At 43.8% G+C, this 132,944-nt stretch overlaps 6 protein-coding genes across 11 annotated transcripts; 4 read left to right on the top strand and 2 right to left on the bottom strand.

Annotated features, from left to right (window-relative positions):
* The first annotated feature begins 13,989 nt into the window (after positions 1-13,989).
* On the top strand, positions 13,990-53,506 carry LOC115406436 (single-stranded DNA-binding protein 3). Of its 4 annotated transcripts, none has more exons than XM_030116487.1 (18): positions 13,990-14,238; positions 21,553-21,625; positions 22,331-22,392; positions 25,914-25,998; positions 38,714-38,803; positions 43,118-43,201; positions 44,447-44,506; positions 44,595-44,661; positions 45,545-45,609; positions 45,986-46,047; positions 46,418-46,463; positions 47,714-47,749; positions 47,829-47,880; positions 48,136-48,206; positions 48,557-48,635; positions 48,730-48,758; positions 48,894-48,995; positions 50,675-53,506. In XM_030116487.1, the coding sequence occupies exons 1-18, from the start codon at positions 14,183-14,185 to the stop codon at positions 50,843-50,845; spliced, it is 1,290 nt and encodes a 429-aa protein (XP_029972347.1). In that variant the 5' UTR covers positions 13,990-14,182; the 3' UTR covers positions 50,846-53,506. The 4 variants fall into 4 exon arrangements, with proteins under 4 accessions (XP_029972347.1, XP_029972346.1, XP_029972348.1 ...); XM_030116486.1 differs by having other exon boundaries at positions 13,991-14,238; positions 47,829-47,883; XM_030116488.1 differs by having other exon boundaries at positions 13,994-14,238; positions 47,829-47,883; positions 50,350-50,815.
* A 533-nt stretch (positions 53,507-54,039) lies between these two features.
* Positions 54,040-56,940, bottom strand: LOC115407130 (ankyrin repeat domain-containing protein 34B). Its single transcript, XM_030117487.1, has 5 exons — positions 56,935-56,940; positions 56,507-56,722; positions 55,983-56,165; positions 55,608-55,908; positions 54,040-54,806 (listed from the first exon to the last, which is right to left on the bottom strand). Exons 1-5 carry the CDS (start codon positions 56,938-56,940, stop codon positions 54,040-54,042), a joined length of 1,473 nt encoding a protein of 490 aa, XP_029973347.1.
* Positions 56,941-60,451: 3,511 nt separating this feature from the next.
* On the top strand, positions 60,452-68,235 carry LOC115406445 (RNA polymerase II elongation factor ELL-like). Its single transcript, XM_030116501.1, has 12 exons — positions 60,452-60,741; positions 63,187-63,231; positions 63,363-63,481; positions 64,354-64,514; positions 65,495-65,793; positions 65,942-66,066; positions 66,175-66,658; positions 66,739-66,826; positions 66,964-67,030; positions 67,140-67,311; positions 67,803-67,844; positions 67,958-68,235. Exons 1-12 carry the CDS (start codon positions 60,574-60,576, stop codon positions 68,084-68,086), a joined length of 1,899 nt encoding a protein of 632 aa, XP_029972361.1. The 5' UTR covers positions 60,452-60,573; the 3' UTR covers positions 68,087-68,235.
* A 1,236-nt stretch (positions 68,236-69,471) lies between these two features.
* On the top strand, positions 69,472-73,499 carry d2hgdh (D-2-hydroxyglutarate dehydrogenase). Of its 3 annotated transcripts, none has more exons than XM_030116502.1 (10): positions 69,472-69,631; positions 70,627-71,000; positions 71,089-71,146; positions 71,237-71,376; positions 71,480-71,673; positions 71,759-71,927; positions 72,051-72,194; positions 72,280-72,422; positions 72,612-72,777; positions 72,862-73,499. In XM_030116502.1, exons 2-10 carry the CDS (start codon positions 70,664-70,666, stop codon positions 73,122-73,124), a joined length of 1,614 nt encoding a protein of 537 aa, XP_029972362.1. In that variant the 5' UTR covers positions 69,472-69,631; positions 70,627-70,663; the 3' UTR covers positions 73,125-73,499. The 3 variants fall into 3 exon arrangements, with proteins under 3 accessions (XP_029972362.1, XP_029972363.1, XP_029972364.1); XM_030116503.1 differs by having other exon boundaries at positions 72,612-72,773; positions 72,862-73,020; XM_030116504.1 differs by lacking the exon at positions 69,472-69,631 and having other exon boundaries at positions 70,901-71,000; positions 71,089-71,129.
* Positions 73,500-73,557: 58 nt separating this feature from the next.
* Positions 73,558-79,282, bottom strand: acvr1l (activin A receptor, type 1 like). Its single transcript, XM_030116506.1, has 10 exons — positions 79,130-79,282; positions 78,409-78,492; positions 77,541-77,795; positions 77,204-77,415; positions 76,539-76,638; positions 76,185-76,331; positions 75,794-76,069; positions 75,386-75,583; positions 75,085-75,215; positions 73,558-74,734 (listed from the first exon to the last, which is right to left on the bottom strand). The coding sequence occupies exons 2-10, from the start codon at positions 78,479-78,481 to the stop codon at positions 74,603-74,605; spliced, it is 1,524 nt and encodes a 507-aa protein (XP_029972366.1). The 5' UTR covers positions 78,482-78,492; positions 79,130-79,282; the 3' UTR covers positions 73,558-74,602.
* Positions 79,283-84,324: 5,042 nt separating this feature from the next.
* Positions 84,325-90,273, top strand: otomp (otolith matrix protein). Its single transcript, XM_030117486.1, has 9 exons — positions 84,325-84,412; positions 84,596-84,732; positions 85,309-85,411; positions 85,641-85,826; positions 86,515-86,689; positions 87,351-87,418; positions 89,223-89,407; positions 89,766-89,937; positions 90,154-90,273. The coding sequence occupies exons 1-9, from the start codon at positions 84,325-84,327 to the stop codon at positions 90,162-90,164; spliced, it is 1,125 nt and encodes a 374-aa protein (XP_029973346.1). The 3' UTR covers positions 90,165-90,273.
* Positions 90,274-132,944: the final 42,671 nt, after the last annotated feature.

The raw sequence follows: 132,944 nt of genomic DNA, 5'->3' as shown, positions 1-132,944 counted from the left end.
CTCAGTGCATGTGTGCGTTTGGTGGATGCACATGTACCTGTAATGTGCGTGTGCACATTATTTCGTGTGTGGGTGTGCATACGCGCCAGGGCAGATACGAGCGTGTGTGTCTGTGCATGCGTCTGCGTGTGTAGATGAAAGCGTGCGTGCAGTGTGTGTGTGTGTGTGTGTGTGCGTGTGTGTGTGTTTGTGTCTACTCCCGCCAGCCTTTAATGGGGATCATGTGTGGAGTCAGCAGCACAGACACACAAAAACATGCTAACCCCCACCCCCCACGCACGGTCCGCATTAACACGCGTGTGCACGCAGGCACGCACACACACACACACACACACATACACACACACACGCAGACATGCACACAAATACGCACACAGAGCGTGCCTCAGTCAGCGAGTTAAGAACAACTCCTAGGGGAGGTAAAGCACCAGTTTCTGTGTGTGTGCGTGTGTGTGTGTGTGTGTGTGTGTGTGTGTGTGTGTGTGAGAGAGAGAGTGGCAGAACACACACTCTGTTTCAGAGGGATGGGGGATGGTGGGGGGGAGGAAGGCTAAGGGGGAGGGGAGAGAACGAGAAAGGGGGGAGAGGAGAGAAAGGAGAAAGATATGGGCAGTGAGCAAAGGGAAAAGGATGGAATGGGTGTGTGCATGTCCTTGTGTGCATGCGTGTGTGTAGGTGCGTGTGTGTGTGTGAGTGTGGAGAAAGCGAAGGAAAGCGAGTGAAGAGGGAGAGAGAGTAAAGGATCGACAGGGAGGATAGAGTGAATGGCTGAGAATAAGAGAACGAGAGAAAGGGAGAGAGGTTGAGGGGCCCTGCGCAGGGGGGAGAGGAGGCCCTGTAGTTTTGGCCGAGAGGCAAGACAGTCGACAACACCCGTATCTGAATCTTCAAACAAACGTCTTCATTCAGGACAATGGTAAAACACCAAAAGTAGAAGTTCATGAAGTCACTCGCATGTTTGTCAATACGACAGAGCTCTGTCTGCGGTCACTGTTGATTGGGATTCTCAAAGTGTTTCTACACGACCCCCGAAGCATCGGTGCTGAAGCTGCGATGACGGATGGGGGTCGAACACACCCCGGAATGATCAGGAGTCTATTCGATAAGCTGCACACATCCCGGAGCAAAAAAATAAAATGCAACAAATTGAATCAATCTTTAAAACTGTGTAAATATCCAGTAAAAGATTTCTGAGAATTCATCAAGTAGACCTGTACTGAGTTTCAGCCTTGGGCCATCAAAAAGTCTCAAACTACTTTGGATAGCTTTTTCTCCATTCATTATATCAAACTCCATGTTCAAGAAAGTCAATGCAAGTTTATTTTATCAGAAGCCAATGATATGTTACTATGTAATTTTTTTTTGCTTCATTTATCATGTCATTGGTTGACTTTGAGTACACTGAACCTGGGTTTAAATCCTATTTTTGGCGGGAAAGGCGTTTGCTGTCAAAGCAAGTCTACTATGAAAGTTACCATGACTGCAGTGATGAACCCTTTAAAACGGACACAAGTTATTGCTGGAGTAGGTAATACATGCTTCCACAATACAAGAAAAATACTTTTTCAAGGACCTCACAGGGATGCAGTGGTCATCTTGTCCAAGATGAAGCCTGCCTTTACCCGTAGTCAACAACCTGTGACCCTGAGTTGGATAAATCAATATAGAAATTGTTTTTATCCTGAGCAATTAGAAAAAATAAATCTGCATAATGATCCCGTGCACTGGATCCACCCAGCTGATTACCTGCACACACTCTGTCCGCTGCATGCTATCCGAAGCGCTGATTAGCGTTTAGCTAAAGCTAGCAGGCTAGTCCCAGAGGAACGACACAGAAAATGAGGCCAAAAATTCACACTGCTGTTCTGTCTGCTGCAGCTCGCACAGTTTAACAAAGCGGAAAAAAAAAAAATAAAAAAGACAGAAAGGCAGAAGTAGTCACGACTTAAAAGAGTTTTGATAAAACAGGAGCCGTAACCAGGGTCAACATCAGAGTGGCTTTTCAACTTTAGCTACATCTGACGGAGCTGTAGGAAGTGAGCGGCGAAGCCGCGGCTGCTTGTCTTTTTTTTTCCCTTTCTGACGGTTAACTATCTGGCTTGTTTTGGGTGTGTGTTGTGTTTTCCAAAAGGGACTGCTGAGGGAGGCTTGGAGGGAGGGAGTGGGACATGCCTGATTCTTTCTTGCATTCCACAAAAGATAAAGTGTTTTGTTGAGGGAATCGAGTATTGAGTGTCATAACGGTGGGCACAGTGTTTCTAACCAGAAACACATTTTCACTGAGTTTAACACCTTCAGCATGTTGGGAAGTGTTGTGGAGCAGAGGAAAGCACTGTTGCTTCACAGCATAGGGACTCGAGATAAATGCCAAAAAAAGATAAATTCCGAAAAGAATTCAATTGAAATTCAGTTTAGTTTCATTTATATAGCACCAAAATACAAATCACAAGACAGAGACAGGGAGCAACTAGCAAAAATAGACAAAGGTACTGTATACATTATGGTTGTAGAAACCTGATAAAAAGCCGATTTTGCATTTCAGATTAATGCTGAACAAATCCAGTCTCCAACAATGAAGCACTCTGGATTTTCCTCACCTGGTTTGGTGCCTGCTTCATCTCCCTTAGCAACCGCAGCGGAGGCTCATGGACATTGTAGTGTTTCGCATTATCTTGCTTTCCAAACTGGTAGAACGAACAGAATCTCTTCAGAAACAAAGTCGTCATTAGAAGCAGCAGAAATAGCAAACACCTATTTGAGATCAACGGAGTCCGTTCAGTGTTTTGGAAATACGAGGATTTCTCAAAGGGGAAAGCATTTCCAAAAGGTGTACGACAGTAAGGAGGAGGGAAAGAAGATTTTGCAAACCCTTCCCAGCGAGTTACTCACGTAGCATTGTTCATCAGACGGAGGACATTTTTTAGCTCTGACATCATGAGACACACAAGATGAGATTTATCATCAACACAATTTTACAGTAGTTGTTAAGAATTGTTAAAAAAAAAAAATCTTTGAAGAGCAGCATCACCAGGGTCACTCATGAAAGGAGCCCAGAACACCCATTCTCAATCTTGGAAGGTGACAGAAAAACAGCATCTGAAATTACTCTACTAGTTGAAAGAAAATAACATCTGTAGACTGTCTGTGGAGCCAATTATACCACCGCACACTCATGTTTGTGTCTCTGATAAAAAACAAAAAAAAAAGGGGGTCTTGTAACTGTTCAAACGTTTTCGAGAGGACGCGCAGTCTGGATCCAATTTGACATCCAAGTCAACATATGTTTCTGTCGCGAGCTTTCAGGTCAAATGTAAATAAAAGGCTGTGAGCGCTTCATGTTGTGAATTCTTCACACAAAAGCAGAAGAAGAAGGAAAAAAAAAGAGACTTGGCACATTGCTGAACCCATACCAAATGTATGACTTGTGCTTTTTGTGGGGTACTGAATGAAGTGCTACCCTCACGTTTTAATAAAAAAAAGTTAGCCGAAAGATTGCAACCACAGAGTGTGTTTTCATAGTTCTCACTTCATTAACTAAACAATGTATTCACTGGAATCAACTCCTATCGACGAAAACAATATACATTTGTTTTTGGATCCAATGTTTACTTAAAACATCACCAGAAAAAATGTGTTTTATTGACATATCAATGGAATACGGCCATCAGTTAAAAGCTCTCCACTGACTGAATGCAATAAACACTGTTTTGGCTTATAAACGTTCAAGTCCTTAGGTTTCTTGGGGTTTTGCTCTCGCATCAGCTGGACACTACACCGACTGCTGACAGCACAGGAAGGCACTCCTCTCCTCAGTGTTTGATGTAAACAGTGGGGGAAACATGAGAGAGAATATGCATATGACTTTCGAGCACATGATCAAGGCTCACTCTGTCATTTTCTGTCTTAAAAGTTGTAACCAGCTGTAGCTCTTTCTTGTTGGAACGGCGGTGACTCCTCGCCGCCGAAAAGCCGTCTCGGTCCAATCAGGAGCCGGCGCCTGTGAACAACAATAATTGACAGTTGAGAGAAGAGATCCACAGAATGGTTGTTTTGTGCAGCTGGGCCTCTTGGGCCACTCATCCAATGATGAGTTCTTTCAATAAGAAACCCTCAACCAGCCAGCCATCCGTCCACTTCCTGTGCGTGCTTCGTCAGACTTATAGCAGGGCGCGAGAGCCGATCCAGTCTACCAAAATGCAGGCTTTGCCATCATCATCATCATCACTAATACTGAAACAACACATGCTCACAACACACCATACATGTCTTTCATCCGGTGTACTCATGAACTGCAGATCTTTATGAGTAAGGGCTGCACACACTCTCCTCTGAGAATGCAGGCCAGGCTTTTCTGTGCGGGAGTTTGCATGTTCTCCACCTGCATTTGGACCCTAATTTGCCTGTTGATGTCAGAGAGACGGTCTGTTGCCGTCTGCCTCTCTGTGTTTGACCTGTGACCTCTGCCCAGATGGGAGTCTCTCCCCATCTGATTGCTTATGAGCAGCAGTGGAAAGAGGCCTGAAAATATGAACTCAAGCAGAACTGCTTAACACCACTACGATTGGACTCAATTCCAAATAAAATCAGAACTTTTCTCAGAAACTATTCACAATCTCAGTGACTTCTTTAACTATGTTATTCCGCTCAATTCACCTGAATAAAATATATATTTAAAGCACTTTTATGAAACTATTGGCTTCAAAAATGCATCTTAAAAGATACAAGGTACCACTTGTAGAAATGTGTGAAGTTGATCTCTTTGTGTAAAATGTGCATAACTCTGCACACTTCAACAAAATATGCATAGTTGAATGATTTCCTTAGAAATTCCACCTAATTCCAGACATATCAGTATCTGTAAAGCTATACCTGAACAATGACTAATGGAAAATAGAAACGAAGAGACAAATGATATATATTATTGAACCTGAAACATAATTTACACAATGCTGTGTCAAGTGCAAACGAATTATTTGCAAGCTTTCATTTTAAGAAAAAAAAAATCCACATTTCAATGTAGTTTTCATGTTGGGCCACTAGTGGGTGTTGCTGTTTGTTTTTGTAATGTAACCACACCCACATGCATGCAGAGAACAATGCATTTGAAGCAATGGTGAGTACACAGGCATGAGTTGATAGTGGTGTGCATGGCAGTAGCAATGTTTTTTTTTTTGTTTTTTTTTTTGTAAATGTGTTTTCCCCAGTTCCATGGAGTCAGAATGTTTTTGAAAAGTTTCACTCTGGGAGCTGTTTTGAAAAAGTGGCGTTTTCAGTGGCTCCGAGCACTGCTGTCGTGTAAATGGACAACCCAGAACGCAGCAAGAGTTTTGCTCTTGTTCAAATCAAATCAAACTTTATTTATAAATAAATAAATACATCAATAAAGTCTGATTTGGTTTGATTTTAACAACAGTTTTGTGTTTTCACATGAGAACACTGTTGTGCACGTGGAGCCGTTTCCCTGCACTCTCGTCGTCGTCGTCGTCGTCAGCTCAAGCGATCAGTCTTCTGGTTTCAGATCTAAGTACAAGCCACAGATATGAGAGTGAGTATTCATCTTTGTCGCATGTTTAACCAAAATGTGGCGCTCTAATCTTATTTTCACACGACATTCACCGACCCATTGCAGGAAGAAACATAAACAGTCTCCTTCAGCATTTCCTTGGTTTTCGTAAAGTCAACTGCGAGCCTCACAGATGAGTAGAAGTGCGCGATTCTTCTTGTGTATGTTACTGGTCACAGTGTGAATCTTTTTTGCATGCGTATCTATATGTGTCAGTCCCTGAAGGCATGTTGCAGTCAACCATGGGAACTTGTGTAGCTGACTGTAAGTCCACAGTCCTGCCCTGTCAGAAATAGGCCGGGGTAGGTTAGAAAATGTTTCATAAGCTCAGACTGACCTCCTTCCTCTCCGTTTCTCCCTTACCGCCCCCCTCCACCACCCCCCCCCCCCCCCCCCCCCTTCTTTTCTTTCTCTTTCTCATGGTGTGGCCGTCTCCATCTTACCAAAACATTAAAACAGTCGCCGTCAAAACAGGATCACATGCTTCCTCGACGCCGTGCACAGAGATACCCCCAAAAGTCTACATTTCAGAGTGATTTCTCTTCACACTGCGGCACATCCAAACTTCCTTCCACGCTTTCTTCATTTTTAATCTCCCTCAAAAGTCTCCTTTCTCATTAATATTTCCTGCATTCTGTTTTCTGATAGCTTTGTGCTGCAGGAGTAATATTCTTTCCCACTAAACTGGCTGAGGAAGGTGACTGAAATGCTTGAATTTATGACACTACAGTATGTTCTTGTAAAAAGTGTGCACGCTGGTGCGTGCAGGTGTGTGTGTGTGTGTGTGTGTGTGTGTGTGTGTGTGTGCGTGTGTGTCCTCGCGCAGATGTGTGCGAGTCTCTGGCCGCCATGCGTGCAGTTGCCGGTCTGCATGTGCGTGCGTATGCCTGCGTGTGTGCGTGCGTGCGTAGCGTGCGTGCGTGTCCGTGTGAGCATGTAATTGCATGCATGTGTCTCCGTGTTTGTCTCCGTCTACCATTTGACTGCCATCTGAATCTGTGGCACGTACAGCAGAGCTACGAAACAGCAGATAGACAGACAGGAGGGAGGGGGAGAGAAAAAAAAAAAAAAGGAAAAAAATGTACCCGTGTGCGTGCGTGCGTGCGTGTGTGTGTGTGTGTGCGCGCGCGCGTGTGTGTGTGTGTGTGTGTGGTGGAGGGGGAAACAGAATGGGTGAGAGGGAGAGAAGAGGTAGAAAAGAGAACAAGTGAGGAGGAGGAGGAGGAGGAGGATCAGGAGGAAGACTTGGAGGTGGAGAAGGAGAGATGAGGACAGAAAGCAGGGAGCGAGAGACGGAGGGAGAGAAAGACACGAGCGAGAGAGAGAGAGAGAGAGAGAGAGAGAGAGAGAGTTAGACAAATAGAGATAGAGAAAGAGAGAGACAGGCTCGGTGCAGGAGGGGGGGTGGGGTGGGGGGGGGGGGGGCATCAGCATACAGAGGCAGTCTGTGGTCTTCCAAGCAGCAGCAGCAGCAGTAAAAATAGGGGAGAGGGAAAAACAACGATGGCTTGAAAGATTAAATTCCTGTTGGAATAGGAAGTGCAGAAAGAGGGAAGGGCAGATGCTGATGGAGGCAGCGGGACGACCGGCTGGAGGTGCTGGATTTGGCTTCGGTTCGCATTGTTTGAAAAAGAAAAACCCACCGTGAAATTAAATAGCTTGTCCGTCTGTCAACAACGAGGTGAATAGGCCTTAATGTCTGACGTGATTCACGAAGAAAGAATCAAGATCACAAAAATACAGAAGTAAATGTTCTGACGTTTACATAAGCAGATCGTCAAAATCAGATAATTAATACGGCTAATACTATACGCAAAACAGGACCGAACTGAAGTCAACAGGCTTCTACGGCTTCGGTGTGTGACCTTACAATTTTAACTGTGTTTATATCCTCGGTGTCAGAGCGGTGTGCGATCTGCAGTATCAGCCCACTTGAAAGGACATGGCTGATGGTTCTATAGACACGAGTAACAGGAAACCTTCACCAGGAAACCTTCGCACTGATGACAAGATCACGCCGCCATTCTTCAGTTGGGTTTAAGTACGGACTCAGGCTCTCGTTGGAGTTCACCTTTGTGAGAAAAAGAAGTCTCTGTGGTTGTGCTTGGTGTCACAGAACATGAAGAACTGCCTTCTGATGGAAAGAACAGTGAGGGATGCCATTCAGGACCGCAGCCTCTTTCTTTGTCGTTATGTTGCTTTGTCACAACTAATGCTGTAAATAAATCTGAACCAAAGCAAAAACCACTTGATTCAAACTGAAAACCTTTGTGAAAAATGGAGAACATCTGTTGTTTTGCGGTTTCAGGCTATCTGAACCAGTTTCCTCATCTCACATCCAGAAAATCCTTAATTTGACTCCAGGGAGATTTCATATGTCCCGGTTTGCATGTTATTCCCCTTCATGGGTGTGTTTTCTCCATTTACCTGGACGCTCCCAAATTATAAAAACGTGCTTGAGGATTCATCGATCTCTCTGAAATAGTCCGTATGCTGCTGTTCCTGTGCAGCGTAACAAGCATTTCCACAGACTCGGTAAGCATTTCAAGAGCATTCAGACTGATGATGCGTTTCTTTGTTGCGTGACATCCAGACTGTTCAGACCGTGTTTACGTCCGTCGAACGGCCACAGAAGAGAAATCTTTACATATTAGCAGTAATCCTCCTGTGAAGCGTATCCTTTAGATTTGTTCTCTGCATTTTCTCCATGTTTTGCTCCAGTACTTGGGGTGGAGCACACATTTTTTTGTTTTGTTTTTTTTACTCTGAACTTTCACCATTCCGTGTGAATTTGCATGAATTCATGTCCACTCATGTTTTTGCATTGACGGGTTATTTGCAGTCTGGAAGAATTCACTCCACTAATGAAACTATCCTCAAGGCAAAGAGACCCTCAGAAGACAGTCAGAACTTCCTTTTTTTTTTTTTTTTTCAGCGAGTAAACTAAACCATAATTTCATAAACTATTAGCACATAAAAATGTGTTTCTAAATTTCTCAAATCATTCCAGCAAAGAGAGATCTGTCAGCCTCATCAGGCATTGTGTTGAAATATGCCTTTAATTAAAGGAAACTTGTATCAGAAAACAGTTAATAGTGCTGCGTATTCTGCTCTTTCATTCAGAAATGAAGCTGTTGAACGTGCGCAGAGCTCAGTCAACAAGCTGGCTGGATACATAGGTAATATACAGTAAGTTTTAATTTACTTTCTGCCGGCGTGATGGATAATGATCCCCCAAAATGTCAACGCTTGTTCCTACATCTTCTCATTTTCCCCCAACAATGCCTCGAAATTGTGATTTAAATGGATATCGCACAAAGACAATCTCTTTTGTATTAACTCTTAACTCACAAAGGGAAAGCCATTTTTGCTTTTTTTTTTTTTTTTTTTTTTTTTTAAACGAAAGAATGCAGGGAGGGGGAGAAGGAAGGAAGTGATTGCTAAGTGCTGGAAGGAGTCCCACATCTCTCTGAGAAGCCAATGAGCTCTGATAGAGAAATTCCAACAAACCCACTGATTGGCAGCGCAAAGGATGCCATTCAATTAGAAATAAACATGTGAATGGAAGGCTTCTGAGAGGGATCTGGAGTGATGAAAAATACAGGTTTGGCATGATTGAGCTCAAACCTGTTTGGGGTTGCACGTGTGCGCGCATGTGTGTGTGTGTGTGTGTGTGTATATATGTGTATGTGTGTGTGTGTGTGTGTGTGTGCTTACTCTCTGATAGGATAGGGGCTTCGTTAGAGTAATTACAGCTTTGCTATGTAAATAAGCCTGTCATAGAGGAGCGGGACACACCCACCTCTTTTTCAGACCCAATTAACCTAACTCCCCTGGAATTTACATACCTAACAATCTCCAGAATACACATACACACACACACACACACACACACGCATGCGCGTGCATATACGTATGCACACATTAAAAAAAAAAAAGTGATCCTAATATTCCTGCTTGCATTCTTTTATACACTTTAATAAAGTGCAAATATACTTATCAGTGAATCCTCGCATGCACCAAACTTTTCCATCCCACACAGAGTCAGTGTGTGTGTGTGTGAGTGTGTTGGATCCCGGTCGAGGCGGTAGGCTCCAGCTAGCCAGGTGATATCTGTATGCATAAGGCATCACCCGGGGCTAACTGGCTGCTGGAGCTGTGGTGAGCAGCATCTATCATCTCAGGCCGCTGATGAATGTCTGTCCTGAATGGCTCTGTGGCGTAGTGAGGGAGGCAGAGAGAGCACGAAATGACTCACGGTGGAAGGAGAGAGGAGGAGGAGGAGGAGGAGGAGGAGGAGTGGAGAGGAAGGAAGGAAGACAAGGGGTAAAGAGGAGGGAGAAGGAGGGGAAAGAGGAGAAACATAAAGATGAGAGGGAGCAGTGATGGAGAACAAAACGCAGAGGACGGAGCTGGAAAAGGAGAAGTCACAAAACTGAGAATATCGGATGAGGCTGCAACGGCAATGCTGGGATTTTTTGAGATGCACTGGGGAGAGAAGTATGGAAAAGTGGAAGTGCTGAAGAAAGTGAGAGGGGAGGGAAAGAAGAGAGGGTGAACGGAGAACAGGGCTCGAACAGAGAGAAGTGGAAGGAAGGGGGGAGGAGAAAGTGAAAGAGAGATAGAGATGAAGGATGTGGGTGCATGAGGAAAAAAAAAACGGAGGAAGATTGTGGCGAGAAGGCATTAAAGTGGGTCAGAGCAGAGGACGACGATATGGAAGAGAGGGAAGAGGAGATGGAGAGATAGCAGTGGGAGAGGCAAGAGAGGGATGGAGATTGGCTGGGGTGGCGAGAGAGAGAGAGAGAGAGAGAGAGAGAGAGAGAGAGAGAGGGAAGATAGTTGAAGGTAGTTTGGAGGGCAGGAAGGTTTGGTGCCAAAAAGAGAAGAAAAACTTCACATTTTTATATGTTTTTGAGTAAAACTCCCGTTCAGACTGGATCACGCAGAAGAAAACCACAAGCGGAACCTGAAGATGAAGTTTAGCCATATTACATGTCTGGAATTCCACTCAACCTGTACGGCATCTTCAGAGAATTCAGATTATTTCTCTTCTAAAGTATAAATAGTTCAGTGATCACACTGATATGTGATGCACATCTGAAGGCACTGTTGGAAGCTGGTATCATCAAATGGAAATATATGAAATACGCGGCGCACACGGCACTAATAACCTTGTCTGAATTTAATAAAATAGAGGAAATTAGAGAGCAAAACAGAGAGTACACGGTGATACTGCTTGTGTTTATTCCGTGCTAAGGACGGAGAGCCTGTGTTCCCGGGGATCATTGGGTTCTCGGATCAATACCGGTGCTATGATGAGACAGTGATAGAGTTTGTGGTTTACAGCTTAAAAGATACCTACACCATCACTTTCTCTTTCTCCCCGAGAGCATTACCAGCACTGAGCTCGCTGAATTTGAAAAAAAGCGTCTTATTTTTATTTGCTTTGTCTATTTGTACACATTGCAGGCTTTTTTTTTTTTTTGGAGTGGTCTCCAGAGTGGATAAATCACAAATCGGCGCTCGCTCGTTGTTCAGACCTTCCGGATATATAATCACGCCACTCTCCTAACACACCGTGAGTGTGTAAACACAATATTTCCATGATTTGCCAAGTTATTTCACGAACTTTTTGCGAGTCACATTTTTTTGTTCTGACACGGGAAGAGAAATGAGACCAACCGGATAATGAGCCGTATGAAAAGTGTAGGCGACGAAAAAAACAGCCGCGGCTTGACCCGACGGAGTCTATGAGACAATTCTTTTTGGACAATACAGACAAATTTACCAATTGGCCGATTTCTGTTGGTATTATTTTGAGTTTTCGTTGCAGATGGAGTTCTAATAATCTGAAAATGCTCCTGCGGACATGTTGTTTTCACATTCAGCTGCTTTAGTGAGGACGGAGTCTGAAACACACTGTGAATATGAAAAGATTAAGGCTAAAGATTAAGCAAATAGAAATGCACAGCCAGAGCAGGGAGGTGTTTTTATTCCGTGCGCACGTGTTCTCATTTCTGCAAGTAATACAAAACACAGTATCTGAATCTCAAAGGGGAAATTGAGATGAAGAAGTAGAAATTTGGCGTTTTTCTTTCAAAAGATGTCACTCTTATTCACTCTAATGGACACCGGTGTTTTAATTTCGCTGCGTCTGTCTGTGCGTTCGTGTTGAGGTATGTTAGGTATAGCAGCTTCCCTAGGAAAAAAATAAATTTTCATGAAAAATAATGTCCCTCTCTTGTGTTCTTTGTCTATTTTATCACTTATTTGTCTATTATTTGATAATATGTATGCCCATCATGAGCGGTTTGTATTCCCGTGTAAAAGAAAAAAAAAAAAAAAGGAAAAGCAAAAAAAGCAGGCCCCACCACACATACAGAAATGTATTTTTTTCTCGCTCATCTTCAACTCTTTCTCTCTCTCTTCACTGTCTCATGCACACAGATATGCATGCGCTCGTCTCCGCACACACACACACACACACACACACACACACACCGGCGTGTGCACAAACATACACGCACACACACAGACAGTCAGCTGTGCCCTTCCCACAGCTAGTAGCACGAAAACAGAGCACACTGCCTGTCCCTGCCTTACACACATACACACACACACACACGCACACACGTGGACACACAAACTCTGCAACCGCTCTCTACACACTCTTAAAGGGACATGACACAAACTTAGACAGCGGATCGAGTGCCAACACTGTACCTAGACACTGAATACAGTACATGAGCACGAGCATTATCTATTATTATCACTATAATACGCGGATGACTAAAAGATTTGGCATAGAAAGCAGGCAAACCATTTGTGGGGAGGTGACATTTGTTAAAAGTGTATGGGAGTGTCTGACACATTAAAAATTAAATCAAGTCTGTTTTTAACACTGAGGTAAGAAAGCGGGAACACTGGATGTGCTTGTCACAAATGCTTATACAAGCCGGAGTTTTCTCTATGATGTAGCGCCGGTGGAATGATGACTGGGTATAATTGAGAAATAATGACATCTGTTAATGTGACGTATTTTATCCTCATTCTGTTAGAACGGTCTGTTTGGAGTGTTAAGGAAAATCGATTCCAGCAGATTGAATTAATACTGCCATATAACTTCTGCAGTCGCTGCTGCCAAAGCAAGGAAGATACAATAAGACATGATAAGACTGCTTCAGACTGAGAAATGAAATGCAACTCTGAACCGGATCTGAATCTGGAATGAGACCAGAGTCTTTTAAACCGCAAGGAAATATTGAATATTCCAGCAAAAAAATCTTAAAATAAAAACTACAAATCACATCAGACAGCCACTTTAAGTTGGGTGATTGTTTTGTGTTTATCACTCGGTTTGGGTTCATTTCATTGGGAGTAGGTTATTTCTGATTTCCACAACCACTAAAGTAACTATTTTTGATTTAGCGCCAATTTGCAGGCTCGGAGTATAACATCTGCAGTTCAATCAGATGTTTTCATGCATGAGCAAAGTACACTGAAAGAGAGAAATATAGAAAACTAGCATTTAATCTCTTTGAGGGGCTCAGATATCTATAATAGCTCAACTGAGCAACTGAGAAACACGTTGTTTATAATGAAGAAAGACAGAAAAAAAAGCTCACTCATGGACCCTTATTAGTAATCATACAATGGACATAAAATGGTTAAATAACTTGAATCTATCAAGTCATTGCTGTACACGAACTATCTGAGATCCTTGCATTAAAGGACAAAAATACAAATGTTTGCGATGAGATAGGGAGTCAACTTGACCCTGTGTCGGAGCATCGTGAGTTGTGTTTATGTGTTTATGAGTGAACTTCTCATGCTATCATGTATTACTTCCTTCATAAGGCAGCTCCAGTCAATGTTTAACACTCACAGACGATCTTGTTTTATTATTGTGTTGCCAGAATAAACAGATCACCTACTCTCTTAAGACACAACGCAGACTACATGAGCAAACATGTGCAGTCGGGATGGGAACGTTAAATGTGCCACTGGTTTAAAAGTACTTAGAGGAGCAGAGGGACTCTTTGGAGAGACATAGGCCAACAAGGGAGGATAATTCAGCCAATCAAAAGCCCATTCTCGCTGTCATTGGGATGAAAATGAAACACTTGGTGGTACCAGTAGGATACAAATAACCTAATAATGTCTTGAAAACGTTTCAAAAGAATCACTTTTAACAATTCGGCGCTGCACACAGACACATATGTAAAGGTAAGGCCTGAACTCGAAGGCCTCCAAAAGAGAACTTGAACTTGAGCGAAGTCGGCAAAAACTGAGACACTGTCGCTTTAAGAAGCCCCCACCGTCTCACAACAGGGGGGGCGTGAGCAGAATCCAGGAACAGCGATTGAAAAAAAAAAACGCTCCACCAGTGGACTGTTTCAAGTTCCCCCCGGCTGAAACCCTGCCTGATTTGTGGGCAATGTTGGGGATGTAGAAAAAAAAAAAAAAAAAAGGAAACCGGAGCGAGGAGACTCGAGCGCAGGGGAGAGATAGGGAGACAACACTAACTGGGTAGCTATGGAGATAGTAGGTTTTCCTGGTAGCTTTCTTTGACAGGTGTCGAGTGGGATAAAATAAAGTATCAGAACAGCTTCCAAGATGTACGGCAAGGGTAAAGGAGCTGTGGTCCCCTCCGATAGCCAAGCAAGAGAAAAGTAAGTCAATATTACACTGTCATAACAGAAATCCAGCAAAGAGTGGGCTAGGTGGCTAAACTTGCTAACTGATGTAGTTTGGTTACTTCGGGGGAGTCTTGCATGTTTCGCTTTGCTCTTTTCCTTTGTGTGTGCGAGCCGTAAAAAGTGATGCTGCAGTAGTTTATTTGCTTTGTGTGTTGCTCGCGAGTCTCCCCTTTCCCTCTTCTTGCATCCTCCCAACTACCAGGCATGGCTGCTAAGTTAGCCGGAGCGGCTAGCCACTTCCACTCTGCTCTTTCTTGTTTCTGTCTCGTGCAAAAAGAGCGAGCGCGCGCAGGCGGGCAGCCGTGGCCAGTAAAGTTGCAGCGGCGGTGCTCGCCCCGCACGTGTTCCCGGTAATAACGCAGAAAAATGGTGCACGGACGGAGGGGGGATCCCGCACTCCGGGCTCCCATCTCAGCCCGGCGTGAGGAACAATGCATTGTAAGCTAGCTGCGCTTTTGTGTGGCACCGCCGGAGCGGCAGGTAAAAATAGAATACAGCTGTTCGGGGCTTTGTGACAAAGTAGCGGAGGAACGCGTCCCCCGGTCCCTCCACGTTCCCTCGGCGGCTGCGGCTCCGAGCGGGCACGGACACACAGTATCCATGCGGATCGGCCGGTAACAGCGGACACACGCGCAGCTGCGCCTCGTAACTTTTGTGGCCCGGTCTGATTTCTTTCAGTGACCCCGAGTTGTGCGAAACCCTTCAACAGAGCCGAGCCGCTTGCAGCTCGGACCTCTCGCTCGCCGAGGTTCTCCTCTCATAAGTCAGCCTTCTCCCTCTCGGCGGCTGCTTCGTCCGGAAACTTGAACGCCAGTTAGCTTGGGAAGCTCGTAGCTCCTCCAGTCCCTTTGTCTGCACGCCTCTGTCTCGATGCCTGTTGTTCGCTCGCGGGAGACGTGCGCTCGCCTTCCCAGCACTCCCAGCAGCTTCCAGATTCCACCGAAATGGACAGTTTTCACAAAATCAGCGTGCAGCAGTTCCCTAAATTAAAACCACGATCCTCCACTTTACTCCCCTCGCTGTTAGGGAGCAGTTAACAAAGCCCCTGTAAAAAAAAAAAAAAAAAAAAAAAACCTGTGCATGCTTTCATTAAACTTAGTTGGATTCAAAGTGCTGGCTTCGAGCTTTCTAACAGTTTCTGTTCCACTACACCAGCCGGATCACCTAAAGCCGCATGCAACTGCCTGAACCCCTCTGTTGTGGCTTCTTGTAAAGTTCACAGAATAAATAAACGTCTTTAAAACAGAGTTTTATCTGCCTTTTAAATGGACTTTAATCTTTTAGCTTCTGTGATGAATGTGACACTCAAATATAACATGCTGTTGAAGAAAATGTCCTTTCACTTCGGCTGATAAATGGATCGGTCCTCACCTCACAGGCATACAACTATAAATCCAAATAGTTACAAAAAGGAGGGGGTATAGTTTCATTCATTGGAGGCAGACTCATCTCGTATGTTTGATATGAGGAGAGAAATTAGTGATGATGAAACTAAAAGGGCTCAAAACAGGAATGAAATGAGTGTGGTTCTTAAATTTCATAAATGCAACAGAAACCACCAAACTATGTGAACTATACTCTCCTCATTCTGAATATTGACCATGTTTTGTGGTTCCAGGTGGATTTTATTTGGCGTAAAGTGGGTAAAAATGGCTCTTTTGGTGGTAAAGGTCGTAGACTTGTGACCTGAAGGTAATGAATCGGAGACTGTTTCTGGAAGTGTTCCCCACAGCAGATGAGCAGGACTGGCCGTCCAGTCAGCAGGTTATTGAACTGGAGTGGGACAGAATTGTCACATGTATTACCCCACACAGGATTTTTTTTTTTTTTTTTTTGCTCCCCCTGCATTTCAGCCTTTTCACCGCATTGCTTTTCCTTTTGGCTTTCTTCATCTGCCTCTTCTAACTCTTCTCTTCCCATCCAATGCTGCTCCTCAAAGTCCTCATCCCTCACTTCAGTGTTGAATTATTGAGACAGACTGAAGCAGCTGCTCTCAGCTTTGCGTCAGAGTGGAGAGAGACAGAGGAGAAAGAAGGAGACAGAAGACAGAGGGAGATATGGTGGGCAGACTCATCTATGTTTAAAGAAGGGGTTTTGTCGGGAGCCTCGGGCAGGATGTCAGGTGTGCCGATGGTGCACATCAGGGAGATTTCTCACTCGCTGGAAGTAAATGTATGCACGCACTGATGTCCCATTTCAGAACGTGAAGGCGGGTGGGGAGGTCAGGGGTCACCTCACACGGTGTGATGAAGGAAGGACATTTTGAATAAGCTTTTGAAAGGACTGGGCTAGTGCTGACATCCTGTGTTTCTACCTCTGTAGTGTAAAGGTTATGTATCACCATGCTTTAATATCCAATGAGCAAAAAATATTCTGGAGCTGACTTTAAATCTGTTTTATTTTTATTTTTTTTTACCTTGCCTGATGAATATAGTTTCAGATTCCATCTGTGGAGTGCGACGAGCGCTGTCACAACCTAACTGCCTCTGTGATCCTCTGTACCACCGGCTGCTTCTTCTACTGTAAAGCCTGGATGTGTCCCCTCTTATGCTCCCGGCAGAGCGGATCCGCTGCTCTCCCTCTGCTCATCCATGCTATAGAAGCTCCACTCCTCAAACTTCTGTTCCTTTTCTATGAGCTTGCTTCTGAGCTTTAATAATGCAGCAGGCCAGGTGCACGCACAAGGCACCCCTTTTGCAACCCACACAAAAACACACACACACACACACACACACACACACACACACACACACACACACACACACACACCACACATAAAAATTTCATTGAAGGCCTCTTGGGGGGGGCATCTGCAGTGTGATCCTCCTATCCCCTGACATAAGACCAAGTCCTTAACTATTTCCTGCTGCTGCTGGAACTCCGGTATGAGGATGCACAGCCTGCAGTACGCAGTAACATGTAAACAATATCAATATTGAAGCACCCACTGTTTCCTAAAGTGTCCTGTGGGCTTTTTTTTCCCCCTCCCAGCATCTCACAAGTCTCGAAATCAGTTTGAATCAGAGAAATTTGTGAGCACAGGACGTGTGTGTGTGTGTGTGTGTGGCCCAGTACGAGGCTGACCCGCAGTGGCAGTGACTTACACTCTACACCAGCGGTCACAGAGAGCTTTGTGACCTACAAATTGCCAGGAGCCTCATAAAGTGGTCAGATTCCCCTGGCTAAAGTGGTCAAGTGTTCGTGGTGTGCTTGTCTCAGCAGCAGTCATTTGTACAACAACCAAACTCTCTCACTCTTGATGCCGTTAATTAAGTGGATGCCACCAGAACGCGCTCCTCTCGTTGGATGTTATTTACAGCTGAATATCGTTAACCTGTGTTAGATTAGTCTGGGTAAGTTCAGATGTCACAACCGCATCTGCTTGGTTTGTTTGTTCGCCTGTGCATGTATGTTTTATCTCTAACTATCAGCGAGAGGGAAACACCCTCAGCTATTTATTACCTTCCCAGCAGGACGGCCTGCTGTACATATAAAAACACACATGCCCTGCATATTGAAACTATTATCTTTTTTTTTTTTTAACAAGGTACGACTCCTGAATGCTCGTCCAGCCTGTGTCGACCCGTTTCCAGTTGAATTCTTTTACGTCACACGTTGAAGTGTAAATCTGATTCTTATTTGCTCCAGAGGAAAAAAAAAAAAACAAGTCAAGAGTCGCTGTAGTTTACACAAGTTCTGAGTCTGTCGTTTCTGTATGATCAGTCCCACTCTGGCACTCTTTAACTTTTGTTGACAAGCCGAGGAGTCATTTAATGTTCTTCAAACATCAATCACTGAGTGCTGTCTGTTCAAGGAAGCGGCATCCAACCAATGAGCTGCTCCGGTTCAGGAGGACTGCGTGTTGTGTTGATCCTCTGTTGAGACGACTGCTGTGGTCTCAGGACGCACACTGTACATGAACAGAACAAGCAGGGTGCCTTTTATGAAGAGCCTAAGATGTATTCTTCCAATATGCGCTTCCTGCTTTACGTACAAGGTTGGCTTTATGTAAACACATGAATGTACATAATATTAGTGTGTGGGGCCCATTCATTAATATGTAGATTGCAGATTTCACCCCATTCAAGCACAGCTGATCATGTGTGACTTAGATAAGAACTTGGTTGATCTCTGATTTTGTCGTCTTTCATGTTTAAAACATGGTAACCTTGTGTAATCCTAAAAACCGAATTAAGCATCTGCCCATGAGTCTGGACGATATTTTAGTCTGTTTTGTTTTTCTTTTGAGGACAAGGTGTGCGATCGTGTCGGGACCACCGGCTCCATACTACACTTACTGTCTTATTTGCCTATTCATATCTTTTACAGACTACATTTGCATACTAACAATGCATATTTTCCACATTTGCATACCATTAGTAGTAAGAACAGGTCAGGCACAGATCATATCTGTATCGTAAAGCACTACAGCAGTCATTATTTATCCCCCTCCCCATAACAAATAGTAACTGAACATGATCACATTTTAGCCTTGACCTTCCAGAAAATTGTGACTTGCATACCTATCCCTCATTCCCACATTTACATCAAGCTCATATATTATCTTCAGGTTCTTATTTTTTTTTAACAGATATGAAAATTCTAGTGCAGGCTATGGAGTAACTATACAAATCTCATCATATTTATAACCTTGAATGTGATTGCAAAGGAGCAGTAGCTACGATTTGCACACACCTGAAAGAACATAAAGAACATGTGAAACAAAAATAGGTGTGCGTTTAATATTAATGGGTGCCTTTGTGAAGATTTGATTCATGTAGAAACTACAGGTCTTTGTTGGTTTCTGAATTGATTTGCAAATACTGAAACAAGAAAAAAAAAAAAAACCTAAATGTAGCCTGGATGAAAACGCCGGAAGTCAAATCCAAAAGCAGCACCTGCGTAGTGTGTAGTGCAACACCTGGATAGCGATACGACGTTACACACTCATGTTGTAGTTCACCTTCAGAAACATTTCAGGTGGATTTTAAAATGTATTGACTTTGCAGTAGAAACAGTCAACTGTCTGAGACACACACACACACACACACACACACGATGGATACCTCAGAAACAAATTGTGACAATAACTGAACAAAATCGGATTGTACCAAGGATTTCCTTTCATATCTATCCAGTCTCAAACAGAAATTTATTTCAATCATCGCTCAATCTGCTGCTTATTTTCTGGTTCAGTGCAGTGGTCAATGAAAAAAATCAGGAAACATGGTGAAGTAGACACAGTAACTATTTGAGTAGTTCCAGCGCATGAGCTCTGCTGTATTGTGTGATGAATCATTGCAGTTTAGTTGTGTTTTGAAATGTTCAACCAACTGTTGGAGTGATGATGGTGGTGGTGTTCACTCTCTGTCACTCAGCTGGTGCATCTCAAAGATTCACCTTAAGCATCTAAATTCCACATTATAAACTGATCCAGAGTCAGGAGGAACTTACTGCACTGTCTCTCTGCCTTCTTTTAAAGACTGCGCGTTCATTACAGTACAAAGTACGACAGCAGTGCAAAGTGAAAGAGCTGTCAGTGGTTAAAAACAAGCCGCACAACAAACCGATTATCTCCAAACCATCTTTCATTGATCAGTTCATTGACTAATGATGGGGACTATGACACTGAGCTACTGTCCTTCTCATTAGGACCTTATTGGCCTGTCAGAGGACTGTCTGCTCTGTGCACACAGGGCACTGTCATATCCACACTGCCGGTCGATTGATGGTCCATTAACAGCCTATTAAACATGACTAAGTGAAGGAGTTAGGAGTACAATGTTGGGCCAATGGGGGTTTCCCACTCCACAGCATGGTTCTTCTGTCTGTTAATAGACCCTGGTGGATTGCCATTTTCAAGTGTAGCCAGCCTGTTATAATAGCAGTGATTTGAAAAAGTCTGATGAGAGCTTTTCAAATATTGTTGGAACCGACGGAAGGCCTCTTGTATGCAGGTATTTCTGTCAGAGGGTGACACTTTCAGTCCCGATTGCTCGTATAGCGCAATGACTTGGAAGGGTTAGAATTTGTAATGCAGATAGGAAATTGACCAATACGATTTCATCTTCTGTCGAGTCAGTTTTTATTCACCGACTGGTTTAATGATAAGCTCTAAATTTCTAACAATTAATATATCATCCATACATTCATTTAGCCCAGCTGACTGTGGGGAAAAGGCAAAGAACAGTGAACAGCAGTGAACAGGTTCCACAAAAAAACACTTCAGACTTCAAAAAGTCACAATAAATATAGTCCAGCATCAGTTTATTTGCCAAAAGTTTTGTTGTGATAATTTCTTGGTTGTTTGTGAATTCAGACTTATAGGCTTGGTGGCCTTTTCACTTTTCCAAGAAATACCTAAGCACAAACGTTTACCAGGCAGCTATAGTTGGAGCAATGCTTACATTCTGGATTTGTTTAAGAATCCGTTTTTACAGTCTTCGTCACGTAGTTGGTCTGACATGGCTGTTATTTGCGTGCATGGTTTGTCGCTTTCTGGAGAATTTTATTTATTTCGTCTAATTTCGGTTGATCAAGAAGCGATTTGATACATTTACCTACAACTTAAGTAATCCTGAAGAAAAGTCTCAAGCTGGAGTTTGTCATAGAGAATTGTAAATTTCTCAGTTTTGGGTATGATTTAGGTTAGATTTAGTTTTATTGGTGGTTTTAATCAAAGTAAAGTGTTTGTCATCAGCAATTTTACATTTTTTGGCACACAACTTAACGGCAACTATTTCTGTTCCGTCCATACTGAACCAATCAAAGGTGCTTAGTATCATCCAGTGTTTGGTTTTGAATGGCGAGCCATATTTACACAACAATGTCTGCTATTGTAGCTCTCCGTTTTACACAGGCATCAATTTGGCTCTCTTTCCACCTCTGCTGCCATCCTAACAGCCCCCTCATTAAACCTGGGTGCCTTTTATAAAGGCGCAACATTCCCGCCTTGAACAAGCTGCGTAAAATAAGCTATTGTCCATTCAGACCGAGGATCTCTGAAGCTTCTCGTGGGCTTCAGGCGGGATCTTTCAGTCTCTTGTGGATTGTGTCCTGGTGCTCAAAATAGCTCTTATACCTGCTCTAGGTTTTTATTCCATTTGTTTGCAAATCCTTTGTCTCAAAAATCGTAGCACCCAATGGGTTAAGTTTTAGTTATTGATTCTTCGAAAAGTTACTTTTTCTTCCAAAGTCGGTCGGCTGCCACCAGATTTCCCTTCTCTTTGTGGTCTGAGTTAAAAGTTAACCGTGTTCACTGATGCCTTGTCTTTCTCTTTGTTCCAGGTTAGCGTTGTATGTGTACGAGTACCTGCTACATGTGGGAGCACAGAAGTCAGCACAGACCTTCCTGTCTGAGGTAAGAAGGCATCCGTGACTCAAACGGCGCTCGGAGCTCAAACTGAAGGCTCCTTTGTTCCTTTCCGTGAAAATCACCTATCCCATTTAACTCCCAAGCAGCTCCTGTTCAAACATGTTATCTGAAACACAGGCCCTGATTATTTATGAATGCTAAACAACTTGGTTTCATTACTTACCGTTACATAAGATATCTCCAGTATAGCGTGGGTTCGTAGCGACTTGTAGTCTCTCGGACATACGTCGTCAGCGCAAACACGCAAAACATGATTACAGGGTGCAAGGTGTTGCGTAAATATTTCATCAGGGAATCTTATAAAGTTACACCAGATCATGCTCACTGTCCGCCGTGATGAATCTTCGTCCAGTGGCGAAGTAAAACCCACTCTTGTCATTGGAGACATTTTGAGCTATTGTGCAGCTACTGTGCCTCCCAGGAGCTCATTTGGACTACAAGCAGGCCTGTAGTGACGATGTAGATGACAGTCTGTGTTTATGAATGGAGTAGAGTAGAGAGAGGAATAGCAGGAAGAGGTTGAGGATGATGGAGATCGTCGGAGACAGGAAGATGCCTATCCTCACATCTGAGGCCATTGACAGTTCCAAACTGACTGATTATATGTTCTTAACCCCTGGACCTGCAGACATAATCCTCTCTCCAGTGGCCATAAGTGACTTCTCCACTGCTCTCCTCTCCTCTCCTCAGATTCGATGGGAGAAGAATATTACATTAGGAGAGCCGCCTGGATTTCTCCATTCGTGGTGGTGGTAAGTGTTACATTCTTTTTTTTTTTTTTTTTTTTTTCCAGTATGAGCAGCTACTCCCTCATTTGTGTTCAAAAGCATGTCCATTCCATTTTCATGTCTCCTCCCTGCCACCTCTCTATGCTCTTGTTCTGGGGCTCCTCCATCAGTATCAACCCCGCTGTAACAGACACAAATGGTGGTTTTATTCCAGGTTCCTCATCCACATGATCCATTATCCAATTTTTCAAATGTCTTCAATTTATTCATAAGCCTTTAGATATCCAGGTGTTTGAGGTTCTTCCTCCTAAATGTTATTCTTCTTGTCCATTTTGTGGTTCACTGTGACTTCCAGGGGTGGGAGGTCTCAGAGTCTCAGCCCTTTGGGTTGACCAGACTCGGAGAGGGCGTGCCCCCTCCCCTCCCCGTCTTCCAGCCTCTCCCCTCCTCCCGCTCTCCAGTCTTAACCCCCGTTTCTGAAACAATAGATCCAGATGGTTAGGGAATGGACCCCCACCCTACACACACACATACACACACACAGACACACTCCCTTCCCCCTCCTCACCCTCCCGTCGCCCTTTGTGTGCCCCCCACCTCCCACTTTTCCCCTTTTGTTCACATGGGAGAGGGTTTCTTAGCAGATTAACCCGTTGCATTCCAGGTTCCTTTGTGTCACCTCTCCCTCCTCAGCCTTCCTCCCTCCCCCCATCTCCTGTCATTTCTGCCCCTGGCTAAGGTTTGACCTTTTGGGTCAACTTTTTAAGCACTGATCAGCAGTTCCTCTTGTTTTTGGATGTTGCTCTCACCTGTGGTGCACGTTAACAGGCACCGCAGTGTGTATTTCACTCCAAAATCCATGTTTACACGCCCGCAGTCACATTCCTGTCCCACTTTCTGCACCATATGTTAAGTATAAGATTGACATATGAGCTGCCCGAGGACCCGGCAGATGTATAAACACTAAACTGAAATTCATAGATGGAATGTAAAGACTGGTTTTACCTATAAGACTGACGAACTCAATAGGTTTTCAATCCACGCCTGAATTTGGCCGTAGCTCAGACCATACAGAACTTCAATCAATCCCTCCCAGACTTCCCAAAACAATTCTTGTGAGCGTTGAGAGCTGAGGAAGGAGAGCATGAGTCAGCGTCAGGTCAGAGGATAATCGAAGCAGAGAAAAGGGCTACTGAAATGTTTCACTCAATTAAAACAGCCGCGGTTTGAAACACATTCTTAACTTGGACGTCAGTTTAACAGATATTTGGCTGGCAGTCGTCTTCATTTCTTCCCTAAACTGAAATCTTTGACGTCAAGGTCCATTACTCATTTCTAAAAGCACAAATTTCAAGATTAGTGTGAATATAGCTCTTCATATTTCAGCCATGCTTTCAAGCAGCTGATATTCCAACAACCAGTCGTTGTGAATGTTTTGCTATGTGGACAATCTTTGGCATCAGATTGGATACATGTTTGAGCATTTACAGATGAATGATGGTGTGTTTGGACCTAAACTGAAACATTAAAGACTAATCCTGTGCAGTGAGGCCTTAAAAGTGGCAGAATTGTGTATCTTAATGGCTCCAAAGGTCACGAAAAAAAGAAAAGTTTAATCACTGTTTGGTTTAAGGTGTTCACAACATGGAAGCATAGAATATCTCTACACTTATTCAAAGAAATGCTGACTTTAGGATCACTATTTAACCCGAAACAGATAAAACATTGTGTGTTTTCATATTGTAAATCCGTACAGCTGGTTTAAAGAAAAGGGAAATGGAGCACGGTATCTATCAGCTCCAAACTGCCCCAGGATTCAGAATGGATTCAGTGTGTTGCTGAAGGACAAACTGCATTGAAATGAGTATCATACAGATTACAACTGAACATATTTGAGAAATAAAAAAATCATGATAATTTAACACAGCCAGTTTAAATATACCCTTAAATGGTCTTTAAAAGTACAGTATCCAGTGTAACTTTGCCTCGGGGGGTGGCTGTGCTGAGTCAGAAGATTGAGCGTCGGCACCATCAGCAATCTGAGACCAAGGACATGTTTTAATAAGAAGAAAATGAAGGAACGGAATAATAATTTGAAAACATACAGTCCAGGGCAAGGTAAACCTGAAGAATAAGTTCCATCTGTTGTTTCAGAACTTAAAGAAATCCTGAAGTGTTTGTGAAAATAAAACGATGTCTTCTTGTAAAGGCTCACACTGCTTTTAGTGTGTATGTCAGCTTTTGTCTCTGAGACAGTGAGTTGTACTTTTAGCCTTTATCCTGTTTGTAATTTCTTTTTTTAGCCTGAATCAAATGTTTATTTATCTTTTAAAAGATTCCCCCTTTTAATATTTTTCCTACTCAACTCACATCTGTTACCATGTGCTCCTCTGCAGCTTTCTGAGGTTGGAGTAAGTCCACTTTTGAGATCAAGTTGATCTACTGTAGTCTGCTTATCCCTGAACCGTCCTAACCCCGGGAAATATTTTCAAATATTAGGACTGCTGAGGATTCAACACGCCTTTAAGTAGATTGCTGAAACCTGTGATGCCGCTGCCTGATTGGTCCTTTCTGTAGTGATGTTGGTCTTTGCTCCGCCGCTAAATCAGAACCTCGTTGAAATTTGCCTCATAACTAGTGATTCTGTAGTTTGAATGTGGTTCTCTTCTTGTGTTTTTAAAACGTGTGCGATAAAAGAAACACATTTTAAGCAGCTCACACTTGTTCAGTGAAAGAAGCGAAAAAAGAAGAAAAAGTGTGTGTGAAGATCTCCAAGATGCATTCAAAGTTCAGGGACAGAACTTCTTCAAAACACAAACATTGTGACACCGCCAGTCAGATTTCTCTTTTTTGGCCGTGCAGAACAATATGGTGCGCTCAGTGCCTTGGCCGCTTCTTGAACTGTCGAGTCATTGGTCAGGAAGTCAACAATTTTCCCAAGCTGTATTAGATAATTGGCTTTGGCAGTGGTTCAAATGCATTGAAAGTGACTGACTGCATTGAACAGCTGTATTGTTCAGAGGGCGCTTCAGCCTAAAACCTGGGCAGCGTTTGCTTTGATTAGCTCATTGTTGAAGAGGCATCAGTACCTTTTCTGTCCCCTTTCGTATTTGTGTTCACTACAGTAATACAACGGAGTACAAAAAGATGTGAAACAAGTTTTTTTTTTTTTTTTTTTCTTAACACTATCTGACTCCAGCTATTTGAAAGGTCGGTTTGGCGACACAGTCGATGTCAGTCCCTTTAAGAGTGGAAAAAAACGTGAAAAGATGCATCCACTGAAGTCCATGCAAGCGTGGTGATACAAGTGTGTGTGAGTGTGTGTGTATGCATTTTGAGAGAGTGAGAGGTTGATTGAGGGGGCTACACAGGCATTGTGTCCCTCTTACAAAGATGCTCAAGTGTGTAAGAGGTAGTTTAAGAGCGCTGGGGAGATAGTGAGAGTGTGTGAATGGATTATGAATAGCTGTTACACATTTGCTTGTATTGCTCTGTTTTGTAACCTCTGACCTCTCCTCTCTCCTCTCGCCCTCTTTCCATTTCAGTGTATTCTGGGATTTGTATTGTGCAGCTCCAGACCGAAGGGAGACATGTGAACACTCCAGCGAGGCTAAGGCCTTCCATGATTATGTAAGTGACGGGCTGGAATCTGCCAACACGTTTTTTTTTTTTTTTTTTGTTTTCCTTCACAGAAACAATCACTCTTTTACACACGTTTGAATAGCCATTCAGATTTCTCTGCATCTGCTGTGATTCACGCGGCTCTTATACGTGTCAATACTGAGGTCCAGTGTGCGCTGGAGTGTTGAAGCATGGACGGAATAATGTCTTGTTCAAGGACTTTTTTTATAAGTAATATATAATTCTGTAGTGTAATCTGTCGATATTTACTCTATGAAAACATGAACAGCTTGACCACTAGTTTTGTCACGTAAACACGTAAAAAGTAAACATTTTATTGTAGTTGTTTGTTTTTTTTCTCAATATAAGTTGTAATAAGCTCAGTGTGTGTCATGTTATGTAGTGCCATTCGTAGCACATGGATCTCATGCACGCACACACGCACACAGTTCATGTAATGTCACCATTCACTCCATTGGATTGGAGGTGAAAGCTGCGGAACCTACGGGGCTCAGCAGGCTCCACCTTCCAGCTGCGATCCAACAGTGCAAACCACTTCGCTCCCGTGCTGCTCGACGCTCAACAAAGTAAAGTCCAAGGCTTAAACAAACACATGCAAAAAACAGCTAACTAGTCTGACATGAATTTAGTTTAATTTTATTCGTCTTTCCACAAGTTGATGTGTGATTCTCACAGGTTCACATATCTGTTATCAGTCTCTGTGCATCCTATTGCTTTGTATGTGCCAAGTTTTGAAATCACTAAGTGCTGGTTTGTTAGGATGCATCAGAAAATGTCAGAAGTGGAGAAAACAAAAAAAAAAAAAAATCAATCAGCCTTCATTTATGCATCACCTTTCCCACAGTAAAATGCAACTCAAAGGGAAAAATATTCGCAAACATCTACGCATGAGCATAAACATACACACCTACAAACGCACTGTGGGAGGACACACACTCCCCCGAAACAACTGAATGAAATAATCCAGTGAAATGTGGCTGAATTAGTAAACACCAGAACGAGAACAATTAAACCAAATGAATTGCAAAGGTTAGAAATACAACAGAATTAATGAGATGAGGCAGAAAACTGATCCGATTCAATGGAAGACCTCGACCACGCTGAAAACGACGTGGTGTGGCTACATGGAGCCGTTCTCGTTCAGACACAGAGCTAAATGCCACCACCTGAAATGTCATCAGCAAGTCCGAACTGACGAAGCCACCAGTGCCTTGAAACCGCAGCGTGTCTGTGCAAGGCACGGCTCCATATTCCTATATCATTTTTAAATTTTAATGATATCTTTAATGCCACTTAACAGGGAATCACAGGAGTCTGCTGGCAAAGAAATAATGATTATTTAGGCGCATGCAGTGCCCCCCAGTTTTAATTATTTCAGTTGTTATCAAAGAGCCAAACATTTTCTAATACAGTTTTTCATCTGCTGCGCTGATGATTCAGCTGGGAGCGTTTCCATCCAAAGCCTTGGAAGTGCTGCCTCCACAATAGTCAAAGAGAAAATGAATGAAACTTTTTTTTGTTTTCTCTTTTTTTTTGAACGAGGGACACCCAAAATTGTTGCTGCCACTTCATAACTCCACAGTTTTTTCTTGGAAATCTCGAGAGGATAGCAGCATGTAAACATCAGGTGAATTTGTGGATGGATCTGATCGAACTGAGGAAGTAGTGGCTATTAGAGTTGTTTTTTTTTCTTTCTTTTCCGTCCTACATTCAGTTTATTTAATCAGTTTTCACATATGTTCATCTGTGAATTATTCTAGGAGCGTTTTTGTACAGGATGAACTGTTCCTCGTGTCGTACAGTATGGAGAACGTGAAGGCCGAGGTCAGCTGCTTCTCCATAGCTCACAAAGGTTTCAGTATTTTGTCCCGAGACGATTCAGCAGTGGCTGCTTGTTGTCAGAGTTCGAGTTTACACCTTCCTCCACCAGAGGCCTTGGAATAACACGTTCACTTTGTGTGCAGTACTAATGTAAAGAAGTGTGTTTTTTTTCTCCAGTGTGAGGGGGGAACTGTCACTGTATGCTCTTGTGTGTGTTAATGTTATCTATTTTGATTGACACTGTTTGTCTGTCTTCAGCCTGTCCTCTCTGGCCAAGACAGTGTGGCATTGTGTGTGTGTGTGTGTGTGTGTGTGTGTGTGTGTGTGTGTGTGTGTGTGTGTGTGTGTGTGTGTGTGTGTGTGTGTGCGTGTGCGTGCTCTGTATAGTGTGGGGAGATAATGGAATAGAGTTCTAATCCGGTAATCCCAGCACTGGGCCGAGGCTAAGCCAGGGATTTGTGTGTGTGTGTGTGTGTGTGTGTGTGTGTGTGTGTGTGTGTGTGTGTGTGTGTGTGTGTGTGTGTGTGTGTGTGTGTGTGTGTGTTTTGACGGACGGGGGGCATCTTTGGCAACCAGCCCTGAGGAGGGTGGAAGGGGCTCACACACCCCCCCCTCAAGTTAACCCTGTGTGTATAAATGTAGATGTCGTGCTACATGGTTGCTTTCTGTCTGCTCCTAAAAGTGATAAAGCAAAGGAGACAAGACCGGTTTAATTTTGGCTCCAGCCCCCTGAGGCTAGTCTCTGAGCACAGGTCCTTTCTACTGGTTTCAAAAGAATGAGCCGGATTGAGGCATTGGAGTTAAAAAAAAAAAAAGAAAGAAAAAAAAAAATTTCACCGTACCTCAAAAGAGTTTCTCGGTCTTTTGAGGATTGCTAGATTGCAAGTCTGTATTTAAGAACTATTATCACAGTTCTCCTCGCTGGGTGCAGACGCAGCAGAAGCTGTCGGTTACTGTCGAAGCAACTTCTTCCAAGTGTCCAAACAGCAGTTTACGGAGGAGATAGTGCGATCGTATCGGCTGCTTGTCAGATGATGCAGTTTCCAGAGAGCTATTCCTGTACAGACATGCGTACATTTTTAGTTTACACAACAGCGTTTTCAAGTAAAGATGGAAAACTTACGTTGTGTTTTGGGTGTCCGTTTTCACGACAGCGGGGGAGCCACTGAAAGTGCAACTTCTGGAAAGTGGTTGGAACTTTCTTCAAAAACAGTCACTCTGTGCAAATGAGGAAAATGCAACTTTTGGAAAAATGCTCTGACAATGTCTAAGTGTAACGGAGGACAACTCATTTTTTGTAAAGCTACTGTGCATGTGCACTACGGCTGTAGTAAATAGTTCTTCTGCAGCAATACAAGTAGATGGAGAATATACTGTATAATAATATCTGCCTCCAGAGTAGCGTGACTCCCTGTCCATATTCTCCTGGGACTCTGTAGTTTTATAGTTGAGTCACCCGTAAAAGCAATCCAACTTTGTTGTCTGTCCGTACAAATGTCCGTGTCCTCTCCATTGTTAATGTTTATAGCGTATTGTTCTCTGCGTGTGTTTGGTTTCATTACAAAAACAAACAGCAGTCACTAGTTAACACGGGCCTTAGACTGCAGAGGAAACCCAAATGCCATTACATATCCAGTTACTTCAACTTCTGTTGTTCATCTAGGTTACATTCCTTTGTTTTGAGTTTGACATCTTGGGAGTTTGATGCCTGTGGAAAACAGTTTGGCAGGATAAGAAGCTTCATAATGTTTTGAAGTGAGAGGCTTCCTTCACCTGTGATGGTTCCAGTGGATGGATTAGTCCTTTCTTTCTAACATGGGAGCATCACTGTTGCCTCTAGCGAGTCAGAAAAGTTTTCTGCTTGTAAATTCATAGTAATATAAAGTAATATAAAAGGGATTTTTCTGTTGTAAACATTAAGTTTAACGCCAGCTGTAACATCTGTAATCGTTGATGCTTTCATCAAGCTTTTCCTCTGCACTCTCTCATTGCACATTTGTCACTTTTCCCTTGCACTTCTTCGACTTCCTTGCACTTTATGCAACTTCAGCCTCCTCACATCATGTTTTCCTGCAGCTTGTGGTTTCTCTGCGACACCCCCACATCTACATCTCTCCTCCCTCCCCTCCCGTTCGCTCTGTACCCATTCTCCCCGCACCTCTTTTTCCTCCCATCCTTCTTCGCCGTATCTCTTACTCTCTCCTTCACCCGACACACCAGTCCGCCCCCTCTCTTCTCACTCGGCTTATCGCTCACTCCCTCTCCCAACTCTTTCCTCTCTCTCTCTCTCTCTCTCTCTCTCTCTCTCTCTCTCTCTCTCTCTCTCTCTCTCTCTCTCTCCCTATCTCTTCTCTGACCCACTCGTCTTCTTTCTCTCTGCCTCACCTCCGCTACCCCTGTTCCCGGGAGAAGATTGATTGGCTAATCTAGCTGTTTACCCACAATGCCTAGTAGTGCCGAGGAGGAGAGGGCAGTGTAGTCAACATCAAGACACAACCAAGAGACAGTTGAGGTATTTGAAAATGGAGCTCGGCGAGCAAATGTCAAAACAGACCGGGGCTGAAGGAAATGGACGATAAGCCCGGCTTTCTCTGCGTCTGATCACTCAACTCAAGACCCTCGTTCCTCTGGAAATCCAAAACCGTTTGAACTTAATTAGGTCAAATGGCCGTTTTAAGCAAATAAATAAAATATAGTATTAGTAAGCATATTCCATCATGAATATACATTTTGTGGTAATGTTTTTATATTTAGCAGTAATGTATTGAAAATTGCAGTGGCTAAATCTTTTGTTTGCTTCTGTTGAATTTGTGGAGTTTTCCATGCGACTGTCTTTATTAGTATGGTTTATTGTCTGATAAAAGGCCATGTGGCCTGGGAACTGTCAAGGTACTTCAAGTGCATCAAGTGTCGGTACTGCATTGTGGGACAGTCATTGATTGAACCTAACTTACTGCTATCGACATTAACCAGCTCTTTGTTTTGTTTGTCTTTAATATTGTTGCATTAAGGTGAGGTTGCTTTTTTGTCGTGACGTGTGTGATTAAATGTCTGCACCCTCACAAGTCGCACAGGGGGAAGTGAACAGATTCCCTCTTGCAAAATCAGCAGTTTAATAGTTTGAGTAGAAAAATGAAAACAAGCATTTAATCACTCCGCTCGAGCAGCGTGCAGCCACACAAGCGTTCGGATAGTAACCGTGCATAACCGTGGCTGCCGCCAGCAAAGCCTCCCTCTCAGACCAGTTTGATATCGCTGACACCGAGACACGGTGATCCCACCCAGTCTGAAATGATAAGCCTTGTTTTCATGGACAGGACTTCTCAAGATAAGTTTCCATTTAACTTTCTCCAAGGTTAAATTTTCAGGAAGTTAAAGAAAAATCTTGAGTCTTCCTTATTTAGACGAGCTGGCTGTTCTTGATCAAAGTTGTCACTTTGTCATCTGAGAAATTAGGGACCAGGAACATTCCTAACTACCAGCACTAACAAAACCCAGCATATCTTCTGAATTCATATTACAATACGTGTTAATCCATTAATGAAAAGAGCTGCTATTCAGCTGCTGCCTGTAGCATGTCAACTTTCCCTACAGGGCTGGTTAGTTTTGATTCCTCTCCCACCGCGGCGGGGATCTGAACCTGGGTTAAAATCGCTCGGGGTCAGGAGTTAACCCGATGCGCCCACAAGTCATCAATGCAAATTTTTCCTATTTTCAGACACATTTCTCATGTTACCTTTGCTGCTTTTCTTAATAAGCAATTTGACTTTCATAAGGGTTTGAAGACATTTCACCTCTCATCATCAGTTCGCGACGTCTTTGTAGACATTTTTAATATTGTAAATTGCAAAAGAAAACCTGTTGGATGACATGGACGACTTCATTGAATTTAGATTACTACTTTATTCGTGGATTCATTAAAAAGCCCAAGTTTGCTAGACATGAGTTACATAATGTAAATGTTTGGCTTGTGACGCAGTAAAGCAGTAGATGTGTACATGCGTTCCTAGGTAGAAGGCAAACAGTCTAAAGAAGTCCCCTGTTTACCTTTTTCTGTCACTGACAGCCCTGAGTAAATAGGAAACTGACTTCAAATCAGCTGAAGGGACTCTGTCTTGCAGCTGTACCTGACTGAAAACTCACAGAGCACATTTCTTCTGTTTGAACAAGTGATTATCGGGCTGCTCTTTGTTTTAGCTCGATGAACTGAAGCATAAACATCCATAATCGTTAAATTCCTCCTACATCTTGATTTAAAGCTTTATTCTGGTTTACAGTTGTTCTCCTCGTGTTCTTTTGGCCCCCTCTGCCTTCCCTCTGTGCAGCGTTGGCTTAGTGGATGTTGTGTCTGCGGCATGTATTAGTGCTGTCATCCGGTGTGTGTGTGTGTCTGTCTGTGTGTGTGCACGCGTGTGCACAAGTGCGTCCGTCTGGATCAGCACTGCCACCTTGGCAGCAGCCCTTTTGGGGGGGGTAGGAGTGCATGTTGAATGTGCGTGTCGTGCCAGGTTTGAGAACCAGCTGGGTTTCCAGGGACTGTACGTGCCTTTCCGTGTGGATTTTGTCCGCCCGACGTGACGGCGAAAGTGGCAGCCGCATCCTGTTGCTCCGGAGCAAGACGCTCTGTTTTGACTGGACTGATAAATTAGCTCGATCGCCACAGTCAGCTATTTTTCCCTCCCGTCTCCACGCTCTCAGCGTCTCCCATCCTCACTCCTTCACCCTCACGCTCCCCCCCCCTCCTCCTCCTCTTTCCGCTCCCTCTCTCTGTGCACTAAGGACAGCGGGTCAAGGAGACAGTGATGAGGTACATATCAGCGTGAACCAGAATGTAGATTAGTACCTCTCTAGTCAGGGACACACATAAATACAGACTCACGCATACACATATAGATACATTTGCTGTCTCTTCCTACCTCTTCCCTCACTCCATCCAGTGTTTATGTCTCTGTCTTTATCCCTGTGAAAGGTATCAGGCGGAGGTCAATAATGTGTTGAGCACTATTGATCCGTCCGGTAGGTCCGATGGGTGAGGGAGAAATGGAGAGGGAGGGATCAATGCTGTTCTGTACAGCCTATCTACATACGGTACCATCGCAGCCAATCAGATCATTAGTCTTTTGTTCCCTGATAGATTATTCATCAGCGTTGTGGGTTTGTACCGAGGAGCAAAGGCAAGCACAACATGCTGTCCTCACCTGGGACCAAACCCTCAGACGAATTGTCACATTTCGGTCCTGTTTTTCCACATGTTTGCTTTGTTGTGAGCACAAAGAGGTTTTTTTTTTTTTTATTGTTTTGTGGTATTTACAGCACTTCTCAGTTAAACCCTTAGGAAGAATCAGTTCTGTTTAAGAAAGTCTAAACTGAATATCTTGGTCCGAGCAGCCAGCTGATGCTTGTTGCTTAACAAAAACCACCAGCAACATGCACAGTAGAGCAATATGTTGCAGATTTATTGTTATCAAAATGTCAACGTGCACAAAGCACATATTAAAACCTGAGTTCCGAGAGATTTTTAAATATGAAAGAAAAGTCACAAAATCACAATTAATTCACACAAAAATCAAGAAAAACGACCAGAAACAGAGCTAGCAAACGGCTCTGCGTTTGAAGCGCTCCTGGTGGGAACTGCAGACACACGTGATGGGAAAAAAATAAAATAGTAACAAAGCATGGTCTGTTTAGAACAGATGGAAATACAGTCCAGAAGAAATGTCACTGTTATTTGGAAGAAGAAATCTGAGAGTGAAAGTCGAAGACATAAAATATCTATTTATCTGCTTATATTTTTTTACAGTACTAAATAACGTCATCACATGTTTCATGTTTCCTCGAATATCCTGCGGCTGTAAAGCACATGCTGCCTTTCAGATGTTAAAACAGCGGCTCAACATCATCCCTAAAAGATTACCAGAGAGAAGATATCGTTGCTCGTTGGGGTATTTCTGTTTCCTACCATTGGAAGTGATCGTTAATAAGGAGCCTCTTTGCATAATTTGAAGCAAACAGAATAAAACATTGCACTAATTCCATAGCTATAGAGCGATATATAAAATTAAACAGGAGAACTTTTCACACGCCCCAATCACAACTCCCACCTGTATTCAAATGAATTACCAATCTTAAATCCAAGTAATTTTCATTACAGGAATTCACTTTGCCACATTAAAGATGCTCTGCCGCTTGAAATAGAGGCAACCCCACAGATTATGAGAATGAAGTACAATACTCTGCAGTGCAGTCCTCTCAGTACACTTTCAAAATGTTTGATGACTCCTGATCAATACCAGGAAGACACAGCGCGCACTGGAGGATAAATAGTGAGACTACAGCAGCTTTACAAAGAAAAGTTACTCAAGCCGGAATCAAATCAGGGAAACTGGGATTATAATGCCACGCGATTTCCTCCCACAGTCCAGAAACATGCATGCGAGGTTATATTTTTAACCTAAATTTCGCCCAAGTCTGAACGTGCATGTGTGTGTGTGTGAGACTGTCTGTCTGGGTGTGTTTGCCCTGTGATGGACTGGTGACCTGTCCAGGGTGTATCCTGCCCTCGCCCATATTAAGCTGGGATTGGCTCCAGCACCCTGCCATCCTGCACAGGATTAAGGGGTAGCTATAGAAGATGGATGGATGGATGGATGGACGGACGGATGGGATTAAAATGAAACTCTAGCGATCAGACAGCTCTGTGTGACTTTTATGTAGCAGAGAAATGTTTAACATGAGAGAAAGAAGTGACATGAAACTCTGAAAACCCGGTAATTTGGTAAAATGTAGATCATCATGAAGCTGACTAATAAACTTGATTGAAATCAAAACGTATCACTGTCTCATCCAACCCAGTTCAAGAAACATTATTGTTTTGACTTTTTTAAGCTTTGCTTCAGATAACTATTATTTTTTTGGCAAGCAAAACAAAACATTATGGCTGTACAGGCAGCTATATTCTTTTATAATAAACCACCCTATGGATCCTTTGATATGGTACTTATGATGTTGTGAGAAATGCTTGAAGTCGCAGTTCTGCATCAGGATCACTGTAAGCAGCATTCCAGTCCACGTACAGTTTTATTGATAGCCAGGTAACGTGAAAAACCGACCCAGTGTGATTTTTGTGCAGACTTGGCATTAAGACGCCTCGACACAGTGTTTGTGCAGCGCTGCCGAGGAAAGCCATTGAAATATAGTTTACCAGTTTAAATAGTGTAAATATTCCCAGGCATGTGAAAATGTGTCCCGTGGGTTTTGTTGAACTTTCAGCCGGCTTCAATGAAAGCAGCATATTCTTCTCTTTCCTGCTGCATGTCAGGCATTAAAGCTCCTCCAGTGCGTGTTGCCACTCGCTGCTTCTCTTTCTCACTCTTTCATTTACAGACTTCCCATACCTTATGCCTGAAAATGAATAATTCAGCTCAACTACAACAAAACTTACATATCCATTATGCCTGCTAATTAGTGCAGCACTAATGTTTGCTGTGGATTGCTGTGGTTTTGACAGTTTTTTCCCCTCGCCTATAGGTACATACTTGTTGTTCCTCTATGTGCACAATCTCTGCATTAGCAGCTGTTTACCTGTACGAATGTCAACAATGCAAATTCTTGCAAATTTACTTTCCTGGTAAATCAAGTTATTCCCATTCAAGAACGTCTTCTGCTCTTTCTTTCTTTCTTTCTTTCTTTTCTTTTTTTTTAAGATTTTCTGACAGACTTCTACTTCCGAGTGAGGATTTGAATTAAAAAGGTAGATAGAGACAGTGCTGTGTGTGCAAGTACAAAAACTAAAAAGGCACCGTTGGATCCTTTTGTATTTCCCCAGGCCAGTTGGTTTTAATAAAGTCCGACTGCATACTAAATCTACCTTCCTCTTTGCTGGTGGCAACTGCGCTCAGTCTGCGTGTTTTCAGTTTGCATTCATTTGCAATCAGCAAATTGGAGAACGTCTGAGCAGATAAATTGTCATTAATAGTCCATAACAATAATGTGACCAAGTGATTGATAGTGAACAGAAAATCTGCCTTTCTCTCACGTTCGGCGTTACATTTCGCTCTTTGTTCCCCCCACCACCTCATCTTTTTATTTTTTTTTTCTGCTCTGTCTCACTCTTGTATCTTCTAACTCACTCTCTCCAGCTCACTCTTTCCTGCATCTTCTTATTCTCTCTCTCTCTCTCTCTCTCTCTCTCTCTCTCTCTCTCTCTGCGCTCCTGGAGCGGGGGATGCCAGGGGGACAGAGTGCAGATAGGACCTGTCTCCATAGCAACAGCTTCTGCAAGCTGCTGACACCCTACTGGGGGGTGGGGGGGTGGAAGGGTGGGGGTGGGGGGTGGGGGGGGGACTGAGGGGAGGAGAGGTTGTGATGGGGAGGAATAGTACAGGGGCTGGGGCACACGGAAGGTGTGTGTGTGTGTGTGTATATGTGTGCTTTTGTGTGTATTTAAGTGTGCATCAGTGCCAGCAAAAAGGAATGTGTGTGAGTGTGTGAGCGTGTGTGTTTGACGGGTCACGAATAAGAGAAAAGATGGAGAGAAAAGTGCACAAAAGAAGGGAGAGAGGATGGAGAAGGAGAGAAAGCGGCTGCCGACCCTGCTTCTTCCCCAGGGACTCAGTGGCCTGCTCATGTTCACTAGCAGAATTAGCATAAAGATGGGGGGAGGTGTGGGTGTGTGTGTGTGTGTGTGTGTGTGTGTTTATGTGTGTGCGCTTGTTTCAGTTTTTCTGTGTGTGGGTCTCAGATAGGAGAAGGAGGGAAAAGGGCAGCGAGTGTATTTGTGCATTTGTGTACACGCGTGTAATTGGTAGTATGCGTTGTTCTCCGGGCATACAGTATGTGTCACATGGGTGTAGTGCGTTCGCTAGGTGTGTGCGCTGGTGGATCGGTGGACGTGCGTGAATGTGTAGCTGTGCGTTTGTGAGAGCGACTCCGTCCCCTGGGTCTTAAACCCCCTCCCTGTTCTGTCCTGTAGCCTGCGGTTCTCCCCTGTCTGCCGTTCTGTACTGAAGGGCTGCACTTTATGAGGCTGTGATGCAACTCTTTGTGTGACTGTGTGTGTGCGCGCGTACGCGCGCGCGCGTGTGTGTGTGTGTGTGTGTGCTATTGCGGATTCGTGTGGTTGCGTGCATGTGTGTGTTTGTTCCGGCTAGCTTATGTAAGCACTCTGAACATGCATCTCCTTCTATGTGTGTTGACAAGACTACAGTTATATCATATTTAACTCCCGGGTTGAATCATTTCCCCCCCTTTTCTATTCTCTCTTTTTTTTTTTGCCCCCCCCCTCCATCATGTGTGACTGGCGTGAAGGGGGTGGGACAGTGCTGGTGTTAATATGGTAATATGATTAGCATTAGTGAAGCCGCTGCTCTTATCGCCTCTTCCGGATGATTGTTGCTTTTCAACATGTCTGCCGTCGCTCGTTTTATGTGTTGACAACTAAAATTATTAATATTGATTGTTATTGAGTAAAGGTGGCCGTTTCCAGTCCGCCTTAGTTTTTCTCTTGAGGGATGTGGAAGATATTAAAAGATCCACAGTGTGTGTTGTTTTTTTTTTTAATGTTTAGTTTGTGATGATTCTCTGACACAGCATTTTAATATTTTCAATATAGTTTGAAAAAGAAACATCAGTTGAAACGGACATGAGGAGAAATGCTTCTAAACTGGTATTTCTAAGATAAACCTAATATTTGTCTATTTTAGAGCATAACACAGCCTCTTTGCAGATGACTTGTTACTTTTATTATGTTCTATTAAAGTCATTTCTTTCAAGCAACTTAATTCCCGATTCTCTCAAACAAACGTAACGCCATGTAAATTATATCTTATTTAATTATAAAGGCAGTTCACTCATTTTTAATACACCCCTGGAAGTAATATTTTAGAATTAAACATGTATATTGTTTTTCTTGATAATTAAAAAAAAAAACTGTAGCCACAAATTGAAGTACATGACGAAAGCCAAAGTTGCTTCAAATCTGCAAGTGCTGAAACATCTTTTCATTGGCATATATGATAAATGTGATGTTACACACTTTGTATTTAACATGAGTTAGTTTTTTTTTTTTCAGTTTCTGTAAAGGTACTACAGAGTCAGGGTGGCACCGTTTGAAAAAAAAATCAAAACGAACCAAAAAAAGTAAACTTGCACGCACATTTCATATTCTGATGCCATAAACTGTTCCCCTCAGTGAATTAACTAACTGTGAGCTCTAATGTGTGCTGAACCTGCATCACTTCCAGAGCTGCTCCTGACTCAGTGCAGCCAAAGTCCAGACGAGGTGATCTTTTTTAAATAAATCGTTGTGATGTTGTTCTTCATACCGTTCAAGAATCAAACTTGAAGAACCGTCTTTAATCACTGTAGATGATTCAGATTAATCTACAGCAAGCCTGTGTTTGTTTTGTGGCTCTGTGTTGCGAGCCGTGTCTGCTGCACATATTTTTTTCTGTCACAACTTAGTGTTTGTGAGACTTGGAGAATATTTGTCCTCTGGAGCATTTGAATATTTTCAGTTTTTCTCCCTGAACCCGTCTTCTTCCCTCCTGCCCTCCTGTGCAGGCAGACAGGAGGTGGTTAATGCCCTTTTCCTCTCCTGTGTCTGAGCTGCGGGGATGAGGGAATGCTTTAAAGGTTGTGATAGAAAATACTTTAAATTAACAATTTAAACTTTAAATGGGGAGGGAGGCAGGGCGGGTGGGAGTGCGCTGTGATTTCAGGTGCAGATACTGCCCCCTGTAGCAATTTGCTGGTCAGTGCATCATCTAAATGGATATCGCTGTGGAGCAGTGACACACACACACACACACACACACACACACACACACAGAGTGAGATTCACCTATAAAGTATGACTGTTAATTGCTGTTGTTGTGTGTTCCAGAGCGCAGCGGCAGCGCCCAGCCCAGTGATGGGCAACATGCCCCCCAATGACGCCATGCCAGGGGGTCCCATGCCCCCGGGCTTCTTTCAGGTACGAACCTTCCTTCACTATCAGTGTCCATCTCCTCTAAGACCACTCTTTATCTTATCTCCGGCTCTCACTTATCAGCTTCTGACTCCTCAAATTAAAAAAAAAAAGTACTTTAGCCAACTCTTTGAAATCTTTATTCAGTGTTAGGTATTAGTGAGAAGTTCCACCAGGAACCAAAAGACACTTTTGATTTATCAATACAGTCGTCTTGGTGTGTTTTTTGTAGCGTTTTTAACTAATCTTTCACTTACTGTGCAGTAACTATTTATTCACATTAAACTGAACAATTTATCAAGTTTCTGTAGTGAATGAGAGCAGACCATATTGATTATTGCCAAATTATTTTTAAATGTCGTAGAAAACATACGTATGCACTTAATGTTACCTGTTCAAAATCTGCTGTCTCATTAGACAAGATCACATGTTTTTTTCTATATTTTGACTGAAGGCGATGATTAAAATATGCAGGGATCCCTTCAGTTAATGTATATCAGTGTAGAAGTACCTGACATAAAATGCCTTTCTCATGAATTACAGCTTTTTGAGATGCACCTCCGTATTTAATCCATTTCATGAGGCAAATATTGTTATATAATTTCTTATTTTTCAATTTGGGAGGGAAAAAAAAGTCCTACTAAAATATTACAAAACCAATATTCACTGATATAATATTGTCAGACTGTGAAGTTTGCTGGTTGTCAATATTATCTTTAAATATTTCCAATTAAGTCCTTCACTAAAAATCCATAATGGAGTTTAATCAGGTGACACCACAGTCGAGTTTCTAAATCTCCCACTTATTTCTTCCCCCCCCCCCCCCCTACATTTTTCTAAACACCCTTTATTCCACTCTTGATATTTACACCCACCAGAAAGCTCACACTGTTCATTCATCTGTGGCTCTGCTCTCTCGCTGGGCTGCTGTTCAACCGATTTGTGATTCAGCCATCCTGCATTCATCCTCCCCGCGCTCATCCATCTCCATCTCCGTCTGTCTCTGACCTGTCCCGGCTCTGTGAAGGGAAAGGTTTTAGTGTGGGAGATGGCTGTCTGAAGAGTGAAGAGAATGAGGCACACACTAATATACACACACACACACACACACACACGCACACACTCAGTTTCATATGAAAGCACATACAAGTATGCATGCGCGCACTCACAAACAACAACACACATCCTCCGTGAGGCAGTGGTGTGATGGACAGCGCTGGCATTTGGCAGGAGGCACGATAAGGTGGTGGAGAAGAGAGCGAGCGAAAGAGCGAGTGACACAGCGAGAGAGAGAGAGAGAGAGAGAGAGAGAGAGAGAGCGGGAGAGGAGGACAGGTGAGCGGAGGAAGAGGAGGAAAAGAGGGAAATGTGAAAGATCAGTGGCACTGGGATAGTGGCCCGGTGTTTGTTTCTGTGGCTACCTACCACCTCATTGTTTGCAGGCTGAGAGTGAGGATGATGATGATGATGATGAAGGTGGTGGTGGTGGTGGTGGTGGTGGAGGGGGAGACGAGCGAGAGTACGACTGTGAATAAGCAAGGGGAAGGGTGGGGGTAGAGAGGGTGACGAGAGACGCATGGAAGTGCTATTTTTAACGTTGGTGGGGGAGTGAGATTGGGCCGGGGTTTGTGTGTGTGTGTGTGTGTGTGTTTGTGTGTGTGTTGTGTTCTTATTGTAACAGAAAGCTCCGGCTGCTCGCTGCTAATGCTGCTCGTCGTTAAGGCCGCGCGCCGTTTGAAATGTTTTTGATACCAGCACTGTTATGAATGTCAGCTGTGACACCTCGACAATACCTTTTTCTGTTCTTTTTGCTGCATGGATGTGTTTATTATTTATTTATGCCTTCATTTATTTTAACAAACACCTTTTTTTTTTTTCTTCTTTCATGCAACAAAAGAGGCCACATGTTGAAATGTTAAGCGCGATATAAAGTCTGTCTGATCAAAGACTGGAGTGAAACGAGATTAGAGCTGCTGCAGCGCAGATGTGTTTCATTAGTGAGAGCTCTTTTGTTTTAATTAATGACTTGTTCTGTTTGTGAAATGTCGGATAACGGTGACAAATGCTCTTGATGACAGACCCTCAGCACAAGGTCAAATGTCTTGTTTGGTTTGTCCAACAGTTCAGAATCCGGAGGTATTTGGTTTGTTGTCTTATCACAAGAAAAAGCAGCAAAGGTTACTAATTTCTATTGAAAAGACACACAAAAAAAAGACTTGTTTATATATTGAATCATGAAACGATATTTCTTGTTTAATTTAATTTTTCAGATCGATGAAGGCCTCATATTTTGGGCTTCTGTAGCATTTTTTTTTAAAACTATTCTTCCATCGTATAATGTGTTTTCATATAACTGATTTAGCTATTGCACAGTTTTATAAGTAGCATAAAGAAACCGCTGGCGACAGTTTAGTCCAAACAGTTCGGGTGTAAACTTTAAAAAAACATATTTCGGATATCCTGAAAACTTTCACATTTATTTAGACTTTCAAAAAAAAAAAAACTTCGATCAGCTGTGGCAGTTCAGATCAATCCAAATCAGTTTAACGCCTTTATTGTCATTGTAAGCTGCGGAAGCGACCAAACTGAGAAAGCTGCTCCGTTAAAAATAGACAAGACCCACAGGACAATACAAACACGACATTAACTATAGTCGTTGATGCCGAACAAATAATCAAAAAGCCTGTCACTTCTCCAAACACTGGATTTCTGAAGCCTTTTAAAGTGTACGTTCTCATCAACTCGTCCTCACAGTTTGGATTTGATTTTAATGCAACATTCCGAGCAAGAAGCGTTCGCTGCAGTGTCTTGTTCTACACACAAACGTCGATTGTCCGCTGTCCTCAACAAACACGCATCCCAACTGGCAGTCGCTGTCCTCTTTGCAGTGTCATCCTTGCACTCATAGGCAGGCCCCGTTCTGGCCCGCGGGCCGTATGTTTGCGGCCCCGCTTGAGATGCTCAGCTACTTAATTGAGGACAGTAAATTGTCGGTGGGCGAGCTGGTGACGGCGCGTTAACCTCGTGATGAACTGGCGAAACGTCCGGGGCGTAGCTTTATTTACCCCCGGTGTCAGCGGGGATCAGCTCCTGCCCCCTCCAGCCCCGACTCGGATGGATTTTCTAAACATGCCGCTCACAAACTATCAGAGAACTGGCCGTTCAACCTGTCACGTGCAATAAGTGAATCGAGCTCTTTGCTGCGTTTTTATTCACTTTCTATTGATCCTCTCATTGGTTAAGTTCCTGACTTCATTTCTCCACTCAGATACTGAACCACATTGCCAAGAATGCACGGAGATTTGATAACCATTCTCACTCATGCAGTGTTTCCATTCTGATTCGAGGCTTCCTACCGGCTTGGGCTTCCCCTCGATAACACAGATGTTTTGTGTTTATTGAGACTTTCTGAGAAGAAAGTCAGTCGAGTTTTTTTGTTGTTCGAACCAAACCGGTGTTTTCAGTGGCCGGACTGTAAGTACATATGCTCCCAGACTCACTCAGGTAATCAGTGTGTGTCGTCTTGTGTCTGTGGACGTTTTGGAGAGACACACACGGAAAATTCAATTTGTAAACCGTCCGGCGTTTGTTTTCTTAAGGCCGCTGGAAAAGAAAGAAAGTAAAGCTTTTGAAGGCCCTGACAGCAGCGGAGTAGAGCGACGGCTGCGGCATTACTTATTTATCAGAGGTCATTAACCTCTTGTCTTGGGGTGAAACGTTAGCAATAATGTTGCTGGAGTAACAGAGAGATGACTTTTCACACTTTGTGCACAAGAACATGGATTTATTTTCTCAATAAACAGAGAGAGAGAAAAAAAAAGCAACAACTTCCAACCTTCACTAGTTTTTGTCAGGATCATCTTTCTGGTTTGAAGTGGCCTCTAGTGCCTGTCCTGCTGCGGCCTGTCCCGCCGCACCAAACCTTTGGCAATACTGCCCCCATGTGGTTGAGAGGAATCCCGGTCCCGGGCTCAGAGGGGCCTGAGGATCCCCTCCTGTGGTCGAGCCACACATGTTCAGACCTTCCCGAAACACGGCGGCGTCTGATCCTGACTCCTCTCGGCTTGTTTGGACTCACGCACAGTGAAGTCTCCCCTCAAGGCTTCTAATGCTGTTTCTTTCCCACAAAATGTCCACTTTCCTGCTTCTTTCCCTCCTCCTCAAATTAAACACCCCCCCCCCCCCCCCCCCCCACTGACTCCACCCCTCCCCTCCCCCATCGTCTGCTGCTCTATAATAACTTTGATTGGGTAATTCCTCCAGGTGTAAACCCACATTTTGCCCCCTTCCCCTCTCTGATATCGCTCTTCTTTCTTAAAGGCACCACCCGGCTCTCAGCAGTCCCCCCACGCACAGCCCCCCCCACACAACCCCAGCAACCCCATGATGGGACCCCATGGCCAGGTAAGACGCAAACACTTTATCTCAAAACACCCCTTTCTCTTTCATTCCCCTCTAAATCCCCCCCACCCCCCCTTACCCCCACACACGCTTTCTCTCTCCATTCACTACTCGCACACTCTCTCCTTCTCCTCCTCCGTCTTCTCCTACCCTTGAGCCTTGCGAGCTCCAGTTTTGTTCTGGCTGACTCCCGACAGATACCAGCCCCTCCAGTTGCCAGCTCCCTCTTTATGAAAGCCGAGCATCCAGAGGCAGCGGGGCCCGCTCCTCTTCAAGGCCTAGAATCGGCTGTCCCTGTGTGGGATGAATAATTCACTCCTTGCCCCTCCCCCGGAGCAGCTTGTGGGGGGTTGCACACTTATCTTCTCCTCCACTCTTGACACACACACACACACACACACACAAATGTGCACACATGCACACGCACACACACACACCTCTCCCTTCCCCCCAGCATACTTGTTCTAGCACCTTATAAATAAAACAGAGGACAGGCGCTATGAACACGTCACGTATACGTACAGAACACATGGGTCCGCCACTGTATTTACAACCTCCACACATACAGGGCTCGGCTTAGTCCAGCTGCCGACTTTAATTAAGCGTATTTATACGTCTCGGGCCTTTTAAAAACACTCCGCGTAACTGCGCATTTCAGCACTCGCCCAGAACAGTAGCTACAGACGCCACAGCGGAGGTAAAACTAGCCTTCGCCCATTAACTGCAGCAGCTCAGCTCTTCATTCTTGCGGTTTCTGGTTTCCTTCTTGTGCGCGAGAGAGTGTGGACACGCTTCCGCTAAGGTTTTGAGCGATGTTGTTGGCCTGAGGTGTCTCTAACTACGCCAGGCAGACCACAGGCCGAATCGGCTTACACCACAGCGCGAGCAGTGTGAGCAGGGAGCTGTGTGAGCGCTGCCTCCACACACACACACGCACACACTCACACACACACAAATCCATGCTTTGAGTGCATATTGCATGTATAAGAAGGCATTGTGAAAAACCATAAAACACTCTTGTGCAAGCGTTTGTTTTGTTTTGTTTTTGTTTTGTTTTTTTTTGGTTTCCAGCCAGGATTTTTGCTGAATTTGCAATTTTTCAGCTTCATTCCTCATTCTCCAACCGCAGTGTGTCCATCTCCGCGTCCTCAGTCCTGCCCACGTTTTAGTGCTTTTGGATTTATCAATAATAGAAATGTCTTCTTTCTTTGCCCTCCCCTCCCCTCCTTCCTCCGGTCCTCTCTGCAGCCCTTCATGTCACCGCGGTATCCAGGTGGACCGCGCCCCTCACTCCGAATGCCAAATCAGGTACTGAACTTTACATGATTTTTATGCATTGTCAACAACTTTTGCCAAGAGAATTCACGAGTCGTCTCTGCATTTGCTGTCCTTCCAGCCTCCTGGAGGAATCCCAGGATCTCAGCCTCTCCTGCCAAACAGTTTGGACCCAACAAGACCGCAAGGTAAACCTGTTGGGAATTTTTTGAATTTTTTGGGAATTTTGCTAAAATATGCACCATTTTCACAGAGCATACATCTATTTAACTCTATTTAATGTGACTTTTACATCTTGGAAACTTGCTTGAGCCTTTAGGCAACACTGCACAAGTTCTTGATAAACTCCTGAGCTGTGAGCAGCGCAGCACGTCCCGGTACGACGACTGGTTTTTAACATCTGCTGTAGATCACAGCAACTCCTGACCCCGTCCAAAGGCCGTTACCATGGACACCAGGAGATGAGAACCACCGTCGGACTTCTTTAATGTGCACACGTGACTTTACTCACTTCAGCACACAGATAGCTCCACAGTAATGGCGTCGATACATATGCTTTGATTGTAATTGTCTGTAGTGTTGATTTTTTTTAATACTTTTCATGTTTTTGACCGCGCCTGCCTTGTACGATCGATGTATTGGGCCTTTATCCTCGAATGACAAAGACGTGTCGATATAGACCTACAAATACCCTAATTACCACTTCTCAAGGATTTGCTGGTAAATCAGATGATAATATAAGCTCTAGACTCCCCCAAGCCCTTCTGTTGAGGTTTTTATTTATTTATTTTTTGCACAGATCCACCTTCTGTGAGTTTTTCCATTTTTTTCCGGCCACAGACTTGAACATGTGAGGGTGTGTCTGGCTCAGGAAGGGGTTCTGGGCTGATTTTAGCTGCAGATTGCATCCTCGGGAGCCAGAGGGTTACAACTAATAAGATTAGGATGAAGCATTGTCTGTGGCCTGTCTTAATTCCTGACTTTAGGAGATGAGACATATGTGGATTTAATGTGCTCCTGCGTGTTGCGTGCCTCGGCCGGTGTGTTACTCTGGGTTTCCTGCTCTTGCAGGACATCCTAACATGGGCGGACCGATGAGAATGAACCCCCCTCGAGGAATGGCCATGGGCCCACAGGTACGGCAGACCCGGAACACTGACCGCGGGATGACTGAGTGTCAAACAAATGAAGAGACTGTCCTTAAACGAGCCCCGATGTTAATGTCTCCGCGGCCGTCTCAAATGCTAAGATAGTGACTTTTCCCGAGATTTAGTTCATTTATTACTCTCACACCACGGGGATTGTTGTGTTTGCTGCTTATCTGAGGATGTCAGCCGCCGCCAGCGGAGTGATGTATGTGTCATAGCCATCGATTTATTGCGAGGAAGCGCGGCGCAAAACACTGAATCATCTCCAGACAACGAAATCCAGACAAACCGTTGTCTTTTTAAGAACCAGTAAATTTGCTTGTCATGTTTTGACAGTGTATATTTTTTACGGCTTGTCTGTCAGAATTATGGCGGGATGAGACCTCCTCCCAACTCCATGGGCGGTCCGATGCCAGGAATGAACATGTAAGTCCCCTGAGCTGCTTTTTTTCCGTCGCATTAACCGTCCCAGCTGAAGCTCACAGGTAGTTTTATTTACTGATGCTGACACTTCTTCTTTACAAATAAGCATCAGTCTTGTGGGTAAATGCATTTAATTGATATAGATACACCTGTTTCTTTCACTGCTAATGACGCTGGCTTACCTGTTTCTGCAGACCTCGTTGTTTCAAGTGAAATATAACAACAGCATTGTCTCAAAGCAGAGTTGTGTTCATGTTTTCCTGTATTTGTTGAGAGTTTTTCGTTAAGCCTCATATTCATGTCATTTGGTCGCCTTAATTTCTCCTTTTACGTTAGTTTCTTGTGTCGCTCACACGCTCGCTGTTTTCCTCAGGGGTCCCGGAGGAAGAGGGCCGTGGCCAGGACCTAACGCTAACTCTGTGAGTCACGCGGCCTCTGTGCCGTACACACACTCTGAACGCTGTACAGCGAAGATGCAAGACCGCAGCATATTTATTACATTAGCAAAGTGTATTATTCATGTATGAAATAGTCACTGAATGGAGGCGGAAAAGTCCTGGTCAGTGATTTTAATGACATAAACCGGACTGTTTTGTAGCCTTGAGCAACACCTTTCTGACTGCGGCTCCGCAGAAACACACTGTTCCTCAGCTTATAAAAAAAACACCAGATAAGATAAATGACATTGATCTATCTTACACCGGGAAACTCAAATGTCAGAGCTGCTCGAGAAGCGCAGACAGAAAAGAAGAGTGAATGACTGATGAACATTCTCCAAATAAAGTTAATGTGAAATGTCACAAACTAAATTTGACAAAACTATACTCCCCGGAACATTTACATTATAGACACCTTAGATGTCAGACTTTATAGCGAGATGGAAAGTGGATAAAAATTTTGAATCAGTTGAAAAAATGTTATTAGAGTTGAGCTTCTGATTTCGAAAGTACTGTTGTTTTAAAAATATACATGTAAAACAAAATTATACCCTTTTCTAAATACAGTCAAGGTGGTAGTTATCTTCTCAATGCATCATTAGTGGGCATGTGTTTCATTTTAGTTCTGTACCGTATACTTTCAAAGCACATTCCTCAGATACACAGTAAGATGTACAAAATTACAATAAAAAAGTAAATATTCAACAGGAGTTTTCTTGATTAAGAAAAATAAACTTACTGTGCCCAGAAACTGGAGATCAGGAGGTTTAATATTAATTGCAGTTGGAGGCGTAATAAGCAGTAACTTGTGATTTTCTGAGGAGATTACTCAGTGTACATTAAGATAAGACTGTTTATCCCACACAGAGAAGTTCAGTCATCACAGTAGCTCATTTCACAAAAATATACTGAAGTAAGAGACCCAAAGAGTGAAACATTATGAAACGCTATTAATATTTAGAAAAAGAATGTTAAACATTTACAATAAAACACTGTACGTTGTGTATATGTGTAAGTAATTATAAAGTAGAAGCACCTCTAAATGCGGCTTAGTTTCACTAAAGTGTTTCTATTTTATTACTGCCGCCCAAACTGACACATTTACATAGATGCTTATTTATAGTTTTATCAGATCTTTCACATCTCACTGCATGGTCTTGCTTCCAGTTTCTCTCCGTCATTTTCTTTCTTCTGACCATCAAATCGTCCTTGTGTCTCTGTTCCCGCCGCAGATAGCCTACTCCTCCTCATCTCCAGGAAACTACGTGGTGAGTTGAAACCACTCGTCGAGAAGCCGCTCTCTCGCCTGCGCGGAAGACTGAAACTTTTTCTCTGATTCTTCCGCAGGGTCCTCCGGGCGGAGGAGGTCCACCGGGAACTCCCATCATGCCCAGCCCAGGTGGTGCGTCACCTAACTATGTCCCCAACACTAACGCTCATGTCTCGCAGTCTGACTCATTCTTCCTCACTAAACAAGCATGAGCTCGTCCCCCCTCTCCACCGAGCAAGCTCCGTCACTTTCTCGTTCTCCGTGTCTGCGTCTTTATTTTCCTCCTTAAATCACAGCTTGAGAAAATCATTCGTCTGACTCATGGGTTTCCCGTCGCCTCTCTGACGTCCCCGGACTCATGTTTGTGCTTCGTTTGCTCCTCAGACTCGACTAACTCCAGTGAAAACATATATACGATGATGAACCCGATCGGACCGGGCGGCAACAGACCCAACGTGAGTCCCGGCTGACCCGGCTTCTCTCAAACACCCAGTGTGCTTCATTACTGACTGATCAGCGCTTTAAAATAATAGATGTTATTGTTGTAATGAATAAGGCGGGACATATTCTCCCCCCAAATTTTAATGTAGCTCAAGTTGTTCTTCTAAGCACATCACAGTATAATTCAGCATCATGTCGCTCAATGAGAATCGATTGGAAATGAACCAAGAAGAAATGAAATCATTTCAGAATCACATCAAGCTAAAGCAATCACATTTATATCAGAGAGTTAAAAAAAAAATGAAAGAAAAAAAACGATAACGCTGCAGTCCTCGTGACGATGTGTTCTGCGTCTTTTCACCAGTTCCCGATGGGGCCGGGGCCGGACGGGCCCATGGGGGCGATGGGCGCCATGGAGCCGCACCACATGAATGGATCACTAGGTGGGCTCAAACAAAGATGCCCGGTATAAGAGTAAATATATGTTCTTTTATTGTAGTTTGAAGTGAACTAAACAGAATGAATTTTCCTCTCCAGGGTCCGGGGACATGGACGGGTTGCCAAAGGTGAGTCAACACGATATTTTCAAAAGAACACCTGTTGTTGGCTTGAATGTTTTTCTAAGCAAAAAAAAAAAACAACTTTAAAACAGCATTGTCAAGTGGAAACTGTTCTTCAAGGTTGTCTCTTCCCCCTCCCAGAGCTCTCCTAATAACATGGGGGGCATGAACAACCCCCCGGGGACGCCGAGAGACGACGGCGAAATGGGCGGAAACTTCTTGAACCCATTCCAAAGCGAAAGTGTGAGTAGAGAGAGTGGTTGACATCTCACAGCCCCTTAACAAGTTATCCTTCACACCCTGACATAAACCAGTGGAAAAATGCAAGCAGAGGAGGGTCCGCCAGGTTTCTCAGTACCGATCCCGGCCTGTTGACCGCTGGTCTAAAAATACTGCACTGCTTCACCATGGAGGTGCTGCCGTTGCTCTCAGGCTGTATTTTGTTCTCCAGCTGCTACGAGACTCTTAAAACACGTACAGTAGCTTAAAAGCAGTCAAATATTATTGAAAGGAAGAGCAGAAATACACAGAATGTAACCAGGGAGATCGTGAGGATATGTTAAAACAGTGTAAAGAGACCCATATAGATAAAGAAGAGCTAATTAAAACAGAAGTGAGGAGAGACTCGATGAACCAGTGATTAAGGAGCACCAACACTTAGTAAATAACATGTTGAAGTTCTCTGTAATGCAACACAAAACTATTTCATTGTAATATAATTCAAGATGTTCCAACATCATCAAAGCCAATTGCAGATCTGCTACGATGCTCATGAGCATTACACATATTGCAACACAGAAAGGACCCAACAAAACCTGTCGTGATTTCCAGGTTTGATCTCACAACCCCAAATTTTATGCACCAGAGTAGCTTAATATACGCCCATACTTTTTATAACGTTGCTCACCGATCTTCAAAATTGCATTTTAATCATTCAAAAGGGAGTAAGAAGATGGATATTATCTCTATTGGAGTAAAAGCTTTGGTTCTGCTTGCATTGTAGCCGCTTACTAATCACTTAGAGACTCATTCTACACCCTGTATCAGTGATGTGCTCTCAGTTGATGGACATACGTCATTCTGTAAATGTAGCTTCACAAATGAGGATTTCTGATCTTAAACTGACTAAATTTAAATGGAGCGAACGTTGAAATCTGTGTCATGTAGGAGAGTACTGCTCCGTGTATTTGTGTTAAGTCGGCGCGTAGCCCTTGATCTGGAGAGCCACAGGCTGGAGTTCTAATCCATGACTTCACTGAGCTGATCAGCTGCACAGCAGAGTTCTGACTTAATAACATAATATTATCTGTAATCTGATTTTTAAACTGCGAAATATGTGGTGGGAAAACAAGTCAATCGTGCTGTAAGTTTGAAGATGCGGTTTGTCTGCCGTTGTGCCCGCCGATAGATAAATTTGGGTCAAAGGTTCGATTCCCTGCTCTGATGATGATCTGCTGTGAGGCTGACTGCTGGAGTCTTTGCTCCTCTGGCTTTTCAGGACGGGGTCTGAGCGCCCTCTGGTGTTTAAATGTTGTCAGTGACATATCCACTCATCTGTGCCCTCCTGCCCCTTTCTTTCCCCTCTCTCTCTTTTCAGTATTCACCCAACATGACGATGAGTGTGTGATTTTATTTTTTCCTTTTATTTTTTTTGTATTTTTTTTGTTTATTTTTCCCCCCTCCCTAATTTTGTAACCCTGCACCTGATTTTTTTTTTTTTCTTAAACTCAATCCTGACTTCACCTTGGATTGGACCACCTCCCCCCTCCTCACACACACACACACACACGCACACACACGTACACACAAACATACCTGCCCCTCAATCCGTAACCGAACACCCCTGCTGCCCCGCCCTGCCCTGCCCCCCTGCCACCCCGGGCCTCTTCCTCTTCTCGCTCGGGAACTCTGCGACCACGCAGTCTTCTGGGACAGCCCTGGAGCATGCTGGGACTCTACTAAAGACGGGCCCCCCCGGAGCGTGCAAATTAGCGTCTGGCGCAAACCGGAAGCAGTCGCAGAGCGGCAGGAAGGGCCTCCTCTCAGACTCCGGCCCCGGCCTCCCTGGCTTCCTGTCAGGGTCTAGACAATGAGCGAGGGACGGAGCGCCGCACGGCGACGAAGAGGGGGAGAGAGTGGACTGAATCACACAGCCTCCCCCCCCCCTCCCTTTCTCCAGGACGCAGTGTCTGGGCTCCAAGCAGCTGCCTGGAAGCTCCTCAATCACCACAACTTTGGACTTTTTATTTTTTATTTTTTAAAAAAACATCGATTTTTTTTTTGTTGCTGCTGTTCCTGAAAGATTCACTGGAGGGTCAAAAAAAAAGAAGAAAAAAAAAAGGACCCCTCCCTTTTTGCCCTCCCACATTGTTCTCTGTGTGTGTACATTTGTAACAGAGGTGTCGTGATGATCAGTGAACATATTTTATTTCCTCCTTTTTTTTGTGTATGTATTGTATCATTGCTATTTTTATTATTGTATTATTGTTATTAATGATATTTGGTATGATCATTTTAAGATTAGGTTCTAATTTCTGTTGTTTTTAAAGGGCACATTATTATGATGAAGACAGCATTGCGTGCACACAGAATCAGAAATCATCGGCTGTGTGACACGTGGCCCTGAGTGAGCACACTGCCCCCTGCAGGCGAGACGTTATCATCACGGTACTGATTGGTCCTGTTTTTCATTGACACTCATTCAGGAGCTCGAAATCAAAAATTCTAAAACTCTCTGAGCTACTCTTGGTGAAAAAGTGATGACTCCTGCTTCAGCGGGTTCCCTGCAGTGAAATGCACAGCTCTATTTATTTATGTACTTTTAATTTGTCTCATTGTTTTGTTTTTTTTCTCGTTTTTTTTTTTTTTTTTGTAAGTGTTATCCCTGGTTATTGTCAACTGCAGAACTCGTAGCAACTGTGTAAATATGCAGACCCGCTCAGCAGCGTCTCCTCACCTCTGTCACACACACACACACACACACACATATATACACACACACACACACATCTCCATCGGAGCCCCTGAAGGTGCTGAAGTTACCAGGCGTTCAGACCCCGCCCATGCTGTTCCCCCCTCCCGTCACTCCATCGTCTGCTGGCCTGTAGTGAACTCCCGGATCGTTCTGCTGGCCGACAGGTTTCCAACACACTGTGACGTTCGCCTGTGTTTAATTCAGTTTTGCTTTCATGCACCAGTCGTTGTAGCAGGCAGGCATACCCTCCTCCTCCCCCTCCTCCTCCTCCTCCTCCTCCCCCTCTGAGCTTGTGGTGAAAGGACTTCCGGCTCTGCTGACTGGACTTCCGGTGCGTTTACGTGGAGAGTCGCAGGTCAGGAAGCAGCACGTCGTCGCTCTGCTGGCTGGGACGAGTGGGCCTCCCCTCCCGATCGCTCGCCTTGAATATGACACCTCTCTCCCGTCTCCTTACCTCTCCAACAGGCCCACATCAGCTCACACTCAGTCACACACCACAGCCCTCTCTCTGATTTTTTTTTTTTTTTTTGTACAAGTTTCCATCTTTTGGGTTTAAATTTTTTTTTTTTGTAAATACTGTAAAATGCATTTTGATATCATTGACATGTTTTGATATTTCAAATCACAACCAAACAGTGGATCAGAAACGTGCTGATTCGGGCAACTGTGTTTATGTGTTCAGAGACGGCGCGTCTTCTACTCAGAAATAATATGAATGGCGAGAAACAGGAAACCGGAGCTGCTAGAGACTATTGTTGCGATTTCACCTCATCACAGACGAGACGCGGCGCTTTTAATGTGCATCGGAGCTCGTTGCGTCAGGACGAGAGAGGAAACCGTAGTCGAGTGTGGGTGAACACCCCGAGCGAACTCACCGTCACACACATTTCCCTGAAAACTCAGATTACAATCAAACGCCACAGGTTCCCCCATCGGTTGTCTCTGTTCTCGGAAACTCGGCTCGAGGAGGCTAAATCTTCCCCAGGAAGGGGGTTTTATTATTTCTTGCCTTTCTTAACAGGGACTTTGCACGAACAGAGTGAAAGAAGAAAGGGATTTTAAAAAGAATAAAACTTGCCCCCCCCCCCCCTCCCTCCCCCCCCCCCTCGTGTCGGCGTGACACATTGCATTTCAGCTTCTCCCCTCTTGACCCAACTTGAAATAGAAAGCGGGACACGGGCTCTCAATCCAGCGCACCAGGGACCAGAGTACATACTTTACTATGAAGGATTTTTTTAATGTATTTAAAAAGGTGCAGGAGAAATGTTTGGGAAAGTGAGAAAAAAAACATTAAAATAATAAAAAAAAAAAAAAAACACGGACAGATTTGTTGCTGAGAAGACGTAGAGAGAGAGAGAGAGAGAGAAAGTGCAGGAACAGGCATTTCCTCCCCTGTACTTTGAAATACTGTTGTAAAAAATGCAGTCCGACTTCTCTCTATCTTTCTGTCCTTGTAAGTAAAAGCCGTCACAACGTTGATCATTTCTGTATTTCTATTGTGCTGATGTATAATACTGTAACATTCAGGGGTAGGGAGGGTTATGAGAGGACTTTCGGGGGGGGTGGGAGTAAAGATTTTTCCTGTTCAGTTCCTCATTTTTCCTCTTGATGACAAAGCAGTATTGAATATGAGGCAGTCTGTCCTTGGGGAGTTGCTTTGTATCTCATGTTAGGGTAGATTCAGATCCTAAATGTCTCGTGTAGTAAAATAAGAGGTTCCTTCGTATGTTTCTTTATATTGTAAAGTTTCTTTAGACGAAAAAAATGTTGCTTATTGGAAAAAAAAGGTGGGAAATCTGCATTGATAATTAATGTATTTTTTTTTTTGTTTGTTTGTTTTAATTTTCATCAAGTTGTCAGTCGTTTTTTGCCTGTGTCCCCCTTGTTGTAGATACATATTAAAAACAAATAAAATGAATTCACTCCTTTTGCCATGAACATGCACTTTTTTGTCGGGATGGAAAGGAAGTGGAAGTGAAATTTTTTTTCAATATTTTCCTTGTCTACCTGCGGTATACTACCCATAAGTATCTGGTTTTATTCAGGTGTCTAAATGTGGAATTTTCAGATTTAGTTAAGCTGGAAAAATGTCGGAACTAAACACAAGATATTTTAAAAAATATATAATTTAATCAAATCCCATCTGTTGGATGAAAAGTGTCATTTTGCAGTTTTATTGGTCCAAAAGCAGTTTGTGATCACAGAGACTGGGAAGAAAAAAACCCAACCAGATGTGATTGTTTATCTGCTTCCTTTTCTTCAATTGCTTCATTAGTGGTGTTAAACTGTGAATTCCCTAATTCAAGTTCAGGGTCACAGATGTTTAGAAGTAAAGTCAGGGTCAACGTCCTCATGAGCTCCTCTGCTCATCTCAAGTTGCACAGAGTGACGACGCGGTGAACCTCTGGGTGGTGCGAACAAGGAGGAGAGGGAGGAGGCGAGGGCCAGCGGGGGGAGGGCCACTGGCCTCGGTGATGCTCTGCAGGTGGATGACGGAGGGGAGGAGCCAGGCGGGTGAGGCAGGAACACCATGCTTCTGCTTTTGGAGAGGGGAGCTCTGTTTGGGACCTGAAGGTGGGGGCCTGATTGGTTTCCTAGTGGAGGGAGGTGGAGCAGAGGGGACGGGCGGGCGGGCAGCTTCCTGTCGGGCGTCACGCACCTCACCAGGGCGCCGCCGCCGCTCCACTGCGCGTGAGATGAGCGGATCTCATTGAGCGAGAGGACAGACTGAGAAGCCCTCAGAGAACAATCCTCCCTGCAGCTGCTGTAATTCCCCCCTGCATATCCGCTATCCCTCCTCTGAACCCGGCCGTGCCGCCCCTCTTTACAAACACCGGGCTGCTTGTCTTCATCCTCTTCCCCTCCCGGCTCCAGATCCTCTCTGCTCGCCGCCTCCTGCAGGCTCCTCTCCCTCATGCCCTCCCTGTAAGCCCTGCTCAGGCAGGCCAGGTTGTGAATGGCGAGCCAAGGTTCGGATGATATCCTCTGCCTGGGAGGAGGAATGCTGCACTGGCTGGATGGACTCCTCTCACTGATGGGATGTCTGCTGCCGCCGCCACCGCCGCCGCCGCCCCATTTGCCTGACCGGGATGAGAAGTGGCAGCATCATCTACAATTATCATAAATATGAGTGATTTAACTTCAGATTCATTCACTTTGTTTCACCAGTTCCCTCATATTTTCTCTGTCTTCATGATATGAATTTAACAGTCAGATCATGCAGCGGCCATCAGAATGAGCTCCACCTCACCCTGGAAACACATTTTCATTTTCCCTCCTCAGGAATGAGTGTGCAGCTAATGATTTCAACCAGCGGGCATTTCTCCTCGTCTGTCTAGACTTGTCTCTGCTGCAACGCGCCGCTGTTTTGCGCTGGAAGAGACACACTGTCTGCTCACACAAACTGATGATGTCTACTGATCTGTGTACTGAAAACGGTGAAATGCACTGTTACAAACAGCAAATAATAGAAACGTGGCGCCGCTCAGGAGAACAGCGATGCAACATCAAAAAATGAACGAATTGCTTAATTAAAATGTCCAATTATTTTAAATAAAAGAAGAAAATCTCTGCGGTTTCCACACCTTTCCTGTCAAGGACATAAAGGTGTGGCGCCGTATGAGCTGCAGCCACATCACTGAATGTTGGGTAAGGCTGGGAATTTTGCCTCTGAAGAGAAAAAGCTTGTTGTTGTGTCACTCAGTGAAAACACAGTCACCTTCAAGGAAACTGTGGTTTCTGACCTCAGAGGCCGTCACTGGCTGCAGATTCATTGAGCTTAGCGAGCGCTCAAAAACTGACGACATGCATGAACTAGTTTCCAAGAAGCGGGTTGTGACCAAAGAGAGGCACGGCGCTCTGCAGTGAGCATGTGGCTGCACGTTGTCCGTGCTTCTTGTTTGGCTTGTGATATATGAAGTGAGGCTTTTTCTCGCGCTTCCTCTCAGACGACGAGCTCCACCCACTGGTTCCTCTGAAGTTGAAGACGTTTTCTCCTTCGGGAGAGTTGGCCGGTCCTGTCTTCAGCACGATGTCGGACGGGGACATGCAGGACACCGGCGAGCTGTCCGGGGTCGGGGGGACGTTCAGGTACCGTCTGGTCACCGCGCCGCCGTTCACACCCGTCTCCGTGGCGATGATGATGATGTCTCGACCCCTGGCCTGGCACGCGTCCATCAACACCTGAAGGACATGCGGGGGATTTCCACATCTCAGTTTGTCTCAAATGTCTTGAGACGATGATGATTTAAGCCGACCTTCAGTGTGGGCTGGTCCTGAGCGTTGATGGCGTAGACCAGAGCCGAGGCGCCTGAGTGGTCCTCCGTGCTGGGGTCAGCGCCCGCGGACAGCAGGGCGGACGCCACCTGAGCCCCGGCTCGCTCCATGCAGGCGTACATCAGAGCCGTGCGGCCGCACCAGTCCTGTGCATTAGGATCCGCCTGAATGTCACAAAAGATTACGCTGAAAAGGCAGAAACGCTTCAGGTTTTCAGGTCTTCAGCTCATTTAGAGTTTTCTGAGCCGATCCATTGAAGTCTTGCTGTCGCTCTCGATTGAGGACATTTTAAATAAGCAGGTAATGTTCTGGAATGCATGCATCATATATCAGGAACCTGTTTACTATGCATTAAAAGTTCACCTCTCAGAGCAGGTACAGGGTTTTTGCATTAGAATCACTCTGAAATCAATAACGCGTTGAACCTGCAGGCAGACTTGAAGGCAGAAGATTACTTTAAAGTTCAGGCGTCCAGAGTTAGAAAAGCTCGTCCCTGCAGGCTGACCTTGTTCCCGAGCAGGTATGAGAGGAGTTTAACGGTCTGGGGCCCGGCAGGCTCCCCTCTCAGGGCCTTGCAGACGGCCAGCAGGGCCGTCTCTCCTCTGGAGTTGCGCCCGTTCACCTGAGCCCCTCCTTCCACCAGCAGGCGGACCAGACGGAGTCGGCCGCCGGCCGCAGCACTGATGAGGGGGCTGCAGTCCGACAGGGGGTCCACCATGTCCTGGAAGACAAACAGTCACTTTATATCTCACAGTGCTTCATTTTCATTAGCAAAAACCTCCACAAATGTTCTAAATGTTTTGGCCTCAGTTCTTTTCGACAGTGGACTTTGAACAGTTTTCCTGTCAGCATTTTGGAGTTGTTCTTGACTAATATAAAGGAAATGTCATAATATCCATGATTGCTCTCTCAGTTGCTCAATTTCCCATTTACGTCCATTGCCTATACTGCTTAAACCACTGTTTCAATTCAGTTCAATTTTATGTTTACAGCTCCAAATACAGCACGGTCATTTCAAGAAAAACATTTAAAAAAAAAAACAACAATTCCACTTGGAGTCATTACACCGTTACACAACAGCCCACATTTATTTCATGCAAATGAGTCACTCCTCATGTTTCTGTCTTTGGGAGGATTAAACGATGAATTAACTCCTCTCTCTATCCCACTCTGGCAGTCTGAGCCCTCTCTGCACCGCCAGCCCCAGCTCATTCACACACTCACACACCACCGGCTACAAGGCTGCCAGACACCAGTCGTTTGCAAACCGAGGTTGAGCGCCTTGCACAAGGACACGCCACACAAATGGTCAGTACGACATGGGGGATTGAACCACCAACCTTGAGATTTGAAGACTATGAAGTGAGCCTAAAGTGAACAATACTGAAGTCCTCCGCTTACCTTGGCGATCCCTTTAGAGCTGTGATTTACACAACGTAAAAAAAAGCTGCTACCATCCTGGGTTTATTCAAACGTCACTTCATCTCAGTCCTCTGAGAGGTTTTCCCCCGGTTTTTGCACACGGTGTCTTCATGTTGCTGGCCCTGCAGCAGTCTCCTCTCTCCAGATCCGCCCTCCCCTCACCTGCTGGCTCGATGGTGGGAGGTTCGGCCCACAACCAGCATTTAAAGCTCGGGATGATTCCGAGCCCAAAATGTCACCTGTTGCAAACATTGCACTACAAAGAGCAAGAGGCCCTTTGATATGAGTCAGCTTTGAACAGTTCTCATCGGCCTCGTGACCACCATCTGCGTTCAAACACTGGCACGGAGAAACACGCCAGGCAGATTCCAGGCACAGAAATGCAGACAAAATCTCCCAGCAGCTCATTTATGAATACAAATACGCACTGTTTTTTTTTTCTCCCAAGTTTTACATCTCGAATCTCTGAAAAAGAGAGATGGAGTCGCTCTCCTGACGGATGATTATGTTTGACTCGACTTGTTTCTTAAACAGCAGAGAAAGAACAGAGGAACTGAAAGAGACTCGAACACCAGAAAGGAAACATTTCAGCAAATCCCAAAAAGCCTGATGTGTAATTTAGTCCAACCACAACTTACTGGAGCAAACTAAATTAGCAGCGGATAAGATAAAAATCTATTCCTTTCACATCAGTGACAAACAAGTGGAGCTTATTAGAAATAAGACTGTGGACCACTAACGGCTCCACTATACTGACTTCCTAATGAAATGAGCCCAGGGGCCGCTTTGATGAATCATTTTAAGCCCACTGAAAATCCCTTCCACCAAACACCAATAAGTACAGTTGTAAAGTCAACAGAATTAAAAAATACCCTCGTAGATCGTTGACATTCAAAACAGGAACTGGTTTTTTTTTTTTTATGACCACAGAACCAAATGCATCCATCGCACCGTGCACTCAGACGATGACCTTATGAATTACTAAAGAACCTTTCCAAACTCTGGCGAATTTTAAAAAGCACTGTTAAAAGAAAGAAAACCACAAGGGAAAATGGGAATGCAGATTAGAATCCACGATACAACGTGATAAAATACAACAGTAATTACATCTTTAATAAAACATTTCAACAAAAGGAGGATCAAAACTGTTTTATATAATACAAAAATGAGAATAATACAACACTTAAGCTCAGACCACGAACAGAAACCAATGCAATGATTATAATTTAAAAAAAAATCTGAGATGACCCATAGGAAAAGCTAGTGTAATTTGCCAAGTGAGTGTAAATAACAGGAGAATACCCCATACATTCTGCAGCTCTTCCTTTTGAAAGAATGTCACCTCACTGGTTACTGAGAAGTATCTACTAATAAAATGTAACCTGTTACTATTTTCACAAGGTTTTCTGGGCGTGCGCTGCATTCAGTTGACGGACCGCGGTGTACTGAAGCTTTTTAAGCAGATTTAAAATTCTCCTCTGGTCTGGTGGTGGAAACACTGAGTCTTTGTGTTTTTCAAATTTTTCAATGTGTGTTGTATCAATAGAAATCCAGGTTGCTCAGCTTGGCCTTACAGATGAGTAGAACTGACTGAATGTGTGTGTGTGTGTGTGTGTGTGTGTGTGTGTGTGTGTGTGTGTGTGTGTGTGTGTGTGTGTGTGTTGGATATCTCATGTTTTCACATAGTACCCCATGTCTTGCAAACCAAAATCTATTATACTAAAAATAATAGGAAGGCATTCATTATAATAACATCCTACATGAACAAATGACAGCATATATGCCGTGTTTAGACTGCAGTTTGAATCACCATAATCAAGCAAAACACATAAATACAACAACTTGGCTGATGAAGTACAAGGAACAGAAGTTCATCAAAACTGCATGACACATTCGAAGTGCAATTTCTTCATCTGAAGGGTTTGTCTGAAGTCTTTTGCTTACTTCAATTCAACCTCAGCAACCTGAACAAAACACATCAGATAAACACATCTGTCAAGTGTCATACAAAGAGAGTTAAACTTGTTTGACTAACTCGATGCACTCATGCTCATGACACACACCTTTTGGCCTTACACCAAGAAGAACATTTTGAATTGATTCCAGATGTCATTCATCTGTAAGTCAGTCCGTCCAGCCATCCTGCGAGGATAGGGTGCGCCTTGGAGCCCTGGACAGGGCGCCAGTCCATCACAGCAAATAACACAAAGCGACAGACAACCACACACACTCATATTAAGGCTTGAGTGCAATTTAATGTCACCACTTCACATGCAAGTTTTGGACCACGGGGAGAACATGCAAACTCCATACAGAAAGGCTCAGCCAGTATTTGCAATGTGAGATGAGAACGCTGACCATTGCAGCCTCCAAAAGCCACGTATCTTCAAAATGAGAGACATTGTTTTCAAAGAACCCTAAAGCAAAACAAAAAGAAGTTGATTGATGTTGTTTTTTTACTCTGTTGTTGCTTTATTTCATTCAAAAAAATATGAAGTTGTAAAACTTTGTGTTGAATGAAATGTTGCTGATTTTAACATTGTATTTATCGGCCTTTTGTCTGGTGTGAAATAAAAATAAAAAAAAAACAACATGGTTTAGAACCCTCCAACCTTTTGTCCTTTAATTATAAATCACACTAGTGTGGTGGTTTATTCATACTGAGTAGAGGTGTGTCGAACTGATGCCTCGATAATGCCAGATTTTCTTTATATGTATTTTTCCCCACTGCCATACGGAAGACGTGAGGCTGTCGCGAGGAGCTGGAATTTGTCAATCTTGGCCGCAGCCCTCGATGAAAACCTCAGAGCTTTTAGAAATCTGGTGGAAGCAGTTTTATAACCGGCGTGTTTTCATTTAAAGGAAACGCAATAGATACGAAAAGAGAGGAAACCGGAGCGTGATTTCCCTCCTGCGATAGAAAGAAAAGGGCAGAAAGTAGAAGTGGTTACGTAAGCCCTACGTAATGGTTTATTTATGTCTCTCGACCAATCGGATCGCTCCGGAGTTCAGCCGTCATGACGTAATGCGATCTACTCCAGAATAGCGCGCGGCGGAGGAGCAGCCACACGGAACCGTGGAGGAGCCTTTTCTCTCCCCGGCTCGTCTGGCCAATGTTTCTGTATTCATGCGGCTTTTCCGTGGCCCGGAATGAGCGCGGCGGAGGGGCGGAGCGGCGGCGGGATGTCGGAGCTGCGGGAGAACCAGTGTTACGGGCTGTCCAGCGGCAAACTGAGCCGCGGCGCTAATATCTCCGTTTTTCACGTCAAACTCACTGACAGCGCGGCAAGAGCCATCGGTACCTTCCAAAACGGCAAGGTGGGTCATTGTTCCGACGTTCTATCCTCAAACCGTCACCTACCGCGCTCAGTTTGGGGCTAATTTCGTTGTAGCACTTGACTTCAATAAAAGAAGTGGAGAGACAAGGTGGCGAGGGCGGGTTCCTGCTTTGCAGTGCGACCCAAGTTGTCCACTCTCTTCACATACGAGACCCCCCCCCCCCCCCCCCCGCCCGCCTTCCCTCCCTCCCTCCCTCCCTCCCTCCCCTTTCGGCAGGGAAATGAAAATACGTGTTGCATAATACAACGCGGAAACGCTTGACTGTGAGATGATGCTTGTAACAAGCTGCTGGCCAAGTCGTTACAAGCTGCTGGCAAGTATAGTGAATGCTAATCAGGAGTCTGAGAGGCTGCAGGCAGAGGAGGGAGCTGCTGGTGGGAGGGGATTCTGGACTCAGTCTCTGAGCTGGAGTACTTGATCCTTTTTAAATTTTTTTTTTTGGTTTATTCTTTAAACAGATACCTCAGTTTTTTCTCATTTCAATTCAGTTCTCTTCTCATGACACTTTTAATGGGAGAATCTGCCAGTCCCACCTGAGAAAAAACAAAACTCCTGTCTCTACAGCAGAAGAAGGCTCAGAGGTGGATGCAGGAGACAGATGGAGAGCGGAGAACTGTGGAAAGATTCAAAATCTCAAAATATTTGACCCAGTTAATCACAGATGAATCAGGCGCTGCAGGAAGTCAAACGAGAACAGTCATCTGCATTTCCTCAATTCAGTAATTCCTAGAAATAGAGAATGGAAACTCCTCAATGAAGTAATTACAGCTTGATGAATGGTGGAAGAAAACCACAGCGCTCGTCTGGATTTAGCATCACAAAAGATGGGGAAAACACCTAAAATGCACACAACATAGGTTGGCTGGATGCGTTCAGCTTCTTTATTTAGCTCGAAGTGTGGCTATTCATAACCTGGTTGTCCCGATCATAGATAGTAATGAAAACACCTCTTGGTGTTGCCAGGTCAGATTTTCTACTGGCAGCCGTTTTACACTCGGTAGTCACAAGCAGGTGGGCTTACAAACCCCCCTGCCGTCCGTTAAAAGGTCAGTTAAATTCTAGCACATCACATACTTTCCATCCACGCCACATCCATGTTATTTCACACTGTCATTTCTGCATTTCCCTACAGGCAAATGTGCCCCTGCATGACCAACGACAGGCCGGTTTGTTACTGTTTCACTCTGAAGTGGCTGTATTTGAACTCGACGGCTCTCTTTAAAGCCTAATTTGATTATTTAAAGCACATGAATACGCAAGTGCCATTATAGCCCACAGTGCTTGCATTCAAGGAGCCCATTTTGCAAATGTCAGGGAAGATGTGTAGGAGAAAAAAAATAGTATACAGTCATATCCATAAATATTTGAACATCATGATTTTCAGCATAAAATGATTTTGAAATCAAGACGGAAGTGAAAGTCTCAACTTTTTGCTTAAATTTGAAGCTGTGTACACCTAAACCATGTGAACAAGTAAGATACTGGCATGGACGTGTATGACTGTCTCTTATATTTGTCGATGATGTGGCTGCTGATGAAAACAGGGGGACGAATCCAGAAATTATTAGTATCTGTATCTGTGTCAGGTTCAAATGAAACGATCCCCGTGGGTGAGGAATTGATTGATGATGTGATCTTTGCTGGTTCACTTCACAGCTGATGTTCGCACTGATGTTTTTAGCTGAAGTGAGTAACACACTCCAGAAAATCCACAGTGAATAATCCAGTTGTTCACATAACCTTTTAAAGAAGTTATTACACTTTAGTCATCTCACAATAGACTATTTGGAGAAAAAAAAAAACACGGAATGCAACATAATCAGGTTTATAGTCTTTTTAAAATTTGTGTAGTGAAATAAATGATCATGCCTGAGGTACTTAAACCACTGGTTATGATAGCAATGACGCCTCAAGTCACTATGAGACAGCTGACATTAATATTGGACATTTTTTATTCAGTTAAGAATGCTCAGAATATTATCGTGACCGTGTTTTAAATTCTGAAATCAAGTGTTCGGTCGAGTCGTGACAGTGAATGACTTGTTAGATTAGAGCAGTTTTTACGTCTTACTGGAACTTACAGGACTGTTTCCACAGTCGGCCTCCGTTCCTGCCGCCTTTGGCCATGTGTGTCCGTCAGATAAACTAATTAGAACTCCATACACAGCACATAGATATGAAGATGTGTTCACGGACCAAATCAGCCAAAACAAGCTGTCAATCAATAAGCCACAAAAAAAAAAAGATGGAGACTACGGCGCCTGCTAAAATACAGCCAACAAGAAGACTGTCTGTGTTTCATGTTTAAGTGCAATTACTGTAAATATGGTTCCTGTTTCTAGTTTGTGCTTATAGCTGTGTGTGCATGCATGTTGGACTCCTCCATTCTCATGTTGTTGTTGTTGTTGTTTTTTTCCCCTGCAGGGCCAGTCCTCCAATCCCACCATCTGTTTCAGCGGCAGTCAAGGGGTAAGCCGAACGTGGCGTTACCGCTCACATGCAATAATTCATTGATTTCACTGGTTCCGCTCACATTCGAATGTGTTGCACGTTAATCACCCCATCTGTATTTCACTCCCTGTCTCCGCTACTCTCCTCAGAGAATCACCATCCCCTGCTCGGAGAATCAAGACTTTAAGCGTTTTACTTTCAGCGTGACTAATGTTGCTCGTGATAATCCACATGGAAGCTTTGACTGCGTCCAACAGCTCAGCTCTGGGTAAAAACACCATTCAAGTTTATCGTGTCCTTTGATCGCATGGTTTGTAGTAGTTGTCGATATGTTTGACTGGGTTTAAGTTAGGGCTGCACGGTATCACAGCATGCCAACATGTTTGACCCGTCGGACGGAGCGTTGCTGAACTAGATTGCGTTCGATCAGATTTCACTTCATCATTTCAACGTTGCCTCAAAACCTGGTGGCGGCGGGCCGGGGTCAGGAGCGCGAAATGAATCAAAACAACAAAATCAACAAACTGCTCAGCTTATGAAACGCTGCCGGAAAGAAAAACAAACGCAGCGCAGCTGCTTCTTGGGTCTGAGGAATGAAAGGACACGGTTATTAGAAAGTCCGAAGCACAAAGACGTCCTCATCATATAATAAGTGTTTTGTATCGCAGTACGCTGACAACGATATCACATGTTTAAATGATATTATGTAATATATAGGAATCATTATCGTGCAGCTCTAATTTAAATGTTAGAGAGTGTCTCCACTCTTCTGCTGCTCAGTGAGAGTCGCTTTATTGATCTTTAAATGCCATCAGAAAAAAAAAAAAAAAAACGGGGTTCTGACTGCACAAGTCAATGAGAGCAGAGAACGGTGGAGAATGAAATTTGATAAATGTCAGTTGTTGGAAAATGTTCCTGAAATAATTCATCAAATCTGTTGCCGAGTCCCGATCCAGTTATTCAGTGTCAATCTTTAAAGCCGGAGCGCTTTGTGAAGTCGTCTGACTGATGCAGTCCGGCTAAAAGCGGCGTCTGTCAGGCAGAGATGTTCTCACAAACAATCTTTTATTTGAAATGGATAAGATGTGGGAGTTCTGAGTGCTCCGTCAGCTCACTGTCTGTCTTCCCTCCTTCTCTCAGCGCGGCCGAGGAGCTGTCATGTCTCGGGGTGATTCAGAAGAAGATGACAGTCAACGCCACCGATGACTCGTACGATAAGGCCCGGCAGAGCATGGCCCAGGCCGAGGAGGAGACGCGCAGCCGGGCGGCCATCGTCATCAAGCACGGCGGGCGCTACCAGGGTAGGAAGTATAGGATGGGCTCACGTGTCCGCCGAGTCTGCCTGGTTATACAACAGATAACTCCAGCTGAGGGATGAGACTGGCCTCAAGACAAATTTGTACTGTGCTGATAATATCCACAAAACACAGGCGGCCATATTGCATCGGTTGCCCTGGAAACGTGTAGGTACCATTGACATAGTAACGGCCTGTGTTATTTTCCCTCCTGCATGTTTGTCCGACCCACTAAACTTTATATTCAACGCATTCTTTTTGCACGAATGTGTATTTCATAATCATATGTGGTCTGAAAGGATCCTGTGTCTGTTCGCTACAGACACACACACACACACACATACACACACACACAGCACACACTCTGATTTGGCTTGCAATTTTTTTTTTTTTTTTTTTTCCTTTTCTGCCACCACAGCTGTTTGTGTGTCACACCACCAAACCACTTCCCTCTAAAGATATACACGAGTCTCCACCATCTCCTGTCAGGGGCTGCAGAAATGAGCACACATGATCATATTTAGACATTTGTTGTCAGTCATGAGTCTCTCATTTCAGAGGAAGTGGAGAAAATGCCTTACTCACTGCAGGCTCTGTGCCGCTGTGTGGTTAAGCTCTAAGTTAGGTTGCAGCTGTGTGTCTTCGTAACCTGGATGTCGGTTTTGGAGGGGTGAAATGAGGTGTTTTCTCTTTTGATCCACTGTTGAGCTGGAGGTAAAAGTGCAAGGGAGAAGGAAAGTCCTCCCTCCCTGGTGTGTGATCCTTCCACATCAAGCCTGAAATGGCGTCAGTTAGCGCACGTTTACAAGCCATTCGCTCTCTAATGAGCAGCATTTTAAGACGAGCGAAGGCCGCAGCACGAGGTTTACGTTTGATGATGGCAGCCTGGGTTAGGCCCCTGTGAACTTCGGCAGATCTCTTTGAAGATATTTTTGCTTCATTTGTGAAGGGCTTGCTTTGATGTGTGATTTCCTGCTCTCCCACAGGCAAAAAGGTAACCGTTCGACCGCCGGGTCCGGCGCTGGCCGGCCTGACCAAGCCCAGACATTCATCCCAAGCCCTGCTGAGCAGCATAAAGAGGGGAGCCGGCGCGGCCAAGCTCAAGAAGGGCGCCGGCGCATCGCACAGGAAGAGCGTGGGTGATGTGCAGGAGAGGCCTCTGAGAGAGAGGGTGACACACCTGCTGGCTCTGCGGCCCTACAAGAGACCGGAGCTGATCCTCCGGCTGCAGAAAGACGGACTGAACGGAGGAGACAAAGACATGCTGGACACTGTACTGATGGAGGTGAAGCTTTTCATTTGACCCACATTTTTTTGCTTATAAACACTGCAGAAATGCACAGTCATCCCACGTGAATGCGAGGTTAGACGCAGCTCTCTGGTGGAATAGCGCTGAAGACCTTCCTCTATTGTGTTTTTGTGTTTGTTTGCAGGTCGGCCAGCTCAATAGCAGGGACAACACGTTTGTTCTGAAGGACGGTCTCTATAAAGAGCTGCGGAAGGACTGGCCGGGTTACACCTCAGGAGACCAGCAGCTCCTTAAACGCATCCTTGTCAGGTGACAAAATTAGTTATTAGTTATTTTTCGACACTTGAGCAAACTGCAGACGTGAAAGTTAATAATCTACGTGGAGGAGTGTTGATTGATTGGCCGTTATTTGTGCAGGAGATTGTTTCAGCCGCAGCAGAACCTGCTGGCCGTTCCCGAGGCCCAGGTCAGCCCACTGCGAGACACGCCCAACTCCTCACCAGCACACCGCCCCAGACCCTCCATGCCAGAGGAATACACAGATCCCCTGGCCAATAAGAAGCCCAGGATATCCCACTTGTCCAGCAAGGCAGCCGGTGACCGGTCCCGGCTGAGGCCGCCTGAACCTTCGGCGCATAAAAACGCGGCGGAGTCGACGGCAGACGACGGCAAACGGAACTCGCTTGATCGCAAAAAACTGTTGGACTCCTTGTCAGAATTCTGTCAGCAGGAGGCTGAGGTGGCTGAAAGGTTAGAGCCGACTGTTACGGCAGCTCAGGAGGGACCCGCAAGCTCAGAAGTGGAAACTCAGCCGAGCTCCGATCGCCCGCCGTCCCCTCTGATAGTGCCCAGTGTCAACAAGCACTCCGTTAAAAGGAAGAAGAGCAAGCACAAAGAGCATGTGAGAAAAGCTCCTCGGTTCTCTCAGTGTTTCCACATTTCTTGCAGCTCGTTTGTAACTTGAATCTGTTTTTTGTGAAGGAAAAGGGCAGGTTGAAAGAAAAGAGAGAGAAGAAAGGTGTTCACAGTCATGAAGACGCAAACAGCAAGGTCTCTCTGGACTGTACAGGTGAGGATCACACATATGTTATAAGTTTTAATTCCTGATCATGAAGAAAAAAGACAATTTGTTTTTCATCAATATATGTTTACTAAACTATAGATCCTTAATTCTCTGCTTTTGACTGACTGACCTCTTTGTTTCAGAGCCAAGTGAAAATTTATTTGACTCCAAAGTGCTTCAAATGGAAAGTGACACACAAGACTATCTTTTGTAAGTAAACCTTGTTACTTTTTTTTTCTAAACTGAGTTTACCAGTGATTTAAAGTAAATGAAGTCACATTTACTGATCTGACCAGTACTTCCTCTTTCCTCTGTTCAGGAAATACACACAGATCTGCAGCCACAGCCAGAGACAGAGCTACAAGCAGGACTTCAACAGCGAGTACAGCGAGTACCGGGATCTGCACGCTCGCATCGACAGCGTCACGCGGCAGTTCATGGAGCTCGACACGCAGCTGAAACAGCTCCACCACGAATCACATAAGTACAAGGTACGCATAAAGCAGTCATAAAGATCCAGTCACTGAGCACTCACTGAGGGATGAAGGCTGAGATAACGCTCTGAGGCTCCCAAACTGTCGGCTTTGTGGGTTTATAGAGAGCAGGACTTGTGCCTGCAGTGTGTGTTCAGCACATTGGCTAAAACATCATCATGACCATTTTATGCTTAATCAATTGTGCCCACCACCAAAATTAGGAAAAATCAGAAATGGCAAGCAAAAAAAAAAAAAAGAGAGAGAAATCAACAGTTTTTTTTTTTTTTTTGAATGGGGATAAATTGACCCCAAGGACAATAGAAGGGTTAAGAAGCAGCTTTTATATTGTGAAATATGCTAACATTAAAGCTGATTCTGTCATTATTAGCGATAGATTTTTTTCATTGGTGATGTTATAAATAGAAAAGGTGAGTAGTAAAAAGGGTAATGTCATGTGTAACAAACTGAACTATCAGTAACTTCTTTTCGTTTTTCCCTTTTGGCAGGTTCGTAATCAAATTCTTCAAGAGTATCGCAAAATTAAAAAGGTAGAAACTTTTCACTTCTTATTCAACAGCTTTGTTTATCTGTGCAACACTGTTTTATTGTTCCGGAAGGAAACTTAAATGTATTTTTTTTTGTTTGTTTTTTGTCTTTGTAGTCCAACCCCAACTATAGCCAGGACAAGCTTCGCTGTGAGTATCTGCACAACAAGCTGGCCCACATCAAGAAGCTCATATCGCAGTACGACCACCAGCAGCTCCGACTGGACGATTCCGCTCCAAACTGACGAGCCTGACTTGGACACGAGCGAATTTGTCGAGTACGATGAGCTTCACCCGAGGCGGAGAAGGCTCACACTGCTGAGCTGCCGCGGAGCTGGACTCTGTGGTCTGCACAGCAAGTCTCACAGGAGCCGCTGTGGATGCCAGCGAGGTTGGGAGTGATTTGTCTGAACGCAGCGGGGTGGTACGACGTGAGGGCAAGGTCGCCCTGTATTCTGAGACTTCCTTCTGAGAAGATGATCAGTTTTCTTTGGAAGTGGTTTGACTTGAAGGGTTGCTTCCACAGCGACTTGGTACGATGACGGGCAGAGCGAGCGACGCAGTCTGAATAGATAAAACTGAGCTCTCACTCCTGAGACTGAAATCACGCGTGGATATGAGGTGCTAAATCAAATCATTTGTAGATTCCATCCTCATTCCACATTTTATTTAATTTTGTGAATCAAATCAGTTTCAGTATTTGCTGATGTGTTCTGTTCGCCATGTCTGTGTTCATGTTTTAAGCTGGAAGCATGAGAAAACTGCACGCTGTACATACTCAGACGACCCAAATCAACGGCAGGCGACACGTTTCAAACCCCGACAGCTCCCGAGGGGGGCCAGAATGGATCATTCAGTGCTTTGGGGTTTGGTTTGATTGTCAGTGTTGTCAGTTTGGCGCACAATGACTCCTGAGCTTTGCTGGTTCTGCAGATCGGTTACTAATCGTGAGCTGGATTCATAGTGTTTCAGTGGTGTTGTCATCCTTCAGGTGTTTTGATTTCTGGACTACAGAGGAATGTTTATGTTCAGCCTAATGTGAACTGAAAGTGTTATTCAGGGACTGTTCTGTCTGTGCTTCAGTTTCCATGTAAATTAAAAACTGATTGTAATTGCCAAGAGGGAGGAGGTGGTGGAGTTTTGTCACTGTAAGCTGAGACCGTAAAGAACTGAGAAATGAAAAGTTTTATTTGCATGCCGTGTACTTTACAGAACGCATGAAGAATAAATCAACAGGTTTTGTCTGAGTTTCAAATAAATTCATTTGTATTGATTGCGTGTGAATTTCTTTTCCTTATTCACAACCTTTGCTTTTAAGATTTTATTTTCCATTAAAAAAATAAGTAACATTCAACTGTTAAAAGTATATTATTATAATATATTATCCTCCTACTTATATTTCATCTATTTAAAAAGAAACAAGCAACAATCTAATTTAATTACAACTAAGGAAGACGCTGTTTGTAAAAACTTTTTTTTTTTAATAAATTACTCGGAAATACTTTGTGTCGCGAACAACCATTGGCTGTTCGGTGGTGACGTAAGGCTCAAGTCTATTGGGTGAATCTGAGAGTCGGCTTCTGATTGGTCCGTTCTCTTCTCGTAACCTTTCACCCCGTCTCACCTCAGCTGCTCTCGCCGCTCTGCTAGCAGCTTAGTGTTTATATGCTGAGACGTTTTGTTATTAAGTCACAGCCGCCCTTGAACTTTGTGTCTTCCTCTGAGATATGAAAACGGAATAACTAACGCGGGCCGGTGCGGAGCGGCGGCTCGTTCAATGAACCTTCTGGGTGAGTAGAAGAGGATTAAGTCCAGCGAATTCACTGTTGTTTTGCTAGTTAAGCTAGCTGGAAGTTCTGCTGTCTGCAGGAGAGAATCTTATGGAATAAACATTTTATTTAGCTCAAAATTGCGATGCAGCGAAACAACACGACACTGTGTCAGATCGATGTTTTTAGCCCACTAAACACACATTTGAAGATAAGTTCATAAACATTTAGGCATTTATTCCAGTGTTGACAGTCACTGTTGATGAGCTATGAGGTTACAGATATGTAATGGTCATTTTCAATAGGAGAAAATCATTTATGAGGGACGTTATTCTGATTACTGGGATGTTGAGTATTTATGACCATATTTGCAAGACTCGGTTTGTTGTTGTCAACTGTGCAAGTAAAATGAGAAACCTAGAAACTTACATTCAGGTTTCACGAATCTATAACATGAAAAATATGCATCTGATATAAAACAATAACAGCTGAAAATTTTGTATTACTTTGGATTTTTGAAATTCTTATATTCCCAGTATATCCTGGTTTACATTAAACATACAGTTGGCAAGAGCAATGAGGAAAGTGAAATGAATTCAAATGAACCATCAAAGCTATCAAAGTAAAATATAAAAAGAGAAAAGCGAAAGGGTTCAGGAGTTAAGGATATAGTACATCTGCAAGATAAACTAAATACTTGCTTGACTGAAAGATGGCAGCAAACACAAAAGTCTTAAGTTTTAAAATATTCTCGGTTTTAAGTTATTGATATAAATATTTAGACTGCTGCCCCTACGACCCGGTCCTGGATAAGCGGTCGAAAGTGGATGGATGATAGTTAAATCAGTTTAAGTGTCTGTAACGTACCATAAAATACAAAGCCTCAAGACGACATCTAAAAGTGTCTTTAACTGACAAGAGCTGGACCAGACTGTGTTGGAATAAATGATCCTGTCCATTTATTGTACTCCAAGTCTTAACTCTGACCTGGGTTTGATACCTTTTCTTTCCCGTAGCCTGTTTCGACCAACTCTGAACACCATCTCTCCAGTCATGGCAGGGATTCTTCAAAAAACAGTGCGGCTGAGGACGGCTCTGAGGCATCTGTGTTCCCATGGCCGCCTCCCGTCTCCGGTCAGACTTTCCGCTGCAGCATTCAGCGGTCCGTTTCTCAGCTGCAGCTCGGCACACTTCGTGGCCTCCACCTGTAAACTGCATGCTGGCGCAGATGCGCCCAAGTCCTCCCCTGATGCAGCCCCACAGAGGCTGCCCTTCTCCACAGTGACCAGTGAAGATTTGGACTTTTTCAGGAAGCTCCTACCAGGCAGAGCCATCACCGACCAGGACGTGGTGGAGTCCAGTAACGTCGACTGGCTGAAGTCTGTTAGAGGTAGAATCTGTTGTTCAGCTCACCACGTCTTGTTGAAATCATGTCAGTAAGCCTTTAAGAAAAAAACAATTCCTATATAATCCTCCAGGTTCTAGTGAAGTGCTGCTGAGACCTCAAACAACTGACGAGGTATCTCAAATACTTAGGTAAACATAACAGACTTCATAAATTAAAGGTGTTTGTCTGATAGAATTTTTTTTAAGGTGCCGGTCTTCACGTTTTATTTCTTGTTGCAGGTATTGTAACGGTCGCAATCTGGCGGTGAACCCACAAGGAGGCAACACTGGACTGGTTGGTGGCAGCGTGCCAGTTTACGATGAGATCATCCTTTCCACCTCGCTCATGAACAACATCATGAACTTTGACAATATCTCTGGTGAAAGAGAAATGCTTTCGGAGCAAAGCTAAAAATGAATGAGATTTATTTTTCAGCAAGAAGCAGATCTGCTCTTGAAGGTCCTGATGGTTGTGTTCTCCAGGCATCCTCACCTGCCAGGCAGGCTGCGTCCTGGAGAACTTGTCCCTCTACCTGGAGGACAGAGACTACATCATGCCGCTGGATCTTGGTGCGAAAGGCAGCTGCCAAATCGGGGGCAACGTGGCGACGAACGCAGGAGGACTCCGGCTGCTCCGATACGGTTCCTTACACGGGACCGTGCTCGGTCTGGAAGTGGTGAGTGGAAGAATGAAGGAAACCCTCCAGCCACCGCTTCAGAACGATCTGACCATAGCTCCAGTGTGTGATATGATATGATCAGGTACTGGCAGATGGACGAGTGCTGGACTGTTTGGCCACCCTGCGGAAAGACAACACAGGATACGACCTCAAGCAGCTCTTCATTGGGTCCGAGGGCACTCTGGGGGTCATCACCGCCGTGTCCATCCTCTGTCCCAGGAAACCCAAATCTGTGAATGTGGTGTTTCTCGGTAGGGTCTCAGTTTTGAGTTTTGGAAAATGCTGCAGTGAATAACCAAAAGAATTCAAGAGTTTTTGAGATCAGTAGAAAAAAAACTCTTAAATCTCATTGTTTGTGTGACTTTTTTTTACAGGCTGTGAGACGTTCGAGCAGCTGCTGAAGACCTTTCAGCTCTGCAGAGGCATGCTGGGAGAAATTCTGTCAGCATACGAGTTCCTGGACAGTGAATGTATGAAGCTGCTGAATACACACCTCAAACTGCCCAATCCCATCTCTGGTACGCTGTAGTGACTCTTTCACTGTGAGAGAGAGAACAGGACTAATAACAGACACATAATTCGTTTGCTCTCCCTCGTCTACAGAATGTCCGTTCTACATCGTCATTGAAACATCTGGATCAGACTCGAGCCACGACTCACAGAAACTGCACAACTTCCTGGAGGAGGCCATGACGGCAACGCTGGTGACTGATGGAACTGTAGCAACGGAGGACTCAAAAATAAAGGTAACTTTTATGTTTTTGTTGTTTCGCCCTCTACAGGACACTCGATGTGCTTCAGATTCATTTTTACTCTCAACATCACTCACACTTGAACTATTGCTGTGTCTGATGCTTCAGTCCAGCTTGCTTGATGCATGTCGGTGCAGATTGCCACAGCGTAGTCATCGTTTCCTTTCCGCCGCCACCTTTCAGGCTCTGTGGTCGATGCGTGAACGCATCACAGAGGCGCTGACTCACGACGGCTTCGTCTACAAGTACGACATCTCGCTCCCGGTGGAGCGGATCTACCAGCTGGTCACAGACATGAGGGAGCACCTGAGGGGCCGAGCCAAGAGGGTGGTGGGATACGGACACGTCGGTGAGACCGGAGGGGGGAGGAGGGTGACAAATCAGTCTGCCTTCTAATACAGCACCTTGAAATGACTCCTTTCTCATTCTGTAGGCGACGGTAACCTCCACCTGAACATCACGTCTCCCGCTAAAGACCCGGCGCTCCTGGCAGCCATCGAGCCCTTCGTCTACGAGTGGACGTCCAGGTTCCAGGGCAGCATCAGCGCCGAGCACGGCCTGGGCCTCAAGAAGAGAAACTATATCTACTACAGCAAACCCAGCCAGGCCGTGGCCCTGATGGGCGGCCTCAAGGCCATGCTGGACCCCAACGGCATCCTCAACCCCTACAAGACCCTACCGGATAAGCTCAAGTGACTGCAGGGTGGGACGGATACGCCGCCACTGGAGCCTGATTTTTGAAGGAAGCGAGTGAGTGATTTCTCCTCAGTGCACAATAGCAGATGGACGTTTGAAGTTCTACTTTGCACAATTTATATAGGTTTAAAATGTAAATATTAAACACTGTTCATGTCACTCATGTTCAACTTGAGATATACTGATTGGAAAACACTCCTGCAGGTGTGTATAAACTGATGTATCACAACACGCCTCATTAGGCAAGAGTGAAGTAAATGTTTTAATACATATAAAAAAGACAACTCAACATTTTTTCAAAAAAAAAAAGCCAGCATTTGTGACTAAAATTCCTTTGTACACCGAGGCAACGTTTTGTTTCTTTTTAAACTTGTCTTCAAATAAAGTAGTTTTTCAAAATGAAGCTGGAGTGTTTTCTCGTAAAACTGTTTAGTAACTGGTTCTGTGGTGTGACTTCAGACTGGAAGAGAAACTGGAGGCCGTTCTCGCGACAGGAACGTTTCTGCCTCTCGGTATCTTAAAAAAAACAAATGAAACAAAAATGACCACAAACAAGTCTTCCTTGATTCCTTTCTGCTTGGCCAGAAGACTTTCAGAACGGCCACAGTGAGTTTAAGGAAGATGCCAAGCAGAGAGGAGAACTTCGTAACGATTCAGCCTAACTCCTACGATCAGGTACATTGTGTTGCCTCGGAGAGACACACAAACATGTGTAGTCTTTTCCTACTTTATCACCATCAAACAAGTTCAGGAACGTATTTCCTGCTCTTCCATTATTTCTTATTGGATCCATTCATGACATTGAAGGGACAGAAAGACCAGTAAGAGTAAATGTCTATATATGTATACAGTCTGTTCCTCACACACACACACACCAAACATGACTCTTACACATCCTCAGTAGTGTTTAGCAGTGAAGTCGATACATAAATACTTTACTTTTTTTTCTTCTTTTTCCAAAAACGTTTAAAAACAGTTGTTTCGATTGGCTCTTTTCCTGTCGTCGGTGAAGATACGGTGTGTTGGTGGTGATGGTTGGCATGTTAGAATAAAGCTGAAGGAGTGAAATGCTTCTGATTGTCTCTGAGCAGAATGCCAGGAAACACCGGCTGGAGAACACGGAACTCGAATGGCAGGAGACACTGGGGCTGTAGTGTTCGGACCCGGGGCGGTCTTTAAACGGGCATTAAAGCGTCGGGGTGGGGTACTACGATACGCCGTCCATTCACACTCGGTAACGGTCCAGGGTTCAGTTTGGTGGGAAGCACGCTGTCCCACTGTGAAAAGCTGGTTTATTCAGACGGAGGGATGTCAGTGGAAGGAGGATGAGACGGGATGACACTTGAGCAACTCTTCCCTCTAGTTCTCCCTCCGTCTCCCCAGAGGCCCGGTCTGGCTTTGACAAACGGCGGGCTCTCGTCGAAGCCGATCCCTGACGTCGGGCAGCTGCCTCTCCAGACGCCCCACGCCCCCCCCCCTCACGACTCCTTGCCCTTCTCCAGAGAGCTGTGGATTTTGTCCAGGGTCTTCTTGATGCGCAGCGCCGTGAGCCTGGCAGACGGATTCTGGTACCAACACTCCTTCATCAGCTTCACCAGAGCAGAGAGAGTCTGAACAGAAGAGAGGAGGCCATCAATTTCACTGCAAGAGCTTTAAATGGATGAGGCAGCTGCGGCTGCAATCAGCTGACTGGCAGTCTCATCAATCTCTCTTATTGCTGCAAATATCCACATGGTGAGACATCGTCAAGCTGAAAAGATGTTAAATATGTATGGACAATTCAGTCTGTTCCACTTAAATAATACTTAATTGCTGGGGGGTGAACATATTCTACTCTGGAGGTTGGCGGTTCAATCACCGGACCGTAAAGATGCATGAAAAATTTACTGACTTTTAGTTACCGCAGAAACAATTTCAGATTTTTGTACTGTAAATCCTGTCATGACAGAGTGTAACTCACAGGATCAGAGAACCAGCGGTTGGGAATAAACGGCCTCTGCTGCTCCACACACACCACTTTCCTCATGTCCTCGAAGCTGGGGTCGTTTGGCACCTGATCGTAAAACGGAGGCTTGTAGTCTTCCACAATTCCTTAAATGTAGAAAGAAAAAGAAAAAAAGAAAAAAGGTGGTGAAACCTCCAGCAGCACAGCAACGGTACTTTTAGATTTAGATGCACGGAAGAATATTTTACTTCATTTTGTGACGTGCATGCTGCAAACACGACTACCCCTGTGGTGCAGTGCGTGCCGCTCGGCTCACCGTTGCTGTACGTGCGCCTCGCTATCTCCCACAGCACCAGTCCAAAGGCCCATATGTCCACTCGCTTATAAGCATCGAAGCAGTCTGTCTGGATGGTTTCATCCAGCACTTCGGGGGCCATGTAGCGCTTGGTGCCAACTTTGGGATTGTTGCCCACGTCGAGCAGGTTGTCTGCCTGGGAGTGTGTCACGGCCAGCCCTGCAGCGCGTGGTTATAAACGGCATCACAGTGAGAGAACAAAAAGGTTTGAGCTGAACTGAATGAGGGAAAAAAAAGAATCAAAGGTACTCATGAATATGATCCAGGAAGGAGATTTTTTTTAAGGACAACTAATTCCTACATAGTTTAACACTTAAATAAATCTGTTGATTGCTCAGAGAGGTTTCAGGGGATGAAGGAGGAGCTAACCGAGGTCTGCGATGCAGCAGCGCAGCTCCTTGGTCACCAGGATGTTTTTGCTCTTCAGGTCCCGGTGAGCGATGGCCGGTTTCCCCTCCGTGCCGAAGATCTCGGTGTGCAGGTGCACCAGGCCGCACGCTATGGACGCCGCCATGGCCAGGCCCTCGGACGTCTCCACGGCGACCCGCTGCAGGTAGTCGTACAGCGAGCCGTTTTCGTGGTAGTGTGTGATGAGCCACAGCTGAGTGCTGGAGTTCCGGGACGTCATGTCCGACGCCATGAACCCTGACGGAACAAATACCAATGGTCATTTTACCATTTCCTTTAATTGCTCAATACAATGTCCGCAATATATTTTCTTTAATATAGTCCCAATTTTCAGGTCAAAGCTAAAACTCACCCAGTACATTTTCATGCCTCAGCAGCACCGTGTTGTAGATTTCCGTCTCTCTGAACCACGACTTCTCATCTCTGGAAGAGAAGATCTTCACGGCCACGTTCTCCCCCTGCCACTGGCCTCGCCACACCTCCCCGTATCTTCCTTTTCCTGCAACACAAAAGAGAACGGAGACACGAACGTGATCAGATAATTCGCAGACGAACAAACTTTGGCTACTTGTGCAGTTATACTCTACTGTCCCCGGATCTACTTTTGGAGTTCCTATTCATTTTGTCGTAACATTATAAACCTCTAATCTGAGCGATCGGAAAGACATGAATCTAACAGCAGGGGGGATTTTTATGTTGCACTTACCCACACACTCTATCAGACTTATTTGCCTGGCCACAGTTCTCTGGACGAGGAAGGGAAGACCTGAGCCGCTGCCTGACGTACAGGAGTGATCCAACAGGTCCTGCAGATTAAACACCTTGGATTATTATCTTTCAAAAGAATGATCTGAATGCTAAATATAAGTGGGAATCTGAGTACAATAGAAACATGTTTAGACTGTTGATCAGTGTCAATCTTTCAGTGCACAACACACTTTTCTTGGGCTACAAAAATTTCGGTGAACAGATATGGAAATACATTTCTGCAAGTTTGTTCCAAAAGATTGCGATTACACCAAAGAAGATAACAACTGCGTCACTAGAGATGAAGATAAAAAACCTATTGTTGAGATAATATGCTCATGTGTTAACTTTATCAGGTATAACTGAAGTGGGTCACTACAAAAGGTCTGCCAAACATGTTTATCTTAAAATGTTGCCGTACTACATAAAAAGACAACAATATTGCATTTCAGTCTATCGTCTATCCAAAATTCTGCTTAGCAACGATCGTGTCTAATTTTGTTTAAGGTGGTCAGATTATCAATCTGCATTCAGAATCATTTCGATCTCCAGCTGTATTCATGGTTAAAACAGAGTTTGTTCATCCCTTTTCCTCGCTTCAACAGGATCGCGCCCTGTTCTCACCGCTAAAGTGCTGTCTCCCACGTTGGAGGTGATGAGGCCGTCTATGGTTCCCTGCTCGGTGTCGAACTCCTGCAGTCGCTGCAGACGGCTGTGATGGAGCCTCCTGCAGGCCAGAATTGACACCACCGAAAGCACGGCCAGGACCACCACAGGGCCCAGGACAAAGAGCGCTAACGTCTCCACACGATACCGGAACGGCTCGCCTTCCGGTGCTGCGTGCAAGAAAAGATGAGAGAAAACCGTACTGAGTGATTCTGTCAGATTCTCAAGTTGTACACCTGAAACGGAAAAAACAGCCATGCAGACAACACTGCAGAAGAGCTGAGCCGCTGTTCACCTGACGGTAGAAGAGACAACAGAAAGCTGTGGTTGGTGTTGAAGTTGCAGCGGTCCTGGGAGCAGCAGACGATGGCCTGGTGGACAGACGGCGACGTGCAGCACTGCAGACGGCTGCTCTCCGACCCCTCCAGACAACCGCGCTCAAACACAAACCCACCGCCGGTGACGTGGACCGAAGAGAAACAGTGGGTGCCTTGGCACTGGGTGGACTGGGGGCATTTCGGGCCTTCACAAAGACACACCAACTGTCCATCTGTGACAAATGAGACAAATTCACTGTTTATACTTTTAAAATAAATGTGTAAAGAGAAAAACCTCTGTCAAAATCAGCGATCAGCCTTTTTCTTGTTTTTAAATATAGACCTGTAGTCACTCTGTCAGTAAATATGTTGACGAGACAAATTCTACACCATGTCTTAATTTAGACAAAAAGATATCTGAATTGACTCTTATACAATTAAACTACTGTATTTTTTTGGTGACAAAATAAGCTCTCACTTCTGGCGTCAGCATGGAACAGTTCTGGAGCTATTTATCACATCTTGATCTGACACTTCCAAACAACAAAAGCCAATACTCATAATATTTACTTTCCATAATTTCTGCTTGAACACTTAAGTTTATTAACTGACTAAAAAATAAGAACAGTTAAAAAACAAATGTGACAGATGTAGATATTTGTGTTGTTAGATGATCTGTCAGACTGCTCTTCATAACTCCAGGTAATAAGACCTGAGATTTGACTGCATTATTTTCTGACCGAGCACCATGACCTCTCTACTCATGGCTCATCACTGTTTCTGCTGGAGAACACATCGAAAACAGACAACAGGTAAGGAGGCATTACAGTGGAAGTAATTCTGTACCTGGGCCCTCAGCTGATGTGAGCAGAGCCTGCAGCAAGACGAGCAGAAGTACGTGGACACTGCAAGGACCCATGTTTCAGTGCACTGACAGAGGGAGGACGAAAACAGAGGGTTCAGATGAGTACAATATTCCAAAGTGGATAATTACATTTGCCCCCGTTATGCTTCCTGATGATCTTCACAAAGCTTCACACGAACACTGGGCTAGCTGCACTGCAGAGGATCACCGACTAGATATATATAGGACTTTAAAATTAGTCACCGTAATGCACTTTTTATACCATCATTGTCTTAATATAATATGAACACGTGGTTACTTTCTCCCATGCTGGTTACTTCATTAAAAAGCTATCACTTGATCTGCTATATCTGTGCCTCAGCTAGCTATTAAAAGGTACAGACAACAACTAAAAATACAAATACCAGCGACGGCAAGCGAACGCCTCCAATTTCAATGTCACTGCCTCTGGTTTTAGCTTGAAGTCTGTAAATAAGCGGAGCTAACAGCCTCTTGGTAAATCTCGCAGACTGGAGGTCGGTTGTTTGCTGTGGCTAACAGGCCATTAACAAGCGGTTTGATTGGCCGTCCACAGGCGCCTCAGAGGCGCCAGTCAGGCAGGCGGCTGCCCCGATGCTAACGCTAGCCGCACGGCACAAAGCGGAGCCTGCCAGCCGGCCGGACTTCCACCTGGAGCGGGCGGTAAAAACACCATCCACTTACCTGGCACGCACAGAGTACGGCGTCTAACTCATTCTGAGAGCGGCTTTGTGTCCGTATGTTTCATTTAAATGAATGTATCTGAGTGATTTTAGATGTCAGAGAGCCGAGAGCAGAGCAGGACCACAGCCCAGCCCACCCACTGGCTGTTTTCCCTAGCAGCTTCACATGACGTCACCAAAACATTCACACCGAGGTGCATTGTGGGGCGGCGCAGTCCCTCAACAGGTTGGAGAAATCACAACACCGGTGGCTTGAAATATTTAGCATGCATAACTATATGGGAATATGAATAATTCAATAATTCAATAGGAATTAAACATTAATGGTAAAAATGATTAGTTAATTTTTTTTCCCCCCAAAGCCAGTTGTGCGGCAGGAAAGGCTGAGCGCTCACTGATGTGGTAAGAAGCAAATCTATTCATGTGATGTTCTTTATTTGTTTATGTCAGGTCTGGACCAGCCACATGTAATTTGTCCATATCTGGATTTAAAATGCCTGTGCGATATGACTGCTCTCACATGTATTTACAAGAATAGAAGCATGTCTAAATGCAGTTTACACCATGTGGTCCAAATTTCATAAGCTTCCAATGATTCAGCAACTTATTTAGGATATTTTAACAGGGAAAAGTATTCATATTGACAAGAGTGCGTTTTAGGGCAATGATTAATTTTTTTTATCTGAGAAAAGTGTTTTGAACTTAGATATCATGTAGAAATGAACTGAAAACTCGTTTCTGAGGCCACAACACAATATTAAATGTTTAAAAACTTACTGATAGTAACAGTCTTTTTTGTTTTGGTTTGGTTTTAGTTTTGATATTTCACTACATATTTGTACTTTGATAATTGAGTACAATATAAGCAGCATCACCACATTAGATTTACATAAATTTCAAATTTTATGGACTTTTATCTCTTCTAGGGGAATGGGCTATATGCACAGCTCCATTACTTCCTGAAGATCAGAAAGCACCTTTATTTCCTGTGTTTCATGATAGGATGAACTGATTAATGCAGGTGTGTCTGACATGAGTAAATGGCCAGACACACCTGGATTAATTAGTTAATGAGGATCCAGTGAGGACAATGTGTCGCCACCTACTGGAATACCTTGGGAATTACTTCATGGACCTCAGGTCCACGTTTATAGGGAGGTGTGTTACCAAACAAATACATGCCCTTTTTCATTTTCGCAGAAAGAATGTGGGAAGAAATAGCAGAGAAAGTACAAAAAATAAAGTTATATCTAGTACAGATTGTTATAGTCACGAGAAAGTCAGATCATAACTTTTTACTCTTCCTTCATACACACATTGATGAGGGCTCATAGTGCTTCAGGTTTAACAGCGGCTCAGATGTTTAAGAAGGACATCTCACTTAAAAGAGACTGTGAAGGGGTTCTTTCCACAAAACTCTTCAGAAATAATACGGCATAGTCGAGGTTGACTGTTTCATAAAATGGTGTTTATTTCACCATTTTATTTCTCCAAAATCCCAGTGACAAACAAAAATACTTGCAAAGTTGAAAAATGAAATGGCTCCCTTATATTTAATAAGCCCCTAACCAATCAAAATAATACATTAAAAAAAAAGCACATTTGTGGTCATTAAACAAACAGAAAATCCCATTAAACCCCAGTGGAATGAAAATAAAAAAACACACATTAATATGAAACACCTGGCAGTTCAAATTGTACTCTTAAAATGACAAATACATACATAATTGATTAATTGAGTGCAGCTGGTCAGGTGGCCAGTGTCCTGCCCAACGCCTCTATAAGGGTGAGTCTGGAGGTTCAGCTCTGTTTGGTGCATGAATGTCTCAGTGCAGCAGGGCGACAACTGATGAGTGTCTTCTATAGTGAAAATGTATGAAAGCTGATGAGGAGAAGGACTGTGAAGTGTGCACCCTCAAGTGAACTACAAACTGCTTCAGGGCGAGTCATGGTGAAGCTTAGTGAGGGGTGTAGCAGACCAGGAAGTAGGGGAGTGTTTGGCATGTGGTGTGAGTGCCTGCTGCCCACAGTCAGTGAGGGGGGCTGCTCCATAACATCGACACTATTAGTGGACTTTCTGTGGTTTAGGATTTTGCCAACCTTGACCTCTTTTGGTTTGTTCCATTTCTTGTTTTGACACGTTTCCCAGCGACTCCAGATTTAGCTTTGTCTTTGGTTTAAAGGCCAACTTACCACCGATCGATAATTATGTTTATGTAATGTGATTGACAGCATGTAACCTAAATGCATTACATGCATGCAGACATTAAAGTTTTAATGAGCCGTAAAATGTGGTGTTAAAATGTGCAACAATGTAGCTTCCAAATTGACTCTCCAGCCTCCTTGAAACCAAATATGTTTAATATTAATAGCAATAAAATATAATACACAATTATATTTGCAATCACAAAAAATTGCTGTCAGAGATTACAAACCACACACTGACTAAATCTTTTCAAGCCCTATCTGATTAACTCTGTGGTCTCTGGACGTCTTCGTCTGCTAATTGATTTTCCCTCCAGTAGCTTCATCACATAGAAGCCAATATGACTGCTGTGCTGGGTGTGGCAGGTTTTGGAGATTTCAGCATCCAGTTCTGCTAAAGCAGGCTGATAAAGTCCAGTTTTCTGAGAAGATCACCCTCAATACCCATTCAGAGGCGATTCTAGTCTGTTTTGGCCCATTCTGGGTCTTGGTTTAATTTTTTTGTCATCCACATTGCACTATCACCCAATGCATTCATTCATTCATTCATTTTCGTAGCTGCTGGAGTCAATCCCAGCTTCATGCGGGCGAGGGTGCAGTAAGCCCTTGATAGTTCGCCAATCTGTCGCAGGGTTGACACTTAGAGACAGACAACTCTCACATTCGCATCTCGGAGCAATTTTTGGTCACCAATTAACCTGACATGCATGTTTTTGGACCGTGGGAGGAAGCCGAAGTGCTCCTTTTTTAACTCTTTCTGGATTAAATTGGTGTTGTTGTTGTTGTTGGGCTATTATGCTTTTGGCATTGTTCGTGGTCAAAACTCTCTCTTGTTGTTGTTGCTGTTGTTGTTGTTGTGTGCATTGTAAACTGGGGAGTGAGATAAGGGAAGATGATCTGGGGGTGTCTGATACCATGTGGTTGTTGGTCAACTTTCATGTTGCCATAGGTACTGTTAAGTGGGTATGTTGCGAATGAGGCTTTACCACCACTAGCCTAGAAAATATGCCTCACCCCTAATTGTTGGCATGTTTGGATTGCTGTACGTTTTGTTTTTTGTAAGATTTTTCCTGCATTGACACAGTTTCTTTCATTATTCGGATCATTAATTTGTGCATTTGAAGCCCATCCTAGCTTTTGCTCTGTTTTGCTCCATGATATTCCTACAAGCCAGCACCAATCAGTTACTGTTGAATGTGTAATACCAAAGTTTTGCCACCAGATGGCGCATGACTTCCTTGGTGCAGAAAAACCATGGTTGGAATCCAGCTTCAACTCTTTTTCCATCCTTGCATTGTCAAATGAAGAAAATTTAAAAACCACAAAACTCACATCAGTTTGGGATCAGTGTTCAGAGCCTCTGAAGAAATAACTGATATAACACAGTGGTTATTCACATTAAAAAAAAGATTTTATATCACATCCCTCTTTAGGCTGAATGCTTTGAACTTTGAAGCTGCAAGATGTGAACCACTGAACCTTACCTTGATAAGCTGAAAATCATCAGAGAAAAAGTGTCTCATTACATCAGTCCTCTACCAGTTGGTGAAAATGTAAAACATTGGTTTAGTGTGAGTGGCTGTTTAATGACTAATGACAAATTCAGTGATGAATCAAGAATGGCGGTTGCTCACTCCCACAGCAGCAGACTGTCGGAATTTGGTCACATTTCTGGTTGTAAGATTACCATCACTAAAGCTCAAGAACATTTGACTACAGCTGTTTATTCCAAATAGAACCGATGGTGAACTTAAGATCTCAAAAGGTTCATAGAAAAGCTTCAACAAGAATTGGATCAAATGGACTGAATAAGTAAAACTGTCTTTATTTGACATTACTTGTGCTCTGGGTGAGCCGACCTTCTGGTCTATGAGGCGGTTTGAGGCTCTGAGGAGGTGAGCTGCAATTTTCAGGTAATTTTTTAAATCATTTAAATCCCTTTTTGTTTTTGTTTGTTTGTAGTGTTGGTCGTGTTAATAACCAATATAATTCCTCCTTAACTGAAAATCCTGGAAAAGCAAAAAGGACGAAATCAGCTCGACTTTTTACAGCCATGCTTTTTCATGATCTCGATATTTCGCTCCCTCAGTTTCTATAGGGAGAAGCTGTCGTTCGTCTCATTGGAACTCTCAAAATTCGACATGATAGCCTCATTTGTGAAGTGTTTCTGTGCCTTGTCGCCCCTTCAGTCAAGCCTGCTGAGAATCAGATACTCCAGCCTCCAAACAAAAAGAGTCCTTTCTGAAAAGCTGCCTGAAAACCAATATGGCCCTTCTTCTCCTGACCGGTCATGCAGCTCCAACATTGCATAACACAGCTAACAGGTGGATGGGGAGATAAATTCATTTCACTTCTCACCTGTTAAATTATTATTATCACATTTGGGTTCAGAAGCCAGGAAAACGTGTGTGTCAGGTCCTTTGTGTGTGTTTGCAAAGAGAGAAAACGGAAGAAAATGGTATCATGTAGCCAATATGTTTTCCTCCACTGGTTCCCTGAGCCCTGGACAATACCAAGTGCTGTTTGTTCTTGCTTACCTGGGGTGTTAGTCTCCAGTGAGTCGGAGCAGGACCTATCCAGTATCTGCTCTCCATGAACACAACGACACATTGTCCGCAGCCTTTTTAATTAAAGACCTCCTGGTTGACACTCTGTGCCAAGTGACCTGAATTGCTCTTAGCCGACATGTGTCTCCCACTATCCTCTCCACTGGGGATAAGTCTCACTGGATAATTGGTGGGGAAATGCTATACTGCCATCAGGAGATGAAGGAAGGATTATCCACGGCAGACTTCAACTTAAGAGGTGGGGAAGGAGGAAGAATTTCATGCGTCCTGCTTTCGGTTTTCAGACGACCTGCCAACTCTCTGTCTGCTTCGACGCCAGGTTATAACAGAGGAAAAGAGGGGCTGAGTGGCTTTCCTGTCCGATGATATCCACCTGCTCCACGCTGTCGAGTCACTCCAGAGAGCATTTCTGACCAGATCCAGCATGGCCTGTCCAGAGAGAAGACTACGTCTGGCTTTCCTCATTTTCCTGCGTCTTCTGTCTGTCAGATGCGTCTCCCATCCAAAACCAGGTACGTCACATGAAGACGTCTTGGTTGATGGGGATAATGTTAATCAGACTGGTGGTGAGATTTTAATAATGCGCATGTTGGAAGTTACATTCAGTGTAATTATTCGAGAAATGTGTACCTTCACAGGTGTATTTTCAAGTAACTATAAGCTCTTCCCTATGTCTTTCTTTCTTTTTTTGTCAGTCTCCTGGTGTGTGTTGTCTGACGCTGAGGAGCGAAAGTGTCTGGATTTGGCCAGAAATGCTACAGCCCGTAATGTCAGAGGAACGCTGCAGTGTGTCCGTGGTCTGAACACTGGGGATTGCATGGATAAAATCAAGGTAAACAAACAACAGAAATGGAAACCACATTGCTTTTGATTTCAAATATTGGGATAATATGTTATGAGGGCACACCACACTGTGATGACAGCTGTGGAATGAACCCTACCTTTATTATAACAACCTTGCTTGAGGTGTTAGGTATTTATTTTGTTGTATGTTGACTTTTGCGATTGCACTGACTTTGAACTGCACATAGAAGTATTTTTGTAATATTTTGCATGCTTATTCACAGGCATAAAAAGATTTTTGCATGCATTTCAAAAACAAAATGCTCTGCAGTACAGATCCAGGACTCCCTCCAGCACCAATACAGAACATAAAGTAGAATTATAACCTTTCTGACTGTGTCAACACAACTGTAAACTGTGAGCTGTGGACTGCAATTTATGGCAATGCTGTTGCATTTAATCACAGCAGGCTTAGACTGCACTAATATATCCAATAAAGTAGAGAGTTAGTGCTTTTTTGAAATGTTCTACTGTAGTGTATATGACGACAACAACAGCAAACATTTCCTTGTGCGTTATCCCAGATGTCCCTCAGCTGTTTGAAATATAAATATGTTTTTCTCAGAATGGAACAGCAGATGCAGCTACCATGTTTGCAGATGACATTTATGCTGCAGGTTTTTGCCACGGCCTTGAGCTCGCTGCAGGAGAGTCCCACAATGGAGTCGGTAAGTTACAGTCTCCAACCCTGCAGGTACAGCAGGAAGGAATTCAAAACGAAAGTGCAAGCTGAATGTAAATTATTTTAAAAGATATACCTTATGCCCACACATTTATGTGCATGTATTTTCAGATAGGCTGTGTTTTTTTTTTCTTCTATTTTTGCAAATCTCCCTGATGTTAACGTAGTGCCCACTTGCTCTCTTCCTGCCCGTTTGCTTGAAAAATGACCTCCAGATGGAATCAGCTACTACGTGGTTGCCATGGCTCGCCGCTCCTCCTCAGATTTGTCCCTGCTGGAGATGCACGAGCGCAGCTCCTGTCACCCCGGCATTCGTACCACAGTGGGCTGGACCGTGCCGATTGGCTACCTGGTCAACACGTCCCAGATCAGTGTGGGAGAGCAGTGCAACTTCCCCAGAGGTGAGGTCAAGCGGGACACGGAGCTGGGGAGATAAGTAATGGTATAGGTGGGCGTTTATAGGTGAAACGTATATGAGAGGTTTATGGGGAGCAGAGTAAAAGCAGTGAAATGAGAGAAAGGGGCGAATGGATGGACGGACGGATGGATGTGGAGGTAAGAGGAGACGGTTACAGAACAGTGCATCTCTCTATAACAGTCAGCAGCAGATGGCTGGGTCTCACTCTGTGAGCAGTATGGGGATAAGAGGATAAGGTCATAATACTAATTAGAAAATTAGTTACTAATACTAAAAAAATCTAAAATATTAGAAGCCCATTTAGGTATTTATAACATTACAACATGACCTGGTGACAAAAAAAAAAAAAAAAAAACTCTACTGGCATTTCTAACTGGGTCCACAGCACTCAATATCAAAAATGATCCACCAGCAGGAATCTAAACACTTTAATAAAATGTGCATTCACTGTTTACCCAAATCCACGCTTATCTATAGCTGCTTTATCCTATTTACAGTGGCAGGGGATTGGATTATACCCGGAACAATTCACCAGTTCATTACTGAACAAGCTGAGATACAGGCACACACACACACACACACACACACACACACACACACACACACACACACACACATTTAGGAGTTTCACTAATCGTTCCTCTCTCTTGATTCCTGTTTATTATCGCCAGTGGTGGGAAACTTCTTCGGCTACAGCTGCGTACCAGGTGTTAAAGACCCCCAGCATGATCCCAGAGGCAACAACCCAAAGAACCTGTGTGAGGCCTGCATAGGAGACGAGAACGACAGACACATCTGCGCCAACAACCACAGAGAGAGGCATTACGGCGAGGCCGGGGCGCTCAGGTACAACTCCTGCACTAATAACCCAAAGAAAAACAGACTAATAGTTCCTGGAGGTGCGTTGCTGTTATGACTTTCTTTCCCTTTCTTTGCATCCATTTCATTAGACAACCACCGTAAAATAAAAATAGCGAGTAATTTGAGCTGCCTGTTCTGAAATAATACAGTGATTATAATAACAATGCAGAGACAAATGAGTAATAATTCTTATGAGTCCTTTTTAGAAGTGAGATAGAGTCTTACATTATCCACAAAAACTCCATTCATTGAAGCAGACTGATACTGGATGAAAACAAAAGTACACAAACAACCAGAATGATCAGTCGCTGTGACCTTGAATGGCTCTTCAATTTCACCTCCACACAGTGTCTGTTAAAACTGTAAACAAGAGCATCGCTCTGTGGCTTTGTAGCAGTGCTGTGTGAAGCAGCCTTTGGCCTCATAATAAGTGCGTTTCTAATGGGAATAAAACGGGCCACGGCAGATGCATGATTTAACAATTCCTTAAAGTGCAACAATAGGTGGCAGAGGGAGTTTACTTTCAGTCTCCGGAGTCCCACTGTTCATACAGCGCTCTTCCGGCGGTGCCGATTTTCCCTGTAATTCAGGTTTTGATCTATTTATAGATCAAACGCGTCTCATTATTTTTGTGTTTCTCTTTCAGATGTGTTGCCGAGAATCTCGGCGACGTGGCTTTCATCAAGCACACGACAATCTTTGACAATCTGGATGGTCAGTGATTAATTTGTTCTGCGGGCTAGTGACTACACCACTGATTATATAATGACACCACTTCATTATTTATATGCTCCACGATTAGAGTTCTTCAAACCAGCAGAAAGTGTCACACCCTGTCAAAACACAGGATGTCAGTGTTTCCCAATGTTTCTTTGTATTTTTGCTGTATGTGGAAACCAGAATGCAATAGATGAAATACACTCAAACAACATGATTTATAAGAACTTGTGAAGGAGGACATGCAGAAACATGTGTAAACTCGAGTAAATATGCGTCAGAGAAGTAAAGACACAGACATCATCTGGATCGGATGGACAAATCAAAGTGCCAGCAGTTTTTGTCCCTCAATGAAGTGTCCTAATTTTCCGTTTGCTGCATCTGCTCTTCCGCTTTGGGCAACATCCAAAATTAATGGCGATCATTATCGGCGTCACGCTTCAGAGCTTCTGCTGGTACGGGCAAGAAGGAGCAGTTTGAAGTTGGCTGCACAAACACTGCAGCTGTTTAACGAAGCATGCTTCATCATATGGTTCAGAGATGTCCGCAGTCGGACCAATTAGCAGAGGTCAGGGAACGCAGAAGCTCTGCGCTGGTGTCTTAGCAGGCCGGGGCTTCGAGGTGCTCCGTCTTTTCTTCTGCTTATTCTCCTTAACCGTCTGCTTTGTTATTTTAGGATGGGCAAATATGTCACAATTAATATGTAAATGTAAGAATCATCATGAATGAATCGGGCAAACAGAATCACTGAGGCAGAGTTACTGAAGCTCCACATATTAGCTTCTTAGTGAATTATTGAAACTGAATAACACATAATGCCAGTAATATGGTTTGATTTGTGAACTGAAACAGGGGTCAATGTCTCTTTGCCTAATTTCTAGTACAAGAAATAAAAATTTCACAAGAAATCATGAATTAAAAAGTATATTTTAATGAAACACATGATTGAACTGAGAGGCTAAGTTGTTGGTTAATAAACAAAAGGGTGTTTCTTTTCCCAGCATGGCCTGTTATCTGTAGAAGAACAAGAACAATTTTAACAGAAGTCGTCCATCTTTGAATCTTGTAGCGAACACTCAGTGAAACAGATCAGTAGCTTGATTACTGACAAGACTTTTATTGATTCTGACCACACAGGTCATTCAGTCACTCAGGCTCACCACTGTTTGTGGTGTTTTTCTGCTTCGGCCTGTACAACATTTAATATTACTTATTTAACTTTGCTACCATATTGATATTTTAACTTATTTATTTAATATTAATGTATTCTTTGTTTTTTTTTTCATTCCTGTGTGGAGCTTTGCAAGAATTCCCCCTTTGGATTATTAAAGTATTTCTATTCTGTTGTGCAATGCAGTTTTCATGATTTGATCTTTTGAACAAGCCGAACTAAATACATCTGTTGAGGTGAGAAGACCTACTTCCAGCACAGAAATGAACACAGAAGGAATGGTTCTGGTTCTGTTCTCAGTGTGATTATATCTAAAGATGGCTTCAGTTGAAAACACACCTTGACCTTGATGGAATCTGGTACACATTAAACAATGAGGACGTGTTCTGTGTTTGGCCTGGAGAAGCGACTGCGGGAGAAATTTGCCTTCTTTTAGAGCCAGACAAGCAATTTACGGTCCTCCTGCCAAATACTGTGAGCTTAACAGCCTACAGTATATTTAACAGCCAGATCACAGAGTTGCATCAATCCTCCCATGTAACTCTGGGCAACATATCAAATCTGTAGATTAAAAAAAAACAACTTTTAATTAAACCTAATCTGGCATATACCCATCTTCCTCCTGTCCAGGCAAGAATCAGGAGTCCTGGGCTCTGGATCTGGAGCTGGAGGACCTGAAGTTGTTGTGTCCAGATGGGAGTGAGGCCGGCTTGGACGAGTATGAGAGGTGCCACCTGGCAGCCGTCCCTGCTAACGCGGTGGTGGTGCGCATGGAGGACAAGTGCCGCGTCTGGAAATACCTGGAACGCTTACAGGTGGGTGCTGACACAAATTGCATCAGTTGCCTCTTTCTATATGTGTGTGTGTGTGTCTGTATTTTGCCCCAGATACCTGTGTTTATGTCTATATCACATCCCTGTGCAGCCTGCATTATTGATCTGCACATCCCAGTACGCAGGTATCTGCTAAACTGTCATCCGTCTTCTTTACCGAGTTGTGTGGGAGACGCCAGGATGACTGATACGTTCTGTGCTGATCCCCGGGCTGCGCGCACGCACAATCTTCCAGACACACGTGTGCACAGAGCACGCCGACGCACAATCCAGGCGGGCCCTCGTGCATTAAGCTCTGTCACACACACACACGCACACACTCTCTGTCTCTCTCCTGCAGAATGTGTTTGGCAATGCCACCGAGGGCTTCAGCCTCTTCAGCTCGGCAGGCTACGGCCAATCGGATGTGCTCTTCAGTGATGCCACCCACCACCTGCAGAGAGTTCTGGGTAGCTACACCTCTTGGTTGGGCCCCACTTACACCACTGCGCTGCAAGCCTTCGAGTGTGAGGGTAAGAGTGACGGTGTGTGTGTTTGTGTGTCTGTGTGTTGATGTAGATTTGCTGATGAAGAGTGGGTGGCTAAGTGGCTGGAGAAGCGTTTTTGTGTGTGTGTGTGTGTGTGTGTGTGTGTGTGTGTGTGTGTGTGTGTGTGTGTGTGTGTGTGTGTGTGTGAGTGTGAGTGTATCCACTGCAGCTGTTCTCATTATTGCAATTTCCCAACAACAGGCTTCTGCTGATGGAAGAGGAGGAAGACATCCAGCGCATTAACTTCTTCCCCATCCTGCTGTCTCCATCCTCCACTTCTGCTCTCTCTCCCCTCCATCTATGTCTCTCTATCTGAATCTTTCTCTCTATTTTCAGTGCTTTTCTTTTTTCGAGTTTGTTTTCCTTTTACATTCCACCTATTTTCACATCATTGCCCTCATCTCATCTATTATGTTCTGCTGGGAGAGTGGGACCATGCTCTGAAAGCACGAGGCTTACAGGAAAAGAAAAGGTAGAAAATGCGGAGGAATGAATTTAAAACGCAGCACAATACATCACAAAGAAGAGGGAGTTCATGAGTAGTGTGGTTGTTACGTTTTTGACCGATTATCACTCTTTAAAGGAAGATTTCTTTCAGGATTCATGGAATTACCCTGTAACCGTCAAAAGTGACACACAAACAGACAAACACACACACATGCACACACACACCACTGATTTGTACATACCGGAAAGGTCCTGTTAACTCTTCCCTTCCTTCACTGTTTTGGGGGAAATTGCATCCCTCTTGGCTCGCTGCATTAGTCTAAGCTCCAGTATCGGCCCCTCCCTCACCCCTCCACCCCTCCCTCCCACAGGGTCTGTCTCTGGCACTGAACAACTGGGTGCTATTAACTTTGAGCTTAGAAGTCTCGGTTACTGTCTGTGTGCGTGCGCGTGTGTGTACGTATGCGTGTGTGTGTGTGTGTACACTTTTTCCCACAGCCATTATTGCCCTAATTGGCAGTCTGGCATATTATACTGTTGGTGTGTGTTTATGTGTGTATGTGCTGATAGGGCCGCTGCTTTCCCATGCCTTGTATAGCTTTGGATCACTGCTTTCTCACGTCTGGTATGGCGGGCCGCACTGTGCCCACTCAGTCTGCATTGTAACACTATACAGTCTGCGGAAAGGTCTGGGCTGCCTCCAGTGACCCCCCGAGTCAAGGAAAATAACTTTTTTGTTTCTCATCTGTAACATTTGCAAATCAATCAGATTTCTCCTAACTTGCAACCAAAACTTTCTCTGTCTCTTCTCCTTGTAGCCACAGAGACTTAAATGTGTTGTTAGAGTCATTTATGCATTGATATTGCTACAAATAGTGACATTTAAATAACAGTAGGAGATAAGAGTAACTAAGAAAAACGTGCTAGATGCTTCAGTTATAAACAGAACATTTCAGTTCAGTTTTATTGTCTCGTAAAGAGACTTGTAATAAGAGCATTACTGAATTAATTTTCTATGAGTAAATGGTGGTTTAGAAAATATAGGACCGTTAATTTTTCCAGAACGATTAAGGAGTCACAATACAGTCTTTATCCAGTTTATAAGCCTGACTTGAACGACTGAATCATGTACTGTAACATGTTTGACGGACTGCAGCTGCGGTCTTTTCATGCCATGTTGACCTTTCTTTTTTCATTTACTGTACCAAGCTTGACAATAACCTGAAAATCTGGATTAAGTTCTCCTCATCACATTGTGTTATTGATCTCACCGTACTGGCAACGATCCACCAACTGCTTTCGAAGAGGTGTGTTCGCTTTTCATTGTTGTCTTCTGTGTTTCTGTTGTACTGATTCAACTGTGGTTCGAACCATTGGTGCTGTTTGTTTCAACAGTCTTAAAAGACGCTTTGGTGTAAATACTCCGAATATGTAGAGCCGCAAACCTTCTGTTTTTTTCAACCAATTAAATTGAATGATGATGAAGAAAATAATCTTCCCCTCCTTGCATTAACGACTTCTAATTATCCCGAAAGAGCTATAATCTGATGTGTGCATGGAAATGATGTCCATTATCATCACTGTCAGTGCCTCTGCCTCTCGCACACACACACTCATCCCTTCCCTGCTGTTTGGGAAGAGAAGAGAGGAGAAAGGGATTAGTAGAAGGATGGAGGTCAAAACACACAAAGACCTGCAAACAGAGGCACCGCTGCGCATCCAGGTGGAGAGAAGTACCACCCAGGCAGGCAGGTGAACCGGGGACACGCCGCCGTCTCAGGTGGTCGCCGTGTAAAAGCGCAGCTGGTCCGTCCAGGGTGGACTGAATGCTCCCACTGACAAAGCTTCACCTGATCCGCAGCATCATTGCTCTAGAAAAAGCCCATTCTGGTGATGGAGGAGGATCATTTAGCAGCCAGCAGATACTGTAGATTGAACTGCATTGCAGCAAAGTGCTGCAATCGCTCTCCCAACTCGGCCGTCTGGCTGCTCGCTCTGCTGTAATGCCCAAATAAAAACAACTAAAGCAGCCTCGGTGCGAGGCTCTCAACCTTGAGTCGCGGATGTTAAAAAGATGAAAGGGTGTCAGTGCTGATGGTGGAGAATGATAATTAACGTTTATTTTTGCACTTGTAGAAGAAGAAGCCTAAAAAAAAAAAAAAAACACCAAAGACTTGGACTGTGGTGCCAGAATCAAAGAATAATAAAGGTAAATGATGAATACAAAATGCAAACACACACACACACACACACACACACACACACACACACACACACACACACACATACATACAAGGTTATCAAAACAATGCAGCACAGTTTATATGGAAATATTAAAAAGCCATGGTAAGGTGAACCAAGCATAAGCTAAACATTTATTTAATCAAATACAGGGCATCACTTCAAAGCAGTGTCTGTGGACGGTTGCTGGAATATTTACAATATAAAACCATCTATTGACTGTGTTTAAAAAAGTTGTAATAACTAGACATTTTTATTTCAGTTCTGTTGCGCTGGCAGCAGGTGAAACCACACAGTGAATTTGCTCCTTTAAATGTGACAAACTAACACTTTCAGGATTTTAAAGTCAGTACAAAGATACAACCTCACACTGTTACAATACAGATAATGTCCTTCAATAGAATGCTGTTTCTGAATAAAAGTCTTGAATTGATGGTTGTGTGTTTAAACATAGTGCAACTTACAGAAACTTTCTGTTTGTTGCAGCCAAAATGAAGTTAACTTTAAATTCATCACCAGTTAATATGAGGTTTCTAAATGAAATTATAATGCTCTTACATGTGCCTTCCATGTGTTGGATTACTTTTCTTGGATTACTTGTTTGAAGATGCTTAGAAAAGTTTGAAAAAGTTCCTTGAAAACAGAGCCACTTATCACTTTTGCATTTATCTCTGTTTCATCTTTATTTGAATGACAACTCTGCAGGACTGTCAACCTCAAAGAAATAAATCCCCTCTTGGAGATGAGATTTCGCGTGACTGCGCGTCATCCTGCGCGCGCGCGCGCGCGTGTGTCTCTCTGCGTGGAGTGTCTCCGCGTGAAGCGTGGGTGACGACACGGCCACGAGACGATTTGACCGCGGGGCTGCGAGACGAGAAGAGCGCGATGACAGTGATGGAGGGAGAGGAGGGCGCGGAGTGACAGGTGATCCATCAGAGGCGTTACTGTCATTATTCAATTACCACCCATCCTTAGCACTCTTGATAACCCCGACACACACACACACACACACACACACACACACACACACACACACACACACACACACACACACACACACACACACACACACACACACACACACACACGGAGGGAGGATGTACCCATCCTGCACGCGCATCCTCGCGGAGGGAAGTTGCGCCAGGTTGAAGGATCTTTATACACGCGGTGGGTTTCGCGCGCCACGGGAGGTGAGGTGACTTAAGGCCTGGCGCTCGCTGCTTATATGCTTTTAGCGCAGCAGACCCTTAAATCTCCTCTCTCATTCCTCACCTTTTCTCCCCTCTTGCCCCCCCCCCCACCCCCCACCCCCACTCCCCACCCCCACTCCTCCGCTTCATTGGCTCTGCTGATAAGAAACATGGAGTATGATTAGACACCAGTGACACCGGGCTTATCGCTCTGCTCCCACAATACTCCCCAGATCACTGCAAGCCCAGCACTGACTCCCTTTCTCTCTCTCTCACACACACACACATACATATCCACACACACACGTCTCGTGAGACTGGCTATCAATCCCAAATATGTTTTTTTGCGCTCGTTTTGCGTGACGACGCATGTTGCGGCCGTAATGACGCACGAGCTGGGTGAAAAATGACCGCGAGCCGCACACTGTTTTTTGCGGGGAGGAGTGTGTTTATGCACAGGAGGTGAGAGGGAGTGTGTGTGCGTGTGTGTGTGACCTGAGTTTTTTTTTTTTTTTTGCAGAGTTTTGGACGCAGGGCGCTAGATGGCGCTGTCTCACCGGGGAGCTCTCTGCTCACCTGGACAGTTTAAACATCCTTTTCTCATCCTCTCCAACGACCTACTGTTTTTTTAACCTTCGTTTCCTCCCTCCACTCTGATCTCCTTTACTCACTCTCTTTGCCCTCGCCGCTCCTTTTGTTTCCGTCTCTTCTGCCTATTTTCTCCTCCTGTAGCACTGTCATTTATCTAATTGTCTGCCTCTTCCCTTTTCTCCCCAACCTCCTTTCTTCATTCTTCATGCCCCTCTAACTCTCTCCTCTCCATCCCAGTACACTCCACTCCTCTTTCCTTGATTTCACCTCTCTTGCCCTGTTTTCTCCTCCCTGCCACCCACTTGCCCCTGACGAGATTATTATTATTTTTTTTTGTCACCATGTTCCTTGATGCTTTTATCTACTTTTTCCCGCTTTCCATCTCTCTCCCCCTGCTTATTTCGTCTTCGGCGCTCACCTTTCCCTCCTCCGCCTCCTCCACGGGGCAGCGGCTCTGTAATGTTGTTAGGACACGCTCTCATTAATAACCTACACTCTGAGAGACTTTCCTAGTGGAGCGTGAATCTCCCCGTTCATTTGGGGACGAATAGAGGGTGTCTCACCATGTGTGTTGGCGTGCCGGTGGCGTGTGCGCGCGCATTAAAGAGGTGGGGTGGGGGGTGGGGGAGAGGGAAAAGACGAGCCGAATGAGGGAAAACTCAACGGGTGGGTGCGATGGACAAAAAGCATGTTGTTTCCTCACATTGTTTAATGGGTCTCCATCAGCTTGCGGTCTGCTGCTCCACTACGTTTGATGTGTGTGTGTGTGTGTGTGTGTACCGCAGGCGGGTGTGTGTATCTATTGCTAGACGTCCTTGAGTCTGACCCCGCCGGAGAACCTTGCCTTTGGGCGTCCCATGGCCCTGTGCTCATTACTGTAAAGACACACACATACACACACACATACATACACACATTTATACCTAATAACAGCTGAACATGCCACAAACTGAATTGTCTCATGTGCCAACACCTTTCTCCAGCCACAGCTAAATTGCATGTCGAGCATTCTCCTGTGTGTGTGTGTGTGTGTGTGTGTGTGTGTGTGTGTGTGTGTGTGTGTGTGTGTGTGTGTGTGTCTCTGTACGCTACCTTATAAAAGTCAGAGTCTAATGTCTAATTTGTGGCCAGGCCTTTTCCAACCTCATTAGGAAAATAGGTTATTTGAAGTGTCACAGTTAAATGTGGAAGTTAAGGTAATGGCTGCAGTCAGGCAATTAGCACTGACAGGAGGAGTTAAGAGAAGTTACAGAGTGAGCGAGCCTCAAGTCAACATAGCAAGGATGTGTGCGGGAGCGTTGTGTGTGCGCCTTCGCATGTGAGTGTGTGTTGGATTTATGCTCCGGCGCGCCACCTCTGCCCGTTCCCCGCGCTCCGTAACGAGCCGACAGGTGTAGGAAGCAGCGGGCCGGACACTGACTGATGCAGTGCTAATGCTCAATGTCCGCCCTCCCGCTACTCGCAGCCATCCCGCCCCCCCCCCCACCCAAAACGCACGCGCGCGCGCGCACACACACACACACGCGCGCACGAGTAATGTATTGTACAATAAGTGTTGTCAGCAGTACACTGAGGTTTGGCAGAGAGGCAGAAACAGAGAAGAGGAGGCGGAGGATGAGAGAGAGAGTGATTAAATAGTCTAGTTAGTCCACAGAGTGGTTGAGAACATTAAGAGCTGGGCCATTCATCAGTATAACACACACACACACACACACACACACACACACACACACACACACACACACACACACACACACACACACACACAAGGATACGAGCACACACAAACACTTAAACACGCTATGTATACGCGCACCCACTCGTATTGATTGTACAAGTTAAATTTGTCTCTGCTTGGTGAGCCAGTGAATTCTCAGAGGATTACAGCTCATAAACACACACACACACACACACACACACACACACACACACATTCCCAAAAAATTCCCACATGTACACACTTCCTCTTCTCCTTCTCTTTCCCAAACAGATTAATTTTCCATATCTTTCCCCTCCTGTCATAAGTGTGAGCGCTGGCTCATTAAAAGTCTTGAAACTCTCTCACACACCTCCCCATCAGGCTGTTTCTCTCTTTCTCATAAATGGACAGGGCGCCTTGCAGCTGTGAAGGAGGGGATATATAGTGAGAAAAAGAAATAAATACACACGTATACACACACACACTGAAAATAAAAAGAGAGAAAGTGCCTGGGAGGATGAGGAGGTAAAGCAGGTGGGCTGTCAAACAAGAGAGAAGATGAGGAAAAGGGAGGAAGGGAAAAAAAAAACCAGGTGGACTGTCAGAGTATAAGCAGACAAAATGAGGAAGGAGCAGGGAGGATTTCTACAAATAGGATGAAAAATGAGCAGACGGGGTAAAGGACAAACAGTCCGGGAAAGGGAGGATAAGCTGTTGGGGTGTTAAATAAGAAGGACACGGGAACAGAGGGACTGAGGAGAAGGGAATTAGGAGGGTTAACGAGGAAGAAAAGGAGAGAAAGACTGAGTGGCATGTGTGAAAGAATGAGAAGAATCCTGAAGAAGTGTCTGAAACATGGCAGCAAGACAGAGAGTGTGAGGACCATGTGGTTAAGGAAGACAATGGAAATGAGTAAGGATTAAAAATGAAGGTTAGTTGGTGATTATTAAAGGAAAAAGTAGAAAAAAAAAAAAGAAAAAGAAAACACAAGGACGGCGTCTGAATAAGGGAGCCACAAAGGGAGGAGCGGAGCAGCAATTTCTCCTTCTGCTCTCAGTAATTCCCAAATATGAAGTCTCTTGTTATCACTGTTTTGTTTTAATCTTCAGCCTAACAGTCTTTTTCATTATCAGGATAATGCCAGTTATTACCTCTTCATTGCCGGGAATATTATGATGGATGTGTTCCAATCAGCCCCGGCATTAATACGATCAGCGCAGACATTAGTGCAATCAGTCAGCACGCCGCTGATAATAACTCATGATTGTTGTGATTTAGTCCCAACGCCGCGACAGCTGGAGCTGCGTTTAAGGACCATTAGTTACACAGAGATGGGGTGAGCGAAGGAAATAGCGACGGAAGGAAAGAGCTCGGTCAGGAAGTGGAGAGAGGGGGCGGGAAGGGTGGAGGGAGAGCCACAGGAGAGGATGGGAGGGAGAAAAATGACACCAGAGTGAGGGTCTGACGGTGAAGGAAGATGGCAAGAAGCGGAAAACTAATTTACTCTGCTGTCTCAAGCATGTTTGGATTCATTTTCTGGAGTGTTTGTTGCTTTAATGTAGTCCATTGAGGTGAGAATAATGAGCTCCAAATTCAGGTGGCAACAAATGATGAGATGTGGTCGTCTTTCACAAAGGACGAGGAGAACTTTTTCATTTCTTATTTATAACTTCTGGAAAACTCAACACTGTCGACTCCTATGATCCGCTTCCTCTTGATCATGTTTGTCACTGTTTAAATTTAGTGATTAAGTTCAGCTTCTGACTGGAGGACTCACTAGAAACACAAGAGTTTAGCCGGTTTAACCAAATAGAGTTATATCCATGGAGTGTTATGTTGTGGTAATGATACTGCAGGGTCTGCCTCGGCAGAGCGAAGCCTGTCTGCAGTTAACAAAGGACGCTGAGAGATTTCATGAAGCCATTATCCACACAAGGTCTGTGGTTTATTCTCCACAGTGCTGGATGGAAAAAAAAAAAGTTCTCTGCAAAGTTCCTACAGAAAACTGTGTGTAGGTGTGCTGAGAGGAAAAAAAAAGTGGCTTGGAAGACAAAGGGTCACTCAATGCTGAACTTCCCTCTGTTCATTGTGTTTATTCTCTTCTCATGTTGTTAAATTAAAAACAAAGAAGCCATTTTTAGAGTGTTTGGTAATTGGGCATCACTTTGTTTTCTTCTCAACATTAACATTAACATGGTGTTTGGCTTCATGACCATCATCACACAAGTGACACTATTATTATTATTATTATTATTATTATTATTAATGTAAAGAAATGCTCATCTGATAAGTGCAAGTGATATGTAGTGTCATTTTTTTTGTAATTAGCAGTTACAATATCCTTCAACAATATCATCGTGTTGAGATTTTCAATTTTCTCATATTTTAATAAGTAATAGTTGAGAACAGTTGTCAAAAAAAATGGACAACATTGTAATTCTTTGTTCTGATTCTTTTTTTTTTTTAAGTGTATGAAGGTGACTCCAAGTAAGCGGGTGAAAGTTTGCTGAAAGTTTTTGCTGGAAAAAAATCTTTTGGCTTCACCTCAGGTGATCTTAGTCATAATCCTCTTTTCACTACTTTATTAGACAATTGTACCACCGTCCTATTGCATCGCAGCAATATCCTTTTTTTGTCAGTTTTTTCAGCAGTTAAGTCGAAATTCACATGTTGAACTTTAACAAGAAATATTTGAACTTTCAACCTCTGACTAGCTTGTAAAGAATTAATATATTTCACTTTGAAAACACATTTTTTTCTGTGCACGATTTGTCAAATCACCCTTTCACACACATACCTGTAGCAACGGCTGCCATACAAGGTGCTCCATCTTCAACGGGAACAATTTCAAGTTCAGTGTCTTGCCAAAGGAATCTTCACCACATGAGGACAAAGAGGAATTCCAACTACAAACCTCGTGGTATGGGTCACCACAGAAAGCCCCTCATCCTGAAACTTCTCAGGTTGTATCATAAAGGGCATCCAGTTGAAAAAATATATATAATTCAGTATGAAAATGGGTAAATATACTTGCAGGATACAAAACTATATATATAGTGTCATAAAGCCATTCATCTGAAATACATTGAGACTGAGCCCAGCTGAGTGTGAGTGAAGGCAGGTTACATACACTCTGGAAAGGTCATCGGTCCGCTAAAGGACAAACACAGAACAGTCACACACATTCAGGCCTTTGGGCAATTCAGATATTTTTATACTGTGAGAGGAAACCAGAGAAAACCTGGAGAAAACCGACAGTTGCACAGAGCGAACGCGCAAAATCCAGACCTGTCAAAGCAACAGAGATGATGACCAGACCCCTGTGAAGCCCAATAAGCATTATGTATATCCTAAATAAACATGTTGTGCCATTTCTTATAGTTTCACTCGTAACTTATCAACAATATCCACACTTCAGCTTCAGTAAGCCTCGAAAATATTGTCTGTAACTGTTGTTTCACCTAATTTTTGACACTACTTATCAATTCACTGACCGTTTACACCCTTTATAAAGCCAAATATTACAGCTTAGCTGATTCATCCAAGTCTTCCCTTCAGTTTATGACCCGTCTGTACATCTAATATTCAGAATTTACCTGTGTTTGGAAGGTCTAACATGACATAATGAACCAAGGACACACCATTTTGCACATTCAGTTATTTTTTTAATGTATTTTTCACTGAACGAGGCACCTTAAAGGTGAATCTATGCAGAAAAAAAAGTCCTTCATGCTCTGCTTGAATTGCAAGAACTTATATTTAGACACCCACGCATCGCCTGAACTTGCAAGAAGGGCAGATTAGCAAAGCAGCTCAATAAAGCTGAAGCTCTCGCGACTCCTGTTTACAGGCCCTGGTTCACTTGTAATTGGGTACAGTGAACATAAAGGGACCAATTACAAAAAATGCAGCAAAGTCAAGTTTAAACTGCGGTTCAAAAGAAAGAAAAGAAACTGCCACCGTGCCTGCGCCTTGAGATAATCAACTCTAAATCTGTGAGGGAAAACGCTAGTGGACATTGTTGTTGTGCCAAGTCAATCTGTCACTGTCCTGCGTCCACACAGAGCGAAAAGTTGTGTGCAAAACAACGGAGCTCAGCAGGAACAAAGCCCAACAAGAAAGTACACACCAAACTTTTGCCTTTTTTTTCCTGCAGGAACTCGGCGTCCGTCTGCGGAGCAGAGAGATCGCTGAACAAGCTTCCTCCGGCCCTCCGCGCTGCAACATGGGACCGAGCCGCTTGTGAGAAATGGAGCAGAATGAACAACGGGGGCAGAAGCTATCTCACACAACTGGCATTAATATTGTATTAGACCACACCACCAAAGGACCAGATCGGTGTTGCTCACACTCACACTCGCCGACGTCTATTACACGGTAAGTGGAGCACTTCTTATGAATATTACACACCTCTCTGTGTTAAAAGCTCTCTATCTGCGTGACATTGCTGGCAAGCTGCTCCACAGCTGTCAAACCGGTGTTGGAAAGTGAGAGCGAGGGTGAGGAGGTACAGAGAGTGCAACCATGAATAAGTGTGTGTGTCTGAGTTTGTGTGTATGTGTGTGTTTGTCCAACACGATGGAGGGTGGGGGGGGGGGCGGGCGTGGGAGGATGGAGGGGAATGGGGAGGTAGGATAACTCTGGATGTATCATGTCATCACCACACAGCTGTGAGGGACAGTATGGCCAGAGAGTGTCCTCTGCTGTGTGTGTGTGTGTGTGTGTGTGTGTGTGTGTGTGTGTGTGTGTGTGTGTGTGTTGTAGGGCAGCGGTGCAGGGAAGCAACATGAGGCATCTTAGCATGTTTATGAATATCTCACATTCCCCATGTTTAAAAAAACATGCGTGATAATTAAATCATTGCTCTGTCCTATATAGACGCCTGCTGAAGTCCCACCGGCTCTAAGCTGTGCACCACAAGACGACAGCTGCATATTACTCTGCTGCATCATCAGAAATGACGTCCAAACAGAAAAAAAATTTTTAAAAATATTTTCCCCGATTACTTTTTTGAAATGAGATTGTGATCCCTGGAAACATTGCCCGTGCACACACGTCACTGGAGTTGGCTTCGCTGAATGGCTGACTTAAAAAGCACAGGCTTTAACTTCGTCAGCCACGTCTTTTTGCTCCCAGCTGAGTCTTTCAAAGAGTCTGATCCTGCTGTAATGCATCCGCCAGGAGCAACAAGCTAACTTGGATTCATGTAACCTCTTGAAGCAGGCGGAGACAGTGAATTTTCCCCAAAAGTAAGGAAATCCTCCTCCTGGTGCGTCTTAAGGTTACTCATTAACACGTTATGTGTCAGTTGCCAGGCAACCAGCAGAGAGAGAGAAAGTTTCCGCCCCCAGTTAGGATCAAGTTGGACGTCAAATACCCCATTCAATGATAAATTGCTTCACTTATTTTTGTGCTTCAGTTTTGGTGCAAAATGAAGCAAAAAACAAGATTTTAAATCATTTTGGTTCACTTTGGACTGAGCCAAGATTTTTATTGAAACAGTAAATATTGCAGGAGGAAAAAAACCTTATTTTGTTAAGTAAAAAAATGAGTTAAATTTGAATTTGCTGAGGAGATCTGTAACCTCTCTGGTCAACATATTCCCTATTCTGCTGTTTTTATGATAGAGAAATAAAATCTATCATTTTCTCACAGAGAATAAAATACATGTTTCTAAATGTGATTTTTAGGTTTGAATGAAGCAAAGCAGCTGCTTCTCAGACATTAAAAGCAGAAGTCACAGCAAGATCAGACACACTGTGTTTAGTGTTACGATATTCACACTAAGTCGCCAATTTGGACTAATGGCAGATTTTTACATGAGTAGAACATTTTGTTTCCAGCTGTGATCCAGAAACAATAAAACACTTTCTTGGAGGCAAACTCAATGAATTAAGGAGAGGCTCAAATGGTTCTCAGTTGTCAGTATTTGTAAGAACATGTAACATTTCAATTAAAACTAATGTTGATAGAGTCATAGACTCACATACAGGATGTTTAGTTTGTTCTGTTGTATAACAGAACCCTAACCCTTTCTCGGATGTACTGAAAAACAATATTTTGTAGTATAAAAATAAAGCATGACTCTATTTTCTGTATTTACATCATGAAAACTAAGGGTTATAATCCTTTACGTTATATAGAAGTCTGCTACCACTGAAACTTATGGTTTGGCACCATAGCTTTTAAAAATATAGCTACCTGGCATACAGATCTAAAAATGTGTTTCCATCAAAATCAATACCAGTTTTAACCAGCAACTATTCCTTTTGTTTACGATCTCCTGTCAGAAAGTGCAAGAAATAAGGCATGCTGGGAAACATCCCTCTTTCTGGTTCCTTCACAAACTGCTCAATGAAGGAAAAAAAATCTTGGGCATTACATTTGAAGGAAAGTTACTCTGACTGTAGGAGGAAGAAAAAAAATAATCGAAAGAACCTTTTTTTCTTTAATATTCGCTGTTGAATGTACGCAAAAACATCTGTGATGCTTCTTTTCAGCGGAACAGCTCCGGAGTGACTTGAAAGCTTTAGCAATAACTTCTTCTATTTTTGACCCTGCCAATCCACCTTACCCCATGAAGGTTTTGATAATGGTCCTCAGAGATGACTATTCATCCAGATTCCCATTCTGTGCGGTTCCTAACTTCCACACACGCTTGGAAAAAAAAAAAAAAGAAAAAGGAAAAAAAAAAAAGCCTGACTTTATTCACACACTTGCAGTGCTCCTCACCTCTCCTTGGCACCTCTCCTCTGAGGCCCGTGAAGGCAGCTGGCTGTGAGAGCAGGTCTCTGCTCTATTAAAACCAGACCTCATCTCATCTGCCATCTATTCCACTGTAAATACACTCTGCATGTTCGCGCCGTGCTCTCCTCTCCTTGAGTGCTTCGACCTGCCGTCCTCTCTGCTCCGGCAGTAAAGCATACATTAGGTTCTTCAAGGCTGAGTATCCTTCAAGCCATTATAAGGTGCCGTTTTTAGTGCTTCCTGTCCAGATATCCTGCTTATATCCAGCAGCTCCGGCCAGATCGGAGGGAGAATGTGGCCATAAAGGACTTTGGGCTCTTAATTAACCCAATAACAGTCTTTAAACACACAAAGGAATCTAATTTCCTGTTGAATGGACTCTCACGACAAAATATGGGCTAATTTGAATTATTAAATAAAACACAGCGGCAGCACTGTGATTCCTTCAGTACTGTGAGATCTCAAGCAGGAGACAAAAAAAAAATCTCCACAGTATTTTTCCCACCTTCAATAGATGGCTTATTTGCCTTTTCATTGATCCTTGAACTCCATTAGCTTTAATAGTGTTCCGATCACACTTCATAACGGAGTGTTCCCGCCTGTGTAATTTCACGATACTGTCTGCGCCGATGCCCAGTCAAAATATTTAACGTAATGCTCCACGAATCCATTTAGTGGAGTCCTGGCCCAACAAAAGGGATGTGTCAGTGACGCTGTGGATCAAGGAGAAATAAAAAAAATATACAGTACAATGTGAGGACGTACAAAACCACACATTAAGGAGAATATTGTGTTATTGGCAAGACAACACAATGTCTGCAGAAGTCAAAACTACTCAGAGATTAAAGGATGAACATCTTCAAAGTGAGTAAATGTCGGCTTTTAAAGAGGCAAGTGGTGCTCGGCGTGCTTCTCATCACAGCATGTGTTCACAATGTGTCGTTGGAGGCGCATATTTATGCAACATGTGCCTGTGGAAAGAAGTTGCAAAGAAATAGTGAAATATAACACATTGCGAGTGAACAGTGAAACTATAAGCAGCCTTTATGTGAAAATCTGATCTACAGCTTTTACCGCCAACACGCTTAACCAAACGACCAACATATGGACTAAAAGAAATAAAATAGTCTCTCTGAAAAAGTTTAAGCTCTTAAAATAAAATATTGCGCATTCATTAATTAGAAATGAACGACTGGGCCATCCTGCAACAGAAGCCACTGAACATAAATGAAGCGAGAGTTAGAGCGTATTTCAATTTGGAAAACACAACATCCCACAGACACGTCATTTTTAGGTTGTTAGCAGTCATAAAGCGGCAGAAGAGCCACAAGCAGCTTTTCCAAACATCTGTTAAGTGCTACTTGTTAATAAGAGGTTCCCAGCGGTTGAGGGGACACGTTTTAGCAAACAGGTGTTCAGAGGAGGGAGAAGGGGCTGGGTGTTTATTTAAGAACATTGTGTTAGCTCAGCCGCATGAAGGGAAAGGAAAAGGACGTCCGCCTTCCCCCAAAATGGACAAAAGTAATGCCTTCTAGGTCTGGCAGCCGGTGTGATTAACATTTTATAATGGTACATTTAATAGAAATGTCACACTCTCAGAACGGCGGGATCCCGTGTCCTTGAAGAACTGGAAAGCAAGTAGAAAATCTATCTGTCTGATTTTATTTTTTCTTAAATGAAGTTGCGAGCACAAGTCCGTATTAAAATGAAACACGTGTTTTCTTCACGACGGAGCGATCAATATAAATTTTCATTTAAATGATGGTATCGGACAGCCTCTCCTTAATCTTCTCTCAGATGAACAAATTACAACAACGTATTGAACTGAAGGGGAAAGTGCTTGAGTGAGGTTGGGACTAATCTTATTTTACTACGGGACATAAATCCCTGAGGTCTCTGGATGTTCCTGGGCTCATTCCCCGCAGTTTTAAAGGTTAAGAGCCCCCTATAAATAAGCAGGGCACCACATTAAGTTTCTGATCAAGATGAGGATACACGAGGCCCTTGAGCGCTGTTGGAAGGTGTCATGTTGCATAAATTCCCCGGCTAAATTGACAGCAATTACTCCGTAATTAGTCTGCGGAGACAAAGGAGGCGTGATGAGGGTGAACCATTTCTGTCAGTTTTAACACGCCGTCGCCGTGTGATGCTGTGAGGTGCAACCTACTTGTGTCAAGACTGTGAGCCGTTTGTTTTGGCGCGAATGCATGCAAACAACCCAAAATGTTGAGCCATTACAAAGTTTCGCTTCATTAACCCCCCCCCTCCTTTGCGTAGTATGTTTTGTCATTATTTAAATGGCCGTGTTTGTCCAGGTAGAAAATTTTAAGTGGGAGACAATTACCGGCATCACCAAACATCGCCGTGTTTATCTCGGAAGCCTGTGGTCATGTTGGTAGATGTGGGGGCTGAGAGATTTGTGCTGTGCTTTACACATAAAAAAATTAAATAAAACTTCTTTGAGGGTGTTTTTTTACTCTCGTTTGTGACGACTTTGTACCGAACACTTGTGATAGAAATCTGGAGATAGGCCAGCATTCCCACAATGGAGTTTAAATGATCAGGCTGTAAACAAATCCTCAGTTTTATTGTGTGTTTGAACACAAAGGCGGCGGTTAAAAGAAGACATAAAGGCGGTTTTCTATGCTGTACGCAGCCTCAGCGTGTTTTTGTTGTGAACTTTCATCACTGCCGTGGAATTTCCTCCTGGATCAACTTCAACATGCAATATTTAAAATGCCAACACTGCAGGTGCGCTTCGCTTTCTGTTTAACCTCCAACTGAATGGAGAGCGAGAAAATTTAGCTCAGAGCTCGTGTGATCATCTGAGTGCTTTTTGTTGACCTGTGGGAGATACTGCAAGCCCACGTCTCAGCACTTTATTTCTATTTGTTTATGCTCGGTCCCCGTAAAATCAGGATACACAACAGAACTGCTAAATTAGACCAGAGGGGGGGGAAAAAAAGATGCTTTTAATTTGCAGGATTGGAGCATTATGTTATCAAGAAAGCTGAATCAAAGTACAAAATGTTTTCAACAGAGAGTTGGAGCCTTCTGTGTGGTATTTGCATGTTCTTCCTGTGTGTAGGTTTTCCTCTGGTTTCCTCCCACAACCCATGGTCCTTAAATTACCGGTGGATGTGAAAGCGATTGTTTGTGACTGCGGTTTCCTCGGTGATGGACTGGTGACCTGGGCTCCCAAAGCTCGCCGTTCAATTCCCCCATCTCACCCTGTCCATGTGTCAAAGTGTCTTTGGGCAAAACACTGAACTCTGAGTTATTCCCAGTCACGTGCGAGCGCCTTATACATGGCATTCGGCACCGCTGGTGTATGAGTGTGTGTGTGTGACGGATCGTGTGAGGCGTGTTGAGACTCCTTAAGTAGTAAAATGCACTATGTAAGTAAAGACCATTTACCCTGCCTGTACCCACAGCCGTCTGGGATCGGCTCCATGACACTGTTGCTTAAAGTGGTATGGAAGATGAATGGATGTATTACATTGCAAAGCCATGCTTTTGGGCCAATTCTGGTTTTGGTCTCAGGAGAGCGCTCCTTCATTATGTTAGACTTTAATGGCTTTGATAGATTTCTCGTCTCCAAAGCGTTCGCTTTGACTCTGAATTCAGACTGCAACATTGAAAACACACACATCACACAAATGGAGGTTCTATCAGAGAGGCAAATCTGTATCTGTTCCCTGAAGCGCTGCATGAGCTCCTGAAGTCCCTGCACTCACTCCGCTGGCTCGTTAGCCTTGGCCCAACACAAAAATCTATGTGAAGAAAAGTGTGTTTGAGAGAGAGCGAGAGGTGAAAATGACAGAGGGCCTTTAAAACGCTTTGTAGGCCGTTCGCTGCGCCCTCAACCAGCAGCGAGGAGTCCACACAGAGGGATGATGATGATTATTACTGCTCTCCTTGTGGAGGTTTGGGATGACCTTGCCTGTCCATCCCCTGGCGTGCTGCTGCTGCTGCTGCTGCTGGGGCTGCTGGGCCGAACCAGCCAGAGGGCAAGCGGGCCCCTCTGAGGCCCCCGTGATGGATGGGCCGCACTTATTTATGGAGGGGAAAACTCAGCGGCTTGGTGCGTTCGGTTTGTCGTGGGTTCGGTACGTGTGATTATGTACGGGGCGCAAAAGGAAGTGATTTAAAAGCGGAGAGCGCGGGGTGAAGTGGGCCAGTGGTTTTGAAGCGCGCGCTATAACCTTGACCTAGCGTGTGGGCAGAATACGACTACAACTGGGTGGTGTGTGTGTGTGTGTGTGTGTGTGTGTGTGAGGAAGCATAGCTGACAGGGTTTTAAAGGCCAGAGGATAGTCTAACCTTGGCAGAGAATAGGTTGGACACAAGCCAGCCTCATCTTCACCTTAATCCCCATCCCTCGTATATCCTTCACAAGACCCAGCAGACGCGATGGCATATTTCACTTTATGACCTGATCATATTTCTGATAAATCTTCACCATTACACCCCAAAAGAGCGGAGTGAATATCACCCGGTGTGAGTGCTCAGAGCCGGCGAGTGACCAGCACTGCCACCTCGCTCCTGTTGATGGCACTATTGAGCTTCTGGTCCCTGCGCTGCCGTCTTGAGCCCAGCCGGTCTACATAGGCTCCAGCAGCCACCAAAAACTACAGTGCAGCCCCCTCATAGCGAGTTCCTGCATCCCCAGCTTCCCGCCTCCACCCACCCCCGGAGCGCTGATGGATGTGCTTGCCTGCAAAACTACTTATGAAACACTTAACAATAATAATGTTGTTATTTCTCATTCACTATTCCGCAGAGCTTCCATTTAGTCTCTCCAGCTGAAGCAGAAGGTAAATGACAAAAAGCCCACACTTGTCACAAAATGTCATGTAACTAATACAGATGGTGAAAACACGCAAAGCCGCGGCTGCATCCATATTCTAAAGGCAGCCGCTGGTGCCACGGGTGCAATGTAAACACTGGCACTGTTGAATGATTATGTATGGAGAGCAAAACTGAGGAATGCGTGGAAAGTAGAGGCATAAAGGAGTGGGAAAAATACTGAATACAATGGGTTTTTTCTCCTTCTCAACTGGATCATATCCGTACATCTCCTTCGTCGCTTTATTTTCTATCTAGATTTTCTTTGCATTAAACTGGATGCATATGATTAAAAATGGATGACTTCCCGGGTTAAGATGAAGGGAACATTGAGTTCACCTCAACAGTAATCAGAGTATCTGTTTCTGTTGTAGACAGCCAAGTATTTTGATCCCAACTACTCCAAATGAGCAATCTGATTATTCAAAATTATGCCGCATTAGTGAGTATCAAAAGAATGTTTTGTCTGCTGCAATTACATAGATCCGCCCTGGCAGTGGGCACATGTGCATTATTAATGTCTCTATATTACTGTGTTCTGCTGGGGTAACCAGCAAAGTTGTGCTGCAGAGAAGAAATCAGATCTGACAAATATCTTGTTTGTCACCGAGGCGAGCTCTCAACACTCACTAATAAAAGATGGAGGCTGAGCCAGAGAGGCAGGCTTTCTTTCCAAACAGGCAATTTTCCTCTTGCCTTAACCCTTACCCTGACCCTACCTCTAACCTCCACCCTGTCCAATACCACGGACAAAGAGCACATATTTCATGTGTTCAATCATTGTCGCTGACGTTATGGCCATTGGCTGTGCTGTCAGGCGTGACTATATACTGGCTAACCCTCAGGTCCCCGCAAACACAGCGACAGCAGCCCCTCAGCCGCCCACAGTGATCGCTGCCTGGGAAATAGAAGTACAGCCACCCTGTGATCATTCCAGGAGCCATCCTGCCTAACAGCTCTGGGCTTTATGGCTCTGCTGCTTCTGGTGATTCACACTCTGTCATATAGTGCAAGCACAGCTACACGGACAGACAGATTCATGGGCACACAAACACACACAAACACACACACCTATGCACAGCAACACGCACCAGCCGGGCTCACACGCTGGTACATTGACAAACAAGGCACATTCCTGCACACACAGGGAAACGCCTGCCTATACACAAGACACACCAGAGGGGGGGGGAAAAAACCCCTCAGTTCAGCACATACTGTACACCAAACTTTAGAGCACTGTACTCCTTAATGTGGGTCTTAAAAGAAAACGTCTGGTCATTAGACCGCAAGTCTTGAAGGTGATCAACATCAACCAGAAAAAAAAGATGCATACATCATTTATGGGAAATAAATGGAAGTTATTATGTTTTATTTTTGCAACAGTTACGATTCTCAGACTGCTCATATTTTGCTCGTTTGAATTTGTTTTAGTGATGAGTTACGTCTCCACATTGGGGCGTTTAGTTTTATTGTTACAGTTGAGCGATAAAAAGTTTAGAAGATTAGAGTTTTAATGGTGGTTTTGATCAGTTTTGCAAAATACTCATGCAAAAGTAAATGTTTATACCTTTTGTTCTGAACTGTTATCACTCATATTTTCATGATTGTCACGTCACAATGAGGTCAATTAATCAATCAAATGATGAGGCGAATACATCTGTCAATGAAAAAAAATGGTTTGAACCAGGTTTGCACAGGCTGACGTCAGACTGTCACAGATTTCTGTATTTGTGCAGACAATGAGGCTGGGGTCAAATTACAAGGACGATGCTGCAAAGTCGGCAGAATCACCACTTCTACATGGGAAGCTTTTAGAGAGGTGTCACTTATCTGCCTCTGTTGTTTCAAATCATGTCATTTCTTTAACAAACTGAGGTAGAAACTACATTAAACTTGGGTTGAAAAAAAGTGTGAATAAGAAAACTGTGTGTTTGAGCTGGTTGTACACTTATTACACCACAGTTTAATCACAATGGCAGAACTTCAGACACACAGGTGGCAACACTGCAGCCGTGCTGTACGTACAAATCATTAAAACAGGTGGAAAGCCCATATTTCCTGTGAAAACATAATCAAAACCTCTGCTTAGACATTGAGGAAGCAAAACTTGGGGTCCTCAAAACCGCCTCGAGTTCAACTGGCCCGAAGTGGGCGGGGCGTTTATTACTTCTGCTCGGCAACTCTGAAAAAGGCTCGTAATTACGAGCCCCGAGGCAAGTGAAAAGCTGCATTATTAGGGAAAGAGGAGGAACATAAAGAGCGAAGACAGCTTGTTTCACACAGAAAATTAGTAGAAGGGCATAAAGGGCCAGCGTATTACAAATAATAATTTTGAAAAAACTATCATGAAAGGGCACATTAGTGGAGTCTAGAACCTGGAAAAATGTCTTAAATTATGTGACCTCAAATAATAACTACTACGACTACTTCTACTGATGATAATAACTGTCACTTAAAACGTACAGCCAAACATGCTTAACACAATCAAAAGCAATAAAAAGAACTTAAAAAGTGAAATTATTTTATTATCATGTTTTAACTGGTCGCTAAAATCAAACTGAAATGGAAGACAGAGAAATGAAGAAACCTACTTAAAACTGAACACTGTCTGGAGAAGATGCTTCAGTTTTATGAGCTGTCAGTTTGTTCCAAGTCACAGGACACAAAAACAAAATGCTGCTCCTGAACGGTGTTTGGATGTCGTCTGTGGCATATTGACAGTCTGCTGTTGTTCTCGACACATTCAGACAAGCAGCCAGACAGGTATGAAGGAGGACGGCCGCGAAACGCTTCAAATAAAACAAGAGAAGGTGCATCACAATGGATTTACAATGACAAGAATAAATCATCTATCATCATCATGATACCGCCGCCTTCTTTCCAAAATTCTCATTGCTACAGGATTACCTTCCAGAACTGTCTGTCCCCTGAATTCTCCTCCCTCACTGAATCCATGAAGCTCCTCATTGGTCTCCTATACATAAATGTCCATGGGACCATGGCTCAATTGTTATCCAATCTGTTCACTTTCAACAAAAAAAAAAAAAAAAAACATCTTCGGCTCTGCCACCTCCAGTTCTGCTGCATGTGTTTTGGTCAGCGCCGCCAAGCCTTTAATGATATGCTCCCTCTCTTCTGACTCCACTTCGTCCGCTGATTGCAGAAAGTGTGATGTAATTGCACATCAACATTGAACTGGAGTTGCAGAGAGCTTGACTTCGGCGACACACTGCTGACAAATCATGCAAACCTGATTATACGATATATATATATATATATATATATATATATATATATATATATATATATATATATATATATATATATATATATATATATGTATTGCTTCGTGTCCAGTTCTCGTTCAGTCTGCGCTGCGAAGCCAGTTTGCAGTTGGTTAACTGTGGATTCTGTGTCCAGGTTCATAAAAGTTTAATCACAGAAGCTCTGTTTGATTCAGTGACTGAATTCATTCTGAAATTTGGGCTCAACCGAGGCAACAGAGGGAGGAAAAAAGTGTCGTTGTCAAAGAACAAAGCGCAGGAGAAAAGAAATAACCCTCTGCACCACTGAGAGCTACACACTCCTGCACATTTACACGTCTGTACACCTCACGCACATGCACGCACATCCTTTCATACACGCCGTTTCCACACAAATACATTTCCAATCTAAATGAGCCAATAGGCAGTCAAACACTTTCATCAGAAAATCTGTGGTGAAGTGGAATTTTCATTCTCACACACATCTCTCCAGATAATTCTTGTGTCCTTTCTCCTGCACAGATAACACAGATGTCCCACCACTGTTCAACATCATGTTTCAGTTGCCAAGGGAACCTCACAGCAACTTTAAGACCCCATTAAAATCAGCCAGGACGGAATAAAGCAAAAAAACAGATCTAACAAAATCCCTCTTAACCTTTACCGGTCTCCCCCTCCTGCTCTCACCCTTCCTCCCGCTCTCTGCCTCCCCAGACTACTGTTCAGATCCACCTGCACCTCTTCACCTTCATCAACCTGCACATTTTTCTCTCCATTTCCTCTGTTCCGGCCGACCATTATAACTTCTCCCCTCGTTTCTTTGCATCCCTAATCCCTTGGCTTTCCCCTCCTTTTTTTTCCCTCTCCGGTGCCGTTACTCCCTCCGCTCACATACTCTCTAATACAGTCCCCTTCTACCTCGCGGCTATCTCACTGCTCCCGTTTCACCCCCCCCCCCCCCATACTTCCCCTTCATCTCTATCCCTCCATATACTCAGAGATGGAGTGGATGGACCTTCCCCGTCTATCAACCCCAGCTATGACATTTTATCCCTCTCATCCTCTTCTCCATTCCTCTGCATCACCCCCCTTCTCTCTCTCTCTCTCTCACTCTCTCTCTCTGTCTCTCTCTCTCTGCCCCCCCCTTGGCCATTTCCCTTTGAATGCAGATGTGAGCCACTGCATAAATAGCATGCTGTATATTTTCACTGAAGCTCTGCTGATTGAAGTCCAGCCATGACCAGCGTATCGCTTATCCCCCTGCATCCCTTATCTCAGCCTGGCGGCTGCAGGAGGACAGTATCCTTCACTTTGTGTTTCACTGCGGACGTGAATGAATGATGCATTGTGATCTGCAACATCAAAGTTGCGTTGTTTAATTCATACATCTACATTATCTGACTGCCCTTGGCGTGCGTCAGAAGGGAGCGCAGTTTAGTGTCTGGGAGACGGGCCGACGCCGTCCCGCCCCGGCCACTGTCACACTGATGTATGGCGGCAAATTACGGCGATAAAAGCTTGATGCTGCTGCTGTTACCAGCCACTCGAATGCACTTAATGCAGAGTGGGAGGGAGACAGGAAGAGGAAGTCGGTGTGTGTGTGTCTGTGTATATGTGCGTGTGATCTATTGCACGGACGTTCGTGTTTGTTATTTGGAGTTCAGCACAGTCGTGGCCGTCCCTTCGGGAGGCCACTACAAGGTAAATTGGATGTACCTACAACTGTCAAGAGCGGAGGTACAGTTTTGCGTGTGCATCTGGTGGGATAATAGGATGACTGCTCGAGTGAACTTTCTCTATCACTCCGCGTGTTACCACTGACAATGTCAGCGAACAGCGTTTTGTCAGATGTTACGGCTTTGAGCGATGTGTAATTCTCGGTGCAATGACAGCAAAGACCGGGAATGACTTTGAAGAGACGGAGGAAGAGGCGAGACAAGACGGAAGGGGAAGTTATGAAGATATGAGGAGCGAACGGGAAGGATGACAGCGAAGCAGGGAGCATGGAGGACAGGTAAAGATGGAGGGTGAGTGAGACAAGCGCCAAAAAAAGAAAGGTAAGCAGAAGGAATGCAGAAAGGAAGAGGTGGAAATGGAGGGACGAGAAATTCTAGATTTGAAGAGGAAGAGTTATAACATGCAATTGATCACTTTAGTCAGCTGAGAATTCTGGGAAATTATGAGAATAAACAATTCCCTCTTTAATCTTAGATTTTTTTTTTTTACAGGAAAATGTACCCCTTTTAAATAACACAAAAGGATAAATACTTCTTGATCCTGTGGGAAATTCAAACTGTCAACTGCTTCTATATAGTAGGATTAAATACACTACAAAGAATACATTTAAATTAAATTATAACTCCAGCAAATACACCAACACATTGAGAAAAGTCCACAAGTAAGAAAACTAAATTGTGTCTATGCAGGAATAAAAATAATACGTAGAATTAATTAGACTGCTGAAAATGAATATAAGAGTATTAAATAAAAAAAACAATACCAAAACTTTTGTCAATTTATACAGACGAACTACTGGAATAAATGTACAGTCAGTATTGATATCTAGCACATATTTTGTTATGTTGCTAGATTGCTACATCTTGGTCCTAAAATGGAATATGGTCTGGTGCAAAAGTAGCAAATCCAGAGCCGCTTAGTGAGACAGTTGCAACAATGACTGTTCGGTTCCGCCATTTTTTTGTCCCTGTGTTTTCATCGGTCACTGGCCATGTCAACACATCAGTGCCGTCTAAATGTTGAACTGAGGCAACATGTCTGGATGTTGTTTAAGTTGAACTATTGATAATGCAGGTGATTGTATCCGTTGCATGCTCAAAAAAAAAGGTGTTTGTGTGATGCTCATGCCATATAGCAATTCTTCAATTACTATTGGGCATAAAATAAGCTCAAATAATATTCTGAACTTGTAATATCAGGCTTCAAACATATGTGACTTAACACTTGTTGGACAAAAAAAAAATGGCGCCTATTGCATCATCGTCATAACTCTCTCTCTCTGTACAGCTCTGGGCAAATCGTATGTGCCACTGACCTTCAGAAACTGCGTCTAAAGTTGCAGGTTGGGGTTGCAGGATTTTCTGGCCTTTGTAATGAGCTCACACACATATTTTCTGCTGTTACACAAAAAAAGTTACAAATACACTGTAGTTGGAATATTATTACACATTACTCTCAACTATTAAACTACCAAATTCCAGGAGAGTATGGGCTGGGAGGTATGACACTCTGAAGGGTGCCAGTGTTGTTATTTTCTATCTATTCTGGATGTGCAGAACAACTATGGCCATCGTGCACATGCACAGTAGCAGAGTTTCAGAAGAGGTTTTTTTTCCCCTGTTTACACGACACAGTTGGAGCATTTTCAAAAAGTTCCAACTTGGAATTTGTTTTCCAAAAGTTGTGTTTTTATTGGCTCCCAGCAGTGTTGTCATCTAAACAGGCCCCAAAGCACAATGAAATCTTCCTAATTTAACTTGAAAACATTGTTTTGTAAATGCAGTATTAAGTACATTTTACATGCTTTCTTTTTTTTTTTTTTTGTCAAGTCACAAGTGTTTGACAAGTGTTTGCGGAGTATGCTTAAAATTTCTATTAATCAAATTTTTAATTTCTGCAACCAATGAATTCATTCTTTTCGCATCGTTAAGGAGTAGCACTTTTTGCTTCACAATTACACTTGTTTAACTTCCTGCTGGTTTCAAATTCATCCTTTAAACTTAAATATTGTACACAGGTAAATCAAACAAAATGTATAAAAAAAAACATTTTGCAGGAAATTAATTTCCTTTTCTACTTGTTTGTCCGTCCCTTCCTGTTATATTTTGAGGCTCATCTGTTTTGTTTCTGTCACTGTGCATTTTTCCTTTCTGTCTGCCCTCCCTGTGTGTGTGTGTGTGTGTGTGTGTGTGTGTGTGTGTGTGTGTGTGTGTGTGTGTGTGTGTGTGTGTGTGTGTGTGTGTGTGTGTGTGTGTTCGTGAGTGACTTTTCCTACAGTGAATCACCTGTCTTTTTCCCCCCATGTATTTAAACCCTCTTCCCTCCCTCGTCTGTGTCAGATCGTCTCAGTACTGTTTGTGTCTAGAGCCCGCATTTTTCCCCGTTGCTTTCTTGCATATTTGGACTCCTGCTCTTGTTTTTGGTCTTGGACCCCCTTGGATTGCCCTCAGATCACTTTTTCCAGGTTTGTGAAAAGGCCCGAACTTTGAAATATAACTCTTTGAACTTTCACACCTGTGGATAAGCCTAGTCAGTCGTGATCCTTGAGTAAAGAGACGGAGGAATATTCTTCATTACATGACGATAAAGTGCACCTGAATCAGATGAGTAACAGTGTTCAACTTATTTGACCCATACAAACAAAACCACATGAGGCTTGAGGTCGAGCACAATCACTGACTGAAATGGAGTGTTTTGTGTTTCTGACAATTTTTTGCAAAGCAGTTGTTCTGACATTGACACTATCATTTGACTTTTGAAGTATTTGATGGACTGAAAAAAAATATCCTTGGATTTCAGCTTTATGCTCTTGAGCGCCACTTAAAAACAAAACAAGACCGACTGCCTCTGAGCGAAAGTGGCATCCTGAATAATGTGTTGCTGAGGATGGTATGGATGAGGGCATAGTTTCTGAGATGTTGGCTGGAATCAACACGTACGTCTCAGACATGAAAAATGAGGAGGAGAGAGAGGCAAAGCTGCAGCTGCATCGCTCTCTGCAGGGCAGGTGGAGCTCAGGGAGCATCCAGACATGGAGCCGCAGACACGAACAGTACCAGACTTTGCTTTTTTTTTTTTAACCCAAAAGCAATCGACTGCAATACATTTCAGGGTATGCTGTTTTGACGAGTGCTGTATTAGAATCCACAGTCTGTTTGAGCTCAAAGATGAGCCAAATGCATTGAAAGATACACCTTGAAAAGATCCATCCATCCATTTAGAACAGTGTGGCCGGGGGTGGGTACAGGGGCAGCAGTCTAAGCAGAGATGCGTTTGCTTCCCTGTCCCCGGACACTTCCTGCAGCTCGTCTGGGAGGATCCTCAGACGTTCCCAGGCCACCTGAGTGACAGTCTCTCCAGCATGTCCTCGGTCCTCCCCGGGGCCTCCTCCTGGTGGGACATGCAAAGAATACCAATCCAGGGAGGCGTCCAGGAGGCAGCTGAACAGATGCCCGAGCCACCTCAGCCGGCTCCTCTGGATGTGGAGGAGTAGCGGCTTGACTCCAAGCTATTCCCTGGTGACTGAGCTCCTCACCCTGTCTCTAAGGAGCCCAGGCACCCTACGGAGGAAGCTCGTTTGTATACGGGATCTTGTGTTTCGGTCATGACCCAAAGCTCTTGACCATAGGTGAGGGAAGAATGATAGACTGACCAGTAAATTGAGAGCTTTGCCTTTTGGCTCAGCTCCCTCCACACCACCATGGATCACTGCAGGCGCTGCACCGATCTTCTTTTCAATCTCATGCTGAATCCTTACCCCTATTCTACACCGGACGCGGTAGTGGTGTTGCAGTGCAGAAGCCGTACGGATTAGCCCCCATTGTAATGAACGACTGTATTCACACTCAATGCAGTTTAACAGCGGAAAGACCAAGACAGTCCCTGCACAAACACAGATTTAATGTACTTTGTGTCATAACAGGCAATGTCACACGGTCCTTGATTTAAATGTGTTTGTAAGGGCTTTTGACCTGGTTGTAGTCTAGCCAGTCAGCCAGGTCCATGGAAGACCCTACCAGGGGCATAAAGCTCCAGACGACATAGCTCCTGGGATCATACGGACACTCAAACTCCCCCACCACATTAAAGTGGCAGCTCACCTTGAAAGGAAATGGACAAATAGCTGCTTAGTCTTTTTGTTAACCACAGCTATGTTTTGTAATTAAAACGCAACTCTTTTTTTCAATCCCTCTTGTGTTAACAGGTGTTGTATCCAATCGTCTGGCTTGGATTGGTTCCTGCACCTGCAGCCATTCAGCCCACCAGTGACTGGAGCATCGAGGCCAACAGTGTCAGCAGACCAATAGCCTGCATTTAGGAAGCCTGTCAGTGTCTCACCTGTCTGTCAAAGTGGCTTTTAACACCTGTGATACATGACAACACACAACATTTGTGTTTACAGACCCAGCTAAAGGTGCAGTATGTGATCAGAGCAGAAAGCCTTCTTAAAGCCTCCTGCTTTGTTCCTCGCTGCCGACACCAGACAGTGCCATCCATATCAATTTTGGCTGACACATAGTGGAGCAAGCAGTTGTTTCCCATTTTATTGCTAAGCTTGTCTATTTAATGTAGAGAAGAGGGGTATGCTTCTAACTCTAGCAGGGGAATTGAACAAGTATTTCCTAAAACGTTACAATGCTACTACTGTTCTGATGAAGAACAAAATAGTAAGTACACTCGGACCGCGCTCCCGTTTTGCTTGCATGTCTTTTCCGAATGTACCTGCCACCCGAAGACATGCATATGCAGGGTGAGACTGTAATCGCTGAAGAATAGCGTTTTTTTTCTGGTCTGTCTTAATGCATGTGTGTGCAGAGTTTCGGCTTAACACAGCTTTGGCCAAGCAATTGATTTTTCCTGGCAGTCTGTTGGGATCTCATTTGAGTTTCCAAATCGTTTAATTTGACTGAAATTACAGCCAAATCCCCAAGACAACAGCCTGAGAGAAAATAATTCTCAGACCAAATCAAGGTCTTTCTACGTGAGCACAACTTGAAAACAAACACTGGAATCCATTTTCCTGGCGAACAGCCCGCAGATACGTCCACACATTTATTACACACCCCACTGAAACACTTCCTCCTTCGCTAACTTGATATTGAGCCTAATGGTGTGACAGCTAATTGGCTTACTGTATGTAGTGGTATTTCATTTGTAGAATGCTAAAGACAGAGCGCCAGTGTGTGTGTGTGTGTGTGTGTGTGTGTGTGTGTGTGTCTACAGCCGTGGAGTCGCTGCTTCTTAATGGTCCTGTTTTTTAACTTGCTGGATCTATGATGGGTCTGTGTGGCAGACAGGTGCAGAATACCAATGAGAGGAGCTGTTTCCATAGGAATGACTTTATCAGTCCAGGCTCACAAATCAACCTCTATCTCTGTGCAATTTCAGTTTAATGAGCTCAATTGGAATGAAAGTTCAGAAACAATATTGCCAAAGCAATTAGGTAAAAATGGTTAGCGTATCATGTGGGTAATAATGAGACATGATAGCAGAGTAGGCCCCTCTCTGGACAATGTGCGTGTGTGTGTGTGTGTGTGTGGCACAAAAGCACGCAAGCAACTTACATTGCATTTGCGCTTCAGCTTTACAAAAACGACACATTAACTGTGGAAATTAAAGGAACTCTGGACATGCTGTTGCACATTAAAGACAAATTGTACTGTACGTTTAAGTCCGGTAAAAGCTTTAAAAGAAATCCAAAGACAATACAAAGTCACATTTACTTCTAATGAAAAAGAGTGTAAACGCAATCATGTAAGAATAAAAACTATTTTCAGTGAAGTAATAAGTCAGACCACATTTAATAAATGACACAGAAGTGCTACAGAGAGCAAAATCCATCAAACATGCAGTAATGGAAAGGAAATTTAATTTAGATTTGAAGGTTAGATAAGAATACAACTGGCAGTGTTTTTAATAAAAAGGTTGCAACATTAGACGGAGTCTGCAGCAATGTGATTGTTGTGCAGTCGAGTCGTACACACTATATTGCATCTTTGAGCGAAGTGCTTTGTGTGTTCTCCCTTTGCATTTTCATTCAAATTAATCCATTTTTAATTATATTTTATTTAAATAGCTTTTACACTGAAGGTTACTATCGAAACACAGTGAGGAATAAAGGTATGTTGTTCAGTGTTCATATTGAAGCAAAAAGAAATCCAAACATTTTTATGTTTTTGGTGAATTTGTGACACATAACTGTGAGAGAAAAATGTCTGAAATGATCCAATCTGTGGCGCAATTTTAAAGCTTTATGGCATTAAAACAAAAAAATCTTGAATCACTGCAGACTAAACCTAAAAGAACAAATCCTCACTAAAAAAAAAGAAAAACGTATTTTCATCGTCTGTCCTTTCGATTCTTCCAGCTGCAGCTGAACTGATGAACTAAAAACGCGGCAGTTTCACTCGGAAACAGGCGCGCTGTGAATCCAGACACCGTGCACACGCGGGGCGCAGAGCTCCTCTCAGAGCACATTGTACTTTTGTACTTTTGTCGGCCGCATGTGAGACGGCTCACGCAGAGAGACGCGGCGCCATCTGGGAGTCGACGTAACCCCCAACATGGAGACTTCATTAAAGACTCGACAGGTGACGGAGGTCCGGGAAGATGGGCCCCGCAGACTGAAACACACTCAAGTAATACACACACACACACACATGCGCGCACACATGCAGGCATGCACTTCTCCATCTTGCCATCTCTCTATTCCTACATCCCTTCACACTCATTGATTGCTTTCATCCTGTAATAACCTCTCGGGCCCACCACTTCCATCCTCTGACTGCCATTGTCTCTCTTCAATCTCTTATCCTCCGCTGAATTTTATTTTCTTCCCTCGTATCGTTGGAATCTCCCCCAGCCACCTCCGTCTATTCTTCATTTCTTCTCTGTGCTCTTACCACCTTGTCTTCATCTTAAATCTCCCCCCTTCCTCCTCCTTATCATTTTCATCCCCTCAGCTCTACCTCTAAACCTTCTAACCCCTCCTCCGCTCTCCCTCCTTTTCTCCCTCTTCCCTGGCCTTTTCTACCATTCTCCCTCGGTTTCCATCTCTCTCGCTCTGCCTTTCTCTCTGTTCTCGGTGTTGCTGTAAAGGTCAGGTTAGCTCAATGAATAAGCTGTAGATTTATGATGCTGCCATCTCCCAGGAATCACTGTGACCAGGGCCAAACAAAAACAACACCGCAATAGACCGCAATAGATCGCTGGAGCCCCATTCAGCAAACGCAGGGGTTATTAATGAGGCTATGGGCCGGTGCACTAGAGGTTGAGGGAGTGGTTAAAGCCGTGGGCAGCGCACACACCGGTGCACCTACACACACAATCCTACACACATGGTGCATATGGTGAAAAAAAAAATAACCAGCACAGTCCACAGCACCGAGACCTTGGATGGTTGTTTTTCAGATGCCTGGAAGTTTTCAACAATTCAGTATAGATTTTTTTTTAAATAAAAAAATAAAAAAATAGATTTACTGATGAAGTACAGAATGACACTCCCAGTAGTTAACAGAAACTATTAACGGGTACTTTCTAAATCAAACATATCAAAGGTCAAGATCTTTGATTTGATTTGATTTTGTCAGATGTACCAACAGTCCAATAATGAGAGTTTGATTAAAACCAATTCATTATTATTGTGTGTGTGTTTTTTTTTTTTTTTACATTTGATTCAGTATAAAATAAACAGTACATTGCAAAGTTTATTCAAGTGTTATTCATATCCAGACAGATCAATCCATCCATGAATCCTTGAGTTGCAGGATGAATAAAGTGAGCCATATTTTGGTTGATCCTGCACAATCGTGTCACACCTGCCCGGCACGACAACGCGCTTTCGCACACTGTTTGTCACAAAATTGTCCCAGAGCCTGAACGTGTTGACCCCTCCCCCTGATGCGCGGCCGCACCCATCTCAGCGCAGCTCGATCAACCAAATTATCAATTTGGCTTTGCAACGGTGCTGCGCCAGATGAAAACAGCACTGCGCGTCCTGCACCACAGTCCGCCAACCTGTTTTAATATCACTGCAAAGGAAAGCTGAAGTCTTAAGGTCAGTTTATTAGTATTGAGCGTTTTAACAGTATTGGACCAACTGGGCTTTACAGTTGCTGCATCGGTCACTTCTGCGCTGTCGTAACAAAACCAGGCTAAATGTGCATCAAGGTGTGTTGATTAATGGTTGCGATCACCTTGTCCATCAGACCTTTGGGCTAACAGAGGAAATTAAAGCATAAATGTGAGGAGTACTTTATGTCTTAACTCTGCATCACATGCCTGCAAACACAGAAGCATTTTTCTAGCAGCACAAGCAACCAGATAAACGCTGATAATGAATATCAAGGGAGAGAAAGGACACAGGGTTCAAGCGTCAGCAACAACTTACTGAACAAAAACATTAAAGGCAAAAACAAACTAAAAACAGAATTTACATAAGTCAGTCTTATCATCCTGTGTGGTTCAATCAGCCTCTGCAAATATTAACATCTTTTTTCCTAACGCCAGGCACTGTGACAGCCTGATGTCCTGGGGATATGGTCAAATGTTCTGCTCACTATATGCACAAAGGGATAAAGCTATTTGTGTGCATAAAAGCTTTTTTCGTAATAACATACAACAGATTAAAGTCTTAGTGTTGTGCTTTGGGAAAGATTTGTGTTCCCTCTGAACTCTTCTATTATAAAAGAAAAAAATATATGTGATTTTCTTTGACATTTTCATCCAGGATTTCACTTTTACTGTGCAAAAAGTTCCTTCCTTTTTTTTTCTTCTGACATCCGCCTACACATTTCTGAAGTTACATGTTGTTGTAATGTACTTTTAAGGCTCTGTTGAGAGCTGTGTAACATTTTTCTGTTCACATACACTTCATTATAAATGTCAGATCTTTCTTTTCTCAGAAAAATCCTTCGAAGTCCTGACAGATTTTCCCAGGTTCTTATGTAGTTAGGGGACGCTCAGACACTCAGGCACTCAGACAGATAAAATTACCCGTCTACACCTTCAGCCAGCCTCATTACTCCGCTACTTCCTCACAATTTCCTCGGCCCATTCCTGCATCCATCGCTACTCTCCAAGCCTCCCTCTCTGGATATTTCCTCTCCCCCAAGTGTTGGGTCACAACGGGGTCAACCTCCAGTCAACAGTCTGGATTAAAATTTCAGGAGAGCTCTGATGCATATTTCATTGTTCTCTGCCCTCTATCCATCACGCCGTATCCTTCTGGCTGCCTGTCTCTGCTCGCTTCGCCTCCTCCAGCACTGATCCCCTCTTTCAAATTTGTCCATCTCGATACTCCGGCCCTCACAGCAGCTAAATGCACTCATAATACAGGAGTGAGCGGCGTACTTACACCCATTAAGACACTCTTACTGTCACAGTGATAAATAAAAAGTAGCTCACAAAGATTCCCTATTCTTTAATTTGGAAAAGAAACGACAGTACTAACAGTAAAGCGGATTCAACAGACTGCCTCTCATCTTTGAAGGCGAGGTATTAGAGTTAAGAGCTGTAAAGGTTACCCGAAACACAAAATGGAAAGTAAACAGCTTTAGAAAGAGTCGTGCAGCTGAGGTGAAAATCTTTCTCAATGAAGCTTTATTGTCGGAGCACAAAAAAAGGTAAGATTGAAATCAATAGCAAATGTTTCAGTCCCTCAGGTTTTCATCAGCCTTTCAGATTCAGAGTGGCAGGTCGCTTAAACACACTGAAAAACAAACGCTGCCAATAGACGTAACAGTGCAACAGTAGCTACCTGGAACATATAGAAACTGATTAAGAAAATAACTGCAGACTGTCTTAAATGGCGGACAAAACAATCGATTTGAGTTTCAGAGTTATACTGTCAGCAAGTTTGCAAACAAAGCTTTCTAATCATTTAAATCAAAGGTTAGTTGGACTCAGGGTTTTTGGGGGCTGCGCGGTCACGTCGTGGTGACCAGAGTGTTTACAGTACCTCACTTTTTACACCCGCATTCCAAAATGGGTTCATTTCTTTTATTTCTCCTCAAAATTGTAACCATAAAGCCAAGATGAAGAAAGATTATTTTATTTCACTGTTCAAAAAAATGAAGAAATTCCATGTACTTAAATCTTCAAACCCTTTTCCATGAAGCTCAGAATCAAGCTCAGGTGTCTCCTGTTTCCACTGAACAGCCCTGATGTTTCTCCAGCTCAAATGGACGCCACCTGTGGTCAGTTCAGTTGATTAGACATGATTTGGAAGGACACGCCGTCTATATAAGGTCCACCAGTTGAGAGTCCTTGTCAGCACACGGACCAAGCATGACGCTGAGTGAGCTGTTGGTAGATCTCTGATGGGATTGTCACAAATCTGAGGAACGGTTTTGAAAAGTTTCTGAGTAACCGTACAGAAACTCGTCATTAGTAAAAATGCACATGGCAGCCAGCTTGTTGTTTGACTCTCCATAAATAAACTCCTGTGTTCACATGAAAGTAGAAACCGTCTGTTGCCCGTCTTCTCAGCAGTTTTTTATCAAGCTTCTTATTCGTGTGTCTGGAGGTCTCCGTGTTTTTTGGGGGAAAGGCAGTCAGAATTACAAGATCACATCACGAAAAGATAATTTATTTGAAGTGTGGAGTTGTCAGACATTGCGTTGACATTTTTCTTAGTGTGTCAGCCAGCTGAAAAAAGGAAGTTGACACGGCACTTTCCAGTTGCTTGAGCCTGTCGATGAAATTCTTTCAGGTAAAAATTGCTCAAAAGTAAAGAAAACTGAATGCAGGACGAAAAACTTTCTTGATGCGTTCTCCTGCTGTGGACTCTCACATTTAGATCCAATGCAACACTGCCGCTGTGCATGCACAACATGACTTTCCGTCCATATTCTCCTGGAAATTGGTAGTTTTATAGTTGAGTCAGCCATAATAACAACCCAACTTCCAAGTCAATCATTTAAAGATCTGTGTACTCCCCATTGTTCATGTTTCTAGCATATTGTTTTCTCTGTGTGGTTTCTTCACCAAAAGCAAAAAAAAAAAAAAAAAAAAAGCTCCCAGTGGTCACTCAACATGAAAACTACATCATTTTTAGCATTTCTGCCATTTCCGTGGAAACGAACAGTCTCTTCAAAATGTTAAGGTGTAAATGCAAAACTTTCCTGAAATAAAAACACAAGAATTGTGCATCTTCACATCGACTGTCCTATAAATGGGGTCTAAAAATTATTTTAAATATCTCTATACACCGAGTATCTTAGGTGCAGAACAACGTTTTCAAACTCATATCATTGCTTGATGGCCATTTGAAATAACTTGAAATTCATTATAGCAAAATCACTGATAATGTGCCAAGCTAATATTCATAAACATCAAATGAATCCGGTTGAAACTAAATTAAAATTGAACAGGCAGCTGAAGACAACCTCATATGTTGTCTGTGGGAGGTTGAATTCATATTTTTTTCCCTTTCAAAATGAATAATGTGCAAAATAGTGTATGAAAAAAATAACCATGAAGGGAAAAGCAAAAAAGATAAATAAAAATACAGACAGCATAAATGCTGCTCTACGCCTGAAACTTGGAAAAGTTTGGGGTTTGTTTTTCACTTTGTATGTGTGTGTGTGTGTGTGTGTGTGTGTGTGTGTGTGTGTGTGTGTGTGTGTGTGTGTGTGTGTGTGTGTGTGTGTGTGCGTGCACACGTTGACACCGACTGCTACGTTTTAAACGAGCCCGGGAGCCTCGTTCCCTTGATGTGTAAAATAAACATATTTCAAAACAAATTGCGGATGGAGACGTGACAACCGCTGAAATATATTGGGGGAACAAAACAGAAGTTCAAATCTTTTGAAAAATTATTTGTTTCCCATTTGGTGACGTTTAATTGGCAGCAGCTTCCTCAGAGTCTGCCACCGTTTGACTGATGTCTCTCAGCACCCATCAGTTCTCAACACCAGTCTCGGAGGGTTAATTGGAACAATCTCTGTGAGCGTTCCCTCTGTATCCTGACACACATTAACCCCCCCCTGATTTGAATGCCTTTGCTTACAGGAGAGCGCAGACTGGATGAGGTGAAACGGCTTGTAGAGGACGTGGCCGCATTCAAATGGTCATCTTGTCACTATTATTGGAAAAAAGGCCCTTCTAGTCTGGTGACTATTAATAGATGGTAATTAGAGCTGCTGCCTGTAAATGCTCTGCAGAAACAGCCAGGCATCGGAGGTCCTCTTTATTATTCATAGACTGAAATTACTATAAGTGTTGCTATTAGCGGTCTGACTATAAACTGCAGCTTACAGCAACACAGCACACTACTGGAGTGCGTTATACTGATGGGATATTTTCTCTAACGACCACTATCTAGTGTTTTAATTGAAATGTAAACTGATTCATGCTTTGAAGGAAACAGGATTTCTCTTATTTCGCCAGAGTTTGGATGTAGTGGCGGGTAGAAGATGGAGAAATTAATGGATTGGGAGTACTTCTCAAAATAACAACGTTTCCAAACATTTCTGGTTGTCTGAGAGGTTGATGTGAATGCCATGCTGTGCACTCTGGAGGGAGAGTGGTGCGGGATGTGATGCAATGCGTGACCCCAGCCGGCTCCTGGACCTCGGGATTTGTAATTTTTTTTTTTTTTATCTCCCGTTTCGTTAGCGTGGGTGAACCTCTGGAGGGCAGGTTGCATTTAGCAGGGCTAAACCAGCTGCTGATTGTGAGAATATCCCTCCGTTAATGACGGCTGTGTGTGCGAAATGTTTTATTAAGAGGCACAGAGAAGCAGAAGCAATGCGATAACAAGTAAAACAACAACTTACTCTTGCTCATGACTAATTCATAAAGTGCTATAATGTCAACATTTATTAAATAAGTAATTCACTCAGGAACGGCTGGGATTATGAATTAGTCATTTCTACCTGTTTCTAGTTGGCCTCAGAAATATTTCCCACAATGCTGAGTACATATGAGCACATTTACTTCAACCGTTTTATCTTAGAATGACTGAATGATGGTGAAATGGATTCAAGAAGACCGTGTTTGAACCTTTCTTTCTTGAGTTTGCATGTTCTCCCAGTGCTTGAGCACTGTCTGTAAATAATGAGTTTGCAATGCAGTTTGCGTCACAGGATCAGGCGGAGATATAACTGCATGCTTATTTTCAGCAAAGGAGCAATGAAAATGTGATTCCCTTTGCAGGAAAAGCATCTCATCCTCACCTGAAACACCAGCGCTGTTCGGACAAGGCCCCTGAGCAGTACGGGTGCTGAACAGTAGTTCCACTACTCGGGTTAAAAGTAGAGGGCAAAATCTCCCCCTGTGAAACACTGCATGTGTGAGAAATTACTTTCATCTACTTATGATTTTGTGCGAAAACTTAATTTATAACTGTAATTAGTCTTCATTAAATTTACATTACATTCAGTTCTAAGATGTGTGTCTTATTAAAATAAATGGGTTATTTATTTCCTTTTTATCATGATTACCTCGTCAAAAAGTACAAAAAAACAAAGCAATCTGGAAAACACCCCTACCTCTCCGTGTGTGTGTGTGCGTGTGTTTTGTCCCTGGGTGCCCTGCTTTTTGGGACTGGCTCCATGTCTTATTAAAGTTGGATGAAAAAAAAAAAAGGAAAAAAAAAAAACGGATGGATGAATGAAAATCCAAATTAGACAGAAGAAAATTGGTTTACACGATTCCTCATCCAGGCAAAGAAGAAAGAGTAGCTAATAACAGGAGCTTGACTTCACCCCTATAGGTTCCCATGGTCAAGAGAGAGTAATGTGACACAGTGAGGTGAAATTCGACTTTGTTTTTCCACTCCTGCGGGGAGCTCTCACCGCTAGCTTTCATTTCCAAAGGATTAGATTTGCTGTGGATTTAATTGCGATCCTCTAAACCTGGGCATCCTCCCGTCTGACTCTATCTCTGTGGGAGGAATTCCACCTCAGCGGTCTCGTCTGTCTAAACCGCGGCGATGGTCCCGTTTACCTGAGCCGTGCCGCCGTCTGCCTGCTTTCCAGTTTCTGTGTGACTGAACTCTGGCTGACCTGACAGTAGACTGCTTTAACCCAGCGGTAACCCCCCCCCCACTTCCACTTGTCTCATCACCCCCACGAGCTCCAGAGGAACCCATCCACGCACACATACACACACGCACACACACCTCTAATTCATTCCAGCACCATGCTTGACTGGCAGTGAATTGCCTCGCACTAAATAAAGTCCTCATCCATTTTTAATCGGTTGCAGAAGAAATGAAGAGAGAGGAAAAAAAAAAAAAAGAAGAAGATAAAGGAGGAGGCAGGATATATTCAAGCTTCAGAATACAGTACACAAACAAACAAATATGAAAGAATATGTATGCGAGCAACAGCCTCAAAGCAGCGTGCAGTGGCTTCAGTCAACAACACACACGCCGCTGCGGGGCGGCTCGTGGCGAACGCAGCATATGGCTGTTTGGAAACTGCGCTGTTTATGAATGGAAATCAGTCTGCAGATGTTTGTTTGTGTCCACACGCTCCCGTGGAGTGTATTCACTGGACACGTTGTAATAGTTTTTACTCAGGGCAGTAATAAGAAACCCGTGTGTTTCACAGATTCATCTCTCACCTCCCTGACGAGCTCGTCCGAGCACGTGTCAAAAACATCCAAACGGATCCAGATCACTCAATCACAGCTTTGTGAGGTCGCCCGCCGGCCACCGATAGCGCGGTGATAATTTTTTTCCCTGTGTCGAAGGCAGGCGCTGAAAGGTTGAAATCTGAAAATATAATCATTCAGTCCGTGGTGAGGTTTTATCTGGGAAGCCTGCGCTATTCACCAGAGCCTATTTTCCTTTGTGGAAAAAAAAAAAAAAACTTATCTGTGCAAGATGTAGCTCCAGTCATTTCACTGTGCACTAAATCATTTCTGTGCTTCTTTCTCAACTCACTGTACGATGTCATCAAAAAAACAGACCAAAAAAAACCCATTATCTGCTTCCAAGAAAGATGTTGTCATGGTGCTACATCTTAACTTGTCATTACTTTTACAAAAAAGGAAGAAAAAAACACATGATCCAGGAACTGAAGCTCTTTGCTCCTGATGAACAAACAAAAAAAAAGAACAAGAGTCTCAAATTTGAAAAGAGAAGAAAGCACAAACACAAAGAACACCGGAGACGGTGTAATGGCAGCAGAAGCATGCATTAAATAAACATTACGGCAAAATGACTCCTAAGTACAAACAGTAATGTTACACGTGGCGGAGGCTCTGAATGAGCCGCCCATTAGCTGAATTGCAAATTTGACTCCTCATTGTTAAATATAAGGCCTCACAGCAGAAAGGGAGGACAAACGCTTGTAACGGGATGCCAGTAATACGCTGTGAAAGCGCTGTAGCGATGGTGTGTCAGCCACACCGCCTTTCACAGTTTTATGTGTGTGTAATATTTCTCAAGTCTACAAAACATGAAGTATGTGTGCTTGCTTGAGTTTGTGTGTCGATCTGCGTGTGTGTGTGCGCCCATGCTATGTATACTTGTGGTTGAAAGTGGCACTAAGAGCATCACATGGATGAGTGCTCCACTTGCTCCCAGCAGAGCTTTTAGACAACTAGGTATCCATCGTTTTGTCTTGTCGCACGCCGACGCTCACGCACCAACACCTTCCCGGGGTCGCCGCGAGGCTGCTGCCGTGCGCGTTTCTGTCTGCGAATGTAGGCCGCGGCACGTTTGAGCTGCTGGAGTGACGGCTCGACCTTCGCCGCGGAGCGGTCAATCAAAGTAACGTGGAAAAAGTGGGACTGTAACCAAGGCTGCTTCATTTAAAGAAAAAAAAAAAAAAACGGAAATCAAAAGAAACACAATAAAAACAGCTCATTTCCAAAATAAGTCTAAGAAAAGAACTCCTGTTGTGATCAATAGATTAGTGAAAACAAGCAGCGGCTCTTTTCATCAGCGTAAGCTGCGAGCTTCAAGGCCAAATTTGAAGTCATATCTGTCCGATGAGGAAAAGAAATGTTTGCATAAAATTAGAACAACTGAACTGAGCTTGCAAGTGATAGTTCAAACATAATCAAGACATTTTAGCACTTTTCAGATAAATACAACAAACAATCTGGTCTTCGTTATGCTGCGTGTGCTGATTTTTGAAGCGAATCAGTGATCTCATTGTGGTTTAAATGGTTTTTCTTTACATTTCTGTCTTTTATACTGCTTCATCTGATGCGAGACAGTAGGGGAGCTTTAGGAAGTCATCCCAGCTCACTATGTGTAAATGCATGATGCACACTTGTGCAGTCATTTTGATGCGAGCAGAGAAGAACATCGTGTGAAAATAGACAACGATCAAGCATTTCACCCTCCTTTGAAACCTGCAAATTGCTGTTTTGGTGCAGCGCCGGTGTGGCTTCATTCTTCATGTAGCTTTCTGCTACATTGCTGTTATTACAGCAGTCGTCACACAGCGCCGTGCAGAGAGACACAGGTGAAACTGTGAAATATCTTGATATTGTCAGGAGAACAGCACCGTATGTCTGAACCCCTCACTCTGTTCAACCCGAGAGCACAAGAAAAGACTTTGTCATTATGGAATTTTCTCTGTTTTTTTGTCTGGGAGAAGCCAAACTCACGAGTATGTCCACATTAGTGTTTCTGGTGCCTCCAACTGGCATTTTGATTCGCGCGACTCCATGCTTGATTTGGTTTTGAATAACATTTCTTTGACAATCAAAAGTACAAAAAAAAAAAAAAAATTGCCTCAGAATTTTTGGAATGAAATAATGATTGAAGCAAGGTGCTAGTGCGATCCTGCGACCTACAGCTGCCGTGGTGTTTCACAGTGTAAAATGCCACCGCAGCCTCTGCTGCATTCACTACATTTTCTGTTTTGTTAGGTCTGACGAAAAAAATGTTTTTCTCTGGCTATGTAAGCTCCAAGGTCTCTGGGACCTTTATGAGACATTAACACACACACACTACTCACAAAACAGGAATCTTTGACTTTCAGGTGAAATGTACGGAAAACGTCAACAGTTCATGCAACAGTGATATGTAGAAGGTTGTAAAGGTTTTAATGCATTTTAGGTCCATTCTGAAACGTCACCAAATATCCGTAACTTTTTGCGAGCTGTGTTTGTGCCAGTTTCACACATGGAGGACTTTGTTTCTTGTGTATCCTGACTGGTAGGGTAAGTGGGGAATATTATTCTCCGTTAATCGTAGAAGCAGCACTCCCTCTGAGAGCGATAGAGCCACTCACAAGGTGTCCTCTTTGGGATTGCGTCTCATGCCACAAAGTACCATCGTACTCTGCACAAAGAACCAGTCAGTTAAGTCATTTGAAAAACTGCAAAAACATAAATTTGTTTATAAAAAAGGAAGAGGTTCCTCTGGTGAATCCAGCCACTTTCTACTTCTTTAATCAGGCTGTAGCAAGAGGGAAAAGGATGGTGCAGAGGAGGAGAGCAACAATCAGGACGATAACAGACAGCAAACTAATCAACCGGCTGCAGACTCTTTGAGGGCAGGAAGCAGATTTCACAAACTTTCAGCTCCAGAGTCGAACTTCTGCAAGAAACAGAGACGGACGACATGAGGTACTCAGGTAGTGTTCGTCCATACGCAAGATGGTACTCGTGCTTCAAACAGTGCAAATGTTACAGCTTTGATTTGGTCCAGAGGGTGCCACTCTGAGTTTGGAAGAAAAAGAATAGAGTTTTTTTTTCTTTCTTTCTTTTTTCAGAGGACAAGAAAAGTCAATGATAATCAACACGGCAAAAACAGGAGGTAGAATTACTGTTGATATTAACAAGGAAGCACCATTAGAGGCAGCGTTTCAGGCGGCAGTGTTCTGTGCTGCTGTAAAACTCTTAAAAACAAGTCAGTGAGCAGTGCTATCGATAGTTTCTAACAAAACCAGCTGCTTTTTTCAGAACTTGGTTCAGCAGACAGGAATACACAACGTAAAGAACGCTCAGCTCATGGAACATAGTTCATGAAAGAACCTTGAGAATTTGGAAAGCACAAGAAAAATCAGAATAAACCAATGTAGGCACAGGGAGAACATGCAAACTCAATACCGCTGCACTCTTACACAAAACAGCATTCAGACCCCATAAAGAGACACCCCTGGACAGAAGATGAAGTTAGTCACATAGTCCTTCACACTATCCTCCATATGTGAAAATTCCTCATCATTTCTTGCCAGCTTCTCAAATGTTGCTGATATTTTTGTCCATCTAGAGCTGTGTCGTGAAACTTTTCCCAGCCAATGGTGAGTCATCAATAATTAATAGCTCCAGCCTGTTTCAATGGGGTATCAATGTAACCCTGGCGAGTCCACTGATGTTTTTTTTTTTTTTTTTTTCCTACCTTGTAAACAACTTGGAGTGGATTTCAAACTGCAGGCTTTGTGTAAACTTCTTCGTCTCTTGTGTCACTTCAGCTGACGGACTGCAGGCCACAGATCAAACCCAAAGGGTCAAAAACGCCAGTTTCATAGGAGAAACAGGAACATTTACTTGGGGCACCTGTCATTGATATTTTATTAATCCTGCTCTTTGTTTCTATTCTTTTCAAATACAACCTTACACACACCTTCAAATAGTCCCTCTTAAGAATACATGCATGAGTATCACTGTGTTGGGGTTTTCTTTGTGATCTGCACAGAGTTATGTTCTGGTTTCAGGGGAGCACCACTCGCAAAGTTTCTCATCTTTGTGTGTATCCTATTGTTAATTGATCTGAGTTGAAACAGCCGCTGTGCTGTATCAAATTCATGATTTAACACATTCTCCGCCCCAAAAAGCGTCAGCCGGCGCCTGATAAAATGGAATATTTAAGCTTTCAAGCCACTGTCACACCATGCAGATGGTCCCTAATGGAAAAACACCAATTACAGATGGCAGCAAAAGCAGACTTCACCCCATGGAGAATCCTCCGTGTTTTTCAGAGATGGCAGGAAATTCAATGCAGGTCCTGAGAATGGCGCCTTTTAAAATGCTCAAGCTAGATTAGAATGAATAGAGAATTCCTGCCCTTTGAATGCTGATTAAAATGAATTCGAAATTGCCTCTCTGAATGTTGTGCGCCGTACAGTGGCGCTACTCCGACCGAAGCCGTTAATATTTAAAAAGGGAGCTGTGTGAAACGCAGAGCCAAGGGTGGCTCAGAGAAAAAGGGCAAGGGCAGCGCGGGGAACGGAGAGCGGGTCGAGGGAAGACAGAAACGAAGGCAAATGGAGGAAAACGCCTGTTTACGTCTGCGGCGAGAAAGACAAGAAAGGAGGGAGAGAGGAGAAGAGCGGTGCGTCCGCCGCCGCTATCCGTTTCCATTTGAACCTCTGAACCCAGAACGACTTCCCATGGGTAGAAGCAGCTTGTCAGCGCTGTGTGTGCGTGTCAGTGAGAGAAAGACAAAGAGAGTGTGTCCAGGCTTACATCAGCAGTTCAAACCCCTCATTTCACCGCCTCAGCACCCCTCAGTATTGCACCCTGTTCTCTTTACGCCCCATCTCTTTCCCTCCATTCCGTCTCCGCCCGGACAGCAGCCCGCTGTGTCGCCGGGGCCGCTATTTACTCTTCCAGGGTGACGCCGAAAACACTTATTTCTCTTTGTGCGCCCGAAGCTTTCCGGTTGGCCTTTAGTCAGTCGGTGAGCCTGTTTTGACTTCTCCGGCTCGGTTCTCCGCTGGATGTCAATCATCCGGCCTGTCGGTCAGTCACACAGTCAGTCTGCATCTCGAGCACGCGTCCTGCCAGCTCATATGTCAAATCTGTGTCAGAGTTCCTGAGCCGGGTAATAAAAAAGAAAATAACTAACCTGATGTGGGTTTGTCTTCGACTCACATTGTCTTGTTTATGTCTCTGTGTTGTCAGGTTCACTTACCTCCCGCTACTTTTGATCCGGGGTTGAGTCTTCCCTGCTTGAGGCTTCGACAGACTGTGTGATTTTGGCTTTCTCATAAAAAAGAAAAAATCCTTGCAACACTGTGAAACATAGATTTTATGAACTTGGTTACAATATAAAGTTGACAACACAACTAAGAATGGCTACAACATGCTTCAACATATAAAAATAATAATAATAACATTAACCTTTGATCAGTGCAAACCAGAAATGTAAAATATGCCAAAGTAGCAAAGAATTGGGTCATCATCTTTTCGTTTACTGGGATGAGTTCAGTATTGATATTGATTTCCTTGTTTTGATTTTATTGTTGCATCATTTTCTGCTGCATTTCTATTGTTTGCAGCCTTTGTTTGCTTCAAAGATCAAATATATTGTCT

Source organism: Salarias fasciatus, chromosome 19 (assembly GCF_902148845.1).
Source record: "Salarias fasciatus chromosome 19, fSalaFa1.1, whole genome shotgun sequence".
Lineage (NCBI taxonomy): Eukaryota > Metazoa > Chordata > Actinopteri > Blenniiformes > Blenniidae > Salarias > Salarias fasciatus.
Note: the sequence above shows the minus strand (reverse complement) of the source record. Positions and strands in the feature narration are given on the sequence as shown.

Excerpts from the sequence above, each read along its gene's own strand:
- LOC115407130 (XM_030117487.1), bottom strand. Across the intron at positions 56,166-56,506 it reads CATACCTGCTCGGGAACAAG|GCGGATCCTAATGCACAGGA; the intron begins GTCAGCCTGCAG and ends TGTGACATTCAG. Across the intron at positions 54,807-55,607 it reads AAACAAGAAGCACGGACAAC|GCAAATGGGGCGGCGGCGGC; the intron begins GTGCAGCCACAT and ends CATCCCGGTCAG.
- LOC115406436 (XM_030116486.1), top strand. The coding sequence starts at position 14,183 with ATGTACGGCAAGGGTAAAGGAGCTGTGGTCCCCTCCGATAGCCAAGCA. Across the intron at positions 38,804-43,117 it reads TGCCCCCGGGCTTCTTTCAG|GCACCACCCGGCTCTCAGCA; the intron begins GTACGAACCTTC and ends TCTTTCTTAAAG. Across the intron at positions 46,048-46,417 it reads CCGATGCCAGGAATGAACAT|GGGTCCCGGAGGAAGAGGGC; the intron begins GTAAGTCCCCTG and ends TGTTTTCCTCAG.
- acvr1l (XM_030116506.1), bottom strand. The coding sequence starts at position 78,481 with ATGGGTCCTTGCAGTGTCCACGTACTTCTGCTCGTCTTGCTGCAGGCT. Across the intron at positions 76,639-77,203 it reads TGGGAGACAGCACTTTAGCG|GACCTGTTGGATCACTCCTG; the intron begins GTGAGAACAGGG and ends TTTAATCTGCAG. Across the intron at positions 76,332-76,538 it reads AAGTCTGATAGAGTGTGTGG|GAAAAGGAAGATACGGGGAG; the intron begins GTAAGTGCAACA and ends TTTGTGTTGCAG.
- LOC115406445 (XM_030116501.1), top strand. The coding sequence starts at position 60,574 with ATGAGCGCGGCGGAGGGGCGGAGCGGCGGCGGGATGTCGGAGCTGCGG. Across the intron at positions 64,515-65,494 it reads GCACGGCGGGCGCTACCAGG|GCAAAAAGGTAACCGTTCGA; the intron begins GTAGGAAGTATA and ends GCTCTCCCACAG. Across the intron at positions 66,827-66,963 it reads GGTCTCTCTGGACTGTACAG|AGCCAAGTGAAAATTTATTT; the intron begins GTGAGGATCACA and ends TCTTTGTTTCAG.
- d2hgdh (XM_030116502.1), top strand. The coding sequence starts at position 70,664 with ATGGCAGGGATTCTTCAAAAAACAGTGCGGCTGAGGACGGCTCTGAGG. Across the intron at positions 71,674-71,758 it reads CCGTGCTCGGTCTGGAAGTG|GTACTGGCAGATGGACGAGT; the intron begins GTGAGTGGAAGA and ends TGATATGATCAG. Across the intron at positions 71,928-72,050 it reads TGTGAATGTGGTGTTTCTCG|GCTGTGAGACGTTCGAGCAG; the intron begins GTAGGGTCTCAG and ends TTTTTTTTACAG.
- otomp (XM_030117486.1), top strand. The coding sequence starts at position 84,325 with ATGGCCTGTCCAGAGAGAAGACTACGTCTGGCTTTCCTCATTTTCCTG. Across the intron at positions 84,413-84,595 it reads CGTCTCCCATCCAAAACCAG|TCTCCTGGTGTGTGTTGTCT; the intron begins GTACGTCACATG and ends TTTTTTTGTCAG. Across the intron at positions 89,408-89,765 it reads AATACCTGGAACGCTTACAG|AATGTGTTTGGCAATGCCAC; the intron begins GTGGGTGCTGAC and ends TCTCTCCTGCAG.